Source organism: Mesoplodon densirostris, chromosome 17 (genome assembly GCF_025265405.1).
Source record: "Mesoplodon densirostris isolate mMesDen1 chromosome 17, mMesDen1 primary haplotype, whole genome shotgun sequence".
NCBI classification, from domain to species: domain Eukaryota; kingdom Metazoa; phylum Chordata; class Mammalia; order Artiodactyla; family Ziphiidae; genus Mesoplodon; species Mesoplodon densirostris.
Window position 1 is genome coordinate 30,700,490 of NC_082677.1, and position 144,179 is coordinate 30,844,668.

The window sequence follows — 144,179 nt, forward strand, 5'->3', positions numbered from 1 at the left end:
ATAAGGTTAACAGCTGATTTCTCAGGAGAAACTCTACAAGCCAGAAGAGAGTGGCATGACATATTTAAAGTGATGAAAGGGAAGAACCTAAAACCAAGATTACTCTACCAAGCAAGGATCACATTCAGATTTGATGGAGAAATAAAAAGCTTTACAGACAAGCAAAAGCTAAAAGAAATCAGCACCATCAAACCAGCTCTACAACAAATGCTAAAGGAATTTCTCTAAGTGGGAAACACAAGAGAAGAAAAGGAACTACAAAAACAAAACCCCAAAATTAAGAACATGGTTATAGGAACACATATATTGATAATTACCTTGAATGTAAATGGATTAAACGCTCCAACCAAAAGACACAGGCTCACTAAAAGGAAACAAAAAGAAGACCCATCTATATGCTGTCGACAAGAGACGACCTTCAGACCAAGGGACAAATACAGAATGAAAGTGAAGGGATGGAAAAAGATTTTACATACAAATGGAAATCAAAAGAAAGATGGAGTAGCAATACTCATATCAGATAAAATAGACTTTAAAATAAAGAATGTTACAAGAGACAAGGAAGGACACTACACAATGATCAATGGATAAAATCAAGAAGACAAAATAACAATTATAAATATATATGCAACCAACATAGGAGCACCATAAAACATAAGGCAACTGCTAGCAGGTATAAAAGAGGAAATCAACAGTAACGTAATAATAGTGGGGGACTTTAACACCTTATTTACACAAATGGACAGATCATCCAAACAGAAAATTAATAAGGAAACACAAACTTTAAATGACACTGTAGACCAGATAGATTTAACTAATATTTATAGGACATTCCATCCAAAAAGGGTAGATTACACTTTCTTCTCAAGTGTGCATGGATCACTCTCCAGGATAGATCACATCTTGGGTCACAAATCAACCCTCAGTAAATTTAAGATAATTGCAATTATATCAAGCATCTTTTCTGACCACAGCACTATGACATTAGAAATCAAGTACAGGGAAAAGAATGTAAAAAACACAGACACATGGAGGCTAAACAGTATGTTACTAAATAACCAAGAGATCACTGAAGAAATAAAAGAGGAAATCAAAAAATACCTGGAGACAAATGACAATGAAAACATGACAATCCAAAACCTATGGGATGTAGCAAAAGCATTTCTAAGAGGGAAATTTATAACAATAAAATTCTACCTCAAAAACCAACAAACATCTCAAATAAACAACCTAAACTCACACCTAAAGGAACCAGAGGAAGAAGAACAAACAAAACACAAAGTTAGTAGAAGGGAAGAAATCATAAAAATTCCAGCAGAAATAAATGAAATAGAAACAAAGAAGACAATAATTAAGATAACTACAACTAAAAGCTGGTTCTTTAAGAAGATAAATAAAATTCATAAACCACTAACCAGGCACATCAAGAAAAAGAAGGAAAGGACTCAAATCAATAAAATTAGAAATGAAAAAGGAGAAATTACAACAGACACCACAGAAATACAAAGCATCCTAAGAGACTACTACAAGCAACTCTATGTCAATAAAATGGAAGAACTGGAAGAAATAGACAAATTCATAGAAAGGTATAACCTTCCAAGACTGAATGAGGAAGAAATAGAAAATATGAACAGAGAAATCACAAGTAATGAAATTGAAACTGTGATTAAAAATCTTCCAACAAACAAAAGTCCAGGATCAGATGGCTTCACAGGTGAATTCTATCAAACATTTAGAGAAGATCTAACAACCATCCTTAAACTCTTCCAAAAAACTGCAGAGGAAGGAACACTCCCAAATTCATTCTATGAGGCCACCATCTCCCTGATACCAAAAGCAGACAAGGATACTACAAAAAAAAAAGAAAAAGAAAAGAAAATTACAGACCAATAACGCTGATGACTATAGATGCAAATATCCTCCACAAAATACTAGCAAACAGAATCACACAACACATTAAAAGGATCATACACCATGATCAAGTGGGATTTAACCGAGGGATACAAGAATTCTACAATATATGCAAATCAATCCATGTGATACACCGTATTAACAAATTGAAGAATAAAATCTATATGATCATCTCAATAGATGCAGAAAAAGATTTTGGCAAAATTCAACACTGATTTATGTAAAAACTCTCCAGAAAGTAGGCATAGAGGGAACCTACCTCAGCATAATAAAGGCCATATATGACAAACCCACAGCAAACATCATTCTCAATGGTGAAAAACAAAGCATTTCCTCTAAGATCTGGAACAAGACAAGGATGTCCACTCTCGCCACTATTATTCAATGTAGTTTTGGAAGTCACAGCCACAGCAATCAGAGAAGAAAAAGAAATAAAAGGAATACAATTGTAAAAGAAGAAGTAAAACGGTCAATGTTTACAGATGACATGATACTATACATAGAGAATCCTAAAGCTGACACCAGAAAACTATGAGAGGTAAACAATGAATTTGGTAAAGTTGCAGGATACAAAATTAATGCACAGAAATCTCTTGCATTCCTATATATTAATGATGAAAAAATTGAAAGAGAAATTAGGGAAACACTTCCATTTACCATTGCAACAAAAAGAATAAAATACCTAGGAATAAACCTACCTAGGGAGACAAAAGACCTGTATGCAGAAAACTATAAGACACTGATGAAATTAAAGATGATACAAACAGGTGGAGAGATATACCATGTTCTTGGATTAGAGGAATCAATATTATGAAAATGACTATACTACCCAAAGCAATCTACAGATTCAGTGCAATCCCTATCAAATTACCAATGGCATGTTTTACAGAACTAGAACAAAAAATCTTAAAATTTGTATGGAGACACAAAAGACCCCAAACAGACAAAGAGATCTTGAGGGAAAAAAACAGAGCAGGAGGAATCAGACTCCCTGACTTCAGACTATACTGCAAAGCTGCAGTAATCAAGATAGTATGGTACTGGAACAAAAATAGAAATATAGATCAATGGAACAGGAGAGAAAGCCCAGAAATAAACCCATGCACCTATGGTCAAATAATCTATGACAAAGGAGGCAGGGGTATACAATGGTGAAAAGACTGTCTCTTCAATAAGTGTTGCTGGGAAAACTGGAGAGTTACATATAAAAGAATGAAATTAAAATACTCCCTAACACCATTCACAAATGTAAACTCAAAATGGATTAGAAACCTAAATGTAAGACTGGACACTATAAAACTCTTAGAAGAAAACATAGGAAGAACACTCTTTGACATAAATCACAGCAAAAACTTTTTTGATCCACCTTCTAGAGTAATGGAAATACAAACAAAAATAAACGAAGGGGACCTAATGAAACTTAAAAGCTTTCACAAAGCAAAGGAAACTACAAACAAAATGAAAAGACAACCTTCAGAATGGGAAAAAAATATATTTGCAAACAAATCAATGGACAAAGGATTAATCTCTAAAATATATAAACAACTCATGAAACTCAATATTAAAAAAACGAACAACCCAATCCAAAAATGAACAGAAGACCTAAATAGACATTTCTCCAAAGAAGACATAGAGATGGCCAAGAAGCACATGAAAAGGTGCTCAGCATCACTAAATATTAGAGAAATGCAAATCAAAAGTACGAGATATCACCTCACACCAGTTAGAATGGGAATCATCAAAATATCTACAAACAACAAATGCTGGAGAGAGTGTTGAGAAAAGGGAACCCTCTTGCACTATTTGTGGGAATGTAAATTGATACAGCCACTATGGAGAACAGTATGGAGGTTCCTTAAAAAAACTAAAAATAGAAGTATCATATGACCCAACAATCCCACTACTGGGTATATACCCAGAGAAAACCATAATTCAGAAAGACACATGCACTTCAATGTTCATTGCAGCAATATTTACAATAGCCAGGTCATGGAAACAACATAAATGCCCATCAGCAGACGAATAGATAAAGAAGATGTAGTACATATACACAATGGAATATTACTCAGCCATAATAAGGAACGAATTTGAGTCATTTGTAGAGATGTGGATGGATATAGAGACTGTCATACAGAGTGAATTAAGTCAGAAAGAGAAAAGCAAATATCATATATTAACACATATATGTGGAACCTAGAAAAATGGTGCAGATGAACTGGTTTTCAGGGCAGAAACTGAGACAAAGATATACAGAACAAACATATGGACACCAAGGGGGAAAGTGGCTGGTGGGTGGTGGTGGTGGTGTGATGAATTGGGAGATTGGGATTGACATATATACATTAATATGTATAAAATAGATAAGTAATAAGAAAGTGCTGTATAAAAAATAAATAAAATTCAAAAAAGTAAATAAATAAATAAAGTTCTAGGGAACCTATTAAAAAAAAAGAAAACAATTATCATTATTGGATACCACTAGGACATAGATATAGGGGGGCAACCATGTCTGAAAACACAAATTCATAATAAAAATTTTATTGATATTTTATTACAAAACATGATAAGATAATTATATTTGTGTTTTCAGACTTCATGGTCATGCTGTAAAATAGTGAAAATATATCACTCAAAGAAGGAACATAGTAGCCTGGTTCTCCTTTCTCTTCAAGGTATTAAAGATAGGCAGGATATAAATTTAACAAATTCAATTAAGATTGTCAAAACCATTGTTTGATCAAGATGTGTATAATACTTCAGCAGTAATTGTTTAAGGCCCTGATTCCTCCAATACATATTGAAAAGCCACTAGGCAGAGAAAGGAGGCAAGAAAGAATAATCACAAATGTGCCTTTAAGAATACTGTATAACAAAAATACTGAATAACATGTAAATTCTTTAGTGGCAGAGCACAATTAAAAATCTGAAGGCATGCAGCAGCATATAAAATAGCTCACATTTGTATAAGCTTTGAAAATTAATTTTACACCTGTTTTTACATTTGTTTCTCTCAACAGGCTTGTGTTGTAGAAAGGGCAGGAAACTTTATGTTTATTTTGTAAATGAGAAGGTGAGTTATTAAGAGGCTAGGTGTATGTCTCATTAATGAGAAGTCCCAGATATGCAGAGTCTTTACACAGCGTCAGGTACATCAGCATAAGTAAACTAAGTAAAGATGTCTGTATCATCAAGTTTTCAAATTTAAAAAGTAGTCAATTGAGTATCTGTTTCCATTATAACCAGACTTCAGAGTTAATTACCTTGAATTAAAAGGAGGAATCCAATTCATGCCATCATGTTTTCAATTTTTTCCTATCTTGTAGAAATTAGAAATATCTGAGCTCTTTAAAAAAAAATAACTATTCAATGCGATGTGCAAAACCCTGTGTTTTACTACGATAATAAATTCCAGAAATTAACCTTATACTCTTGGAGTAAGAATATACACAAATAAGGGTTTCAGCCAGTCAATGATAAAGTCCAATAAATGGGGCTTCCCTGGTGGCACAGTGGTTGAGAGTCCACCTGCAGATTCAGGGGACACAGGTTCGTGCCCCAGTCCGGGAAGATCCCACATGCTGCGGAGCGGCTGGACCCGTGAACCATGGCCGCTTAGCCTGCGCGTCTGGAGCCTGTGCTCCACAACAGGAGAGGCCACCACAGTGAGAGTCCCACATACCACACACACACACACACAAAAAATGTCCAATAAATGATTCAGATCATCATTATAAGAGTGTATTTCAGTAGCTGTAGTCAACCAAGGGTTCATAAATGATAGAGAATTAATTTAAGGTGTGCCTGTACTATGGATAAGTGAGATGAATATGGAATAGAGAGTAGGCATAAACAAATTGATGATCAGATCAAGGAGTAAATTATTTTTGATTAGTGTGGAATATTTATGAGGCTAGAAAGATAGGTTGTGCTGAGATTACAGGCAGATTTGAGTCAGCAACTTTACATGATGAATTTTGTAGATGAAGGATCTTAATCCATTTTCTATGGGCAGAATACGTTAGAAACAAGATAGTTCTTGCAAGAATCCACAAAAAATATGCTCACATAATGCACTGACAAATGACTTGGAATGAAGGCCAGATTTTGGAGACTTTGGTAAGCAAGGAATAAGATACAAAGACTGGGATCTCAAGACTATGTTAGCAAGTGAAGTGGTTTAAAGAACTCTTCCTAAGAGCACATACCCTGTGACGATATTTTCTAAAGGTCCTTTTTTGGAATTAATATAGAAAGAATTCTGGGAAGCAAAGAGAGATGATTGCAAATCAGGTGTTTCACCACAGGTTTCTTCATATTCAGTTGCTCATTGATTATGCCAACCCCATGTGCAAACCATTACAATTAGAAAAAAGGCAGCTAAGACTCCAGCATATCATGCAGTAGGTTTGTAAAAACTGATGAGTGCTTTCACTCCAGCATTTCAAAAGCATTATCTTTTCCATTCAGTTATTCTTCTCAAGGTCTTCCAGAATTTTTTTTCTCATAGCTCTTCTTTTGAATTTTTTTTTCCTGGCAGGATAAACAGTCTTTTAATTAGGAAGCATTATATCCTTCCTCTGCCTAAAGCATATGTCTTACTTCTCTTTTCCACTGGGATTTCAGGAATTGGCTTCCTTACTAAGTACAATACAATGTCGTATCCCTTCTTCCTTCAATTGAAAGTCATGCAGTGATTATTCATTTTAAAATTTCTTTCAACACATATACCTTCCCAACCCCCACACCCACACAAATCACATTTTCATCTTAGCTGTTAAGTTCCTTGCCAGTTACTTGATGAGTTCTGATGATATGCAGAAACTCTTTTGTTTGGCATATTGTTTCTTTCTGGTGCACATAAGCAAAGTTTATCTGGAAGCTCAGAGTACATAGAATTTGTTGTTAAGACTGGTATATTTCAGAAGTTAGTGTAGTGAGATGGTTGTACTTGATTTATTTCTAAAAGATACATGAAGAGAAGCTTTCTAAGTTTTATTGTGCTAAACCACCTCTTTCCATGCCACCAGTTTTACAGTGTATGTCGCTCTTGCTAAATTTCCCAGACACCACAAAAAACTGTGGAGAATTTCTGTAAATATAACACTCCCATAATTACTTCAAGAACAGTACACACGTCATCATATTCACTTGCCATTTTCACAGTGGCTTGTCCTTTCTACATTTTATTATTCATTTATGATAGCTATTATAGGCCTTTCAGAGTCTCTCTTAATCTCCTGAGGAATATTTATGGCTATTATAGGGCTCTTATGAGAAGACCCAAAGATAGTTATTGCAGAAACCCTGTGAAATGCTATATTAGTACAGGGATTGGCTGGCAGTAAAAGATCTCAAGTTGTTTCAGAGTCCCCCTTGATGAAGATAAAGAGACAGGTTATTCCTGGTGAGATTTCCTTTTCACCCAAGAGAACCAAGTTATTTTTGACGAGAAGGTTAAAACGCATAAATTAACACAACTCTGCAAATAAAAGCTGTTTTGGAAAGGTCACCAGGAGCAAAGCAAGAAAGGATTTAGGATATATTTGCAAACAGATTTGTGCATGCAGTTTATAACTCTATTTGTCAGTAACGTGTAGGTCTGAAGTGCATGAAAAAGAAATGGCAATGTCTTAGCTAGCACAAAGTACAGGTTTCAGCTCTCATCTGAATAGTACTGTCTGTCATAGGATGTAGAATGTAAGCTCCTCCAGAGAAGGGCACTAGAATGTTCTATTCACTATGTCTCCTAAGCAGCTAGAATGGTGCCTGGCACATAATAGGCTCTCAATCAATATTTGATGAATGAATACATAAACCTCTACCATATCTGCTAAAGGTGCTCATTAATTTATAATTAATTATTATTTCTTTATGCAGAGTATTTTTTATTTTCATTTGTTTTGCTTTTGTTTAAGTTGAATTGTCATAATAGAACGGCATAAATTTTAGTCCACAGTAAAAAGCTGATCAGTCAAAATACCTTCTGATCTCTTAATTTGTCCCATTTATTTTTATTTCAAAAAGATTTTCAGTTGTTTGTTTGTAATGATATATTATTTTCATTGCTTTAAACCCCTGTAACTGATCATAAGACCTAAACATTAAGAAATGCATTTAATTTTAGATTTGTTGTAAACTTATTAATGTTAAACATAATGTTCCACATTCTACCAAACAACTCTAATCTTGATCTAAAAAATAAATAAATAAATAAAAATAAAAAAGCAACCCAGAAGGGACAAGAGGAAATCATTGAGATATATCCCAATATATCTCAATTTTAATTTAAGTGAAGAAAAGTTTTGCCTGAGGTTTTCTCATTTACCGTTTTCTTCTGAGCAATTATAAAGGTGAGATAGGATTGGATCTGGAGATTTGTTTAATTCTTCAAATATTTATATTTTTATGTCAAGTTGTAGTAAATGTCACATTATTGCCCAGAATACATCAACCGTAGTCACTAGTCCAACTTTATTAGAATCAACTCTTAAATTATTTACAGGGTACTATTAAAAAAAAAAAAGACTATTGCAGATTTTGACAATAAAAAGAAAAAAAATGGACTTTTGCTTGAATTCCAGTCCAGCTATTACTAGCCATATAACCTCATACTCTTAATTTTTTAGTCTAATATTCCTCATGTGATAAAAGTAAAAATTTAACAAGTCCTGTAATTCACAGGATAATTGGAGAGTTAAGTGAAATCAATATTATGGACACAGAAGAGGATGAAAGCATTCAGATTTAGTTCTAAAGCAGTTAGAAATATTCTAGATTCATAAATACCACTTTTGGCAGAAACCATTGGCAGATACCTAGGGCAAAAACTGTGAGGTCTGTGTGCAAGAGGAAAGGCATAGGTTAAGACACGAAGCTTGGTGACTTGTCCCAGTCCTCTGTTTTCGGTCATGTCCTCCTGGACATGCCACTTCTTTTGTTTAAACACCAATCTTTTAATTTACAAAATATTGATACTTATCTGTCTCATTGAATTCTTGTGAGGATACCATTAAATAGTATATTTTAAAAATATTTTAACATTGGGTAATTTCTATACACATATAAAGCCTTGTTGCAGCCAGTCAACCATTATGTCTGTGATCCTTCTTTATACTGAACAATTCTTTGCAACATTAAAAGCATGAAGTTTTTTCTTATATTATTCCTTGTATCCTCATATATTCCTGGTCATTTCTTGCTTTCCAAGTATCCTTAGCTATCTGGTTGCAGGTACATAACAAATGTCCTCAAGGCCTATGAGGAAACAGAATTGGTCCCTCAAGGATCACATCACTGTGAATTTTAAAAGAGAAAAAGCAAAATCCAAAACAGACACAGATATGAATTATCTGTGTGATGATACTGGTACCTACCCAATGCATTCCTTTCTTCTCTCTCAAGTTTCTATGAGCGCCTACTCTTATATTTAACTATTGTTAGAATACTGACCAAGAAGAAGGTAATCTAGGCCCAAGGGTATAGAGACCTCTTAATGTGCTTGGAGTAATTGAGTTTTGTTTTCTTCTATCTGTACTTTGTGAATAATACAAGACACAGTCAATGCTTTGGATTTCATTTTAGCTCAGCACAAATCTCTTTAATGTACCATGCTTGTTCTGGTGATGTGTTCATTGCCCAGGTATCCAACAGCTTGTGTCAGTCATCTTAGTTGTATTAGCTACCTATACATGCAACTCACTGCAAGATGAAATGACCTGGGACCAATTAATTGAAAATGGGGGGGAAATGTAGTAAATGCTGTTGGGAGTGATTTAACAAAATTAGCTATGCATCAATTGCAGGTGGCCAGAGACACTGCTTGCCAAATGGAGTTGGCTACATACAAAGGAGAACATACTGTTCAAGCAGCAGGACTTGTGAAGGCTGAGGAAATTCCAGCAAAATGGGCATGAACAGATGCAACAATACCTAGGTGCAACAAATGTGAGTGTTCTCTCATTGCTTAGTTGTTGTTGTTGTTGGTTCAAATAAGATATATTTTATGGGGGCAGATATGTTAAACTTCAAGTGATTCCCTGATGTCATTAAGCCTAGAGCCCCATAGATCTCTTGGCTACAAACAACTCTAGAAAGTTACTTATTTGTGACTTACAGTTAAATTTTCTGTGCATGTTTTAATTGAATAAGACTTTTCCTAATTATTGCCACGTGGCTAAAAATTTCATCCTCCAGGTCGTTCTCATCATAAATGATCATTCTCCATCAATGATAAGTCTTTTTGTTTAATCAAAGACAAACCATCATGTCCATGCATGAGAAAGCTGTTCTCCAATGTTTAAACACATATTCTCTAATTTGAAGTGTCTGAACCAATTTCTAGACTTCATATAAAAGTTATCGATTTAAGAAGTACAGAAATTCCCTTGATGGAAATACTTTTTTATGCTTCTACTAGACATGCAGTAGGCCAAGATAATGACCTTTCACCTGGATCTATAAATATATCTTTGTTGAAACCTTTTGACAATTCCTTTTTGCTTTTGGATATCCTGATATAAGAAATTTCTGAACAATGTTCTAGTGACACATTGAATCTGTGCATGAACATTCAACTTAGTGATAGTGATAACCTCTAGGAAGTGAAGCAAACTAGACCCCAGGTAAATTTTGAATAGAAAATAAAAACATTATAACTGAGTTATTTGTAGTGAGGTGGATGGACCTAGAGAGTGTCATACAGAGTGAAGTAAGTCAGAAAGAGAAAAACAAATACTGTATACTAACACATATATCAGAAGAACCTAGAGGCAAGACGGGAATAAAGATGCAGACCTACTAGAGAATGGAATTGATGATACGGGGAGGGGGAAGGGTAAGCTGTGACAAAGTGAGAGAGTGGCATGGACATATATACACTACCAGATGTAAAATAGATAGCTAGTGGGAAGCAACTGCATAACACAGGGAGATTAGCTCAGTGCTTTGTGACCACGTAGAGGGGTGGGATAGGGAGGGTGGGAGGGAGGGAGATGCAAGAGGGGAGAGATATGGGGACATATGTATATGTATAACTGATTCACTTTGTTATAAAGCAGAAACTAACACACAATTGTGAAGCAATTATACTCTAATAAAGATGTTAAAAAAAAGAAAAGAAAAGCTTTATACACTACACTTCATTCGTTTTTGCCATTTAGAGCCTGATTAAAATCCCCTAAGGTAATTTACTAATTAGATCTCAGCCACAAGTTCTACTATTCATCCCAGTTGCCAAATAGCTTCCATTACTCAGCAATCATATAATTTTGTGCCCATGTCTCAATATCACCAACTGTAATATTTTCCAAATAATTGTTACTAAGCTAGCCAGTATTCCTACAGTGACTTTAAGATTGGAAAATGGCATGAGAATATTATTTATCAGTATGGCTCGGTTATACGTTCTGACACTTACATGAATGATACCAAAAATAAGTTTATACCATCACAAAATGATTTCTAGGATAATTTAAAGTGCTGGTGCTTAAACTTTTCAAGCAGATGTGTGAGACCTTCGCTACCTACCAGTTGTTTGAGGTTGGGATTCAGAAAGACCTCACTTGGCACATTGAAAACTGCTATTCATGACTCACTTGTCACTAGGTTGCCACAAATGTCTCTTTAAAATATAATTTAATGGACATATGCCACATACATAGTAGACTATCAACACAGAGGAATTTGATTTATTCTTTTTTTTTGATGGTAAGAATCTTTTTATTTATTTATTTATTTATTTATTTATTTATTTATCATATTAAATAACAGTCATTTATTTCTCACAGTTCTAGAGGCTGGGAAGTCCAAGATCAAAGTGTCAACAATTCGATTCTTGGTGACAGCCTTCTTCCTGGTTTTGTAAACATCCTCCTTCTGCTTATATATATATATATAATTTTAAATTAAATTAAATTTTGTTTTTACACAGCAGGTTCTTATTACTTATCAATTTTATACATATTAGTGTATGTATGTCAGTCCCAAGCTCCCAATTCATCACAACACCACCCCCACCCCTGCCACTTTCCCCCCCTTGGTATCCATACATTTGTTCTGTACATCTGTGTCTCAATTTCTGTCCTGCAAACCAGCTCATCTGTACCATTTTTCTAGGTTCCACATACATGCAATAATATACGATATTTGTTATCCTCTTCCTGACTTACTTCACTCTGTGTGGCAGTCTCTAGATCCATCCATGTCTCTACAAATTACCAATTTTGTTCCTTTTTATGGCTGAGTAATATTCCATTGTATATATGTACCACATCTTCTTTATCCAGTCATCTGTCAATGGGCATTTAATTTGATTCCAAGACCTGGCTATTGTAAATAGTGCTGCAATGAATATTGAGGTGCATGTGTCTTTTTGAATTATGGTTTTCTCTAGATATATGGCCAATAGTGGGATTGCTGGGTCATATGGTAATTATATTTTTAGTTTTTTAAGGAATCTTTATACTGTTCTTCATAGTGGCAGTATCAATTTACATTTCCAAGAGTGCAAGAGGGTTCCCTTTTCTAGAAACCCTCTCCAGCATTTGTTATTTGTAGATTTTTCTGATGATGCCCATTATAGCTGCTGTGAGGTGATATCTCATTGTTGTTTTGATTTGCATTTCTCTAATAATTAGTGATGTTCAGCAGCTTTTCATGTGTTTGTTGGCCATCTGTATGTCTTCTTTAGAGAAATGTTTATTTAGGTCTTCTGCCTATTTTTGAATTGGGTTCTTTGTTTTTTTAATATTGAGCTGCATGAGCTGTTTATATATTTTGGAGATTGATCCTTTGTCTGTTGATTTGTTTGTAAATATTTTCTCCCATTCTGAGGGCTGTCTTTTTGTCTTGTTTGTAGTTTCCTTTGCTTTGCAAAAGCTTTTAAGTTTCATTAGGTCCCCTTTGTTCATTTTTGTTTGTATTTCCATTACTCTAGGATGTGGATCAAAAAAGTTCCTGCTGTGATTTATGTCAAAGAGTGTTCTTCCTATATTTTCCTCTAAGAGTTTTATAGTGTCCAGGCTTTCATTTAGGTCTCTAATCCATTTTGAGTTTATATTTGTGTATGGTGTTCAGAAGAGTTCTAATTTCATTTTTTTTTTCATGTAGCTGTCCAGTTTTCCCAGGACCACTTATTGAAGAGACTGTCTTTTCCCTATTGTATACCCTTGCCTTCTTTGTCATAGATTAGTTGACCATAGGTGTGTGGGTTTATATCTTGGCTTTCTATCCTTTTCCATTGATCTATATTTCTGTTTTTGTGCCTTTACCATACTGTGGTTACTGTAGCTTTGTAGTATAGTCTGAAGTCAGAGAGTCTGATTCCTCACTCTCTGCTTTTTTCCCTCAAAACTGCTTTGGCTATTCATGATCTTTGTGTCTCCATACAAATTTTAAGATTTTTTTGTTCTAGTTCTGTAAAAAATGACATTGGTCATTTGATAGGGATTACTTTGAACCTGTAGACTGCTTTGTGTAGTATAGTCATTTTCATAATATTGATTCCTCCAATCCAAGAACATGGTATATCTCTCCATCTGTTTGTATCATCTTTAATTTCATCAGTGTCTTATAGTATTCTGCATACAGATTTTTGTCTCCCTAGGTATGTTTATTCCTAGGTATTTTATTCTTTTTGTTGCAGTTGTAAATGGAAGTATTTCCTTAATCTCTCTTTCACATTATTCATCATTAGTGTATAGGAATGCAAGAGATTTCTGTGCATTAATTTTGTATCCTGCAACTTTACCAAATTCATTGATTAGCTCTAGTAGTTTTCTGGTGTCAACTTTAGGATTCTCTATGTATAGTATCATGTCATCTGTAAACATTGACCGTTTTACTTTTTCTTTTCCAATTTTTAATCCTTTTATTTCTTTTTCTTCTCTGATTGCCATGGCTAGGACTTCCAAAATTATGTAAGAGTGGACATACTTGTCTTGATCCTGATCTTAGATGAAATGCTTTCACCATTGAGAATTTTTGCTGTGGGTTTGTGATATATGTCCTTTATTATGTTGAGGTAGTTTCCCTCTTTGCCTTCTTTCTGGAGATTTTTTTATCATCAATGGGTGTTGAATTTTGTCAAAAGCTTTTTCTGAATCTAATGAGGTGATCATATGTTTTTTATTCTTCAATTTGTTAATATGGTGTATCCCATGGATTGATTTGCATATATTGAGGAATCCTTGCATCCCTGGGTTAAATCTGTCTTACTCATGATGTATGATCCTTTTAATGTGTTGTTGGATTCTGTTTGCTAGTATTTTGTTGAGGATATTTGCATTTATATTCATCAGCGATATTGGTATGTAATTTTCTTTTTTTTGTAGTATGTTGTCTGGTTTTGGTATCAGGGTGATGGTGGCCTCATAGAATGAGTTTGGGAGTGGTCCTTCCTGTACAAATTTTTGGAAGAGTTTGAGAAGGATGAGTGTTAGTTCGTCTCTTAATGTTTGATAGAATTCACCTGTGAAGCCATCTGGTGCTGGACTTCTGTTTGTTGGAAGGTTTTTAATCACAGTTTCAATTCCATTACTTGTGATTTGTCTGTTCATATTTTCTATTTCTTCCTGGTTCAGTCTTGGAAGGTTATACCTTTCTAAGAATTTGTCTATTTCTTCCAGGTTGTCCATTTTATTGGCATAGAGGTGCTTGTAGTAGTCTCTTAGGATGCTTTGTATTTCTGTGGTTTCTGTTGTAACTTCTCCTTTTTCATTCTAATTTTATTGATTTGAGTCCTCTCCCTCGTTTTCTTGATGAGTCTGGCTATTGGTTTATCAATTTTGTTTATCTTATTAAAGAACCAACTTTTAGTTTTATTGATCTTAGCCATTGTTTTCTTTGTCTCTATTTCATTTATTTCTCCTCGGATCTTTATGATTTCTTCCCTTCTACTAACTTTGGGTTTTGTTTGTTTTTCTTTCTCTGGTTACTTTAGGTGTAAGGTTAGATTCTGTATTTGAGCCGTTTGTTGTTTCTTGATGTAGGCCTGTATTGCTATAAACCTCCCTCTTAGAACTGCTTTTGCTGCATCCCATAGGTTTTGGATTGTCGTGTTTTCATTGTCTTTTTTCTCCAGGTATTTTTTTTTATTTCATCTTTTATGTCTTCAGTTATCTCTTGGTTATTTAGTAACATATTGTTTAAGCTCCATGTGTCTGTGTTTTTTACATTCTTTTCCCTGTACTTGATTTCTAATGTCACAGTGCTGTGGTCAGAAAAGATGCTTGATATAATTGCAATTATCTTAAATTTACTGAGAGTTGATTTGTGACCCAAGATGTGATCTATCCTGGAGAGTGATCCATGCACACTTGAGAAGAAAGTGTAATCTACCCTTTTTGGATGGAATGTCCTATAAATATTAGTTAAATCTATCTGGTCTACAGTGTCATTTAAAGTTTGTGTTTCCTTATTAATTTTCTGTTTGGATGATCTGTCCATTTGTGTAAGTAAGATGTTAAAGTCCCCCACTATTATTGCGTTACTGTTGATTTCCTCTTTTATACCTGCTAGCAGTTGCCTTATGTATTGTGGTGCTCCTATGTTGGTTGCATATAGATTTATAATTGTTATATTGTCTTCTTGGTTTGATCCATTGATCATTGTGTAGTGTCCTTCCTTGTCTCTTGTAACATTCTTTATTTTAAAGTCTATTTTATCTGATATGAATATTGCTACTCCAGCTTTCTTTTGATTTCCATTTGCATGGAATATCTTTCTCCATCCCCTCACTTTCAGTCTGTATGTGTCCCTAGGTCTGAAGTGGGTCTCTTGTTGACAGCATATATATGGGTCTTGTTTTTGTATCCATTCAGTGGGCCTTTGTCTTTTGGTTGGAGCATTTAATCTATTCACTTTTAGGCTAATTATCAATATGCATGTTCCTATTATCATTTTCTTACTTGTTATGAGTTTGTTTTTGTAGGTCTTTTTCTTCTCTTGTGTTTCCCACTTTGAGAAGTTCCTTTAGCATTTGTTGTAGAGCTGGTTTTGTGGTGCTGAATTCTCTTAGCTTTTGCTTGTCTGTAAAGCTTTTGATTTCTCTGTGGAATCTGAGTGAGATCTTTGCTGGGTAGAATAACCTTGGTTTTAGGTTCTTCCCTTTCATCACTTTAAATATGCCGTGCCACTCTCTTCTAGCTTGTACAGTTTCTGCTGAGAAATCAGTTGTTAACTTTATGGGAGTTCCCTTGTATGTTATTTGTCATTTTTCCCTTGTTGCTTTCAATAATTTTTCTTTGTCTATAATTTTTGTCAATTTGATTACTATGTGTCTTGGCATGTTTCTCCTTGGGTTTATCCTGTATGGGACTCTCTGCACTTTCTGGACTTGGGTGGCTATTTCCTTTCCCATGTTAGGGAAGTTTTTGACTATAATCTCTTCAAATATTTTCTCAGGTTCTTTCTCTCTTCTCCCTCTGGGACCCCTATAATGCAAATGTTGTTGTCTTTAATGTTGTCTTAGAGGTTTCTTAGGCTTTCTTCATTTCTTTTCCTTCTTTTTTCCTTATTATTTTCTGCAGCAGTGAATTCAACCATTCTGTATTCTGGGTCACTTATCTGTTCTTCTGCTTCAGTTATTCTGCTTTTGATTCCTTCTAGTGTATTTTTCATTTCAGTTATTGTACTGTTCATCTCTGTTTGTTTGCTCTTTAGTTATTCTAGGTGTTTGATCTTTAGTACTTCTAGGTCTTTCTTAAACATTTCTTTCATCTTCTCGATGTTTGCCTCCATTCTTTTTTCTGAGAGCCTGGATCATCTTCACTATCATTATTCTGAATTCTTTTTCTGGAAGTTTGCCAATCTGCACTTCATTTAGTTGTTTTTCTGGGGTTTTATCTTGTTCCTTCATTTGATACATAGCCCTCTTCCTTTTCTTCTTGTCTCTCTTTCCATGAATGTGATTTTTGTTCCACTGGCTGCAGGACTGTTGTTCTTCTTGCTTCTACTGTCTGCCCTTGGTGGATGAGGCTATCTAAAATGGTTTTGCAATTTTCCTGATGGGAGGGACTGGTGATGGGTACAATTGTGTGTTTCTCTGGTGGGTAGAATTCAGTACAATTTTAATCTGCTTGTCTGCTGATTGGTGGGGCTGGGTTCCCTGCATGTTGTTTTTTTGACTGTAGGCCACCCAACACTGGAGGCTACCTGGGGTCTTTGTTGGGGCTAATGACAGACTCTGGGAGGGCTCACACTAAGGAGTACTTCCTGGAACTTCTGCTGCCAGTGTCCTTGTCCTCTCTTTGAGCCACACCCACCCCATGTCTCTGCAGGAGACCCTGCAACACCAGCATGTAGGTCTGATTCAGTCTCCTATGGGGTCAGTGCTCCTTACACTGGTTCCTGATGGGCACACTACTCAGTGTGTGCCCTCCAAGAGTGGATCCTCTGTTTCCCCAAGTCTTGTCAAAGTCCTGTAATCAAATTCCACTACCTTTCAAAGTCTGATTCTCTAGGAATACCTCTTCCCGTTGCTGGACCTCTAGGTTGGGAATCCTCATATGGGGCTCAGAACATTTACTCCATTGTGTGGACTTCTGTGGTATAAGTGTTCTCCAGTTTGTGAGTCACCCACCCAGCAGTTATGAAATTTGATTTTATTGTGATTGTTCCCCTCCTACAATCTCATTGCAGCTTCTCCTTTGTTTTGGATGTGGGGTATCTTTTTTGGTGAGTTCCAGTGTCTTCCTGTCAATGATTGTTCAGCAGTTAGTTGTGATTCTGGTGCTCTCGCAAGAGGTAGTGAGAGCACATCCTTCTACTCTGCCACCTTGAACCAATCTCTTGATTTACTCTCTTAATTACCAAAACAAAAGGCAAGTGAATATGATTCTCTCAAAACCCAGAAAAAATCCTTCCATACTCTTTGAAAGAAATCTGCATTTAGTGGGTTCACATGAAAGAGGAGATGCATCCTAATTTTGTGCTAATTCAAAGAACATTATAACACATGCATGTAAAAAATTAAACTTTGTCACCTGTAACTAGGTTTAATTACTCTTCTAAGTTCCCATCCCACTGAGTTGGTGTGAAAATTCATATCACAATGTTTCAGGGTTCTCCACCCTTATGAGCCATGTTTAAAGAGCACCAAGTTATTTCAAAGGACTTGGGGGAAAAAACTTCCAGCCTTCAGTCACCTGTCCATATATCTTTGACCCTCTTAATTCTACTATTTGCTGTCCAGCAGCCCTTTGTGTTCCACTGTTACCCTTGGGATGCCAGAATCTTTGTGAGAGTGAGAAGATGTACTTTATAGCCATGCTGTCAAGGGTTCCTTTGCTTTGATTATCTGACAAATGTATGTGTGATTTATTGCATCTTTGCACATTAAGGAAATAGGGATGGACCTCTTTCTTTTGGTCTTTCTTTTCTTTCTTTCCAAGACTGGGAATTTGCCTTTTAATCTCCTTTGGGAGATTAAGAATTAGTTAGATGCACAATTTTTCCTAATGCTTCTGGGTAAGATTTTTTTTCCAATATATGCAAACTCAGCTCCAGCTCTGGAATTGAATATTTTTAGGTTGTCTTTTATTTCTACCTTAATGGACATGGAGTAAGAATAAGATCCTGGATCTCACAGAAGAAACAGCAGAGTACCAGTGTATTAAAAAACAACAGGCTAATCATAACATTGATGCTAATGCTCAGGTCATACTTGGATATATTTCTCACCTTAAAAACAATTTCTTTTCAGGTCCAAGTCAGAGAACATAACATGAAAAATCGCTTAAACACCTATGCATCAATTTCAATTTGAAACATTTGCAAATTATCAGAGGCCACCTTGAAGACAAATGAGATCTGGAATCACCACAAATTTTTAGGTGTGTGCATAAAGGTTTCTATATTTTGGACTCTAAGTGTTGAAGCTATAAAGATATCTCAGGAAATCAGAATTCTTCCAGCAAGTGTATTTTTAGAAACATATGCAGAGCTACCTGGTAGCTCGTATGAGATTTCAAACAGCCTTTGAAAGACAAAAAGAGATGACACTTTACAAAAGCATTTCTGAAACAGAAGGAAACATGAGTTTGGGCCACAAAGAACTAAAAATAATATTTTTGTCTCACTATTATAAAATTAATCTGTGCTTGACTGTGAAAAAAGTCCACATCAATTAATGGAAGGAATGGATGAAGTAGAAATGAGATTATTTTCATGGGGAACTGAAGAGAATAAAAAATATGCACATGTATCTACCAAAGAAAGAAAAAAAAATTTCTACCACAGTTGCCAATGTTAGAAATACCTGTACAGGGGCCCGGAGGAAGATGGCGGAAGAGTAAGACATGGAGATCACCTTCCTCCCCACAAATACATCAGAAATTCATCTACACGTGGAACAACTCCTACAGAACACCTACTGAACACTGACAGAAGACCTCAGACCCCCCAAAAGGCAAGAAACTCCCCACATACCTGGGTAGGGCAAAAGAAAAAAAGAATAAACAGAGACAATAGGATAGGGACGGGACCTGCACCAGTGGGAGGGAGCCGTGAAGGAGGGAAGGTTTCTACACACTACAAGCCCCTTCGTGGGCGGAGACTGCAGGTGGCGGAGGGGGAAAGCTTCAGAGTAGCGGAGGAGAGTACAGCAACAGGGGTGCAGAGGGCAAAGCGGAGATTCTGGCACAGAGGACCGGTGCCCTCAGGCACACACCAGCCCGAGAGGCTTGTCTGCTCGGCCGCCGGGGCGGGTGGGGGCTGGGAGCTGAGGCTTGGGTATCGGCTTTCAGTCAGAGAGCAGGGAGAGAACTGGGGCTGGTGGCAGGAAGAGAGCCTGAATGGGTTAGTGCACCACGGCTAGCCCGGAGGGAGTCCGGGGAAAGGGTCAGGAGCTGCCGAAGAGGCAAGAGACTTTTTTCCCTTTTGTTTCCTGGTGCGTGAGGAGAGGGCATTAAGAGGGCTGCTTGGGGAAGCGCCGGAGACAGGGGCGAGCCGCGGGTAAGGCGGGGACCTCGGAGACGGGCGTGGGATGCTGGGGCCGCCGCCGCTGCCGCCGTCGCTGCCGCCGCCGCTGCCGCCGCCCTCGCTGGCGCCGCTGCCACGGGACCTGTGTGCGAGCGTGGATCACTGTCCACCCCACCTTCCAGGGGGCCTGTGCACCCCACCACTGCCGGGGTCCCGGGACCCGGGGACGGCTTTCCCGGGAAAGCGCACGGAGCGCCACGGGCTGCTGCAACGTCACGCCGGCCTCTGCCGCCGCAGGCCCACAACACACTGCACGCCCCTACCTCCCCTCTGCCTGAGTGAGCCAGAGCCCCCGAATCAGTGACTCCTTTAAACCCGTCCTGTCTGAGCGAAGAACGGACGCCCTCCGGCGACCTACGCACAGAGGCGAGGCCAGGTCCAAGGCTGAGACCCGGGAGCTACGAGAGCAGAGACAGGGAAATCTCTGTGTGCAGCCTCGGAGGCAGCAGATTAAAGCTCCACGGTCCACTTGGTGTGCCTGCGTCTGTGGAGTGCATGAATGGACAGCGAATCATCCCAAATTGAGGAAGTGGACTTTGAGGACAAGATTTAAGACTTTCCCCCCTATTCCTCTTTTTACAACGAATTATCCCAACTTAAGGAGGTGGACTTAGAGAGCAAGATTTCAGACTTCTCGCCCTTTTCCTCTTTATACAACGAATTATCCCAAATTGAGGAGGTGGACTTGGAGAGCAAGATTTTTGATTGTTCCCCCTGCTCTCTTTTTGTGAATGTGTATGTGTAATCTGCTGTGTAAGATTCTCTCTGTATAGCTTTGCTTCCACCATATGTCCCAGGGTTCTATCGGTCTTTTTTTTTTCAATAATTACTTTTTAATTTTAATAACGCTACTATATTTCATACTTTATTCTATTTTACTTTACCTACTCTTTCTTTTTTTCCTACCTTCCCTTCCTCCCTCCCTCCCTCTGCTCCTCCTTTCCTTCTTTTTCTTTCCTCCCTCCCTCCCTCCCACCCTTCTTCTTTCCACTTTCTTTTTCTTTCCTCCCTCCCTCCCTCCCTCCTGTCTTTCTTTCCTTCCTCCCTCCCTCCCTTCTTCCATTCACTCTTCCTTTTGCTTTCATTCCTCCCTCCCTCCCTCCTTTCTTTCCTTCTTTCTTTCCATCCTTCCTCCCTCCCTCCCTCCTTTCTTTCTTTCTTCATCCTTCCTTCCTTTCTTCCCTTCTTCCTTTCTTTCCCTCTCTCTTTCTTTCTTCTACTAATTCTTTCTTTCTTCTTTTTCTCCCTGTTATTCTGAGCCGGGTGGATGAAAGGCTCTTGGTGCTGCAGCCAGGAGTCAGTGCTGTGCCTCTGAAGTGGGAGAGCCAACTTCAGGACACGGGTCCACAAGAGACCTCCCAGCTCCACACAATATCAAGCAGCGAAAATATCCCAGAGATCTCCACCTCAACACCAGCACCCAACTTCAGACAACAAACAGCAAGCTACAGTGCTGGTCACCCTATGCCAAGCAACTAGCAAGGCAGGAACACAACACCACCCATTAGCAGAGAGGCTACCTAAAAACAAAATAAGGCCATAGGCACCCTAAAACACAACACCAGACGTGGACCTGTCCACCAGAAAGACAAGATCGAGCCTCAACCACCAGAACACAGGCATTAGTCCCCCCCACCTGGAAGCCTGCACAACCTACTGAAACAACCTTAGCCACTGGGGACAGACACCAAAAACAATGGGAACTACGAATCTGCAGCCTGCAAAAAGGAGACCCCAAACACAGTAACATAAGCAAAATGAGAAGACAGAAAAACACACAGCAGGTGAAGGAGCAAGATAAAAACCTACCAGACCTAACAAATGAAGAGGTAATAGGCAGTCTACCTGAAAAAGAATTCAGAATAATGATAGTAAAGCTGATCCAAGATTCTATTTCCAAGATCCATAATCTTGGAAATAGAATAGACAAAATGCAAGAAACAGTTAACAAGGACCTAGAAGAACTAAAGATGAATCAAGCATCAATTAAAAACACAATAAATGAAATGAAAAATACTCTAGATAGGATCAATAGCAGAATAACTGAGGCAGAAGAATGGATAAGTGATGTGGAAGATAAAATAGTGGAAATAACTGATGCAGAGCAATATAAAGAAAAAAGAATGAAAAGAACAGAGGACAGTCTCAGAGACCTCTGGGACAACATTAAAAGCACCAACATTCGAATTATAGTGTTCCCAGAAGAAGAAGACAAAAAGAAAGTGACTGAGAAAATATTTGAAGAGATTATAGTTGAAAACTTCCCTAATATGGGAAAGGAAATAATTAATCAAGTGCAGGAGGCACAGAGAGTCACATACAGAATAAATCCAAGGAGAAATACGAAAAGACACATATTAATCAAACTGTCAAAAATTAAACACAAAGAAATCATATTAAAAGCAGCAAGGGAAAAAAAAAACAAATAACACCCAAGGGAATCCCCATCAGGTTAACAGCTGATCTCTCAGCAGAAACTCTACAAGCCAGAAGGGAGTGGCAGGACATACTTAAAGTGATGAAGGAGAGAAACCTGCAACCAAGATTACTCTACCCAGCAAGGATCTCATTCAGATTTGATGGAGAAATTAAAATGTTTACAGAAAAGCAAAAGCTGAGAGAGTTCAGCACCACCAAACCAGCTTTACAACAAATGCTAAAGGAACTTCTCTAGGCAAGAAACACAACAGAAGGAATATACCTACAATAACGAACCCAAAACAAGTAAGGAAATGGGAATAGGAACATACATATCAATAATTACCTTAAATGAAAATGGACTAAATGCTCCCACCAAAAGACACAGAGTGGCTGAATGGATACAAAAACAAGACCCATATATATGCTGTCTACAAGAGACCCACTTCAGACCTAGAGACACATACAGATTGAAAGTAAGGGGATGGAAAAAGATATTCCATGCAAATGGAAATCAAAAGAAAGCTGGAGTAGCAATTCTTATATCAGACAAAATAGACTTTAAAATAAAGACTATTAGAAGAGACAAAGAAGGACACTACATAACGATAAAGGGATCGATCCAAGAAGAAGACATAACAATTGTAAATATTTATGCACCAAACATAGGAGCACCTCAATACATAAGGCAAATACTAACAGCCATAAAAGGGGAAATCGACAGTAACACAATCATAGTAGGGGACTTTAACACCCCACTTTCACCAATGGACAGATCATCCAAAATGAAAATAAATAAGGAAACACAAGCTTTAAATGTTACATTAAACAAGATGGACTTAGTTGATATTTATAGGACGTTCCATCCAAAAACAACAGAATACAAATTTTTCTCAAGTGCTCATGGAACGTTCTCCAGGATGGATCATATCTTGGGTCACAAATCAAGCCTTGGTAAATTTAAGAAAATTGAAATTGTATCAAGTATCTTTTCCGACCATAATGCTATGAGACTAGACATCAATTACAGGAAAAGATCTGTAAAAAATACAAACACATGGAGGCAAAACAATACACTACTCAATAACAAAGTGATCACTGAAGAAATCAAAGAGGAAATTAAAAAATACCTAGAAACAAATGACAATGGAGACACAATGACCCAAAACCTATGGGACGCAGCAAAAGCAGTTCTAAGGGGGAAGTTTATAGCAATACAATTCCACCTTAAGAAACAGGAAACATCTCGAGTAAAAAATCTGACCCTGCACCTAAAGCAATTAGGAAAGAAGAACAAAAAGCCCCCAAAGTTAGCATAAGGAAAGAAATCATAAAGATCAGATCAGAAATAAATGAAAAAGAAATGAAGGAAACGATAGCAAAGATCAACCAAACTTAAAGTTGGTTCTTTGAAAAGATAAACAAAATTGACAAACCATTAGCCAGACTCATCAAGAAAAAAGGGAAAAGACTCAAATCAATAGAATTAGAAATGAAAAAGGAGAAGTAACAAATGACACTGCAGAAATACAAAAGATCATGAGAGATTACTATAAGCAACTCTATGCCAATAAAATGGACAACCTGGAAGAAATGGACAAATTCTTAGAAATGCACAACCTGCCAAGACTGACTCAGGAAGAAATAGAAAATATGAATAGACAAATCACAAGCACTAAAATTGAAACTGTGATTAAAAATCTTCCATCAAACAAAAGCCCAGGACCAGATGGCTTCACAGGCGAATTCTATCAAACATTTAGAGGGGCCTCCCTGGTGGCGCAGTGGTTGAGAGTCCGCCTGCCGATGCAGGGGATACGGGTTCGTGCCCCGATCTGGGAGGATCCCACATGCCGCGGAGCGGCTGGGCCCGTGAGCCATGGCCGCTGGGCCTGCGCATCCGGAGCCTGTGCTCCGCAACGGGAGAGGCCACAACAGTGAGAGGCCCGCATACCGCAAAAAGAAAAAAAAAAAAAAAAAAAAACATTTAGAGAAGAGCTAACACCCATCCTTCTCAAACTCTTCCAAACAATTTCAGAGGAAGGAACGCTCCCAAACTCATTCTATGAGGCCACCATCACCTTGATACCAAAACCAGGCAAGGATGTCACAAAGAAAGAAAACTACAGGCCAATATCACTGATGAACATAGATGCAAAAATCCTCAACAAAATACTAGCAAACAGAATCCAACAGCACATTAAAAGGATCATACACCATGCTCAAGTGGGGTTTATTCCAGGAATGCAAGGATTCTTCAATATACGCAAATCAATCAATGTGATACACCATATTAACAATTTGAAGGAGAAAAACCATATGATCATATCAATAGATGCAGAGAAAGCTTTTGACAAAATTCAACACCCATTTATGATAAAAACCCTGCAGAAAGTAGGCATAGAGGGAACTTTCCTCAACGTAATAAAGGCCATATATGACAAACCCACAGCCAACATTGTCCTCAATGGTGAAAAACTGAACCCATTTCCACTAAGATCAGGAACAAGACAAGGCTGCCCACTCTCACCACTCTTATTCAACCTAGTTTTGGAAGTTTTAGCCACAGCAATCAGAGAGGAAAAGGAAATAAAAGGAATCCAAGTTGGAAAAGAAGCAGTAAAGCTGTCACTGTTTACAGATGACATGATACTATATTAGAGAATCCTAAAGATGCTACCGAAAAACTACTAGAGCTAATCAATGAATTTGGTAAAGTAGCAGGATACAAAATTAATGTACAGAAATCTCTGGCACTCCTGTGCACTAATGATGAAAAATCTGAAAATGAAATCAAGAAAACGCTCCCATTTACCATTGCAACAAAAAGAATAAAATATCTAGGAATAAACCTACCTAAGGAGACAAAAGACCTGTATGCAGAAAATTATAAGACACTGATGAAAGAAATTAAAGATGATACAAATAGATGGAGAGATATACCATGCTCCTGCATTGGAAGAATCAATATTGTGAAAATGACTCTACTACCCAAAGCAATCTACAGATTCAATGCAATCCCTATCAAACTACCACTGGCATTTTTCACAGAACTAGAACAAAAAATTTCAAAATTTGTTTGGAAAAACAAAAGACCCCGAATAGCCAAAGCAATCTTGAGAATGAAAAACGGAGCTGGAGGAATCAGGCTCCCTGACTTCAGACTATACTACAAAGCTACAGTAATTAAGACAGTGTGGTACTGGCATAAAAACAGAAAGATAGATCAGTGGATCAGGATAGAAAGTCCAGAGATAAACCCACGCACATATGGCCAACTTATCTTTGATAAAGGAGGCAGGAATGTACAGTGGAGAAAGGACAGCCTCTTCAATAAGTGGTGCTGGGAAAACTGGACAGGGACATGTAAAAGTTTGAGATTAGATCATTCCCTAACACCATACACAAAAATAAGCTCAAAATGGATTAAAGACTTAAATGTAAGGCCAGAAACTATCAAACTCTTAGAGGAAAACATAGGTAGAACACTCTATGACATAAATCACAGCAAGATCCTTTTGGACCCACCTCCTAGAGAAATGGAAATAAAAACAAAGATAAACAAATGGGACCTAATGAAACTTCAAAGCTTTTGCACAGCAAAGGAAACCATAAACAAGACCAGAAGACAACCCTCAGAATGGGAGAAAATATTTGCAAATGAAGCAACTGACAAAGGATTTATCTCCAAAATTTATAAACAGCTCATGCAGCTCAATAGCAAAAAAACAAGCAACCCAATCCAAAAATGGGCAGAAGACTTAAATAGGCATTTCTCCAAAGAAGATATACAGACTGGCAACAAACACATGAAAGAATGCTCAACATCATTAATCATTAGAGAAATGCAAATCAAAACTACAATGAGATATCATCTCACACCAGTCAGAATGGCCATCATCAAGAAATCTAGAAACAATAAATGCTGGAGAGGGTGTGGAGAAAAGGGAACACTCTTGCACTGCTGGTGGGAATGTGAATTGGTACAGCCACTATGGAGAACAGTATGGAGGTTCCTTAAAAAACTAAAAATAGAACTACCATATGACCCAGCAATCCCACTACTGGGCATATAACCTGAGAAAACCATAATTCAAAAAGAGACATGTACCAAAATGTTCATTGCAGCTCTATTCACAATAGCCCGGAGCTGCAAACAACCTAAGTGTCCATCATCGGATGAATGGATAAAGAAGATGTGGCACATATATACAATGAAATATTACTCAGCCATAAAAAGAAACGAAAGTTAGCTCTTTGTAATGAGGTGGATAGACCTAGAGTCTGTCATACAGAGTGAAGTAAGTCAGAAAGAGAAAGACAAATACCGTATGCTAACACATATATACGGAATTTTAAAAAAAATGTCATGAAGAACCTAGGGGTAAAACGGGAATAAAGACACAGACCTACTTGAGAATGGACTTGAGGATATGGGGAGGGGGAAGGGTAAGCTGTGACAAACTGAAAGAGAGGCATGGACATATATACACTACCAAACATAAGGTAGATAGATAGTGGGAAGCAGCCGCAGAGCACAGGGAGATCAGCTCGGTGCTTTGTGACTGCCTGGAGGAGTGGGATGGGGAGGGTGGGAGGGAGGGAGATGCATGAGGGAAGGGATGTGGGAACAGATGTATATGTATGACTGATTCACTTTGTTATAAAGCAGAAACTAAAAAAAAAAGAAAAGAAAAGAATTACCTGTACAGATATTCTAGCCTTGCACCAATGAATTAAGGCACATGAGTAGTTTTCAATTGAATTTTATAAATAAACTGATATAATCTAAGAACAGATGATACTGTTTTTTATTTAGTGATGAATATTTCCAGTAACTCTATTATGTATGTCCCTTTTAAATAAAATATGCTGAAACCATGAATTTTGAAATAAACAGGAATTTTTTTGTGAATGTTTTTGATGTGTATTTTATGATAGACAAAATAGCACATGTCATGTAACAAGCATATCATGTTCTCAGTATGTTGCCAGACAGTAGAAATACAGACATGAATAAATCATGGACTTTCCAGAAGTTTGCAATAGAGTGAGGAAATAATGAAATATATAGAAAAGTATAATACAATATTCATGCTACAGTGTGGATGAGAACTTAGAGAGGAGAGGAACTAGCTCTTCACTGCAAAACAGAATTAAAATATCACCATGTAAATGGCATTTGAGATGTATTGTGAAGCATGAGTACCAACTCTTTAGGTGAACCAGTAATGGAATGGAATTCTATGTTAAGGGAAAAGAATATGGAAAGGCAATGGGTCAAAACAAAAGGCATGATGAAGTCTGTGGATACTTCTTTGGATCTTATTATTGTCCGTGCAGATTATGAAGTATCCAGGTATTAGTTGAAACATGAAAATAGAAATCATTTTTTTTCCACTAAACCAAATGATTTTAACTCTAAGATAGAGCTGCAGTGCACTTATCAGTTTGGTGATAGTATATTAATAATAACCATAATGATCATCTCTGTCATGCCTTCATTAAGCGGTTACTAAGTGCTAGCTATTTGAATTCTCATAACCATACTTCATTTATAGCTGAGAAAACTTTGGCTCAAAGATGTTAAATAATGTGTTCAATAGCTAGTAGTAAGTTGTAGAGAAAACATTTAAACCTTGTTCCTGTTTGCAGCTCCATCACTGAACTGAGTGTAAGGAATAAATTATTTGTACTCACTGATTTTCTCCACCTATAAATTCCGTGCTATAATAGAAACTAAATCCCAAGGTTATTGTGATTAAATAAGAATGTAAAAGAAAAAAGTTTTGTAAATAGCAATGTATGGAATCACTACTACTGATACAAATAAAGGATATTCTAGTGATTCAGGCTATTTTAAATATTAAAGATGAAGAGATTAGGTATATTCAACAGACTAGCTTTGTATTCCTAGAATAGTTCATTCATAGCAGACAATGATTTTCAGAATACATTTAAAAAAATACAATTTATGCACATTATAAATAGTTTTAATTGTGGGAAAAGTGTTACACATTTAGAAAATACTGAGGTAAACATATTTAAACTATTTTTTTTAATTTTTGGACTTCTCAGTGGCTTAACTATATGTTCAATGAGTTTCCAAGGACTAGTAGAATCTGAAGGATTCAAATAAATTCTCAAATTTATTTGAGCTCAGAAAATTATTTTCTTGGAAATTATGAGACTAGGATTTTGTTGAATACATTTTGGAAATCCTGATAATAAGACATGATTTTAACCTTGGTGTTTATGTATTAATATTCATGTAGATATAAATTTTTAAAACATATTATTATAATGCTTGGGTAATACATGAATTACCTTACAGTCACCTAGAGCTATTAGTGAAAGAATCTAATGAATTAGTGAATGAACCCTAAGTCTCAGTAAAATGGAACTTTTAATATGCCACATTTAACACTGTGTCAGACTTGATTATCAGGTGTTACAAGTGTAGATAATTGAACTTTTTGAATATGCTCTTCCATGCCTACTTCCCAATAGTTTTCCTTTCAGATATATTTTTTCCTGAACTTCCTCTACAGCAGGAATTTAGTTCAATTCTGGCTAAGTAGATATTATATGATGTTAGCTTAAAAATGTTTTGTTGACAATTTTTGTCCCCATCAGAAAGAGAGAGGCACGTGAGATGAGTGATCTCATCTCATAACTTTGCTCTTATTTCCGGACTTTGAACATAATATTCCTGGACGTGATGATCTAGCCAATGTAGTCAGTTTGCCATCATGAAGATGAAACAGGACACACTGGAAATTCAGACTAGAAAATCAGGAAATTCTGAGTCCTTGATGACATTGTTAAGCTATCAAAAAAACTGAAAACAGCTTATCTTTGACTTCTTGTTACTCACATTACTTACTGTGTGATTTAAATTACAATTAGTTTCAGTTTTCCTCTTATTTATAGTGCAATGCCTCCTACTTGGTAGAAGGACATTTTACTAATGGACTCCTTCCTATATGTGTGCTCCGGAGAGTTTGGGATAATCAAGTATTGCTTAATTGCTTATCCCAACAAAAGGCATTTCTGTCTTATATGGTATTCTTTTCTTTCTTATCTGTATTCTAACTTTATATCACAAATGATATGTGTGATGTATGTAAAATATTATTTTAGAACAATAAGATTTAAAAACGGTTCTTTTATTCACCCACCATCATCACAATAAAAGTATATATATATATTTAAAATCAATATATTTGTTCTGCTACTGGCAAGATGGAGTAGACATATCTTTCCCTATTCCACCTGCTAAGTAGAATTAAAAATACTGAACATTATTTATAGGACAAACAAAAGAAATTTCTGAAAGTTAGAGAGAAGAAAGCACACTGCTGAGGTTCTTGGGACACAAGTTAGAGCACGTTGAGTGAGTTTCCTTGGTTTTCTTTTTGCTTGATCCCAAGCTTGGAGGTGAAGAAGTTGTCAACGTGTATTAAAAAACGAGACCAGACTTTGTTTTGCCAACAAGAAACTCACTTCAAATACAACGATATAGGCAGATTGAAAGTAGAAGTACGTAAAAAGCTGTATCATGAGAACATGAGTTAAATCAGTGTAAGACTGGTTATACTAACATCATATAAGATAGATTTTGGAGCAGGTAAAATTATCAGAGATAAAGAGATAATGTATTATATGGGTAACATAAAGGGAGAATTTATGAAGAAAGCATAGTAATTTTGTATGCACAAAAGTTACATAGTTGAGAATTAAATGAAGCAAAAAGTGATAAAATTAAAGGAACAAATTTCAAAATCCACAAGCTTGAAATTTCAACACACTTCCCTCAACAACTGATAGCCAACTATATAGAAAATTAGCAAGGATACTGCAAGATCATCATGAAACAGAATGTAGTCAAAATTTATAAAACACTACACTCAATAACAGCAGAATACATACTCTATACAAGTGCCAAGGAACATAGAGCAATATAAATGATATTCTGGTCCATGAAAGAAACTTTGGCAAACTAAAAATCATATACAGTGTGTTCTCTGACCATAATGGAATTTAACTAGAAATAAATTTTTAAAAAAACAGCAAAATACTTAAACACTTAAACATTTGGACAATAAATAAAACACTTGTAAATAATCAATAGGTCAGAGAAGAAGTCTTAAATAAAAGGAAAAGATGTTCAACATCACTAGCCACAGGGAAATGCAAAATAAAACCACCATGAAATATTACTCCACACCTCTCAGAATGGTTAAAAAAAAATATTGTGAAGATGCCAAGAAACTGGATCACTGATACATTGCTGTTAGGAACATAAAATGGTCCAGCCATTTCAAAAAAGAATTTAGGAGTTTCTTATGAAACTAAAAATGCAACTAATATATGACTCAATAATTGTACTATTGAACTATTATCTCAGAGAAGTAAAGAAAGCTTATGTCCACACAAAAGCCTGTACACAAATTTTGATAACATTTTTATTTCTAATAGCCCCAAACTGGAAATAATCCATGCATTCTTTAATGGCTGAATAAGTAAACCACCTGTACTACATCCATACCTTAGAATACTACTCAGCAATACAAAGGAATAAACTCTTGATGGATTTAGATGAATCTCCAGGAAGTTATGCTGAGTGAAATAGATAATTCCAAAAGTTTACCTGACCTGAAAAAATTATAGAAATGAAGAAGAGATTTTGGTTGCCAGGATATAAGGAGTGAATGGGGGCAGGAGGAAGGTGTATGTCTCTACAAAATGTCAACTTGAGGAATGCTGTGATAATGAAAATGTTCTGTATGTTGACTGCAACAATATCAAAATCATGGTTGTGGTCTTATTCTATAGCTTTGCAATATAGTATTCTTGTGGGAGATGGGGTAAAAGTTATATGGGATTTCTCTGTACTATTTCTTATGCCAACCTACAATTACCTCAAAGTTAAAAGTTTATTTAGAAACTATCACTATGACTTCCCTCTTAGAACTGCTTTTACTGCATCCCACAAATTTTCACATTTTACATTTCTCATTATAGTTTTTATTTCTATTTTGATTTCTTCTTTGACCCATTGGTTGTTCAGTAGCATGTTGTTTAATCTCCACATATTTGTGAATTTCCTAGTTTTCTTCACATAATTAAATTCTGGTTTCATACCATTGTGGTCAGAAAAGATGCTTCATATGATTTCAGTCCCCCTACATTTGTTAAGACATGTTTTGTGGCCTAATTTATGATCTATCTTGGAAAATGTCTCATGTACCCTTGAGAAATATAAACATGCATTGTGAATAGATACCTTAACCTGATTAGTTAAGAAAAAAATAAAGATGAAACTGTTTGTTTCAACTGTAAACTTTTGTCCCAAGTGGCTACAGGTTTTTTATTTGCCTTCCAGTGTTTTCAAATAATTCCCACTGCTTTCCCACCATGAGTAAGTTTCAAGTTTGTTGAATCAAAGGTAAGAATCTTGCCATGTAGGATCTAGTGATGGGATAAAGAATAAAACAAAGAGATCTTAGTAACCAAATATATATTTCACCACTTAGAGAAGGCAGTAATTGAGTCTCTCACATATTTACAGACTGACAATGGAGAATCATAATATTAGTTGTGGTGCTGGTGGAAGAGGAGTTCATGGTTCAATGTTTCTTTGCTCTTTAGTCCTTAACTAAGCATTTACATTAAATAAAATATAAAACATCAGTGTTTCAGAAATATTTAGACTACACCCTACAGAAATTAAAGTATATGCATCTAGTAGTCATAAAATAACTCCTGCTCCAATATATGTTATATGGTAAATATTGACTTCCCTTTCCAAAAATACTATAATTTAAATATTAATTTCACTTAAGAATAGTTGAAAACATTCTTCTTGCCATAAGGCATGGGGGGAATAACTATTGTTAGATATAAAATATCTGGCTGTATTATTGTGCACTGATATTTAAGATAGTATTTCCAGATAATTTCAATACTGTTCCTTATTAACTTTCAGAAATATTAATTTTCTGACTCTGGCATACATTATCAAACGTTTAATTGGTCACAATTAAATAACCTCTCTTAGCAAGCATATTGATCAGTTGTCTGAGGTTAAATATTGTGGTTAACTCATCGTGACACAAGCACCAGGGAGCCTTTCAAAATCAGACATTTTGTGGGAGCTTGAAGCCTCTTTTATGATACTATAATAAAATTTCAGTATTTTTATTTTTTTCTTTTCCTATTTGACATTTAGATTCAAAACATTCTTCTCCAGAGCTTATTGATAGAAAATTGATGATAAGATCCATACTGGTGTTATAGATAAAGTGTCACAAAAATTTTTTAAAAAATATGATTTACAACAATGTTCTAAAAGACTACATAAAAGAGGAAAAGTAGGAATAGCTAGAATTTTATCAATATCTAAATCAGTGCCTGATATTTCATAATTTATGGCAGTCAGATAAATGTAAATTGAAGAGAGTGCTCAGACTCTATGTAGCAGGTCATTTAATTATTACTTAAGTCATACACTAGAAAAGCACACTCAGAAAGAAGAGGAAAATGGTTAGACACACACATAGGACCTTTAATTCTGTCACAATTATGGCCATATCACTTGGAAAACAGGAATAAGATGACCCTCTGACCCAATGGTCTGTGACTTGCTTATCAAGGGAGAGAAAAGATTCCTGAATTTCTCCCTTTCAGATGCAGTAGTACTTCCCATTAATATACTTTAGCACTATAAATATATTTTCCTTAACATTTTAAAGTAGAAATTCCACCTTATTTTGAGAAGACTTTGGAAAAGTTGTAGAAATGACCTATAGAAAAGAGAAGTTAAAAAAAAAAAAACTCAGTATTTTTTTTTCTTTTTGGTTGGCTGAAGTTTATTTTTTGTTGTTGCTTTTTATTTGTTTAGTTTCATTTTATTAAGATTTTGTTTTTTAGAGAAGTTTTAGGTTCACAACAAAATTGAAGGGAAGGTGCAGAGATTTCCCATATAGTCCCTGCATCCACACATAAAGCCTCCCTCACTGTCAACACACCCACCAGAGTGGTACATCTGTTTCAACTGAGGAACCTACATTGACACATCATAATCAGCTAATGTCCATAGTTCACATTGCAGTTCACTCTTGGTGTTTATATTCTAAATGTTTGTTATAGAGATATATGATAAAATATTATATAACAATATATATATGTTACATATGATATTATATATTATTTATTTATACTATAATATTTTATGTAATTTAATATTTATATAATATATGTATATAATGATGTGTACCCATCATTATGATGTGTACAAAGTATTTTTACTGCCCTAAAAATCCGTTGTGCTCCACCAATTCATGTCTCCCTCTCCCAATCTTTGGCAATTACTGATCTTTTCACTGTCTGCATACTTTTGCCTTTTCAGAATATTATATTGCTAGAATCTTACACTGTGTAAAGTCTTTTTCTTAAATTAATTTTTATTGGAATATAGTTGATTTACAATGTTGTGTTAATTCTGCTGTACAGCAAACTGAATCAAAGATATACATATATCCAGTCTCTTTTAGATTTTTTTCCCATACAGGTTATTACAGAGTATTGAGTAGAGTCTTATTAATCCCTTTTTTTTTTTTTTTTTTTTTTTTGCAGTATGTGGGCCTCTCACTCTTGTGGCCTCTCCTGTTGCAGAGCACAGGCTCTGGATGCGCAGACTCAGTGACCATGTCTCACAGGTCTAGCTGCTCCACGGTATGTGGAATCTTCCCAGACTGGGGCACGAACCTGTGTCCCCTGCATTGGCAGGCAGACTCTCAACCAGTGCACCACCAGGGAAGCCCAATCACTTATTTTATATTTAGTAGTTTGTATATGTCAATCCCAATCTCAGTTTATCCTTCACCCCCTTCCCCTTTTGTAACCATAAGTTTATTTCCACCTCTGTGACTATATTTCTGTTTTGAAAATAAGTTTATTTGCACCATTTTTTAAGATTCCACATATAAGTAATATCATATGATATTTGTCTTACTCTGTCTGAATTACTTCACTCAGTATGACAATCTCTAGGTCCATCTATGTTGCTGCAAATGACATTATTTCATTATTTTTTATGGATGAGAAATATTCCATTGTATATATGTACCACATCTTCTTTATCAATTCATCCATTGATGGACATTTAAGTTGCTTCCATATCCTGACTATTGTAAATAGTGTTGTGATGAATATTGGTGTACATGTATCTTTTTGAATTATTGTTTCCTCCAGATATATGCCCAGCAGTGGAACTGCTGGATCTTATGGTACTCTATTTTTAGTTTCTTAAGGAAACTCCATACTATTCTCCATAGTGGCTGTACCAATTTACATTCCACCAACAGTGTAGGAGGGTTCCCTTTTCTCCACACCCTCTCCAACATTTACTGTTCGCAGATTTTTTCATGATGGCCATTCTGACTGGTGTGAGGTGATACCACGTGGTAGTTTTGTTTTACGTTTCTCTAATAATTACTGATGTTGAGCATCTTTGCATGTACTTTTTGGCCATCTGTATGCTGTCTTTGGAGAAACGTCTATTTAGATATTTTTCCAATTTTTTTCATTATGTTTTTTGTTTTATTTGAAATTGAGCTACATGAGCTGTTTGTATATTTTGGAGATTAATCTCTTGTTGGTCACTTTGCTTGCAAATATTTTCTCCCATTCTGTGGATTGTCTTTTCGTTTTGTTTGTTGTTTCCTTTGCTGTGCAAAAGGTTTTTAAGTTAAATTAGATCCCATTTGTTTATTTTTGTTTTTATTTTCATTACTCTAGGAGTTGGTTCAAGAAAGATCTTACTGTGATTTATGTTAGAGAGTGTTTGGCCTGCTCTCCTCTAAGAGTTTTATAGTATTCAGTCTTACATTTATGTCCTTAATTGCTTTTGAGTTATTTTTGTGTATGGTGTTAGAGAATGTTCTAACTTCATTCTTTTACACGTAGCTGTATAGTTTTCCCAGCACCACTTATTGAAGAAACTCTCTTTTCCCCATTGTATATTCTTGCCACCTTCGTCATAGATTAGGTGACCATAGGTGTGTGGGTTTATCTCTAGAATTTCTATCCTGTTACATTGACCTATATTTTTGTTTTTGTGACAGTACCATAATGTTTTGATTACTGTAACTCTGTAGTATTGCCTGATCTCAGGGAGGCTGATTCCTCCAGCTCCATTTTTCTTTCTCAAGATTTCTTTGGCTATTTGGAGTCTTTTATGTTTCCATACAAATTGTAAAATGTTTTGTTCTAATTCTGTGAAAAATTGTATTAGTAATTTGATAAGGATTGCATTGAATATGTAGATTATTTTGTGTAGTATAGTGATTTTGACAATATTGATTCTTCCAGTCCAAGAACATAGTATATCTCCCCATCTGTTTGTGTCATCTTTGATTCCTATCATTAGTGTCTTATAGTTTTCTGAATATAGGTCCTTTGCCTCCTTAGGTAGGTTTATTCCTAGGTAATTTATTATTTATGATGCAATGGTAAATGGGATTGATTCTTTGATTTCTTGTTCTGATTTTTTGCTGCTAGTGTAGAGGAATACAACATATTTCTGTGTATTAATTTTATATCCTGAAACTTTACCAAATTCATTGATTAGCTCTAGTAGTTTTCTGGTGTCATCTTTAGGATTCTCTATATATAATATCATGTCAGCTGTAAAAACTGACAGTTTTACTTCTTCTATTCCAATTTGTATTCCTTTTATTTCTTTTTTTTTTCTCTGATTGCCATGGCTGAGACTTCCAAAACTATGTTGAATATAATTGGCAAGAGTGAACATCCTTGTCTTGTTCCTGATCTTAGAAGAAATGTTTTACATTTTTAACCATTGAGAATGATGTTTGCTGTATGTTTGTAGAATATGACCTTTATTATGTTGAGGTAAGTTCCCACTATGACCACTTTCTGGAGAGTTTATATCATAAATGGGTGTTGAATTTTGTCAAAAGCTTTTTCTGCATCTATTGAGATGATCACATAATTTTTAGTCTTCAATTTGTTAGTGTGGTGTATCACACTGATTGATTTACATACATTGAAGAATCTTTGCATGCCTGGATAAATCCCACTTACTCATGGTGCATGATCCTTTTAATATGTTGTTGGATTAAGTTTGCTAAGATTTGGTTGAGGATATTTGTGTCTATGTTCATCAGTGATATTGTTGTGTAATTTCCTTTTTTTGTGGTATCTTTGTCTGGTTTTGGTATCAGGGTGATCGTGTCCTTGTAGAATGGTCTTGGGAGTGTTCCTTCTTCTGCAATTTTTTTGGAAGAGTTTGAGAAGGATAGGGGTTAACTCTTCTCTAAATGTTTGATAGAATTCACAGGTGAAGCCATCTGGTCTTAGACTTTTGTTTGTTGGAAGTTTTTTCAACATACTTTCAATTTCATTTCTTGTGATTTGTTCATATTTTTTTATTTATTCCTGGTTCAAATGGAAAGTTGTAGCTTTCTAAGAATTTGTCAGTTTCTTCTAGTTTGTCCATTTTATTGGCATAAAGTTGCTTGTAGTAGTCTCTCATGATCCTTTGTGTTTCTGTGGTGTCAATCATAACTTCTCCTTTTTCATTTCTAATTTTATTGATTTGAGTCCTCTCCTTTTCTTTCTTGATGGGTCTGGATAAAGTTTTATTAATTTTGTTTATCTTTCCAAAGAACCAGCTCTTGGTTTCATTGATCTTTACTATCGTTTTCTTCATCTCTATTTCTTTTATTTCTGCTCTGATCTTTATGATTTCTTGCTTTCTACTAACTTTACTTTTTTTTTCTTTTTTTTCTTTTGTTCTTCTTTCTCTAGTTGCTTTAGGTGTAGGGTTAGGTTGTTTATTTGAGGTTGTTCTTGTTTCTTGAGGTAAGATTACATTGCTATAAACTTCCCTCTTAGAACTGCTTTTGCAGCATCTCATAGGTTTTGGATCATCATGTTTTTGTTGTCATTTGTCTGTAGGTATTTTTTGATTTCCTCTTTGATTTCTTCAGTGATCCATTGATTGTTTAGCAACATACTGTTTAGTCTCCTTTTGTTTGTGTCTTTACAGTTGTTTTCCTATAATTTACTTATAATCTCATAGTGTTGTGGTCAGAAAAGATGTTGGATATTATTTCAATTTTCTAAAATTTACCAAGGCTTGATTTGTGACCCAAGATGTGATCTATCCTGGCAAATGTTCCATGTGTACTTAAGAAGAAAGTGTATTCTTATGCTTTTGGATGGAATGTCCTATCAATATCAATTAAGTCTATCTGGTCTAGTGTATCTTTTAAGGCTTGCGTTTTGTTATTAATCATCTGTCTGGATGACCTCTCCATTGGTGTAATTGGGGTTTAAAGTCCCACACTATTATTTTGTTCCTGCTGATTCCTCCTTTTATGGCTTTTAGCATTTTCCTTATTTATTGAGGTGCTCCTAAGTTGGATGCATATAAATTTACAGTTGTTATATTTTCTTCTTTTATTGATCCCTTGATCTTTATGTGGTGTTCTTCCTTGTCTCCTGTAACAGTCTTTATTTTAAAGTCTATTCTGTCTGATATGAGTATTGTTATTCCAGCTTTCTTTTGATTTCCACTTGCATGGAATAACTTTTTCCATCCCCTCACTTTCAGTCTGTATGTGTCCCTAGGTCTGAAGTGGGTCTCTTGTAGAGAGCATATATATGGGTCTTGTTTTTGTATCCGTTCAGCCAGTCTATGTCTTTTGGCTGGAGCCTTTAATCCATTTACATTTAAGGTAATTATTGATATGTGTGTTCCATTGCCATTTTCTTAATTGTTTTGGGTTTGTTTTTGTAGGTTTCTTTCTTTCCTTCCTGTTTTGTTCTCTTCTCTTGTGGCTTGATGACCATCTTTAGTGTCGTGTTTCAGTTGCTTTTTCTTTTCTTGTGTGTATATCTAGCATAGCTTGGGGGTTTGTTGTTCCCATGGGGTTTTGATATAGCAGTCCATATATGTACAATGTTGTTTAAGTTGCTGCTCTCCTTCTTGCCTAGAGAAGTTCCTTTAGCCTTTGTTGTAAAGCTGGTTTGTTGGTGCTGAATTCTCTTAACTTTTGCTTGTCTCTAAAGTTTTTGATTTCTCCATCGGATCTGAATGATAGCCTTGCTGGATGCAATATTCTTAGTTGTAGGTTTTTCCATGTCATCACTTGAAATATATCATCCCACTCCCTTCTGGACTGGAGAATTTCTGCTGAAAACCAGCTTATATTCTTATAGGGATTCCCTTGTATGTCATTTGTTGATTTTACCTTGTTGCTTTTAATATTTTTCCTTTGTCTTTAATTTTTTCAGTTTGAATAATATGTGTCTCAGTGTAGTCCTCCTTGGTTCATCCTGTATGTGTATCTCTGAGCTTCTTGGACTTGAGTGAGTGTTTCTTTTCTCATGTTAGGGAAATTTCAGCTATGATACTTTCAAATATTTTCTCAGGTGCTTTCTCTTTCTCTTCTCCTTCTGGGACCCCTATAATTAAATGTGCATTTAATGTTACCCCAGAGGTCTCTGAGACTGTCCTCATTTCTTTTCATTCTTTTTTATTTATTTTGCTCTGTGGCAGTGATTTAATCCACTCTGTCCTCCAGCTCACTTATTCATCCTTTTTCCTCAGTTATTCTGCTATTGATACATTCTATTGTATTTTTCATTTCAATTATTGTATTACTCATCTGTTTGTTCTTTAAATCTTCTAGCTCCTTATTAAATATTTCTTGTATTTTCTCAATATGTGCCCCCATTCCTTTTCTGAAATTTTGGATCATCTTTACTGTTATTGCTGTTAATTATTTTTCAGGTAGATTACCCATCTCTTCTTCGTTTAGGTCTTCTTGTCGGTTTTTATCTTGTTCCTTCATTTGCAACATATTTCTCTGTCATCTGATTTTGTCTAAATTTCTGTGTTTGTGGTCTCTTTTCTGCAGGCTGCAGGATCATAGTTCCTCTTGCTTCTAGTGTCTGTTCTCTGGTGCATGAGCTTGGTCCAGGGGCTTGTGCAGGCTTCCTGATCAGAGGGACTTGTTCCTGCCCTCTGGTGGGTGGAGCTGGGTTTTGTCCCTCTGATGGATAAGGCTGTGTTAAGGTGTGTGCTTTTGAAATGGCTGTGAGCTCAGTACGACTTTAGGCAGCCTGTCTTCTGATGGGTGGCTCTGTGTTCCTATCCTGTTTGTTGTGTGGCCTTAGGCTTTCCAGCACTGGAGCCTGCATGTTGATTGTTGGGCTTAGCTCTTGGTGCTGCAATGTGGACTTCCAGGAGACCTCACTACAATCAGTCTTCCCTGGGGCTTCCACTACCAGTGTGCTTGCCCTCACAGTGAGCTATAGTCGATCTTAGCCTCCCAGGAGACACTCCAAGACCTCTAGGTAGGTGTAGCCCAGGTTCCTATGGAAATACTGCTCTGTGCTGGGTTCCAGTGCATGTGAGACCTTGTGTGTGTGCTCCAATAGTGGAGTCTCTGTTTCTCCCAGCCCTGTGGAGCTCCTGCACTCAAGCCCCACTGGCCTTCAAGGCTAAATGCTCTGGGAGTTCTTCCTCCCAATGTCAGATACTCAGACTATCTTGGGGGTCTTTTTTTATGTGGGAAAATCCCAGTGTAGCCTGTGTGGATTTAATATGTTTTAGTGTGAGGGCTGTTTTTAGTATAGATTTCTGCCACCTCTTTTCTCAGTGTATGCTAGCCGTTATCCTCTTGTTAGGAGGTGTGACTAATGTGGTGACCAGAGCCTGCAATGGATATTGAGCAGGGTCTCCCTTTTGCTCTGTGGTTGTCACTGTCTTATCAGAGGTGGCGTCTGTTCCCTAGTTGTTGGAGTAGAGGCCCCCAGTTCTGTTTCTTAGCTGTGTTTCTGATCAGTGGTGCAAGATAGGTGGGATTGGAGCACACTCACTTGGAGGGAAGCCACTGAGTATTCCTCCTCTGGAGCTGTTCACCTATGGGTATGCTCTCTTTTGTAACCTACCACCCCTTGTACAAGCTCTCAGATTACACTGCTGTTGCCACTGCTTTCAGCCCCACCTTAACTGTGGGTATGTCAACAATTGGCCCTGTTGTCTCTCAGACGTTTTTACCAGGCCACCAGTGTAGATCCACTGAAGTCAGGTCCCAGAATTGCAGTAATCATGGATCTGGACTCCCTGTGGGCACTGTTGGAGCAGCTCACCTGGCCTAACCCCTGCATGTATGTGTCCACAAAGGTTACAGCTGCTAAAACCATACCTATCTTTGCTGCAGGATCACCCATTGCCCATTCATTCAGATGTTCTGTAGGCTCTGGTTTATAAAGCCAGGTGTGGAGGTGTTGATTCAGTTTGTGTAGCTGTGAGGAGAGATTTCACCTTTTCTTCCTCAGTTGCATACCCCCTGGGGTCAGTTGTGGTTTCAGCCCCATCTCTGCCTGTGGGCCACTCACAGGGGTCTGCTCCCAAGGCTGCCCTGGTACACATGAGTTTGCCCAGTGAGGAGGGGCCACAGAGGCAGTGGCAGTCAGAGTTGCGAGAAAGCTGGCCCGTGTGGTGATGAGTCACATGGGTTAGCCATTGGCTATGGGCACAAGACAGCTAGTCCCAGTGAGAGCCCTTCTTAGTGCCCTGGCAGGCAGCGGCCAGCATTTGGGGAGAGAGGTTTCAATAGCAGCCTCTCCCCTTACACATCACTTAACAATGGTGCTTTGTTTCTATGGCGGTCTAGGTTTCCTCCACGAGCATTCCCAGTTGCAGATTTCTTCATTCCCATCCCCACATGCTGTCTCCTCACAGCCAACAGCAGTCCTCTCCCTGGGTTTGCTCTCCAAACCCCACATTCCTGCTCCCAGCCACATCTGCAGCAATGGTCACTTGTCTCAGGCTGGGGCACACAGGGTTGTGGCATGAACCATCTGTGTAGGTCTCACTCTCTCCTGCCTGCCAGAGACTGGTTGCTGTGCTCTTCTCTGAGAGCTCCTGAAACTCCCCTTCTACCCCAACTGATCTCCCTGCTGGAGAAGGGTCTTCCCCAGATATGGCAACCTCCCCTGTCCTTCATCTGCTCCCTCCCTCACAGGGGTGCAGGTTTCATCCTGCTTTCTCTCCTCTTCATTTTCCTTTCTTCTCTCTCTCATCCTACCCTGTTACATGGGGATCTTTCTTGTCCTTTTAGGTGTCCGAGGTCCTCTGCTAGTGTTCACCTGGTGCTCTGTGAGAATTGTTCCATTTGTAGATGTATTCCTGATGCATTTGTGGGGAAAGATGAACTCTATGTTCTCCTACTCCTCCGCCAACATAACTCCTTGTGTATAGTCTTTTTAGGTTGCCTTGTTTCACTTAGTATTATGAAGTTAAATTTTCCCCACATATTTCCATAGCTTGATGGTTTATTTCATTTTAGTGGAAAGAATATTCCATTGTCTGAATGTGCTGTATTTGTTTGTCCATTCAACTATTGAAGGACTTCATGGTTACTCAAGTTTTGACAATAGTGAATAAACCTGATATAAACACCTGTGTGCAAGATTTTGTGTAGAAGTAAGTTTTCAACTTCTTTGGATATGTACCAAGAAGTGCTACTGCTGGATTGTGTGGTAAGAGTATGCTTGGTTTTGTATGAAACCCTCAAACAATCCTCTAGAGGACTAGTCCTCTAGAGTGGCTGTATTATTTGACATTTCCACTAGCAGTGACTGAAATTCCTGTTGCTCCACGTCCTCACCAGCATTTGATGTAGTCAGTGTTGCAGATTTTAGTCATCTTAATACTGTGGGTAGTTGTTTCTTATTGTTGTTTTCATTTTTATTTCCCTTATGACATATGATGTGGAGCATCTTTTCATGTGTGTCTTCTTTGGTGAGATGTTTATTATTATCTGTCCCATATTTTAATTGAGTTCTTTCTTTTCTTCTTGTTGACTTTTAAGTGTTCTTGTATATTTTGGCTCACAATTCTTTATCAGGTGTGTCGTTTGTAAATATATTCTCCAATTCTGTGGTTTGTCTTCTCATACTCTGAAATCTTTCACAGAGAAGATGTTTTTAATTTTAATGAAATCCACCTTATTAATTATTCCTTTCATGGATTGTGCCCTTGATATCTCTAAAACATTACTGCTATACCAAAGGTCATCCAGGTTTTCTTATTTTTCTGAGTTTTATAGATTTTGTTTGTTTGTTTGTTTTTGTTTTTGTTTGTTTTACAGTATGCGGGCCTCTCACTTTTGTGGTCTCTCCTGTTGCAGAGCACAGGCTCCGGATGCACAGGGCCTGTGGCCATGGCTCATGTGCTCAGCCGCTCCGTGGCATGTGGGATCCTCCCAGACCAGGACATGAACCCAAGTCCCCTGCATCGGCAGGCGGACTCTCAAGCACTGCGCCACCAGGGAAGCCCTATAGTTTTTCATTTTATATTTAGATCTGTGACCCTCTTCAATGAATTTTTGTGAAGCATATAATATCTGTCTAGATTCATTTTTTTTTTTTGCAAGTGAATTTCCAGTTTTTCAGCACCATTTGTTGAAAAGACTCTTTGCTCAATTCTCTTACCTTTGGTCCTTTGTCAAAGACCAGTTGACTATATTTATATGGACCTATTGCTGGGATTTCTATTCTATTCCATTGATCTATCTGCCTATTCTTTTTGCTAATACTACACTATCTTGATTATTGTAGCTTTTTTTTATATTAAGTTTTGAAATCAGATGGCATCAGTCCTTCACCTTTGTTCTCTTTCAATATTGACTAATCTGTGTCTTTTGTCTCTCCATATAAACTGTAGAGTCAGTTTGTCACTATCCACAAAATAACCTGCTGAGATTTTGATTCTGATTACATTGAGTTTATGGATTAAGTTGGAAGGAACTGACGCTTTAACAATATTGAGACTTTCTATCTATGAACATGGAATACCTCTTCATTTATTTATATCTTATTTGATTTCATTCATCAGTTTTGTGTTTTTTCTCATATATGTCTTGTACATATTTTGTTAGATTTATATCTAAGTAATTTTAGAAGGAACTAATGTAAATGGTATTGTATTTTTAATTTCAAATTCCTGTATCCTGCAACTTTTTAAAATAGCTTATTAGTTCCAGGATTTTTTTGTCTATTCCTTTGGATTTTCTATATAAATAATCATATCTTGTATGAGCAAAGATGGTTTTATATTTGCCTGTCCAATCTGTGTAGCTTTTATTTTCTGTTTTTTTGGTTTACTGCATTAGCAAGAACTTCTAGTAGGACTTTGAAAAGCAGTGGTGAGTGGGGACATTCTTGCCTTGTACCTGATATTAGTGGGAAAGAGTGCAGCATCTCAGCTTTAAGTATGATGTTAGTTATATGGTTTTTGTAGATAGTCTTTATCAGGTTGTGGAAGTTCCCCTTTATTCCTACTTTATTCCTATTTCAGGGACCCATTGAACTTGCTGACTGCACTTTGTATGTGTGTTGAAGCTGTTTGTTTTCAGTGTTGTAAATAAAGTCTTATTGGGGAAAAACATAGAGCAATTTGTTGTCATCTTATTTGGCTTATGAATAAATGCATTCTTAAAAGATTTTTTGCATTTGAATTATTATTTGGCTTCTTTAGTTCTAAGTGAACTAATTTAATGGAATGTGCCTTTTCTCTTGAGTTTAGTCTTACTTCTACATAACATCTGTTCCCTTTCTTCCCATTTTTTCACCTAAATGAACAGTACTGTTTAGCACAAACATGTTTTTCTACTTTGTTATCACTAGTGCACAGTATTGATAGAAGGGTATTAAATATAAGGTTGTGTGGGAATGAGATCTGGTGGTGGATTATCAGTAGACTTGTACCTGGGAACCTGACTAGATATGAATCACAGGAGTCATTTAGGATTAGTTACCATGAAAATAATTATTTTGAAAGAGTAGTGAAACAAAGAGAAATTTTTGCCCATGTTCCCACTAATACCCACAACCCCACTCCCATGTAAGATTTATTACTGGTCAAAATTGTTGTTAGTGGAGGGGTGAAAGCAACCTCTCTTCATATAATAGTTCTTATGGTGTTAAGGAAACCAGTATCAATGAAACATGAAGTATTTTTATTTATTTATTTATTTATTTATTTATTTATTTATTTTTGTGATACATAGGCCTCTCACTGTTGTGGCCTCTCCCATTGTGGAGCACAGGCTCTGGATGTGCAGGTTCAGTGACCATGGCTCACGGGCCTAGCCACTCCATGGCATGTGGGATCTTCCCAGACCGGAGCACGAACACGTGTCCCCTGCATCAGCAGGAGGACTCTCAGCCACTGTGCCACTGGAAAAGCCCCATGCACTATTTTTAAATGGGATTTCAACAACAGTTTTTTTGGAATCAGGCTCCCAGACTTCAGACTACACTACAGTGCTACAGTAATCAAGACATTATGGTACTGGCACAAAAACAATAATATAGATCAATGGAACAAGATAGAAAGCCCAAAGATAAACCCACACACATATGGTCACCTTATTTTTGATAAAGGAGGCAAGAATATACAATGGAAAAAAGATAGCCTCTTCAATAGGTGGTACTGGGAAAACTGGACAGCTATATGTAAAAGAATGAAATTAGAACACTCCCTAGCACCATACACAAAAATAAACTCAAAATGGATTAAAGACCAAAATGTAAGGTCAGACACTATAAAACTCTTAGAGGAAAACATAGAACACTCTATGACGTAAATTACAGCAAGATCCTTTTGACCCACCTGCTAAAGAAATGGATATAAAAACAAAAATAAATAAATGGGACCCAATGAAACTTAAAAGCTTTTGCACAGCAAAGGAAACCATAAACAAGATGAAAAGACAACCCTAAGAAAGGGAGAAAATATTTGCCAATGAAGAAAATGACAAAGGATTAATCTCCAAAATTTACAAGCCACTCATGCAGCTCAATATCAAAAAAGCTAAAAACCCAATCCAAAAATGGGCAGAAGACCTAAATAGACATTTTTTTCCAAAGAAGATATACAGATTGCCAACAAACACATGAACAGATGCTCAATAACACTAATCATTAGAGAAATGCAAATCAAAATTACAATGAGGTATTTTTGATTTGCACACACCATCTTCCTCACACCAGTCAGAATGGCCTTCATAAAAAATCTACAAACATTAAATACTGGAGAGGGTGTGGAGAAAAGGAAACCCTCTTGCACTGTTGGTGGGAATGTAAATTGATACAGCCACTATGGAGAACAATATGGAGGTTCCTTAAAATACTAAATATAGAACTACCATATGACCCAGAAATCCCACTACTGGGTATATACCCTTAGAAAACCACCATAATTCAAAAAGGTCATGTACCACAATGTTCATTACAGCCTTATGTACAATAGCCAGGACATGGAAGCAAGCTAAGTGTCCATCGACAGATGAATGGATAAAGAAGATGTGGCACATATATACAATGGAATATTACTTGCCATAAAATGAAACGAAATTGATTTATTTGTAGTGAGGCGGATGGACCTAGAGTCTGCCATACAGAGTGAAACAAGTCAGAAAGAGAAAAACAAATACCATATGCTAACATATATATGGAATCTATTTTAAAACAATGGTTCTGAAGAACCTAGGGGCAGGACAGGAATAAAGATGCAGACATAGAGAATGGACTTGTGGACATGGAGAGGGAGAAGTGTAAGCTGGGACAAAGTGAGAGAACGGGATAGACATATATACACTACCAAATGTAAAATAGATAGCTAGTGGTAAGCAGCCACATAGCACAGGGAGCTCAGTTCAGTGCTTTGTGACTACCTAGAGGAGTGAGATAGGGAGGGTGGGAGGGAGACACAAGAAGGAAAAGATATGGTGATATATGTGTATGTATAGCAGATTCACATTGTTAAAAAGCAGAAACTAACAAACACACCATTATAAAGCAATTATACCCCAATAAAAATGTTTAAAAAAATAAATAAATACCAGAGAAACACAAGTGAACAAGACAAAATTGGCCAATAAATACCTATTTTGAAGTCAGACAGAAAAAGAGAAATATCGTATGATATCACTTATATGCAGAATCTAAAAAGAAATGATAACAATGAACTTATTTCCAAAGTAGAAACAGACCCATAGACCTAGAGAATGAACTTATGGTTACCAGGGGGGAAAGGTAGGGGGAGGGGATATAGTTAGGGAGTTTGGGATTGACATATACACAGTGCTATATTTAAAATGGTTAACTAACAAGGACCTACTGTATAGCACAGGGAACTCTGCTCAATGTTGTGTGGCAGCCTGGATGGGAGGGGAGTTTGGGGGAGAATTGATACATGTATATATATGGCTGAGTCCCTTTGCTGTGTACCTGAAACTATCACAACATTGTTAATCATCTCTACTTCAATATAAAATAAAAAGTTAAAAAAAAACCCATAACAACCATTTGAAAACATTTCAGCAAATATGAATAACTTGATATTTAAATGGTCTTTGCCCTGGTAGATACATTTTCACAAGTCATACACACACTGTGGAGCATAAGAAAGTTCAATGGCTTGTCTCAATGTGAACGTGAATTTGCACCTTCACATGGACAAACTGAATAACCGCATAAAAATTCAATTATTTCTCCTAAAGACTCAATCACAGTTTTGTTTTTTTTTTTTTTTTTTTTTTGCGGTATGCGGGCCCCTCACTGTTGTGGCCTCCCCCATTGCGGAGCACAGGCTCCAGACGCGCAGGCTCCGGACGCGCAGGCTCAGCGGCCATGGCTCACGGGCCCAGCCGCTCCGCGGCATATGGGATCCTCCCAGACCGGGGCACGAACCCGTATCCCCTGCATCGGCAGGCGGACTCTCAACCACTTGCGCCACCAGGGAGGCCCTCAATCACAGTTTTATATCTATGTTTTATTTTCTGTTTTAGAAGAGGGATACATAAACCCTGTTTTTTTTCCATGTCATTGAAGTGTAATTGATTATTGGATTTAGTAAGAATAATTTATCTAACTAATGGAACTCCTAATAAATATTGTTGTATTAAGTCATTTCACTGAATCCTAGTGGATTCGTTAACCACTAATTTTCTGTTTTTTTTTTTTTTTTCTGGTTTGCTTACTTTGGAAAAGATTTGGCCATCTTTCTAAAGTTGTGTTATGAAGGTAATGGATGATAGCAGCACCTGAACTGTTACTGCTCTGAGAAGGTGAAGTCAGCAAGAGGGATGGACACAGAATCAGGATTTCAGCTGCAACTGTGCTCTCTGGAGAGGATTTAACTTCACATTCCAGATGTGCGTTTCAGAGACCTAGGGAATGTCATGAAGTTGGAATAAATGCTGCCAAATAGCAATCAATATATTTTTGGTTATGTAACTGCCTCTATTTTGACATTTAGGGACCATTTTGGAATATATTTAGCAATATTAAAGTTGTGTTGCTTTTTCTTACTTTTTTTTCTTGTAATTGATGGAGGGCTTTTTGAGGATGCTAAATAAATTTACTAGAGAATGGGCTTGAGGACACGGGGAGAGGGAAGGGCAAGCTGGGACAAAGTGAGAGAGTGGCATGTACATATATACACTACCAAATGTAAAACCGATAGCTAGTGGGAAGCAGCTGCATAGCACAGGGAGATCAGCTCTGTGTATTATGTATATGTATAGCTGATTCATTTTGTTATAAAGCAGAAAGTAACACACCATTGTAAAGCCATTATACTCCAATAAAGATGTTAAAAAATACTAAAATCCACTGATAACATGAGTATGACTAAATTAATACACAAGTATGTAAGACTGAAAGGGTTTTTTATTCTTAACCTATTTGTTTATTGTGATCTTAAAAATAAATATTTGGAGAAGGTGTTGTGTTTCTCAGTATCATTCATTGATTGTTGACAGTCCTTTTGTATCAGAAACACTCTGAATAACAGGTCATTTACTTTTGTTATAAAAGTGAGACATTCTATTTGCCTCAAAATGGAATCCATAGCTTCTTAAAGCAGTAGAAATCTGATTCCCAGAACATAACTGAGACTTGTAATATATATTATTGTTAAATGTATTTGTAAATGGATGATATTGAAGAGGGTTTAAACATAGCAGCAGTTAAGTGACAAAAATGAGCAATGGAACTAGGCAAGACAAATATGTAAAGATCTAAATACTATGGGTCAGGAAATTTAGCAAAACTCTATTAGAGAAACCAAAAGATCAGAATTTTAAATACGTTCTTAAAGTATTTAGGTGCAAGGATTCTGAAGCAAATTGCTTTGGTTCAAATCCTGGGACCTCCAATTTCTTAACCGTGTGACCTTAACTGGGCAAATTACTTAACCTGTCTGTAATTCATTTCCCTACTGCAACATGTTTCAGTAGAGAGTTTTTGAACATTGTATGAGTTAATATGTGTAAAGCACTTTAAAAAGGGCCTGCTTCATGTAAGTATTATGTCAGTATTGGATATTTGTATTGTCATTCTTTTTCTGCATATAGAGAATGAGAATTCTTTTGGACTATGAGATCCTTTGGGCATTGGGTCCCATGGGTGAACAATACTGCTGTTTTTTCTTGTTTTTTCTCACTACACCGTCTTCCCAGCATGATCAATGAAGATCACATCTGCAGCCATCTTGAGACAATTCTAGAATAAGATTTCCAGTTCCAGAAGTTATATAATGTTTTCCATGTTTTGATATATAATATGTTTAACTATTGTAGTGTTGTTTATCTGTTTATCTTCAGGTTATCTGAAAGCCTCAGGGTTGCTGGTATAAGGAGTGGTACAGGATCAATTAATGGATCTACATGAAAAACATATCTATTAGTACTGATGAGAAAATTAGTACAGACATTTCTATTAGAAAACATTTTTATTTATATTGGGAATTGAGATACGAGAGTGAAGGCATTGTAACATAAGTTTAAATAAAAGATCAGAATCAAAGGCACAGGGACTTGGAATTCCATTTCTAACCAGTGGAGGCTCAAGGTCTGGGTTTCTAAGATATGGATGATAGTGTTGGAGCAGATCAAGACTACAGTTTAAAAATGAGTTAACCTTTGCCAAACTAATGCTGTGTGAGATCCTGTGAATAAAAAGAGCACTTGGAAGAGACCTGTGCTGGCTTTGGAAATTTTCCTTTAGTAAAGCTTAGGTAAGGATAATAAAAGACTACTTAGCCTAGTTAAGCAATACCCATAACTTCTATGGAAAATTCCAAATCCTCCCTATCTTTGTAAATTTGCAACCATCTGGAGAAGCAATTCAAGTACCAGCTACAGGGAAATCAGAGAGAATTCCTTTTACTCTCTCTCTCTCTCTCTCTCACATGCACACACACACACACACACACACACACACACACACAATCACTCTCTCTCTCTTAAAGGTAAAAGATAAATCAGTAAGAAATCTGATGCCCAGAGTTTTGCATAACCAGAATCTCATAGATCACTATTTAGAATGCAACTCTGCAAATTCCCAGGCGTCTGTTCCAGGACATGAAACTACATGCTTTTTCACAATTCTTTTGTGTGACATTAAAGTAATATTTGCGAAGTATAAGAGTAGCAAGTATAAATGGCATTTACAAAGATTTAAATAATTTTAAATATAATTTCTCTGTTGATAATAGTTTGGGATACAATCATAGTGTGTCTATAAAAAAACTCATTTCCATTGAACTATTTATTTTAATTTACTTTAATTTGATTTGAAGGATTTGCCCCCACAGCACATAATTAAATCTTAATCAAAATGGGAATAAACATTATTAATTAAGTTCCTGCATTAATATGCCAAAACAGTTTAAAATGTTTTTTTCACTTTAACATGCAGTGTTTCTCTATAATGATTTGATTCCAATGGGCACAAAATTTTGAATATTACCTCTTATGTGAAACTGTCATTCAATTCTGAACTAAGATATCATTGATTCCATTAGATTTTCTGTAAAATAATGATGGACTGATATGGCTATAGAATTGCTTTTGATGTGATTAGTTGTCTATGCATCTTACTATTTTATTTCAAGCCAAAAGTCACACTTTAAAAGAACATCTAAAGCAAACAAATTAAAATATTTACAATTTTAGAGTCTAGATGGTGATTATGTGGTTATTCACTGTACATTTCTGTCAAATTTGCAGTATGTTCATAATGTTTATAATAAAATATTGGAAAAAAGCCTCATATGGATAGATAGTTATCAAGGTATGGCACCCTCTACATCAGTACACAGACTGATGTTCATTGGCTTCTGGGATGCTTTTAACTGATACATTTTTACCTCTGTTAAAATCACAGATAACATTAAAATCACTGATCAATGAGTAATATTTTCTTTTCTCTTAATACAATGCTAATTATCATTTAGTTTATAATAAATAATGCGTAGAGTAAATTTAGATTCATGACTGTTTTAGTCTTTGGCACTGACTATTTTTTTAATACATTTATTTATTATATTTATTTATTTTTGGCTGTGTTGGGTCTTCGTTGCTGCACGTGGGCTTTCTCTAGTTGCTGTGAGCAGGGGCTACTCTTTGTTGCAATGTGTGGGCTTCTCATTGTTTAACTTGTTTTGGAACACTGGCTCTAGGTGCATGGGTTTCAGTAGTCCTGGCATGCAGGTTCAGTAGTTGTGGCTTGTGGTCTCTAGAGCACTGGCTCAGTAGTTGTGGCACACTGGCTTAGTTGCTCCGTGGCATGTGGGATTTTCCTGGACCAGGAATTGAACCCGTATCCCCTGCATTGGCAGGAGGATTCTCAATCACTGTGCAATCAGGGAAGCCCTGGCACTGACTCTTTGAGTTACTTTATTTGTCAGAATTTTAAACTCAAGACAGGATATTTAAGTATTCAAGTAAATATTTAAATATCAGTATATTTAAAACCTTTTATATTATGTGGTACATAGTAGACTCATCATCAGTAAATGTCTGATGAAAGGAGAAGAAAAAAGAAGCAAGAAAGAAGAAAAAGAAAGAAAGAAAGAAAAAACTGTTCTTTGCTTTGGCCAGTGTCCAGCTATGGAACTAAAGTCCCTTTGTTAATTACCTCTCAATATAAGGTACTATGGAAAATCAAATCTAAAGAGAAAGTGTTTTCTTAGTTTCTTAATTCCATTCAACTCTCCTGCCTTCCCTCGTGCTTTTCTCATATGTTTCCCTAATTCAGAGATAAAATGGAATATCATTAGTGAGCTAACATTTATGAAACAAGGGGGCAGTGGGTGGTAGGGAGAGGAAGGTATCAGTAGGAATCCCTAGTGCCTTGTAGTGTGAATTGAGTCCTTGAATAGTTATGCAAACAATAAGTTTCAGTGAAGTGAAGCATTTCAGAATTAAATCTATTAATTATTTTTCATGTTGTTTAAAAGTGTTTTCAAATGACATTCTACCTGCCTTGCCCAATATGTAGTCCCTTAAATAAGACAGCTTGCCTTAAATTGAACACATTTAAATTTAAACCAATGCAGCCAATTGTATACATCAAGTCCTATGGGTAAGATGTAGCACTGTATGTTGTGAAAAAATGTAATGGGAAGAAAAATCAAGTTTCTGATTATATTATTATCATTTTAGAGATCATGGTAAATGGTTAAAGAACAAAAAAAAATAATTCAGCTTCAGCTGGCAGGCATCTTTTATAATAATTAGAAGGAAGGAATAGAAAGAGGTGGGCATTGTTTGCCTACCTTACTAATAGCCATCTGTGTCCTCAGGATTGACCCTCACCTCTCCACTCCACTGCCCACATCGTTTCTTGTTCTGTTTTTGTCTAGTTGTAAAACAAATTAAAATTCTCAGCTATGAATGCTGTGGTTGGCAGAGTTAGAGCAGTGATATAGTTCAAAGAACCCCATCTGGCAAGCAAGCTCCAAAAACAAAAATAAAACCTTTTTTCCAGTTCACAGAAGTCCAGAGAGAGAGATTAATTAAAGTCAAAGGAGACAACACACACACACACACACAAACACACACACACACACACCACTTCCTAGTATTGTCAGGATGATGATTTATTTTCTACCCTCTGCATACAAAGTCTTTCTCCTTCACAGTATGCTCTTTGATAAACCAATAGTCTCTTCAAGTAAAATCCAAAATATTATAATATTTATGAATAAATCTCCTTGCTGAACCCATATTTCAGGAATTCTAAAAGAGCTGACTGTATAAATTCTGTCACATTTACATATTATGTTTCTTCTCATCCAGTTTTAACTTTGGCACAGTCATTAATCTTTGGGGTTGGGTTTATTTTCACTTAAGGCTTAACATTTTTCCTGGTCTATTGACACAGTGTACCATTTGCTAACCACATCGTCCCCTTTGAGCTCCTCACATACTTATTTAAATGGCATGGATAATGCTAGATTTCTCCCATGTGATGAGGTAATTTACATAAGCATCCTCAGGGGTCTCTGAAGTTCTTGGTGAACATAACATTGTCCAAGATAATAGGATGCCTAGACAATGCTTTGTCCTTTGAATCCTGACTTTTCCTTGTGGTTTCAGGATCCCTTTAGAAGAGGCTGAACTTTCTTTTAGGTTTTTGTTTCTGTGAGGAAGAAAAAAAATGCAAAATCAAAGCTCTATAGTGTGCTTTCAATTCTAACATTTTAACAGATACTAAAAGCGAAAGAACTAAGCTATCTCTGAAGTATTGTTGGTTCGATGGCTAGGGAGGAGGGAAAACCTGCTGCTCTGTGGTGGAAAAAAAGAAATTCACGGATCTTTTGTGTTGAGTGAAATAACATAGCCTTTACTTGTTCTCCTACACAGCTGGCAAAAATGACTTTCTTCCCTTATTTCTTTCCTCTTCTCTTTACTTACTGCACATTATTGGCTCATTTGCTCAATGGGAGAAAGAGTAGGTGTAATGCAAATTGTCTGATATATTGAGGAGGAAATCCTGAGGGTAAACACCTGTATTTTGTAAGGTGATTTCCTATCACCAAATGATACAAAACTGGGCAGGATAATTCCAGTTGGAGAAATATGTTTCCATTGTTAAGTTATATGATTTCAGAATTGAAATGGTAATTTAGTAGCATATGACTTAACATATTAATTTGAGTTTTTTGTGTTTTTTTGCACTTGCTTTGATTTAGGCTTTATTTTAATTTTAAAATATTAAGATATTGTCAAAGTATACATTATGTTTTTACTCCTGATATTTCTAGTTTAAGTCTGCAGTGACAACTGCAAAACTATGAGGACGTTTCAACTCACAAAAACATCTGGTACACCTCAAATTATTTACCAGCACCTCAGATTTTCCTGCCAGCATCACAACATGGGTTAACATCATGGATCAATTAAAGTTCAATTTACTTCCACAGTATATCATATGAATACTATCAAGATGTCTGTGGTTTTAGAAGCAAATTAGTAGCTCAGAATGTTAGGAAATTAAAAAAAAATCCCTTTTCTTTTTTCCTTCTAGTTTTTCAGTTTGAAATGAAAGCAGACTATTTTTCAGAAGTGAACAAAGTTTTAATATGTTTTGATAACTAATGGAGTGTAACATGATCTTTAATACTTAGTCTCTAAGGAGGTGCCAAATTGATGTGGCAGGAAGAAGCCTGGATTGAAATCTAGAATAAGGTGGGGAAAACCTTATTCTAAAGTCCTGTCACTTAATAACTGTGTGACTTTGGTCAAGTCACTTTATCTATTTAGTCATTAGTTTCAATGTATATTATACATTGTTATAATACATTTATTTGGAGAAAAGTTAGGGAAATTAGAGTTCCATAGCAGGGATTCTGGAAGGAATTTCCCTCCTCACCTTTAATAGAAACAAGCAAACACAGAAATATACACATCATACAAGTGTTCTATCAGCTTAGATATAAACTGCAATGGTCTACAAAGCTGATTAAACAGTCAATTTCTCCTGTGAATTCATTAAGCTTTATGAGAGTGAGAAAATGTAAAGATACAGATACTGTCGCCAATAAAAAATAGGTATACATGAAAAGAAATTTAACAATACAAGACCTTTTATGAATGTATCCCAATTAATAGTTTATTTAAGGGCTAAGGGACACCATGTGTTTTGAATAATCTAATTTTAAAATGAAACATTTAAGGATGGAGAGATTCTCACAGTAGTTCAGGAAAAGCTGACTTAACTAGTCTTGAAGAAGGTCACAAAATAGGCCAGCTCTGGGTGAAGTCTCATTGCTTCACTGTTTTGATTTCACACTCCTAATTTGGTCGTCTCCATTACCTATATCTTCCTAATGTTGACATGCAGATGGACCAATCATTCCCTCCTTCCTTAATTCATTTTGTCATTTATTAACCAATTCATTTTTTATTGAGTTTTCATCACCTATACGATATTATCTTGTTTACCTCTGCAAATATAAAATGGAATAAGACATACTTTTAGTTTATAAGGAAATAGAGGACTACAGGTGAGGTAAAACAGATGCAATAAACATATTGGAGGAAAATGTGGGTATTTAAATAAAAGTAGTGCTACTGTATTATATGAAATGAATACAGTGACTAGTGGGATAAAGAAATCAGTCAAGGAGCAAGTGCTATTTGAGCTGGATTTAGAAGTATAAATAGTATTTCATTTCACCAAGAAAGAAAGTCATGCATTTCATGGAGAAGGATTGGCAAAATTAGCACTTAAAAAGCAAGAGGATAAAGTATTTAATGGGGAAGAATATGTATTCTTATTTAAGGAGAACCTAACGAAGAATAGTAGTTGTAGATAATGTCTGCAAGGTAGGTCAAATTCAAATAGAGAATGTGGAATTTAAACATTAGTCCATTTACAATGACATCCAGTGTTTTTATCAGCTATATACTTGATTAAAATATGTTTGTAGAAAAATAAATCCATATGGATAAGGAAAGACATAATAGAGAGTATGGAAATTACAATCTGGAAAACCAGCTAGGACTATCATGAAGATCTTAACCAGGAAGCTGGCATCAAAGCAAAAGGTGGCTATGAGAGAAATTTATGAGGTATAATTAAAACATCTGGCTGCTATTTGAATTTGAGGCATGAGGAAGATATAGAGAAGAAAAAAATGAATCTGAAGTACTCAGCTTGAATAGCTAAGCAAATTGTTTCACTAGTAACAGATACAAAATATAGAATAAAAATTACCATGGAAGTATGAAGGAGATTTTGGAATGTTGTATAAGTTCATTATTTCACCCATTGAATATCAGCATATGTATACTTTTGGGTGAAATCATGTGCTTTAAGAAATACTTCAAGTTGCAGTCAAAACGTATAAATTTTTAAAAAAATATGTCTTTTGACTGACACTTAAAGAATATAGAGGAAACAAGGAGATAAATTCTGCTTTTAAAAGTCTTGTGATATAACTGGAGGAAGAAAATAATATAGTAATAATTACTATAAAAATTCACTGGAAAACAGATGCAAACTAAGTTGTGTCATGTTTACTTAAAGATTAAAAGAATCTCAACACAGAGTAAGAAGAGCATCCGTTATCTGCTACCATTATAACAGGTCAGCTTCATCGAGTTAGGCAGAGGAACAGTATTTTCAGGAGACAGTAAGGTAAAAATGTACATGCACATGATGGATAGGATTCCGTGGTTGGAAAGAACCTGCTTATCAAGTCATCATTAACTCAAAAACCTGAGTGTTCAGGGGAAGCTACAAAGCCCAACTGTTTGCATATTCAGTTTAATAACTTGAATGACTTGAACAAGATCATGCAGAGAGCAAAGCAAATTCTTCTTCTGCTTTACATTATCATATGTTAAGCTAACTGGACTACAATATAAGCACTCAGATAAAAGCCAATGAATAAATATTGATGGCTGAAAGAGGAACTCTTTCCTCACTTGGAGCAGTCCTAAAATGAGGAATGTTTCAGTTAATATTCTGGAAGAAGAGATAAATTTATAATTTTCCCAGAAATTTAAGGTAGAATTACTCCATTAATTTACCTATACCAACAATGTTAGCAATTGCTTCTGTTTTTCTGAAGTAGGGCATTGCTGATTCTTTTGTAATTACTCCTCAGGGACTACCTCAGTGACCCCTACTCATATTAAGCTAGAGTTTAGCTAACTCCGTTTCTCACTTTCACATAATCACAAACTTTCCTATAGGACCTGTTTTGCTGTGGTTTTCTAAGGCTGATGTTTTATTAGTGCTTCTTGTCTTGCCACTTGAATTATATAAGGTATTTATCAACTAATAGCAGACCACTAAAATTTTAAATATATATATATATATATATATATATATATATATATATATATAACAATACCCAAGAACAGGTTTCTATTAAAGAACACTATTCTAAAAGTCTCAGATTATACACAGAAGTTACACAGCATAAAAAACAATTTTTGGACATGAATCTTAAAGAATAATTAAATATAAATAGTTCCTTATAATTTTTAAAATTCCTTCATTCAACAATTATAACAATTATTTACTGAATATCTGTTATAAATTGCATGTTTGTGTCCCCCCAAAATTCATATGTTGAAAATCAAATACCTTGTGGTATGGTATTTGGAGATTGGACCTTTTTTTTTTTTTTTTTTTTTTGAGGTACGCAGGCCTCTCACTGTTGTGGCCTCTCCCGTTGCGGAGCACAGGCTCTGGACTCGCAGGATCAGTGGCCATGGCTCACGGGCCCAGCTGCTCCATGACACGTGGGATCTTCCCGGACTAGGGCACGAACCCGTGTCCCCTGCATCGGCAGGTGGACTCTCAACCACTGCACCACCAGGGAAGCCCACAACCACAGATTTTTAAACTAACATTTTCTTATTAATCAAAATAATGTGATGTACAAAATTAAAGTGAATTCAGATGATAATCTTGATAATTCAAGCATATATGTTTAAATATTATCTTTCCCTCTTGCATTGCTTAAGATAAAACAGATCCAATCTCAAGTTTCTAGCAAATAATCTGCTTTCCCCTTTACAGGACAGTGTAGGATAGCAAGATTGATTAGCTTCATTGGTTTTAAAAAACAATTTGGTCTATAAATAAGCCAACTGCTTATTGTTGTTTTTAATGGAAAAACAATTTTATGCAATAACTAGAGGGTATGTCACTAACCTGGGCCAGATTTATTAATTTGTGAGCAGTTTTGTTGTTGTTGTTGTTGTTGTTGTTATTCAGAAGTGAAAGAGTGAGTGAATCAACAAAACCCATCGCCACACCTGGGAACAAGAACCTCCCGCATATTCTACAGGAATATTGGAATGTTATATCATTACAGGAGGCAGGATCCCAATTATTTGAGTGTAATTACTAAATTTTTGGCCAAAGTGCTTATTTCATTTTCTCAACATGTTAATGTTGCTATGGCTGGCCTAACTCAAGGTAGCTGATTTTGTAGTAAATATATTTCATAAAGTTGTCTTCCAGAAGTAACAATGTGTTATTGAATTTTCTCTAAATAAAAAAAAATATTAGAATTTTGTTCATGACATTGACTAATTAAGATTCCATGAAGGTGCACACTTTGGTCAGTTGAAGACACAAACTAGTTCAAAAGTTATTCCTACACCATTCCATCAATATTATTATAAGGGTAGCATAAGTGTAAATAATAAGTATTATTATTATTATTTAATTCATGTTTTAGTTTATCCTGAAGTGCATGTAAAAAAATATTCTTGAGACAGAATAACTTTGTTTTTACTGCCAGGGAAACACACTTTTCTCAACATATTTTTGAAACATCTGTTTAATGTCTCCGATTGTTTTTCACTTACAGTAAGCTTGTCAATACAAATAATCGTTCAGAGAAAATTTCATGCTTGAATGTATTTGGGAATAAAACTCAGTATATTTGGTATAAAAAGCTTTCAAATAATAAAACATTTGCATTTATACTAGAAGTACATAAAAGTTGATATGAATAAACAACTGATATGGATGGAAGGTTTCACATGAAGGGCCTTATTTTTATAGTTGAAATGTTTTCTCAATGAATACTTGTTACCAACTGTCCTTCTAGCAGTCCCCTCTCAAGACACCTACATTTTGACAAAGCCTAGCCACAGAATCTTACCCTTCCTCTAGTTAAAGTCTCCATCAATAAAGTTGTCTTGATCATTTTCCTTTATTTCAGTTTTTGCGCAGTCTTTCCCATTCTAGTTTTTAATTCACTCATTTTTTGTATTGCTAGTCTCTTTAAAAGAGTTATAATGATTGTAATACTATAAATAATATTTAAACATCAACTATGAGCCATACATCATTAAACTGGATTCTTGAATTTGTAATTAATCTTCCTAGCAATGCCATTAATATTTTGTTATATTCATTTTACAAATAAGAAAATAGAGGGCCAGAGAATGAGTAACTTTTCAAAGTTAGAAGGGGCAGGGCCAGATTTTAACCTTGGTCCCTCCAAGTCCAGGGATATGCTTTGCATCAAGCCACATGATTTCACTGACTTTATTGGGGAATCAATCTTGTTCTCATGGATCAAGTACAAGATATGACAGGATCAATTGTACTACTGGGTTGCCTTCTCTCTAGATCTCTCTTTCTCTCTCTTGGTGAGCTTTTTCAGTCATCCGTGATAGTAAGGTTAGAAAACTACTCCAAATCTGAGAGAAATATGAAGAATGGATGAATCTATTTCTAAAAAAATTGTGTGAAATTTCCCAGTTTAATGAAACCAAATTGAATCTATAAACTCGAATTTCACTTCCAAACATTTTGACTTTACTGATAAAATGATTACCCAAAACAGTTACGGAATTTAGAAACCAATTTATTCAAAATCTTCATCTTATAGTAATGAATCTAAGGCTCTAACTGGTAAATGAGTTCCTTGAAGTCTAAGTCAACTGTATTTTATCATTAATGGGGTTTTAGAATTTTATTAAGTTCATATCCTTTGCTGTGAAAGTTTTTTTAAAAAAATTATTTAGCTAAGAAAATACACAGAATGAACTAGTTTTATTCTTAAAGAGAATTTCTGGAAAACTTTTCAACATAATTATATGTACATTGAATTGTGGTTCCTACTAACTTACATTGAAACATAATGCTTAATAAAACATATTTTAGGAGACCTTAATTTTAATATTGCTTTACTCAATTTCCTTTTCTCAAGCATAACCTTAAATCAGATTTTAAACTTGTGGTAGTGTGAAACAGTGAAAGAATTTGTGTTTCAGATTCACATAGTTCTTTCTGTTCTGATGCTATCTATTGTTCAATATATTAAATTTCTCACAAATTATTTAACCTTTCTGAGCTTCATTTTTAGTTTAAACTAAAAGTTATTCTCTTCATAAGAACTATTATAAGAATTATATATGATAGCTGACATAAAACTCTAGCCCTGTGATTAGTTTGTAATTGAAGGAGATGGTGTTGTAGTTGCCCAATATTTTGTGGCCTATCCTCCTGGGAGGCTTTTATAATCCTGATCCCTGAAATCAGTCTTAAACCATGATTTATGAGTGGAAGTGTTATGTTACCCTGCCATGCAGATGTTTCAAGTGTCTATCATGACAACTGAAATGTCTCATACTGGCTTTCCAGCCAGCAAGAGTCTTGCAATGAGGAAGGTATGGCCACCTTTGATGAAAACGTAGAGTGAAGAAAAGGCAAGTCTTTGTTTTTTGTTGATGGTAGCATGTCATAACTGTTATAAAGGCAACACAGTCTAGCTTATTTTGGCTGATTCAGGAATAATTAACATGTAGCAGTACTCCTAGTAGACATTTGTGATTTACTCTCTAATATTTATTCCTCATTTCCCAATAGAACCTGATTTCTTTTATGTCACCTAGGAAAAGTTCATTCTGCCCACTATAGAGGAGGGGTATTTAAGTCTGAGCCCTTTAATGTATTCCCTCATTTTCTTTTCTAAGACATGCCCTTTCAGCTGTTCACTGCAACACAAAATTGGCTAGCATTCTCTTTTCGAGGATTAGAGAACCAATTTAAGTGGATATAGTAAATTCTAAGAAGGTAGGAAAGTGGTAAAGTGATTAAAAAACTTTAAGGCCAGGAACACCTCCCTCCATCACACTCCCACCCTCATCCCCAACTCTCACACACACAGCACACAGCTGTTGACTTTATCTACCCCTAAAAAAGAGAAAAATAAATATAATTATGCAGAGAAATTTGGAAAGCAACTTGTACTTTAGAAGTATATTATTGTGCCTTGCTATCCAACTTATTGTTTCAGATTTCTCCTAAACAGAGGATTATGCTGAGTCAACAGAGTGCTATGATAATGCAGAATACTAAGGTGAGTTAGAGATTTCAAGACACTCTCTTGGACTCAAACTTAAGTATTTAAAGACTCTGGCTTTGAGGACCAGCCCATGGAATTTCTGCGTAGCACACAGATCAAAACTCTTCTAAGGTTTTAGGGAGTTATTTTTCTAGAGAATGGCAAAAATAACAAAAACATGACTGTTGGTCCTTTGATGATCTCTAGGTCTTTAGAGCTCCATGAATAGGAAGGAGGATGCTAAAGCCAGAGTAGCTCATGAAATCTTTCTAATGTTCATCTCAAGTGTGTCAGTGGAAGACAGTGTACAGTGGAGACTCTCTTAGTAAACTCAACCAAGGTAATCCTTGGAGACCTGGATTCTGATAACAAAGAAATGTTTTGTTTTTTTCTTCCTTTGGTGAGGATATAAATGCATTTCATATAAGCATGACAATTTTTAATAGTTCATGTTGTGTGTATAGACATTGATTAATTAAGATAATTGACTCATTGAGACCTTTGTCATGTCCTACCATGAATTTAATTTCTCTTTTCTACCTTCATTGTTATTCTTTTGGGGATTCACATGTTCCAAGAAAAGCTAAATTATAGAACCAAGAACATGGCCTAGTTTGCTTCATCTGGATACAATAATTGATTAAAAATTGGACAAAGGATATAAGCTGTATTATATATATATATGTCATTTCCTGGTAAATCTGGGGAAACAAAAAGTCTTTCTCTTGTTCCAGATGGTATTTTGTGCATATGTGATGTTTTGAAATACTGCTGCCATTTTGCTATCAGAAGAGAATATCATAGATGTGAGAACCAAAAACAAGCAAACAAAATCTGATCCAATATGTCTGAATTCTCTTCTAGTTCTGAAATTTTTACAAGAAACCATGACCTGCCTTATCCAAAAACTTCCAATTTTGTTGATGTTACTTAAAAAAATATTTTGTCAAGTAACTTTTTAAAGGACTTTATTTTAGAGCATTTTCATATTTACAGAAAATTGAGAGGAAGGTGCAGAGATATTCCATATGCTGCACACACAAACACACACACACACACACACCCATATGTGCATAACCTCCTTCATTATCCTTATCTACCACCAGGGCAGCACATTAGTTACAGTTGATGAACCTACATTGACACATCATTATCACCCAAGGTCCATAGTTTACATTAGGCTTCACTTTTGGTGGATTTAGGCAAAGATATAATGGCATGTATTCATCATTATAGCATCATAGAGAGTATTTTCACAGCCCTAAAATTATTCTGTGCTTCACCTTCAAAAAGAAACTTTTTGAATTCAAAAATTCAAAAAGTTTTTGAATTTGAATTCAAAACTGTGAATTCAAATTTGAATTTTAATTCAAATTCAAAAAAAAATACTCTCCCCACCCCCTTGTAATCTTTTTACTCTTTCCATAGCTTTGCCTTTTCCAGAATGTCTTATAGCTGGAATCATGCAGTGTGTAGCCTTTTCAGATTGGCTTCTTTTCCTTAGCAAATGGCATTTGAGGTTCCTCCACATCTTTACATGGCTTGATAGTTTATTTCTTTTTAATGCTGAATAATATACCATTTTCCGGATGTACCACAGTTTGTCTATTCATCTACTAAAGGACAGCTTAGTTGTTTCCACGTTTGGGTAATTTTGAAAAAAGCTGCTATAAACCTCTGTGTGCAGAATTTTGGTGTGTGCAAGTTTTTTTTTTTTCTTCCAATATTCTGGTTGCTTTGCCTCATCCTTTCCAAGGCCCTGAGGTAATCTATAGTAGTATTTTGCTAGCACCTTCTATGTTTTCCTCCATGCCAATATGAAGATACACTCATATAAAACATATAGAACACACACACAAAGATATACATTTGTAGTCTCTTTGCTGTCCTTGTGAAAAACAGTGGGATCAACTTTTAAACACATTTATGCATACTAAATTATCTCCTGGAAATCCATGTCAGTTAACTGGTTGAATTTTAAGTCACTCCTTTAAAAGCTAGGTAATATCTTTTGGTGTGGATATACTAATTCTCTATTGATGGGTATTTATTTAAGGTTTTTGGTTTTGTGCGTGCTTACATTTTTACTACTATGAGAATTATTCTGATATTAATATTCTTGTACTTATTTTTATTTGCATCATTTTTGTATTTATATAGAATAACTTTTCTAGGAGAGTAAATTACAAGGTCAAAAGATAAATTTTAAAAATTATATCAAATTTTATTATACTTTTCCATAATGCTTAAATAATTCACATTTCCTTGAACAAGAACTGAGCATACTGTCTTCCTTACTATCCTACAAGGAATAGATATTTCACTAATTTTTCCAGGCCAAAATATACAAATTACTGTCTCTTTGTCACTTAAAATTACTGACTACTGAGTTTAGGCATCTTTTTTTCAGTGTTTGGACAACTGAATTTACTCTTCTGTGAGTGTCCTAAGCACATCTATTTTTGCTACTTAAGCATGGTGTTTATTTTTCACCAGGTTACATGTGATTTTGAGTTTATCTCTAAGAGGTTTGAAAATTTGAATTCTTACTATAAATATCTTTTTCCCAGCTCCCAAAATTTTGTAGACTTCATTTATGGTATATTCTGAAATACAATTTTTAAGACATTTTATATAGCAAATGTTTCTTTATTTTTACAGTTACCTGACCTAAAGATTGCCTCTAGATTTTAATACAGCTGTTTTGATTTTCTTGCTATATTTTTATCAGTATAAAAATTGATAAAAGTGTTTTTAACCTTAAGTCTGATACCATTTGGATATTTTTTCAGTATGTGTTATGTAACATAGAAATCCAGCTTACATTTATTTCCAGATGAAGATACAATTATGTCAACAACATTTATTAACTACTGTTTTTTATTTCCCCCTCTGGAGTTGAAGCACTACATTTGCAAGATAGACATTAAATATTTATATGTACTGGGAACAATTTCAAGATTCCCAATTCAGTTCTATTAATCAGTTTGATTATTCTCAAGTCAATATTGATATATGTGTTTATCCCCAAGCCAATATTAATTTTATTATAAAAACTCTAAATATATTATGATGTTAGATATATTAGAACTATTATTAGGATTTTATCAGCCCTGCTCACTTCCATCTGCCAACAAACAAACCAACATTCTGTTGAAATATAATTGGATATGTATTAGATTTATATATTAATTATGGGACAGTGGCTATTTTTATTATTTGAAATCTTTCCCTCAGAATCATTTTTATCCCTTTTTAAGTTTAGATCTTGCTTTATGTTCTACAAAATGTTTAAATAATTTTGTATTCTGTCTTTTTTATTAAAATTTCCCAGGATTATTATAGTTTTGCAACATTACAAATATAATTCTTTCTTCATTTATTTTTAGATACTTACTCCTAAAATGAAAAAAAAATAAACTATTGATTTTCATGTATTTGTCTTAAAACTAAAACATTTCTATAATTTATTATTTCCAGAAAATCTATTGTACTTGGAGATCATAATCCTAGAATTGCATAATCAACAATTGCTATAGTATTATGCATTATTTTTCAATGTTTTTATCAGTTCTTTTTATTATATTATTTCACTTTTTACTTTACTATGTTTTAGCTTATATTTCAACTCTGACAATATGGAATAATAATGATGAAAGCAGTCATCCATTCTAGTTCCTGAGCTAAACTGAAATTATCTTTCTGTTGTAGGATAATATTTACTCATATTTTTGATAAATTGTCATGATTACATTTTAAAAGTTTATAGCTAGTCCTATTTATCAGCAAGCAACTAAATTTTATGTACAATTATAACTTCATTATTTATCAAGTTTTACTTTCTTTTTTGTAATACAAAGCATTTTAACTGACACCATTTGTTACCTTCAATCCACACAATGACAAAGTTTATAAACATATTTAAATATAGTAGTATAAATTCCCAATCTTACACATTCTATATGAATTTAATATTTCAATGGTCTAGTTTTTACCTAATAACTTCAAATAGAATTATTAACTGAAAATCTATTCTTCTTCATTCAGCTTTATCAGTGAGTGTACATAGTATAGCTTATTAAGACACTCTCTTTTTCAAAACTTTAAGTAATGTTGTAGTGATTTATTTTATGTATTAAATTTAATATTTGAAAGTAATTACATATTGTCACACATTACAAGCTGCAAGTGTTCTATTAATATTCCTGATTATAATTAATTTAAATATTTTTGACCTGAAGGTTTTTGGTGATAGGGAATACAAGATTATGCATAAAAAGACTAAACTTTACAATTAATAAATTTTAATCTGTGTTTTGAAATGCCAATATTTCATAAATGCAAGAAACAAAACCTAACTTATTGAATATGCAATATGGATATTACTTTATTTCACACTCAGAACATTAGGATTTTACCCTTGTTTTGTTCCTGATCAAACATATTTCTCTGATTTTTTGTGTTTTTTTGGCAAGTTTTAATTATTTAAAAGTTGTTTTCACTTTTTAAAACATCTTTATTGATATATAATTTATATACCACACAATTTACCCATTCAAAATGTACAATTGAATGTTTTTTTTAATTGAAGCATAGTTGATTTAGAATGTTGTATTTATTTCTGCTGTACAGCAAAGTGATTCAGTTATACATGTGCATACATTCTTTTTTATATTATTTTCCATTATGGTTCATCACAAGATATTGAATATAGTTCCCTGTACTATACAGTAGGACCTTTTTGTTTACCCAATTTTAAATTAGTAATGCTTAATATAAATAACATTACTGATTTTAATAGAGAAGATTCATTCAGGCTTTTTTCTTCAACGTATACATACTTTCATCAACAATGTACAACATAGTTTAAATAAATAATAATATAAAATAAGTTATACAAATCACAATACTTCTTTCAGGGTCTAAAATAATATCATATTTGCAAGCCAAGGTTTTACTGCTATCATTAGGCTGCATAAATAACAAGCAGTGTGTGTGTGTGTGTGTGTGTGTGTGTATTTTCCCTGTATGTGTATTGGATTACAAGTTTAGGTTCTTTGATTTATTTAAAACATCAGTGAACTTTCTAAAGTAACTGACATCCTCTAGGAAATCATTTTTGTTAGGGTAATAGGACTAATAATTTACCATGGATTTAAAGATTCTGTACATATAGTTCTACACTGGGTAATTCAGAGCTGATGAAGTAGGACCAGTCCCTTGATCAGAAATATGGGAGAAGCACTTAAATAATCATAACATGATCTGATAATCTTACTCATAAATTAAGACCAATAAACTTTGGAAGAGTACTGTGTTTAATTGATGTAATAAACTTAATGGACATGTGTCCCAGCTTTAATAGGAAAATGTGTTAATATTTTCTTCAAATTTCCTTTTGGTTTTACCATACTTAATTATCTAAAAAAATTCTTCTTCATCTGAGAATTATGGGTAAAATATTGATTATCAAATTAGAGAAAAAAATTAGACTATTTCCTCTGCTCATGTTAAAGTTGCCAAAGCCTATGGTCAACTATTTGAAAGAACTTAGCTCTAACCTACCTATTAGAGAATTATAGAGAATATTGTATAAAAGTTTGTGCTTATAGAGAATTGTAGGTAATATCCTATAAAAGTTTGTGCTTTTTATTCATAGCGTATTTTATTGTAAATTTGTCAAGTTTTCATAAAAATGCTGTGCATCAAGGAACAAATTGTGTCCATCATCAGTGTGGTAATTGCTACAGACTAAGATAGCCAAATGCAGAAATATTAAGAGCTATATAATTAACCAACCATGAAATAATTTGGCTGGCATCATACAAGTCTACTTTGCTGACAAATGATAAGGCCAACATTCTGCTTTGAAATGGAGAATGTTGATTACATTTCCAACTCAAAGAAATTACATTCTTTAAGTCTCCAGTGGAAAGCAGGAGTCCAGAGTTAATGAAAGAAAACGCAAGACTATCTGGAATTCCTGGGGCTTCCATATTATTATAATATATAATTAATATTTATGGAAAATTTTTGAAGTGCCAATAAAAATAATTATGTGTGTGTGCGTGTGTGGTTATGTTCAAAAACTTCCTAGAGACAAAAGTACAAAAACTCAAGAAAAATACAAGTTTAGATAAATAAAAAGTTATTACAGTAAACTTGCCAAGTTTGACCCTAATTCCTTGAAGGAATTAAGATGATATACTATCATTTCATATTAAACAGATTTTGAACATTACACTATTGTATGATGACCACACACCATCATTTATCCTAGACTGACACAGCTTTAGATATTTTTATTATTTTCTACAAAGCTGATAATTTTGATCTCTGAGGGTTTTCTTTTAAGTATATAAAAAAAATTAATAACTTTTTTGGATTTCTGTTTCTAAGTGAGTCATTAATTACGGGGAATGCTCAATATGAATAAGAGATGACCTTGAAAACCTCCCATTCAAATACACACAAGAAAATATTCAATGAAATTTTTATTAACTCAATTACTTTCTATAAAAAAATAATTCATTTGTTATTTCTACTTCAAATATCACTAAAAATATCAATTTCAATAAGGTAAATTTTTCTGACCAGTTTTGTCTCAGTGTTTTCCTTGCCAGCTGGAATTTGCCACCAACATATTTACCCTGCCATTTTACACTTATAATTACAATTTTGCAGAATGTTAATGTGCTTTTTGTAATGGAACTTAAAGATTAGACAGTTTAGCATTCTTATTTTAATTTACTATGTTCACAACTGAGGGGGGAGCGGAAGCACTCTATAGTTGTATGATTATTTCAGTCTTTGGTGAACCTGTGTCCCTGAACTCTGAACTTCAACAGTGCTTCTCAGTTTTTTCCCCACTTAGGTGGACAAGATGGCTGGTAGAAACTGGAGTTAGGTATTTCCCTTCTCCCACATGATAGGATAGAGTTGTGTATTTCCCTGCTCCCTAAGTACGTTAGCCTCTGACTAAACACCAGCTGGTTAGGTAGACTCTGGTAAAATAGTTTCTTCTAAAGGCAGGCTTTGTTAAGAACAGAGTGCTGCTGTGTATTTCTTTTTCTTTTTCTTTCTTTTTTTTTTTTTTTGCAAATCATAAAATTTATTGAATATGTTGAATTCATTACCAAAAGCGTTTACACAAAGGAAATTTAAGCCATATGGTTTCTAAGGGTTTATTCTAATAAATATTTATGGAAGAAATAACATCAGGATTACATAAACTCTTTCAAGTATAAAAAAAAATGGGAGACCATTTCCAAATCACTTTATGTATTTAAAAATGGCTCTTTTTATCCTTTCCCCTGCTGGAAGTTGGAGGCTATTTTTCTCTGATATTTACTATGAGGTCCTGGAGGTAGAGATCCTGGAAGTAAATATCACAAACATGCAGTGTTTCCCCTATAGCTGGGTCCCCTGGATTTTTTTTTTAACAACTTTATTGGAGTATAATTGCTTTACAATGTTGTGTTAGTTTCTGCTGTACAACAAAGTGAATCAGCTATATGTATACATATATCCCTATATTCCCTCCCTCTTGAGCCTCCCTCTCACTCCCACCCTCCTTATCCCACCTCTCTATATGGTCACAAAACACCGAGCTGATCTCCCTGTGCTATGCAGCAGCTTCCCACTAGCCATCCATTTTACATTTGGTCGTGTATATATGTCACTGCTTACTCTAACTTTGTCCCAGTCTCCCCTTCCCACTCTGTGTCCTCAAGTCCATTCTCTACTTCTGTGTCTTTATTCCTGCCCTTCCAGGAGGTTCATCAGTACTTTTTTTTTAGATTCCATACATATGTGTTAGCATATGGTATTTGTTTTCCTCTTTCTGACTTACTGCACTCTGTATGACAGACTCTAGGTCCTGGATTTTTAAACTCTCAGCATTCTTTACGCTGAGGCTCCAGCACTTCGTCAGTTAGAATTTAGGTTTTCCTACCTCAACACTGGTTCTCATGGAGGTTTCTACTCATGGGTTTTTGCATTGGTAAGTTTTTTTCTTTTCTTTTTTAAGTTCTCATTTATTATTTTATTTTTTCAGCTTTATTGGACATAATCGGCCAAGTTTTGTATCTGTCTTTCTCTCCAATTGTGGAGGCAGTGGTTTGCCCTGTGTCTTAACTTCTCTGACAGATCTAAAAAGAATTGTTTATTTTTCCATTTGTTTTAACTTTTTATTTGTTAGGACAGAGTGACAACATCTAAGATCATTTCATGCTAGACTGGAAAAATCCAGAGTTGTAAGTTTTTAATGAAAGACTACATTAACACTGTAGAAGTTCTGTGGGATGGAGGAGTAAGCACATCACAAGTGCTGAGGACAACCTAGAGCTGCTCCACAGATTTGAAACAGTCTAGTTTTGCTGTGTATAACTGTGTCACAGCTGAAGAGGTAGAAACTCAACTAGTATTTAGCAAAACTGAGGAGAAAAGACTAAGAAACATCCTATATATGAATTAATCATATGAAAGGGCCATCATGAGAGGCTGCCAGACAGCAATATTTCTATTCAATTCTGAAACACCTGCAGGGATTTTTACCAAATTGATTGTCTTTTTTGCAGCTTTTATATAAAGCTTTTTGGTAGGACAGTATCAGCCATGGAGCCTGCCTCATAATGGCATTTCTCGTGTGCCAGAGGGTTTATATTTCCAGAGTCCATATTGATCCACTTTATCTGGTTTACCTTTATAGAGCATTTCACATCTTTGTTGATAACGCTAACTGAATTGCTGCAGGACTGAAAGATTGTTCACAGCATATTGCAATGAAAGTTGTCAAGCGTCTTTAGAATGCAGTGAAATTGACAAGATGGAGAGCTTATGATTCTGAATGCATTGACAATAGCCCTTTAAGATGATTATCTCAACAGAGAAATTTTAGGCTGAATTCAATCTGTAAATTTCCCAACTAGTGTCTCAATCACACTGTATAGTGTGACATTTCGGAATGTATTCCCTTTAATAAAAGCATACTATTGTGCCTTTTTTAGTTGCTATGGTTAATAAAATTTAAGATTTACCTTTGGGCAGTATTCTCCTGTTTTACTGGGTAAATCGTTTTTCCCTCACTGGGCTTCAAAATATACATATTTCAACATTGTTCATTAGTTATTATCAAATAGGTACTTCTGCTATGATTCTAACAACTCAAATTATTTTATTTATTTATCAATCTGCTATTTATTTATTTATTTATTTGGATTGCAGTCTATACTACTGACCCTAGAAATATGTCAAACTTCAGTCACACTATTTTATCACTCACATTTGGCTATGGATATATCTAAAATTAACATGTAATTACATTATTATCCAAATTATGCATATGATTTAAAGAGTCAAATAAATTTACACAACTTGTATATGTCTAGAGAACAGGGACTATTAACTCTTTTAGCTACTTATTGTAGGACATCCACATTGCTAAATAACATGCTTGTAATTATTTTAATAAATTTTTTAAAATTTTAGACATAATTTCTGAACTTTTATTTTGGGAAAATAAATATTTTTTTTTCTTTTTCTATTCTTGCTTAGGCCACTCTACCACTGGCACAGGTTTTTCAGCTCTTCATATCATTAAAATGTAGTTATTTATTAATTTTGATTAATTAAAATTTAGAAACTATGACCATCTAAACATCATTTACATGTTGTATGTCGAAAGTATGCTTTTTTTTCTTTAACTTTCTTGTTTTCTCTGAAAGTAATAGTCTGCTTGCTTGCTCACTTAGTTTTCTGTATACTACTTAACATTAATTCAACCCCAGATTCTCTACTCCATAATTTCATGTCTTCTGTTTTTCACATATGACTGGCAATCCTTGGTTGTCCACTCATATTTAAGAGTGGTCAGTAGAAAGCTGCTTGGAAGTTACTTGTAGGTGTACAGGTGTGTCAATTGTGGCCTTATCTTTTTTAATTAATTAATTTATTTTTGCTCTGTTGGGTCTTCATTTCTGTGGGAGGGCTTTCTCTAATTGTGGCAAGCGGGGCCACTCTTCATCACGATGCACGGGCCTCTCACTATCGCGGCCTCTCTCGTTGCGGAGCACAGGCTCCAGACGCGCAGGCTCAGTAGTTGTGGCTCATGGGCCTAGTTGCTCCGCGGCATGTGGGATCTTCCCAGACCAAGGTTCGAACCCATGTCCCCTGAATTATCAGGCAGATTCTCAACCACTGCGCCACCAGGGAAGCCCAGGCCTTATTTTTAAGTTGGCTTAGTCAGGTTCTTTTCTTGGGAAACTCCTGCATCTACAGCCTTATATCTTTTCTGGTACACCAAGGAAACGTCTTCTAGACTCTTAACTTCTGGGTATGACGGTGGATGCCAGCACTCTAGAAAAGAGTGGGGAAAGAATGCTGGAGGCATGTCATCCAGTGTGAGAGCATTGTCTTAGCCTCTGACATCACAATGTACTCAGTCCTCTCCTCTGCCTTGTGTTTCCCCTCATTCACCCTGCATTTTTTTCTCTTACCTTCTCTGGAGTTTAAATGTCTTTTACCTGGGAGGAGAGAAGGCAGTTAACAATGCTGCATGGAAAAACGATTCAGGGATTCTTAAAAAGTGTTTAATTCAGTGGACACTCTTATTACCCATTACTAAGCTTTTTTATTGCAGGGGGCCTTCTATGATACAATTTATGTTGTTTCATATTTTTTCTTACAGCAGACTAAGGATTAAGCATTGCTGGGTCTCCAAAATAAGTTACACTGCTTTATACTCTTTTGCTGTTACTGTTCCCTATTCCATTCACAATCTCTCTTATTTATTTTTTAATCTCTTTTAAATCTGTATCTACTTTTTAAAAATGCTACTTTTAAAAAATATTTATTATAATTTTAGGGCAGTTTCAGTAGGGAAGAGAGCTAAATATGTTTGTTTAATCTAACATCTCTAACATCAAAATTTTTCTTTAATGTTTCTTTGAATTTTATTTTTTTTCAGTTATTATGTTGAAAATTCAATAGGTAAAAATTGATGAGTGTTTCAGAAATATCATAACAGAAGAAGTATAGTTTAGACATTGACTCTGATAATTTGATTCTTTTAAGAATATTTAAGTACTTGATGTTAATTATTTTTAAAAAGTTAAGAATACAGAAAAGTAAGAAATGATGTTTATCCTTATCACCCAGAGGAAACAGAGTTAATATAGGCCCACAAACAGTGAGACAGTGTTTTGTTTTTTCCAACATAACTTTACAGGCTGAAACAGTACATCACTAATGCACTTCATGTAACTAACATTTTCAATTGACAATATAGTAAAACATTTTGTGAGCAAAATAATTAAATAACATTATTTTAATAACTACAGGTTATTCTACCATATTTATATACCAATAAGCATAAATATTTATTATATATTTATTTTGGACATTTCAGAATATTTCTAAAGTTATACCATGAAGATCATTATTTTTGCAATTTTATTTTTATTGTTTAATTAATTTTTAAATTTTTACTTATTTTTGTATACAGCAGGTTCTTATTAGTTATCTATTTTATACGTATTAGTGTATACATGTCAATCCCAATCTCCCAGTTCATCCCACCACCATCAACACCACCACCAGTTCCCCACTTGGTGTCCATATGTTTGTTCTTTACACCTGTGTCTCTATTCTGCCCTGGAAACCAGTTCATCTGTACCATATTTCTAGGTTTCACATATATTCGTTAATATATGATATTTGTTTTTCTCTTTCTGACTTACTTCACTCTGTATGACAGTCTCTAGATCCATCCACGTCTCTACAAATGTCCCAATTTATGAAGATCATTCTTGAATTCAAGAAACCTTGTTGATCTCAGTTGACAATTAATACTAGAAACAAACTATTGTCAGAAAGACTAATTTGAAAAACTAGTCAAATTATATTTAGCAATCAGTTTCCAAGTTGTATTTCTTTAGTTCAAATAACTATGTATAACTGACAAATCAATGCAGTTATCCATGGGTATGTTTTGCCAAGTTCATTTCATGGGCTTGGATACCATTGTAAATGTATTCATATGTTTCAGTAGATTCAAAACTGCTCCTTAAAGAAAAATTGGGTTTGCTTGACCATACCTCTGAGTCTTTTAAGAAATTGAATATCCAAGTTAGACCCTCCAATTTCCACTGGGAATTACTACAGATTCCTTAAAACCTGATCATCTTTTGTCTTAAGAATGTGGGTCTGTCTTTGAACAACAATATATTTTATCACCTCATTGACAGTATAGTTTTACCTAGTCAAGAAATCTACTCTATCAAGAAATTTGATTACTAGAAATAATATTTATAAAATATTGTCTGACATATAAGCAGTCTGATTTTTGTAATATAGATTATATTTTCTAAATATAGTTAATTGAGCACATTAATTCACCAATAGATTTGCCTTTTGGGGATATGCAATTATGCTCCCCATTGGCTACAAGAAAAGGCCACATGAGACCACATTTGGATTATAATATAAATGTTTAATATGCTGGTCAATGTATCATTTAGTAGTCTATATATATAAACCATATATGAGAACTTTCTTAAGGAATCAAGTTTTATGAATATGTACCATGAATGTCATGAAAAGGAATCATGAATCTTATTCAGTGCCCATCTCCTGTGCTTATCATTATATATGCTTTATATATATATATATACATATATATATATATATATATGTATATATATATATATAAAACAATGAAAATTATTTTATTTAGTCATATAATTTTTTGTTTTGACAATTGTTTCAGTCTTACTGTTAAATATGAAGACATAATTAAGTAGAATTTAAATGTTATTAAAAAAAGAGATTGGGGAAAGGTAAGGAGAGGTAGTTAAAAAGAGACATTGCTCCACTCTTGTAATTATGACTACCTTTATGTGTTAACTCTCTTCAGTGTTTCTATAATTTAACAACATCTGATACATTTAAGAATTAGCCTCATTAAATGACCATCTACATTACTGATAGTTTATAATGTTTTTGCTTATTATTTTGCTTTACTTTGTGTGCTCACTTGAAATTCTCTAACATTTTTAGGCATGTTAAACTATATTTTTTTAAATCATGTCCAAGCTCTGAATTCCCTTACAAAAATTAATGCAAAGAAGGAAGAACAGTGTGAAAAATTTTCACTAATGAACATTTTACTATCAGTCCCCATTTGAAAAAGGCAGAAAAACTAACTAAAGCTATACTGAATAGCTGTGTTTATGCTGCTTTAGTCAGCCAGCTATCTATTTCTGTTTAGTATTACAAAAAAAGGTAGATAGTCCTCCCAAGTATGTAAGTTAAACAAAATGGGAGATATTTTAGTTTATAAAGCCCATATAAAAGTAATTTTTCCTTCTCACCATATATTTTTATTCAGAATGTATCATTGATTTGAATGGGCAATTCTGTATCTGGATCGATGGGATACTGTGACTATGTCTGAAAAGAACCTAACTACAAAATAGCTTGTGGCTAAACACCTTATCTAAAACATTAATCCATCTGTTCAAAGTAAGCCAATATATGTCCCAAGAAAATAACTACAAATAAATAAAACTGAATGATGAAATAATGCCTATATTCTCTATGGGACAAATGTACTCTGGATATAAAAACATCCTTACTTTTTTTTTTCCTCTATTCTGAAAGGCTTTTAAAAAAATGTTTTCACAGTTAAAATGGTTATCTTGAAATAAACAAGTCAGTTATGTGAAAAAATTGTTCTGAATTATTTTAATTTTACATTATTCTATAAAGCAGGCCATAAATATATACAAACATATTCTGCAACACATTCTATATGAATCTTAGAAGTTATCATCAGTGCACATTATTTGCTACCTGTCTTCCACATAAAGAGTGAGCAGTTGGCACATAGAGCAGGAGGAAGTGAAAAGGAGTGCCCAACCCAAAGGGGGAACATTCAGAGAGCTTGCTTTTTTTTTCCAGCTACCCCGGGTCACTGATACAAACTGAATGAAATCCTTCTCTGACTTTTGAAGACCCATTAATTGACATTCAAATGCTGAAGATTATGTATAGGGTACAAATTACAAACCTGTAAGGATTTTAAGTATTTATGTTGCAGAAGTAATCTGTGATACAAGATAAACACATTTTCCCAAATATGTAAATTTACGAGGTGGAAAATTTGAAGGAGACATAATTAGAGAGAGTCAAGTTTGGAGGGTTTGACTGACACCTTGAAGGTGTTCTCACAATGGGATTATGGAACAGAGACAAGGTATAACTTAGCTTCTTACAAAACTTATTTTCTTTACATCTGGAACAGGGTCTTCTGGATCTCTTCCTTCTCAAATCACTAATGAAGACACTCTTTATACATATAAACTTATTTTCTTCTTCCAAATCCTAAAAGTTTCAGATTCCCCATACGTCTGTTCTTTTTCCTTTTATGTTCTTGTTTTCCTTTTGAAATGGGATTTCATTTTCTCTTGCAAAATTCAATCCTATCTATACTTATATCATCTAAAGCTTCATTCCTGGTCTTGAGATTTCTCCTATCTCCAGTAAATGAGTTTAGGCAGAATATAAATAAAGCAGAACAAATTGCTACAAGAATGTCCTGCAGGTAATCACCACTTCAAATTGACCAATCCTACTCAATTTCTTTCCCCAAATCCATTCCTGGTTTTGTCTTTCCTATCTTAAGAGCATTATTTGTTTATTTATTTATTTTATTTTATTTTATTTTTATTTTATACTCTTTATTGGAATATAATTGCTTTACAATGGTGTGTTAGTTTCTACTTTATAACAAAGTTAATCAGCTATATATATACATATATCCCCATATCTCCTCCCTCTTGTGTCTCCCTCCCAACCTCCCTATCTCACTCCTCTAGGTGGTCACAAAGCACCAAGCTGATCTCCCTGTGATATGTGGCATTATTTATTAATCTGTTTATTTGCTTAAGGAAAAAAAAATCCAAGTACATGAGTTCTAAAATTATAACAGTTAAATATTTTCTGTGTCTAAAGCTTCCCTCACATAAGTCTTCTATCAGCCATTCTCAACCTCTTTAACAAATTCTTATTTCTTACTAGTTGTCTCAACATGATTGTCTTAGGCTCTCTCTGATTTTATTAACACTTCTTTTCAATCCATCCATCATATTGCTACTAAAATTTTCACTCAAAAATACAAGATTTAACTGTCACTTTCCTGCTTCAAATCTTTTATTTTTTCTTAAAAAAATTTTGAAGAAATTCAAAGTATTCTCTATAACATAGCCTAAATTATTTTCTGTTTTATTTTCTATATTTCCTCATCCAAATATATAGCCACACTGAATTAATGGCAGTTTTCTCATGTGTGTCATGAAATATATATATTTATACATTATGAAATATATATATATATACATTATGAGTCCTTTGTCTTTTTTTTTTTTGCTATGTCTCTTCAATTTTGGTAAATCTAGTGGACAAATCTGATAAACACTTCAAAGTCAAATTCCAGTTCCATGTCTCCTCTGCTGCTTTGTAAATAGCACACCATCAGTATAGGCTTCCACATTTATTCTCCACTAAGTTATGACAATCTCTAATTTTCACAGCTGATTATAACTATATGCTTATATCGCAGCCAAACTGACCAGATGACAAGCACCTGGAGGGCGTAACCATTTTTCATTTATATTTGTAGGTCCTGTATTTAATGGGCCCATTGTAGGCACTTAAAACATTTTCATCATTTAAAAATCTGAGCTTGTGACTGAGTTTATGACCTTTCCAGTTGAAATGGAAAAAAATGAGAAACAAGCATCTTTCTAGAAAAGTATAAAAAATGTCCTTGTGGTCCTAGCCAACGTTCTACCTATCAACAATATGGGCTGTAATATCCCAAGGTCAGCTCTTGTAGAGCACTCACCTAACAGCTTCAGAATTACCCAGACTGATATTTAGCTCCATTACAAAGCATTTTAGGAGGTGCCTATAGCATGAAACATACACTATAATACCATATTCACATCCTTTCCTTGTGCAACTCAGTGATAACTGGACTGTTAGGAAGAAAACATTTTGTATGGTTTCTGACTAACCCTTCTGAATAGTTTTTGTGCTGTTTCAAAGTAATTTAACTCTGGGGAGGGAGCAGAAGCAACAATCATCAGTCTAGGATCAGAATTAATAGGGTCTGTATTGATCGGACAAAGCTCTTTACTGGCGTTCTGGCCAGAGTCAAAAGTAACATTTCTTCACTTCTAACTTTGATTGTCTTTATGGACCAGCATCAAAAGATGTGTGAGTTGCAAAATATCAGTCATCTTTTTCAGACCATTAAAAAAGGCAGAACAGTGTGTCAGGTGATTGAAAACAATGTGAACTATCATTAGATCCTGAATTTTAAAAATCTTGTAGAATAATAAAAAAAAGTTAAGTAGGAAAAAAAGAGATAACCTACCATTTACTACCCATGTTAACAAATGTTTTCACTATTTTACTTTTTATTTATTTCTAAATACAGAAATATAGGTAATAAATGTTAAGCCTCCTAGTTATAAATCTGTAATACTAATAATTGTAGCTTTTTTTTTTTAAGTTGCTTATTTTTTCCATGTTCTCCTCACAAAACAGCTAGATTTAAATATACCATTTTATAATGCTGTTTAGGTATATTTGTGGAATCAATTATACTGTATATCTTACTTCATGGCTTATTTTTTAATTGAATGTTTATTTTTATGTCTGATAATAAAAATTTAGGAGAAAACAAAGTATTACTCAGTTGATTTATATTTTCTCTCCTGTGATTTTTTTTCCAAGATCTTTGAATGGGAATTCACTATTGGTTCTTATATTTAGATCAATAATGTAAAGGTAGGGCTTCCCTGGTGGCGCAGTGGTTAAGAGTCCGCCTGCCGATGCAGGGGACACAGGTTTGTGCCCCGGTCCAGGAAGATCCCACATGGCACGGAGCGGCTAGGCCCGTGAGCCATGGCCGCTGAGCCTGCGCGTCCAGAGCCTGTGCTCCACAACGGGAGAGGCCACAACAGTGAGAGGCCTGCATACCACACACACACACACACACACACACACACACACACAAAATAATAATAATAATGTAAACGTAGATGCAAGACATTTTATAGAATGAAGAGGAAATAATGAGCAAAAATAGAAGACACAAAAGAATACAAACATATGCAGAATAAATGGTTCAGTGTGAGATGGAAAACTAAAATTTCATTCATGCCTTACTCTATTTGATAATTGTAGTGATTTTCTTTGGTGTGAATGTTAGAATCCCATCTCTCTCCTCAACCTCATCTATATTATTCCTTTGAGTTTAATAATAAACACTTACATTTTCATTTCATTTTTTTTTTTTTTTTTTTTTTGCGGTATGCGGGCCTCTCACTGTTGTGGCCTCCCCCGTTGCGGAGCACAGGCTCCGGACGCGCAGGCTCTGGACGCGCAGGCTCCGGACGCGCAGGCTCAGCGGCCATGGCTCACGGGCCCAGCCGCTCCGCGGCACATGGGATCCTCCCAGACCGGGGCACGAACCCGTATCCCCTGCATCGGCAGGCGGACTCTCAACCACTTGCGCCACCAGGGAGGCCCTCATTTCATTTTTTAATATGTTAATTTATAACTTTAACTAGTTTAGTTCACACCTTGTTTGTTGGTTTAAAATATCTTTGTCATTAAAGTAAATATATATGACACAAAATGATGAAAGTATAAAAGAAAAATAAAAACATGAAATCTACTGTTTTATCCATATAATTCCAAGGAAATGCCTTCATTCATTTCCCTTACTTCTATTTCAATAGCTCTCAGTGAATTCATATTTCTAAACCTAATGATTTACTTACGAGACTGACATTTTTGTATGCAATCCTTACCCCAGATTCTTACTCTATCTTGCATATAAAATTAAATAATAACAATTTCCATGGTGTTTTATAATTGTCTCTTTACATATCTGATATTTACTTGACAGCTAAGCATTTTTTTCTTTCACTTTTATATGTTTATTGTCTAGCCTAAGACTAATATTAGTAAATGAGTACAATAATTGACAAATACATGCTAACATTAACATTATTATCTCTGAGGAGATAATCTGCAAAATGCTTAGTCATGACATGCCATTTTTTCGTCCACAGTCTTTCCCTCCACAATCATTTCCTCATGGTCCTCATTTTAATCTTCCTGGGAAACTATTACTATTTTCTGGAGACAGCATTAAACAAGAGATAAATCTTTTAATTGTATGTTTTGTTAATAAAAACTGTTGAGAAAATGCACGATATCTATGAAGGGACATGCCCCTTCCTATGAAGAAAAAGACAAATTTCACAGCACTGGGTACATACTATCTCCATTTGCACCTTTCCTCTCTTATTGAACTACATTTTATTTCCCCCTCAAACACAAAAGCTATAAATTCATACAAGGACATGTCTTGATTTGTAACTTACAAGGTTAATGTAATTATTGACATTATGATGAAAAAGTCTACATAATTAATAAAACAAAAATTGATAGAGCAGACTGCATTTGTTAATAATATTATAAGGATCCCTATATGGTCACTTCTCAGGGAATTTAGTTTGTATTGTGAGCATACCACAATCATCTCTATTTTTATTTCATATAAGGACAACACAATTTTTACCTGCTTTCATTTTTCAGTGTCAATTGTTTTTTCTATTCACAACACACAGTCAGTGTTTGCTGAAGATAATTCTTCAGAAAATCTCTATGGTAAACCAGTGACTGTACATTATAAAGACCTATCATCACACACATATCCACATTTACAAATATATATTCTTTCTTCCTATGTCTCTAGAAGATTTTCTTTTCCTCAACACAGTTATTGTCTATTATTATCAATCCCTTATAGGTCTATTCCCACTGGGCTATATACTTACAATTATCCTTTCTTCCACCAGTTTAAACTTCCCATTTCAAAGATTACTTAGCTTCTGTTAATTCAGTGACATTGAAACACATAATCCAAAGAATGAGTGGAATGAAATGAGGCTGGAATGATACATTAGAGCCAGGATATGAAGGTAGTAGGAGTTTTACTTTTCCTAAGAACAATGGAAAAACTGATATTTTGGTAACGTATTTAACTTATCATTTAAGTGGGGTTATTTAATCTGCTATGTGGAGAACAACTATTAAGAGGACAAAACCAATAAAAGGGACACAGGTTGATTTAACAATTTGAGTCAAAGTTGGTTTGACATGATCTAATGATATGGCAGTAGTCACTGAGTGTAGGCATAGATTTATGAGAAGTATGTGGGAGAAAGGGAGACAGATAGAGAAATAATTGATGATGGCTACATTTCTATCTTCATAGCTACTTGGATGATGATAGTGTACACAGGGTTAGGGAATGAAGGAAAAAAAACTGGTTTGGAGAACAATAGCTTGGAGGGTTGCACCTTAGTTTGGATTTCTTGACAAACAGACGCTGAGGAGATGACTCTAATTCAAGGAGCTTATTTGGAAGTGGACTTTAAAAAATACTGATGGGGAGGAGAAAATGAAACAGGGAAACAGATACAACAATGCAGGTTATGTTACCTGGTAAATTGCCACTTAAGTTAAATTGCTAGATCCAGTTTCCAGTGAAAAACTGAAGTTTGATCAGGTTGGCATATTTTGGTGTCTGTCATGTGTAAAACATGTTCCCTAGTGTTATCTCCACTCTGAGAAAAGCATATTTACAGACTGCAGAGTTACAGTATTGATAGAAGAGGACTTCTCCCAATGTATAATTTCCTTCCACTTCTGGCTTATATGCAGGTGGTAAAGGGAGCTCCACCCACCAGAGAAGGCTCTGTTTTGGTGGTTGGACCTGAATGTGTACTACAGTGAACAGGATGAGAAATTATGTGAGGGAAGAGGGCATCTGTCACACAATGGATTGAAGAAGAAAGAAGTAATAAGTTGAAACTTATGATAATGTATTTTTTCCAGAAACCAATAAAAGAGGGAAACTTCAAGAAAGATAAAGCTGAAATATTTAATCTTTAGAATTCAGGGGGAATACGGGCTAAAAAAGAATACAGTAGATTTACAAATGTTATTTCTGATGTCATATGAAAATGTGCAGAGTAATAGTAGAGGTAGAATTCATAAGTTACATAGTGTTTTTTTCTAATTTTGCCCTTTCAGTTATGGTATACTTATTGTAATTTTTATCAGGATCACATTTACTTTTAGACATATGAGAGGATTGTATTTCCTTATAAGCTTGCATTTATGTGACTTGCTTTAGTCAGCTAAATGTCAATAAAGATGATACACGTAGAAGACTGGAATGACCAGGGATCTTCTGCCTGGCACTACTGCCAAGTTCTTTGTAGTTAAGTGTGTGTTCTGTAATACAAACTCTATTGGCTACTGCTGTAACACAAACCCTAGCATTGCAGATTTCACATTCCTCTTTGGCTCAGTGATAAATACATATCTGAATTCTATGCTGGCTTTCTACTTCACAGCTCATTTTAAACTATAGACCTTCCTCTTCAAATCAAGGTGTGTAACTGGGTTCATTCAATGTGTCCCCACCAACATTCCACATTCTGAAGTTTGTGAATGGTGCATCTTTGTTACTATTCTTTTTTCTTAGTGCATTTTCACTTTTTCATAAATTCTAAAATTGTCTAACATTTGTGTTACATTATTCCCCATTTTCTAGTGTGATTACTTCTTATTATTGTCATTGTAATGTAGATTTTAATGCGTGGTAAATCTTCACTGTTTTTTCCATTCCCTTAATCTGAATCTGGTATTTACTTTGTTTCACTGAAACTTCTTTGTTCATTTATTTATTTATTTAGTATAACCAGTAACTTTATTATGTTCAATCTAATGGCCTTTTAAATATTTTTTTATTCTCTTTGACTTTTCAAATTCAAATTATAATTTCTTCAAATTCTTTACTCTTTTGTTTAAGTGATGATACTTCCATTTTTAAAAAACCCTTTGTTTTGCTTCAATACCTTGCTTCTTTGTACTTATTAAACTTGTGTATGTGGATAAACTTTAAACTTAAGGCTTTATTCTCAAATTTACCTTTGTCTTCTTCAACATCCAGTGTTTGGAGAAATCTAATTGATACTCATGTATTACATTGTAATTTCTAGACTTTCTTTCAGGTAATCATCTTTGCCAATGATCTTTCCTCTGATTCATACTTTTATTTTACAGGTCTACAAGCAGAATATTTCTATTTTGCATTTTAATGACCAAAATTCAGCAAATATAAAGCATAATTAATTTATAGTCCCTGTCTTTTCTCCTCATGGTGGTGAATGACATTACAGTACCCTCACTCCTTCATTCAGTTAACTAAAATGATTAGTTCACTTTAACTGTATATAAGCATATTTAGTGGTTGGGGCAAAATTTAAAGATAAATAAGCATGTTTCTGTTGTCAAAGAGTTCATGATACATCAGGGGATATAAGTCAGCATAAAAATACCATGATGGTAGCAGAATGTAACAGCACAATGAAGAGAATTTTGTATGAAATATAACAAGCATTCAGATCTCTAAAGACTTCTCCTTGGATTTCTTGCAAGTAAATTATTAAATACAACTGGCTCCTCTTTTGAGAATTCTCTTAGATTCTTGTTTCATTTTCATTCTCACAACCACCACTCTACTCTAGAATATTCAGTTTGCCACATAGAGTTAGGTTATTTTCTTCAATGAAAAATGATAGTATAATTGGTTTTGTAATCTGATTATAAAATATTATATTGATTAGGGCCTATCTATATGCACAGAAACTATCATGTGTTCCAAAAGGGGAGACAACACATTTTGTTAATGAAAATGAGAATAAAAGATAATATCTTGTTCTACTGTTCTCTGAAGACACAGAAAAAAAATCATTTAACAATTAAATATTTTTTTCCCTCACAACGAAGGGAAAATATTCAGAGTTTTTACATATTTCTCATCTGGGAACACATCAGGGAAGCCAATCAGCATTAGTCTACAATTTCAAAGATGACTCTACCTGCTTATAAATTTCAATACATCATTATGATGTATCTTTAAGAGCTACAGAAAAAAATGTAATACAGACATTTTTCTCACTTATAAATAAATTTGAAGATAATCATTCTGGAATTCAAGATCTATCCTAGGGCATCACCTCTTCTCTGAGTTCCCTTTTCACCTGAATATATTATCTACATCACTCAAGCCAGATTAATTGTACCTCAACGATGTTTCCTGTTGTATTCTCCTTAGTTCTCTATGGACTTGATATTAAAATAAGAAAAAAAGTGATAGTTTACAATGACTATGATGTCTATCTAAAGTGTGCCAACATATAAGTGCCTGTTATAATTAATATAACTTGCTTAGAGATATAGATTATTAGAATCTAGAATTCTATCTAGAATCTTAGAATTCTCCTCTAGAAATATCATGATTTCTTAATTTTTTTTACTTATGCAGCTATATTGTAAACACCAAACCAACTGTCATATCTAATGATTTTGTGTCCTTCAAAGATTTTCACAAAGAACTGGGCTTTCAAAAGGTTTTCAATCAAACTTTGTTAATGTAAGTTCATATAAACAGTTATCAGATTCAGACAGTCATTCACAAGTAATGTTTTCTCTCATATATTTTACTTTCAATAAAAATACAAAGATGTAAAATGCACAACAATGCTGTATTTTAAAATATTCAGAGAACTGATGAAAAGGAAATTTGGAGGTTAATGTTTCCAGATAATTGCACTCAGTCTCTATTTAACATTATAAAGACAATAATACATATTCAAGTATATTCTCTTAATGTTTAAAATGTTTGTTATTATATTTTATTTTTTAACATCTTTATTAGAGTATAATTACTTTACAATCGTGTGTCAGTTCCTGCTTTATAACAAAGTGAATCAGTTATACATATAAATATGTCTCCATATCTCTTCCCTCTTGCATCTCCCTCCCTCGCACCCTCCATATGCCACCCCTCTAGGTGGTCACAGAACACTGACCTGATCTCCCAGTGCTATGCGGCTGCTTCTCACTAGCTAACTATTATCCGTTTGGTAGTGTATATATGTCCATGCCACTCTCTCACTTTGTCCCAGCTTACCATTCCCCCTCCCCGTATCCTCAAGTCCACTCTCTAGTAGGTCTGCATCTTTATTCCCGTCTTGCCCTTAGGTACTTCTGACCATTTTCTTTTATGTGTTTGTTTTTGTTGTTGTTGTTGTTTGGTTGTTTTTTTTAGATTCCATATATATTTGTTAGCATATGATACCTGTTTTTCTCTTTCTGACTTACTTCACTCTGTATGACAGTCTCTAGGTCCACCCACCTCACTACAAATAACACAGTTCCATTCATTTTTATGGTTGAGTAATATTCCATTGCATACATGTGCCACATCTTTTTTATTCATCTCTTGATGGACACCTAGGTTGATTCCATGTCTTGGCTATTTTAAATAGAGCTACAATGAACATTGTGGTACATGATAATTTTTGAATTATTGTTTTCTCAGGGTATATGCCCAGGAGTGGGATTGCTGGGTCATATGCTAGTTCTATTTTTAGTTTTTTTAAGGAACCTCCATACTGTTCTCCATAGTGGCTGTATCAATTTACATTCCCACCAACAGTGCAAGAGGGTTCCCTTTTCTCCACACCCTAGCTAGCATTTATTGCTTGTAGAATTTTTGATGATGGCCATTCTGACTTGTGTGAGATAAAATTACATTGTAGTTTTGATTTGCATTTCTCTAATAATTAATGATGTTGAGCATTCTTTCATGTGTTTGCTGGCAATCTGTATATCTTCTTTGGAGAAATGTCTATTTAGATTTTCTGACCATTTTTGCATTTTATTTTTGTTTGTTTTGTTTTGTTTTTTGGATATTGAGCTGCATGTGTTACTTGTATGTTTTGGAGATTAATCCTTTGTCAGTTGCTTCATTTGTAAATATTTTCTTCCATTCTGAGGGTTGTTTTTTGTCTTGCTTATTGTTTCCTTTGCTGTGAAAAAGATTTAAGTTTCATTAGGTTCCATTTGTTTATTTTTGTCTTTATTTCCATTACTCTAGGAGGTGGGTCAAAAAGGATCTTGCTGTGATCTATGTCATAGAGTGTTCTGCCTATGTTTTCCTCTAAGGGTTTGATGGTGTCCTTACATTTAGGTCTTTAATCCATTTTGAGTTTATTTTTGTGTATGCTGTTAGGGAGTGTTTTAACATCATTCTTTTACAAGTATCTGTCCAATATTCCCAGCACCACTTATTGAAGAGGGTGTCTTTGCTCCATTGTATATTCTTGCCTCCTTTATCAAAGATAAGGTGACCGTATGTGCATGGGTTTATCTCTGTGCTTTCTATCCTGTTCCATTGATCTATATTTCTATTTTTGTGCCACTACCATACTGTCTTAATTACTGTAGCTTTGTAGTATAGTCTGAAGTCAGGGAGCTTGATTCCTCCAGCTCCGATTTTCTTTCTTAATATTGCTTTGGTTATTTGGGGTTTTTTGTGTTTCCATACAATGTGTGAAACTTTTTGTCCTACTTCTGTGAAAAATGCAATTGGTAGTTTGATAGGGATTGCACTGAATCTGTAGATTTCTTTCGGTACTAAAGTCATTTTCACAATGTTGATTGTTCTAATCCAAGAACCTGGTATGTCTCTCCATCTATTTGTATCATCTCTAATATTTTTCTTCAGTGTCTTATAGTTTTCTATGTACAGGTATTTTGTCTCCTTAGGTATGTTTATTCCTAGATATTTTATTATTTTTGTTGCAATGGGAAATTGGAATGTTTTCTTAATTTCTTTTTCAGATTTTCCATCATTAGTATATAGAAATGCCAGACATTTCTGTGCATTAATTTTGAATTCTGCTTCTTTAGCAAATTCATTGATTAGTTCTAGTAATTTTCTGGTAGCATCTTTAGAATTCTCTGTGTATAGTATCATGTCATCCACAAACAGTGACAGCTTTATGTCTTCTTTTCCAATTTGTATTCCTTTTATTTCTTTTTCTTCTCTGATTGCTGTGGCTAAAACTTCCAAAACTATGTTGAATAATAGTGGTGAGAGTGGACAAAATGCCTCTTACTGACCTTAGAGGAAATTTTCACCATTGAGGACGATGTTGGCTGTGGGTTTGCCATATGTGGCCTTTTTTAAGTTGAGGAAAATTCCCTCAAGCCTACTTTCTGGAGTGTTTTTATCATAAATGGGTGTAAAGTTTTGTCAAAAGCTTTCTCTGCATCTATTGAGATGATCATATGGTTTTTCTCCTTCAATTTGTTAATATGGTGTATCACTTTGATTTATGTGTGTATATTGAAGAATCCTTGCATTCCTGGGATAAACCGCACTTGATCATGGTGTATGATCCATTTAATGTGCTGTAGGGTTCTGTTTGCTAGTATTTTGTTGAGGATTTTTGCATCTATGTTCATCAGTGATATTGGTTTGTAGTTTTCCTTCTTTGTGACATCTTTTTCTGGTTTTGGTGTCAGAGTGATGGTGGTCTCTTAGAATGAGTTTGGGATTGCTATACTTTGGAAGAGTTTGAGAAGGATAGGTGTTAGCTCTTCTCTAAATGTTTGATACAATTCAACTCTGAAGCCATCTTGTCCCAGGCTTTTGTTTGTTGGAAGATTTTTAATCACAGTCTCAATTTCAGTGCTTGTGATTGGTCTGTTCATATTTTCTATTTCTTCCTGGTTCAGTCTCAGAAGGTAGTGTGTTTCTAACAATTTGTCCATCTCTTCCAGGTTGTCCATTATATTGGGTTATAGTTGCTTGTAGTAATCTTTCATGATGCTTTGTATTTCTGCAGTGTCATTTGTTACTTCTCCTTTTTCATTTATAATTCTATTGAGTCTTCTCCCGTTTTTTCTTGATAAGTCTGGCTAATGGTTTATCAATTTTGTTTATCTTCTTAAAGAACCAGCTTTTAGTTTTATTGATCATTGTTACTGTTTCCTTCATTTCTTTTCCATTTATTTGTGATCTGATCTTTATGATTTCTTCCTTCTATTAACTTTGGGGTTTTTTTCTTCTTTCTCTAATTGCTTTCGGTGTAAGGTTAGGTTGCTTCTTTGAGATGTTTCTTGTTTCTTAAGGCAGGCTTGTATTGCTATAACCTTCCCTCTTAGAACTGCCTTTGCTGGATCCCATAGGTATTGGGTCTTTGGGTTTTCATTGTCATTTGTTTCTAGGTATTTTTTTATTTCTGCTTTTATTTCTTCACTGATCTCTTTGTTATTAATTAGTGTATGGTTTAGCCTCCATGTGTTTGTATTTCTTACAGATTTTTTCCTATAATTGATATCTAGTCTCATAGCGTTGTGTTTGGAAAAAATACTTGATATGATTTCAATTTTCTTACATTTACCAAGGCTTGATTTGTGACTCAAGAAATCATCTGTCCTGGGGAATGTTCCATGAGCACTTGGGAAGAATGTGCATTCTGTTGTTTTTGGATAGAATGTCACATAAATATCAATTAAGTCCATCTTGTTTAATGTATCATTTAATGTCTGTGTTTTCTTATTTATTTTCATTTTGTATGATCTGTCCATTGGTGAACATGGGGTTATAAAGTCCCCTACTATGATGGTGTTACTGTGGATTTCCCCTTTTATGGTTGTTAGTATTTGCTTTATGTATTGAGGTGCTCCTATGTTGGGTACATAAATATTTACAATTGTTATATCTTCTTCTTGGATTGATCGCTTGATCATTATGTAGTGTCCTTCTTTGTCTCTTATAATAGTCTTTGTCTTAAAGTCTATTTTGTCTGATATGAGAATTGCTACTCCAGCTTTCTTTTGATTTCCATTTTCATGGAATATCTTTCTCCATCCCCTCACTTTTTGTCTGTATGTGTCCCTAGGTCTGCAGTGGGTCTCTTGTAGACAGCATATATACCAGTCTTGTTTTTGTATCCATTCAGCCAGTCTATGTCTTGTCATTGGAGTATTTAATCCATTTACATTTAAGAGTATTATCGATATTTATATTCCTATTACCATTTTCTTCATTGTTTTGCTTTTATTTTTGTAGGCCTTTTCCTTCTCTTGCATTTCCTTTCTAGAGAAGTTCCTTTAGCATTTGTTGTAAAGCTGATTTTGTGGTGCTGAATTCTCTTAGCTTTTGCTTGTCTGTAAAGGTTTTAATTTCTCCATCAAGTCTGAATGAGATCCTTGCTGGGTTGAGTAATCTTGATTGTAGATTTTTCTTTTTCTTCACTTTAAATATGTCCTGCCACTCCCTTCTGGCTTGCAGAGTTTCTGCTGAAAGATCAGATGTTAACCTTATGGGGATTCCCTTGTATGTTATTTGTTGTTTCTCCTTTGTTGCTTTTAATATTTGTTCTTTGTATTTAATTTTTGATAGCTTGATTAATATGTGTCTTGACGTGTTTCTCCATTGATTTATCCTGTATGGGACTCTCTGTGCTTCCTGGACTTGATTAACTATTTCCTGTCCCATATTAGGGAAGTTTTCAACTATAATCTCTTCAAATATTTTCTCAGTCCCTTTCTTTTTATCTTCCTCTTTTGGAATCCCTATTAGAACATTGATGCATTTAATGTTGCCCCACAGGTCTCTGAGACTGTCCTCTATTCTTTTCTTTCTTTTTTCTTTATTCTGCTCTACAGTAGATATTTCCACTATTTTATCTTCCAGGTCACTTATCCATTTTTCTGCCTCAGTTATTCTTCTATTGATCCCTTCTAGAGATTTTTAATTTCATGTATTGTTTTGTTTGTCACTGTTTGTTCACCCTTTATTTCATCTAGGTCCTTTTTAATCTTTTCTTGTATTTCTCCATTCTACTTCCAAGGGTTTGGATCATATTTACTCCCATTTTTCTGAATTCTTTTTCAGAGAGACTGACTATATCCTCTTTATTTGTTAGGTCTGGTGGGTTTTTGCCTTGTTCCTTCATCTGCTGTGTGTTTCTCTATCTTCTCATAAAATATTCTTTATTTTAAATTAGACATAATTGGAAGATGAACTCACTCTTAGTACTATTTAAAAACAAATCATAATATAAGAACATCATCTCTTATCTATTGCTGTACAATCCCATGATGATTTCACCTTGGAGAAATTATAGAAAGAATGTTAGAAATAAAACAACTTAAAGTTTGGTTTGGCAAAATGTAAGATATAAGGATTTTTAAAAGCTTTTCTTAATATGCTTACATTCTTTCTTTTGCAAATTGCAGTGCTTTTCATATATCATTGATCGAATTTTTCCCAATTAAATTATCAAGAAATGAGGTAATTACCTAAAAATAAATGTACCTAAGGGACAAAAGACCTGTATGCAGAAAATTGTAAGACACTGATGAAAGAAATTAAAGATGACATAAATAGAGGGAGAGATATACCATGTTCTTGGATTGGAAGAATCAACAATGTGAAAATGACTATACTACACAGAGCAATCTACAGATTCAATGCAATCCTTATGAAACTACCCCTGGCATTTTTCACAGAACTAGAACAAAAAATTTCACCGTATGTATGGAAACACAAAAAGATCTTGAATAGCCAAGCAATCTTAAGAAAGAAAAAAGGAGCTGGAGGAATCAGGCTCCCAGACTTCAGACTATACTACAAAGCTACAGTAATCAAGACAGTATGGTACTGTCACAAAAACAGAAATATAGATCAATGGAACAGGATAGAAAGTGCAGAGATAAACCCACTCACATATGGTCACCTTATCTTTGATAAAGGAGACAAGAATATACAATTGAGAATAGACAGCCTCTTCAATAAGTGTTTCTGGGAAAACTAGACAGCTACATGTAAAAGAATGAAATTAGAACACTCCCTAACACCATACACAAAAATAACTCAAAATGGATTAAAGACATAAATGTAAGGCCAGACACCTTCAACCTCTTAGAGCAAAACATAAGCAGAACACTCTATGACATAAATTACAGAAAGATCCTTTTTGACCCACCCCCTAGAGAAATGGAAATAAAAACAAAATAAACAAATGGAACCTAATGAAACTTAAAATCTTTTGCACAGCAAAGGAAACCATAAACAAGACAAAAAGACAACTCTTAGAATGGGAGAAGATATTTGCAAGTGAACAAACTGACAAAGGATTAATCTCCAAAATTTTCAAGCAGCTTATGTAGCTCAATATCAAAAAAAACACAAACAAACAAAAAAAACAACTCAATCAAAAAATAGGCAAAAGACCTAAATAGATATTTCTGCAAAGAAGATATACAGATTGCCAACAAACATATGAAAGAATGCTCAACATCATTAATCATTAGAGAAATGCAAATCAAAACTACAGTGTGATATCATCTCACACCAGTCAAAATGGCCATCATCCAAAAATCTACAAACAATAAATGCTGGAGAGGGTGTGGAGAAAAGAGAACCTCATACACTGTTGGTGGGAATGTAAACTGATACAACCACTATGGAGAACAGTATGGAGGTTCCTTAAAAAAACTAAAAATAAAACTACCATATTACCCAGCAATCCCACCACTGGGCATATACCCTGAGAAAACCATAACTCAAATAGAGTCATGTACCATAATGTTCATTGCAGCTCTGTTTACAATAGCCATGGAAGCAGCCTAAGTGTGCTTTGACAGATGAATGGATAAAGAATATGTGGTCCCTATATACAATGGAATATTACCCAGCCTTAAAAAGGAAATGAAATTGAGTTATTTATAGTGAGGTGGATGGACGTAGAGTCTGTCATACAGAGTGAAGTAAGTCGGAAATAGAAATACAAATATAGTATGGTAACACATATATATGGAATCTAAAAAAAAAATTCATGAAGAACCTAGGGGCATGTTGGGAATAAAAACGCAGACCTACTAGAAAATGGACTTGAGGACATGGGGAGGGGTAAGTTTAATTTGGGAAAAAGTGAGAGAGTGGTAGTGTATATATGGACTTATATACACTACCAAATATGAAATAGATAGCTAGTGGAAAGCAGTCTCATAGCACAGGGAAATCTGTTCAGTGCTTTGTGACCAGCTTAGAATGGTGGGATAGGGAGGGTGGGAGGGATGGAGACTCAAGAGGGAAGAGATATGGGGATATTTATATATGTATAACTGATTCACTTTTTTATAAAGCAGAACCTAACACACCATTGTAAAGCAATTATACTCCAATAAAAATGTTAAAAAAAAAGAGAGTGAGTGGGGAAATCAGGTAAAGATACCTCAGATGAAGTTATTGTAATAAAAGTATGTAATGTAAATAAAATAAGCTATTAAAACAAAAGAAATGAGGTATTTCATAAACCTCTGGGTTTAACAATTATCCTATGGGGACATTTTCTAATGAGGTTGACTCAATGTAATTATAGTGAATACCTTTAGGAAATATTTGTTCAATGCTCACTATGCATTAGGTGCCTTTTTTAATGCCTATAATATTGCATGGTACACAACAGGTACTTAATAAGAATGTGTGGAATATACAATGAAGGAATATGTTAAAATTGATGATACAGGGAAAACTTAAGTCAAATAGCTAAGGAAAGTATCTCTGCAGCAATTCACTGATTGATAAAAGTCATTCAAGAAGTGTTTATTGAGCTCTACCATTTGTCTTATAAGTGCAAGCAGTGTGTGGTGAACAATATGGATTCCTTGCTCTCATAAAGTTTAAGTGTTTAGTAGGAGGAAACAGACAAAGAACTAATATATTTTTTAAATGATAAGTGCTATTACTATAAACAACTTTAAGTTAATATTAGGAGATTGCATTAGATAGTGACTGGTGCTATGACCTGCGTATTTGTATCTCCCCAAACTTCATATCTTGAAATCCTAACACCCTGAAAAGTTGGTATTAAGAGTTGGAGCTGGGCTTCCCTGGTGGCGCAGTGGTTGAGAGTCTGCCTGCCGATGCAGGGGACACGGGTTTGTGCCCCAGTCTGGGAAGTTCGCACATGCCACTGAGTGGCTGGGCCCATGATCCATGGCCGCTGAGCCTGCGTGTCTGGGGCCTGTGCTCCACAACGGGAGTGGCCACAACAGTGAGAGGCCTGCGTACCAAAAAAAAAAAAAAAAAAAAAAAAAAAAAATGAGTTGGGGCTTTGGGGAGGTGTTTAAATCCTGAGGGTAGAGCCCTTATGAATGAGATAACTGGCTTTTAAAAGAAACTCCAGAGAGATCCTGAACCCCTTCTGCCCTGTGAGGACAAAATAAGAGGTCTTGACCTGGTAGAGGGCCTTCATCCCATTATATTGGCAACCTGACTTCCAGCCTCCAAAACTGTGAGCACTAAATTTCTGTTGTTTTATAAAATATCCAATCTGTGGTATTTTGTTAGAATAGCCTGAATGGACTAAGACAATTGGGTAGGGATATTAAATAGACAGTGTCAGCAAAGGCCTAACTGAAAAGGTGTCATTTGGTGAATAGAAAATTAAATTTAAAAAATAATAAATAATTTTAAAGAAAGGAATAAAATAGAAGTTGCCTTTTGGTAGCTGAGAGGGTAGTTTTGGTTAAAGTATCTCAGATGATTCTAGATATTCAAAGAAATAATAAACCTATGGGAGATTAAAGGGAACGTTTGGGAGTGATAGATATCCATAAAAGTATAGTAGGAGCAAATATGAGAAATTATCACTTTTTTCGAAATGCAACTTTTTGCCTCTTACCTTATGTGGTCTGGAGAAATAAGATTTAAATGTGAACTTTCAGATTTTTATAAGTCAATTTATATTATATTTAACAAATAGCTTGGTAATTGTTAAATTAGTATTAAATATGAATTATTTTTATTAAATATTGTCCTTACCTGCAATCTGTAATGATGACCACTTCCTGCTAAAATAAGGAGGAGGGAAAATAGATATTATATTATTCTTATTTTATTTCCCAAGGGACTCTTTAGGACAAAGAGACGAACTGAGAAGGAAAAGGCAAAGTGAAGAACAGATAAAATGCTGAATCATTTGATAGGAACAGAAACTGGAGAGGAAATCTGGGTATCAACTAAGAGCTAAAGTGGAGTAAGGAGTGTAGAGAAGGGGCTGTTCAGGAGTTGTGGAGAGAAGTGCATTGTGAACCCTGCAATGAGGAGACAATCAAAAGAGTCACTGCAGCCAGAAGCCACTGATTAATCTGTCACTCTCAGTACTGGTGATCATTTTTGATTTGAGAGGTAAATTCACACAGGTAGCTTTGTAGGATCTTTTTGAAACACAATCATCAAGTCACCTTAGTAAGAGCTCTGAAATTCTTGTTGAGAATCAGTTCAGGGGCCAGTATCAGCACACTTAAAAAAATAATTTTACTGATTATATGGAATGTTAAAAGTATCACTCCTCCCTCAGTGAACTATGGTCACAAGTTCCTGCCCAAGGGGAATCAGAGTTCTTACAGCCCAGGCAGAGCTGTTTGCCGAGCTGTTTGGAGGTAGCTTGTACAACAAAATGTCTATCTGCTCTTTAACTGATTTAAGGCTGTGTGAGCATTCTATTTACCTAATATATGAGAAAAATGTGTAAAGGAAACCTGTGTAAATTGAATTGGCATTCAAACTAAGATGTAGTTGTCAGTTATAATAAGACTGTGAGTGCTATGTGACCTTAGCTTGCAGCAACGAGCAGATTTAACAGTAATTCTGGAAGAAGGAGGCAAAAAACAAATTATTATCTTTCACAAGTAACAGCTCATAATATTAATGCAGATCAAGAATAACATAGGGAAAAGGTGCATTTTAACAAATATTGTACTACAATGATCTTTGTAGGCAGATATGTTGATTGACAATTAAATAACAAGCATGTTATATAGTTCATTGCCTTATTTCACCATATATGGAAACAGAAAATGTGGCATTAAATTTGTTCAAAAAAAGGAAAATAGAGGAGAAAATGCACCATTTAGAAAGAAATTGCTGGCAATCTGAAGTTTATCTTTTTTTTTTCTCATATTTTTTGTCTAAATCCCCCAAAAGAGATCTTGCTAATCTTTCCAGCTCCTGGATAAATTGTCATTAGTTCCAATCCAAACATCAAATGAAGGACACCAAATTCTAGTCAGCAAGGCTACTGAGAAATTTAATGTAGTGTTGACAGAGCTGAGAGTAAGTTGTCAAACTGAGCAAGAGAGAGAACTTCATTAGCATCTATGGAAACGTGATTTCAGTACAAAAAAGTCCTTTATTTAAATCATGGTGACCAGACACATCAAAAAGATCTCCTTCATGGAAAAGAAGAAGGTTGATTAAACAATCTTAAATAATAGTTTATTTTTTACTTGAAAGTTGGACATTTGGCCAGTAGATTTTAAAAAAAGAAGTACATTCCTTACTGAGTTTTAAAACTAAAATTACTAAAGGCTAAAATGTATATATTCAACATGAATAAGCTTATTCTGTTTAAAAACTATGATCAATTGACTTGGTGGATGACATGAAAATTTAGGGATTGTATTGTTCAGAATGATTCAATATTTCACAGGTGATAAAATAAAAAAAATGAGGTAGCGTCAAATTTTATAAGTAATTTTGCTATTTTGAAAGTTATTTTTTACAAAATATTTTTCCAATAATTATGGTATGCTTAGATGAAATTAGTTATATCATGTGGCCACACGTGTAGAAAGTTCAAGGAAAAATTAGGATATGTTACAATACTTTAAAAATTATTACCTTTCATTAAATTTATCACATTGCAATACACTACCTGAATTGTTTGCAAGTAGATAAATCTATTTCACATAACTCTTTCAAAGAACGTATTTTTCCTTTGGGGAATTAAGGAGTCTACATAAGAGGTAAAATTGAAAGAATTAGTAAGCAACACCAGAAAGATAAAACCATACTATGTCCTACTTAGTATCTGATTAAGTGAACAATTCTTATTCCCTAAAAATACAGTGCTATATTTTAGAGTTTAGATATTAGAACTAATTTCAAATTGTAGAAATTCCAATGTTTGTTATTAAACAAAAAATATTAAAAGTTAATTGTATGAACGAAAGCAAATATTTTAAAAACCAAATATATGCTTTTGGAAGAATGTTCAGCATTACAGAATGATATTGTTTTTAATATCAGTTCAATAAAATCTATACTTCAAAAAGTTATTGTTTCAAGAGTGTTAAATTTATATTTAAAATTGGAGTGCTTGTCTGGGAAATTTTTCATAGAATATGTGTGTGAATGTCTTAAAAAACTTTGATTGATGAATACTGGGAGGGAGGGAGTATCCCTGATAGGTGTTACACATCTGTCTCATACATTAGGTTTTCTCTTTATTAGTTCAGAGTATGTTTCTGGAAAAGTCTTTGACATTGTGTTGGTAATTTCAGCTTTCTTCAGAGATTTGATGATATGCATACCAGTTGTCTTTCCATTCACAGTTCTGCCATAATTTTTGTCACCATTAATTGAATGTGGTCTAGTAACAATGTATGGATATTATTACATAGGCAATAATGTCACCATTGACTACAACAGTAAAAAAATTGTAAATATAAGATAGGGTCACTACTTTGGGCTTCATTATTACAGAAGACTTCAAACCACTGGAAATAGCCCTTCAGTACATTAATAAGAGACTTCTACTATGGAGTGATTTGAATTAAAAAAAAATTTCCTAAAAAATAATGACATTTCTCGGAACATTTTTTTTTCAAATCGAATTTGTTTACTTCTATTTTTTATTTCCATTTTACATTGTCTTATGGGAAAACACATCATTTATTTATCTCAAATAAATTGTATATTTAAGAGCTAGCACCATCCCATCCCTGACACCAGGCTTGATTATTAGGATATCCTGCTATCAAGAACAAGAGAGTTAAAACCAAAGAGAATGTACTGATTTTCCCTGACTCTATACTTTCTTGATACAGGTTTTTTCCACTCTCCCAAAGTAGAGTGTTTCTATGAAAGCTTTTGTAAGACAAATGGCATAAAGAAGTAATTGCCATAGGACACATCTTGCTAACAGATGCACAAAGTAAATCCAGATCAAGCACAGAAGCTCACAGAAGCACAGAAGTTCAAAGAGATCTTGATGCTGATATACTGAGTGTAGTTCGCAGGGAAGGAGCTTGGTGGTACCTCTCTCTCTGCTCATGGTGCACTGCCTCTATAACTGCTCCCTGAAAAACAAATGCTGAATGCCATCTTCACTGTTCAACTTTTTTCATAAAGGCAAAAATCCTCTTTTGCTTCATTTCAGTTATCTAAAACAGGTACTAATATAGAACTTTGGTAAAACAGCAAAGTGGTATAAAACGAACTTTCTAAAAGCCAGGTATAACTGTACTCTAGAGCTGCTTGGGTTTGCTGAGTGGTTATATCAAGAAACTTTATAATTTAATGGTAGATAGATAAGTATACTTCCAAATTGAATGACAGTGCAGTTTTTATTCCCTATTCATAATAGAATTGTTTCAAATTATTCTAAATTTTCAATTTAGAAAATACTTTTTCTCACTTGATTCATACCAGTGTTACCAATATTCTACCTCACTCTAACTTCAGTTAATATGCCAAAGAAAACATCAAATATACAGTGATGAATCCGTATTAGGGATAATGTTGTTTGTGAGAAAAACTTGAGACAAAATTATCACTTTCTTCCTGGGTTCCTTTCTTTTATTCTCTTTTAATACATCTTGTCTTGCATTTTGATTTCTGCCTTATGGTAATTCTCTGTATTGGACAGTTACTTGGAACAGAGTAAGCATTAAAAAACAAGATTCATGGTATTGTTTGTGAGGATGTACATTCTGATCTGAACTAAACTGAGAAGAGTAGGGAATAAAGGAGTCTGAATTTATGTATTAGCTAACAGGAGAGATATTGGGTGTTCCCTGTAGAACTCAAGCCAGGATTCAGCACACACTTGACTGAAGTACTCTTGTGATAATCTCTCAGGAAGGAGAGCAAATTAGTTGGCAGCTGGATGGGCAGTTGAAGGCTAGGAAACTATAAGTGCTGGCAAAGCCCAGAGGATATGAATTCAGCATATGAGAAATCTAATATCTTCATATGTGGCAGTACAGACCCCCAAATCTGGATATTATTATCACTTTCAATTTAGAGGGGGAAAGTAATATAGATATAATAACAGGAATTAGGGAATGAATGAATATGGGACTTAAACTCAAACTTCTTTCCTATACAATGAGTTCAAGAAGGAAGAATGAAACACAGTTTTACACATACACACACACACACACAAAATGAGAAGAGAGGTATTCTATAATGTTGAAAAAATATTGATATGTTTTAAAAATAACTAGATCAAATATTGGTATGTTTTACTGTCTTATGAATATTTCAATGTAAAAATAAATTAGCTAAGGGAAAAGAATGTAGTGATGGTTTTGATTTCAGTAGACATGGGTTTTGTTTTCAGTGCCTCCACAGAGATGGGCTAAGTATTATAACTAATATGTATAATTTGTAAAACAATACAGCCTTATTATCTCATTACAGAATATTTATCAAGCCTTAGTCAGCTAATCACCATATAATGTGAATCCAAATGTTAATTTTATAATAATCTTATAATAGAAGGTAATAATATTTATTATTGAAGGTAAAGTGGTTCCCCACTCTTCATTCTTTTACATCTTTCTCATATATATTAAAAATGACAAATGTTTCAACCATATGCCTTCTTATCTTCTTAACTGAATCCAAGCCATACTAGTATTTAGTTTGAAATTTTTTATATTTTACTGTAGGTTCAGGGCAATTTCAAGTGAACCAACTATGAGTATATTCAATAGAATATTCCATGGGACTTCCCAGGTGGCTCAGTGGTTAAGAATCTGCCTGCCAATGTAAGGGACAGGCGTTCCAGCCCTGTTCTGGAAGATCCCACATGCTGCGGAGCAACAAAACCCGTGCCCCACAGCTACTGAAGCCCACGCGCCTAGAGCCCCTGCTCAACAGTAAGAGAAGCCACCACAATGAAAAGCCCGTTCACTGCAACGAAGAGTAGCCCCCACTCGCCACAACTAGAGAAAGCCCTCGCACAGCAGCGAAGACCCAACACAGCCAAAAATAAATAAATAATTTTTTAAAATATTCCCATTATCTATTGAGATTATTTTTATAGGGATTCTAAGCATTACACTCTGAAATAGAATTTCACATTTCTACATAACAGCACTCCACTCACACAGAACCCAAATAAATACAAATCATTTTTTTAGTAAACAAAATTACTTGATGTCCAGGAGTAAACCTAATCTTTAAGAGTAGAAGCTAGTGAAAATGCCACTCTCAACTCTAACAAAAGGTCTGTACAAATTTCATAAAATGCCTGGTTTATCTATATGGTTTTATACATATATAACCATTGGGATATGTAGCCCAGGTATCTTCTCTACAGAAAATGGAAGGTCCTTGGGAAATTACTGTAAAGGAATTTGTCATACCATTGTTGCTTTATTCTAATTCATTTTGTTCTTTAAGATATTATTGTCACTCCCTGTGATGAGATTTTCTAGAGGTAATAAGTTTAAAAGTATTGATGTCATATGCATACACTTTCAAAATTAGAATATTAACCTAGTTTCTAAAATGGACTAAGATTTTGAGTATAGCCATCCAGATATTAGGATTTACAGTTTATCTTTAAGTGCTCTCTCCCAAATATTTTATATAGTTAAATAAATCCTGGATTTAGTGGCAGGTGGTTTGTGTTTAAGACTTTGTTTTCCCATATACTCTCTTTGTGAACTTAAAAATATGAGGGCATCCTGTAGAATAACCAGCTCCACACCCACACCCACATCCACTAAATGGTGTTAAAATATTGCTGCCTTTGATAGCTTATAGACTTTTTTTTTTTTTTTTTTTTTTTTTTTGCTGTACTCGGGCCTCTCACTGTTCTCACTGTTGTGGCCTCTCCTGTTGCGGAGCACAGGCTCTGCAGCCATGGCCCACGGGCCCAGCCGCTCGGCAGCATGTGGATCCTCCTGGACAGGGGCACGAACCCGTGTCCCTTGCATCGGCAGGCGGACTCTCAACCACGGCGCCACCAGGGAAGCCCCCAGGCTTATTTTTTAAATCAAGTAAAATGACATATATGAAAGCACTTGGTAAATGATAAAGTACTAAGCAGTGCAGTATATACTTTTTGTTATAACATTCTTTAATTTAAAGTGTGTAGATTTTTTCTTTGTAAAAAAGATGATTTTAACATGAATATATAAAAATTACAGGTTTATAAAATCAAATCCAAGCAATTAAAATTTCAAAAATGATCCCTAGGAAACATAGATGATGTGCTTCTTGCATGATAATCTCCATGACAAACAGCAAGCATTGTGTAAAATTACAGACTATCTGCTTTTGCAGTAATCCTCATTAAGGCTTCAAAGAAAAATGATAATGTCAAGGTCTTGGGTGGCTCTAGGACATTGACTGCCATCCAAACCATTCTTGCAAATATTAGTAAACTAAGGAGGGCAGACTGCTGCAAGCTATTTTTCAGCCAGAAGGATTAGATTTGTCTCCTAGATGGGTCTGACGTGTTATAGATTTCCAGTGGGTTGAGGTTTTCCCAGTTACAGCGTGACTTTCTATGAGTTGCTGCTTTCTGAGGGTCAAGAATGGACCCGAGTGGGGGACTGAAATCCAATATTTTGCATATGAGTGCAATAAGAATTCCTCCATAAGAAATTCTTAGTTGAATTCCCTCGGTTTAACTGCTTAATACATGGGACCACTGCTGCTTCAAGATTCTTGTAAAAGCAGTTGATGACATTTTGGTAGTGGTTGCTGTGTGTCAAGCCCTGGTCTATACACGTTACTCATGTTAACGTTTCTAATTCTTATAACAATTGTATGAAGTAACTATCATTATCATCTCAATAACAAGTGAGGAGACTGAGACACAGAAACATTAATTAATTTGTCCAAGTTCTCACAGGTAGCAAGTGATGGAGCAGGGAATCAAACCCAAGCCAGTTGTCTAATTCTGGAAACTGATCCCAAGACTTCTATCCCATACTGCTGTACCGAACCTATAAGTTTTAAACAGAAACAAAAAAGGGGAATAGTACAACTTAAAAATTCCACTTTAATATGTTTTTTCCACCTTTTTTTCTGAAATGACAGGAAGAAGAATCATATTAAATACTCTCCACCCATACATAGTTGTCCATTTTCAAATACATATAATCTAGAAAAACTGGACCATCTCCTATTCTTCCACATAGAACAAAAGATGGGTATGTACAAGGTGAGGCTCCAGAGAATCTCTTTCTTTTATAATCATGGGGAAAGGATCTGAGGTTATTTCCTTTTCCCATCCTCTATCTTTCATACTCTATAGAAAGAAAATGAGAGGAAATATTTATAATTAAGTAAAACTGGTAAGATACACTGACCAGTTCAATCCGGCTTTAATAGTGAATTTTACTTGTTTCTCTAAAGATATCAACATTATCTATTTAAATAACAACAAAGTACATCTGCTATTTAGCTTTGTGTGAGCTTTTTCCCTATCACTGAGATTTAGGGAATACCACTTAAGGGAAGAAAAGCAATTTTAAGGTTATCATATAAGTGTCAAAGACTTTGATCTGACAAGATATGCTCAAGAGACAAAAGACAGCTGTAGAATTCCTTCTGGATCTCTCACCCATAATTTCACGAAGCTTGGTATAATTAACACACTTCATGGGATTTAAGTAACATTTGTTGCTTCTCTATCAGAATGCAAATTTGAGAGTTATATGGATCTGCACAGGAGACAGGAACAACTGTTCACGAGGTAATAACTTGTGCACTACTTCCCAACATAGAAAGAGGTGACAGATACGGCATCACTCAGGTTTTATTAGGGAGTTAACATATGTTTTATTGCAGCTACAAGTGCTAAAACCATATATGTCATAAAATCAACTAAAATTAAATGGTTTATTGTCATTTTGAAATTCTTAGTTTCCATGTTCTTAAAAGCTATATTAAATAATAGGACCTGTTGTTGTCAGATGAGTGACCATGTATGGGTAAATGGGAATACAATCTAACAAACAATGAAAAAAATATTCACTGGGTCAGCATCCACTGTTTCGACAGGAAGAAAATTTCTCAACAATAGGAAGTAATTACTGGTTGGAGTGTGTGTACACATTAAACAGTGTTACTACAGTCAAGCTTTCTAATCCTGGGACTCATTCTCTTCTATAATAGGTGGAGCATTTGATAAAATAATCATTTACAGAAATGGTTTATTCCCCTGTCCTATATTTATGTAAAATGAAAGAAACAGGACCCAAACCCTTTACTATATAGAGATGAGGTAGTCTGATTTATTTTTTTTCTAATTTTGAAATTTGCCTGTAAAAAATCAGTCTAATAGAATACAGACATAGAAAATGATACAAACAATCCATCATATGGTAGATATTTTGAAGTGACACTTTAATATGGAAACATATTTCAAGGTTATGTATGTACTACTTCACTTAGCAAAAAATTGAATAAAAATGAATAAATGTATAAATGCACTTTCTTTTATATGTATAATGCATTTGTACATGGATATACTTATAATACATATAATGAAGAAGGGAATACTGGACATACTATCTAATGTTTCAAGTTTATGTTTGTGTGTGTGTGTGTGTATATATATATATATATATATATATATATATATATATATATATACACACACACACACATATACATAATATATATTTCTTAGTTGCATTATCTATAGTAGTTCCAATGATCAGGTTGCTCTCTCATCTAAGACAAGAATAAAGAAATATATAATTTCAGAAACATGCTATTGTCCAATTCAAGCTTTCCTTAATGTGTTCAGCTTTGGCAGGACCCTCATCCAAAAGAATGCTCCTATGATTTTATACACATAAAACTGTATTGAAGGCTCATTTATCCCAAATGTCTCTTATTTGTATTTAACCACAGACAAATTATTTTAAGCTTTCAAGATCATTTTGGGGTACTACAGCAGTACATCTTTATATCAATAGTGGAGTTAAAAAATACTCTATGAGAAATATAGTGGTTAAGCTAGCATGAACGGCTTACTGAATAAAATCAAAGTCTCATTATCATACCACATGAAAAGGAGCTATGAGCTCCTAAGTAGAAATGGTGCTTTTAAATTCTAAACTTTACTCTATAGACCATATATCAAAGCTTATTGAAAAGGAGAAATCTACTAGAAAGAATAAGGAATGAAGTCTATGTAGAAGTTAAGTTTCTTGTAAGTTGTCAAAGGGAAGTATGCCTCTACTGAAGTAAGTAGAGTGGAAAAAGGCAAAGGTAACGCATATAGTTCTACACAGACTGCAGATGCATGGAGAGAAGTTTCAACTAGAACGTCTATCCATGCACTGCTTCCTTCTTCAAGAATATCTTGCTGAACAACATGATAGGAAAGTCCTGTGAACTCGGTGAACTAAGTGACTTACTTGATTTCTATTTTGCTACAAGCTCCTTAACAGCTCGTAGATTGGAAACAAAATCTGAGATGAGTAGACGAGACACAAACATACTTGGACTAGCCCTCCAAAGAATTTCAAGATTCAAATTATTAAATTATAACACAGAAATATTTCATGTGCTTATACAATGTAATTATGTAACTAAACAGAATATTAGAATTTTAGGGTACAAATATTTTTGTGTTTATTTGATAAATCGTATTCTTTAAGTAAAACTTTTAAGTAATAATTGTTTATTTATTTGCAATGTATATTTCTTTTATTGGGAGGTAAATGGTCACCTCATCTAATCTGAATTAGAATTTTTTCAAATGAACTCATTACATTGTCAAATGACAAAAATATTATAATTTAGCAATGAGTTTGATGTCCTTTAATTTAAGGGGAAATAATCCATGGATTGGGGAATATGGTGCCTCACAAACAGAGGAGCAGATTTCCTTAAGGATTTTGGGCAAGAGCAAGTTTTATAGAGTATTTGAAGCAGCAGTGCAGAAACAAGGCATGATTGGCTAGAAGTTTGAGGATTTCCTGGTAAAGTTAGCAAGTCCCATTTTCTAGGGAAAGGTGAGCTAGTTAGAGCTGAGTTGGAGGATTGTGATTGGTGTATGTTAGTTCTCCTAGACAGTGAGACATTTCTCCTGAATTCAGGTTGATTTAGGTTTAGATTTATGGTGTGGGTGGGACCATTGGGGCAGGCTTCATTTTGTGGGTCCCACTATAGGAAGTTCTTTATCAACATATACAAAATATATATAGCAAAAGCTGAACTCAGGAATAGTTTTTCTAAGGTTATATGAAATGTATTCCTCCTATCATCTTTTCAGCCAGAATTTGCTTTCTATATGTATTCTAGCTATTAATATTAGGTCATTCCATATGAAATCACACAATGCCAAGCACTTCAGTGATGATAATTCTGATGAATGTATTTTAATTTTTACACATTAACTAAATCATAACTAAATTTTAAGTGTTTATATTTATAACCCTCTGAAAATCATTCCTGAAACACTTACTAGGTGTGTTATGATTTGCACAGTTTTAAGGTTCCCAGACACTTACCTCCAGGTCACCAATATTTTTCAGAAGACTGTGGCTGGTCTGTGGTACAAAGCCAAGTCTTTCTTCTACAAACTTAATTTTAAAAATCAGAGAAAGAAAATTAAGTCTTTGTTTTTATTTGTAACAATCCACATATTACCTTCAGATTTATCTAATAATACATAAGCCAGATCATTTTTTCAGACAATATAGCTTTAAGTTGAGTAGAATTTACTCCTAATTTATCCATTATTTAAATATCAAATGAAATATTTACTATTTTATCTAACATAATATCTGTTCTGCAATATTTCACAAAGAAATTATGTTGTTTATCTCCAGATTAATATGAGTTAGATCTTGGCTCAAGTCTTGAAGTTTCCAATTTACATCAAATCATAACACAAATTTCAGTTACATGTGCATATTTAAGAATTTAGCTCAGATGATCTGAAAAGTTACTAATAGTGCATGCATTGGCCCTTCCAATTCCAATTTTGAGATGTCTTGTGGTCATACTATCTTTATGTCATCTGGCTGAGAAACTCTTTTAAAAAGAGTTACAGGCTGCAGATTAAATTTATGGGATTATGTTGCTATTTTTTGATAGATTAAATGTTTGATGTTTATGAGACCTTGTAAATAATTTTGTAAAGTAAATAAACTCATTGTAACAGGGTCTCATGTTCATCCTAATGTATATATTTCCCAGAGTTTAGGCATGTCTAGGCAAGTATGGGGATTAGTGGCATGTCTTCCTGCCCTAACCCCAGCCTCATTATCTTAACATATGGGAATAAAGGGGGCCTTGAGAGCTAAATCATTTAGAGAAGACTGCAGGAGCAAAAGTGTAGTTAAAAAAAGTGTCTAACTTGGAAAGAAGTGTTAATTCTCAGGGCATCACAATGCCTAACACTCAGTGCCTGACAATGTTTCAATCTCCTAAAGTCATGAATTAATCTTAAATTGAGAAACCTGGGGAATTCCCTGGCAGTCCGGTAGTTAGGACTCCGAGCTTTCACTGCCGAGGACCCAGATTCAATCCCTGGTTGGGGATCTAAGATCCCAAAAGCTGTGCAGCGCAGCCAAACAAAAACTGAGAAGCCTGTAATAAAAGAGCAAGAAAACAATTCTTTGTTTTTACATGCCATTGCACAATCTATGCAACTTTGAGAGAGCAAAATGGTGTCAGTATTTCTGACAATTTCTGCAGCATTGAAGGTTAGTGTTTTCAACATCAGTATCATCAGAAAACAGCACCCAGTATAAATATTAGGTTCTTCGGCATGTCCAACATTGTTGACAAAGATATTAGTAGTCTTCATCAGGACTGATAACTTCAGTAGGCATCACCTGTTGACTTGCTGCTGTTGACATTGTCATCAATGGATGACAGGAAGAGTGAAGAATGAGAATACTGAGAGTTTTCAAAATTACATAGGATAGACTGTGAGAAAGACATACTTCTGATTTCTACTGTGACTTGGCCTTACCATTCTACAGCTCCCAATCCTTCCCCTTCCAGCATGGTAAATAAGTGATACATTATTAAACAGTGGTAGAAACAACATACGGAATTGAAAATGTTATTCTTTGCTGCTTTATTTTGATTCAATCTATCTTTTGTTGACTCAAATCTAATTATATATTATAACTCTAAAACATAAATAATATGTATATTATAATTTTTTTTGCTATTATCACAATAAAAATAATTATAAATATTATGAATGTTTATACAATACAATTATGTAAATTTTAAGGACATCTTTCCATAACGGGACATTTCTTCAAATGTTCCTAAAATATATCTGATGCATCACAGCCAAAATGGGAAGTCTCAAGATAGGAATAAAGTTAAACAAAAAAAATGCTCCCTGTATGTCTTGAGAAGTGTACAAATACTCAATAAACATTAACAAGTGAGTATAACCTACAGTCTTATCTAAAAAATAAAAATTTTTGAGTTAAAAATATTTATTTATTTTTTCTTGGCCTCACCATGCTATGCAGCTTGTGGGATCTTAGTTCCTTAACAGAGATCAAATCTGGGCCCTCAGCAATAAAAGCATGGAGTCCTAACCACTGGTCTGGCAGGGAGTTCCCCAAAAAATACTAATTTAATAGCAAATTCATTTAGTATTTGGTACATATATACATTGTACACATTTAATAATCTTTGTTAAACATATCCTACTAATGCATATGATATATATGTTCCTGTCAGAAAAGAGCATAACCCACAATTTTGGTTTTCATTTATTTGTATCAAAAAAATTTTTTGCCTTCTCTGTAAATTTGAATGGCAAATCTTCTGAGATAACAACATGTAGGAACAGAAGCGTTGTTCCATGTGGGGAAATGTGACAATTTCTGTAGTTTCTTTACTTTGTACTCATCCCTCCTCATACGTTTACTTTTTTAAACATCTTTATTGGAGTATAATTGGTTTACAATGGTGTGTTAGTTTCTGCTTTATAACAAAGTGAATCAGCTATACATATGCATATATCCCCATATCTCCTCCATCTTGTGTCTCCCTCCCATCCTCCCTTTCCCACCCCTCTAGGTGGCCACAAAGTACCGAACTGATCTCCCTGTGCTATGTGGCTGCTTCCCACTACCTATCTGTTTCACATTTGGTAGTGTATATATGTCCATACTACTCTCTAACTTCGTCCCAGCTTACCCTTCCCACTCCTCATGTCCTCAAGTCCATTCTCTACATCTGCATCTTTATTCCTGTCCTGCCCCTAGGTTCTTCAGAACCTCTTTTTTTTTTCTTTAGATTCCATATATATGTGTTAGCATACAGTATTTGTTTTTCTCTTTCTGACTTACTTCACTCTGTATGACAGACTCTATGTCCATCCACCTCACTACAAATAACTCAATTTTGTTTCCTTTTATGGCTGAGTAATATTCCATTGTATGTATGTGCCACATCTTCTTCATCCATTCATCTGTCAATGGACACTTAGGCTGCTTCCATGTCCTGGCTATTGTAAATAGAGCTGCAATGAACATTGTGGTACATGGCTCTTTTTGAATTATGGTTTTCTCAGGGTATATGTCCAGTAGTGGGATTGCTGGGTCACCCATACACTTATGATTTCTAACATTCAGAAGTATCCTCCCATTAGAACTACCTCTCTCAAAACTCAATAACTACTGACCAACTGCATTTTAATTACAAGAAAAAAATATCTTTGAATTCTACTAAGCACACAATTTATTCAGAAATCCTCAATCAGAATTTCAGCACTCAGGACATTTAAATTAATTTATTCTTTAACGATGAAAACAGATTGCCCATCAGGAAAGGAAAACTTTAAAGGCACTTTCTACAAGAAGCTTAAAGAACTCACCAGGCATTGCTGAAGCCTTGGGGTAAGGAGAAAGAAATCTTTTTGATAAATTAAGTATATGTGATTCAAATAGAGCATAATTTTATTCACTTTATATTTTATTACATAAATTTAAAAATTTGGAGATTTGCTGTACCCAGAATGATTGATGAATTATATCTGCTGATTATTCAATCTTGTAGTGATAAAAAACATATTCTCCTCTTTGCTTTGGTTTCTCAATCTTTCATCTAAGTATCTATATGATACCCATGTAGTTGTATTTAATTTAATTGAACTGCATAGTTAAAAATCAAATTATATTTTACTTTAATCTTTCTCTTTGATTCTTGATTCCTTCTGAGAAATGGGCTCACCAAAAAGATAATCATAAGATATACTTGTCTAAGTACTTGCTAATTTGATAGTGATTTACATTCAGTTCCAAAGCACATTAATGAGTAATGTCTCTCATTCTTTCTACTCATACAGAATATATTATTATTATTATCCACTAGTCATTTTGAGCTCTACTCTTAGTTATATCACCTTTCTCACTGAAAATATTTTGTTCATAATATATTTTCAGCTGTTTTAGTTTCCCAAATTCAAGTTCCTTTCAAAAATCCCCTAACTATATCTAGTTCAACTGTTTCTTAATACAGTGTCTTGATTATGTTAAGTGCCTAAGAGTGCATACTTTAGAGATATATTAATATAATCCCAAACAGATGGTCCAATGATAAAAAATATATATATTCTCAAGGTGATGTAATAAAAATGATCTCTGTTGCAAATGAGTAAAATGAAGGATCACTTATAATAATAACTCTTTAAAGGATATTATCAAGGAACAATTTTTTTTAATTACAAATGGAGGCTTTGAAGAACATTAAGGTTTGAATACATTTGCTTCAAGCAAGTGTGCTGTAGATATTACTTATATGTCTTTACTTCCCAGCAAAAGAGAGGAGACTACACTGTTTACCCTGAAGAACATTTTACAACCACAACAATCTTGAAGGCAACCTTTTTTTAACTATTCAATAATTATTTGTTTGAACCGCTTTAAAAATATTGTTACTTATTAGAATATTTGCATGATTTTCCACTCAAATTTGCATACATCATACATGTCTAAGCATGAAAATCTTTATCTTAAATCAAGCAAAGCTACAAAATAGATAAAAATCAACAGCATAATATATTTTTAAATGGTCAATTTAACATTATTAAAATTAACAATTTCTGTTCTACATAAGACACTGTAGAAAGAATGAAAGACAAGCCATAGACTTGAGAAAATATTTCCAACATATATATATATGTTAAATAAGTTGTATGTAGAATAAAAAATAGCTTTTGAAATTCAATAATAATAAAACATCAACCCAACTTTTAAAACTGTTAAAGATTTGAATAAACCCTTCATCAAAGAAAATACACAGATGGCTAAGAAACACATGAAAAGATGGCATCTTTAGTAAGTAGGGAAAATGAAAAATAAAACTATGATGAGAAGCTATTATATACCTATGGATTGGCTAAAATTTAAAAAAGATTTTTTATGCCAAGTTATTTCAAGATCAGAGGAACCATAACTCTCATCCATTGCTCATGGGATTACAATATGTTAAGGTCACTTTGAAAAAGATTTTTGCAGTTGCTTGCAAAGTTAAACATATGTTTATTAAATGACCCAGCAATCTCAACCTAACAGCAATGAAGATTTGTGGTTTTGCAAAAAAAAAACAAAACAAAAAAAACTGTACACAACTGTTTGCAGCAGCTGTTTAATAATCTTCCCACTGAAGACAACCTAACTGACATTCAGTGGTGAATAGATGAACAAGCTCTGGCCCATACAATGAAATACTACTCAGCACTAAAAAAGGAGTAAACTAGTGACATGTAACAGGCAAATCTCAAATGTGTTATGCTTAGTAAAAAGCCAGATTCAAAGAGCAGAATCATGTGCTATATGATTCCTTTTATATACACTTCTGGACAAGGTATGGTACAGGGACAGGAAAAAATCTGCAAACAGATGTTTATAGCAGCTTTATTTATAATTGCCAAAACTTGGAAGCCACTAAAATGTCCTTCAGTAAGTGAATGGAGAAATAATCTGTGGTACCCCCAGACAATGGAATATTACTCAGCACTAAAAATAAATGAGCTATCAAGCCATGGAAAGACATGGAGGAATCTTAAATGTATATTATGAGTGAAATAAGCCAATCTGAAAAGACTACATGGCGTAAGATTCCAACTATATAATATTCTGGAAAAAGCAAAACTATGGAGACAGTAAAAGAAGATCAATAGTGCTAGGGTGGCATAAGAGGGGAAGATGAATAGGCAGAGTACAGATTTTTAGGACAGTGAATATGCTCTGTAGTGGTGGATACATGTACGTTTGTCCAAACCCATAGAATGTACAACACCAAGAGCAATGATTTGCCAATGTAGGTTCATCCTTGATAACAAATATACCATTCTAGTGAGTGATGTTGATAATGGAGGAGGCTATGCATGTTTTGGGGCAGGTAGTATATGGGAAACCTCTGTACCTAAAACTGCTCTAATTTTTTTTTAAATAAAAAAAAGAGACAAATAGGAGTAGGTGGCCCTTTCTCCTCCACTAGACATGGAGAGTGTGGCCGGGACAGACGATGGATCCTCTGTCCTTTCCACCTCTGGAATAGACTTCTGAGTGTGCTGCACCTCGAAGTGAGCCATGACGGAAATGCTAGAACTGTGCGGCCCCTTAGTGCAAAAGCTGGGGGACGGGCTGCCAGAGGAGATTCGGGAGCCCATGTTGCGAGATGCGCAGTGGACTTTTGAATCAGCTGTGTAAGAGAATGTCAGCATTAATGGGCAAGCATGGCAAGAAGCTTCAGACAATTACCTTATGGATTCTGATATCAAAGTCCTTGAAGACCAGTTTGATGAAATCATAGTCGATATAGCCACAAAATGTAAGCAGTATCCCAGAAAGATCTTTGAATATGTCATCAAAATCATAAAAGCAAAACAAGAAATTCTGAAGCAGTACCACCCTGTTATACATTCATTGGACCTACAATATGACCCTGATCCAACTAAAAACTGCACCCAGAGAAAATGGTATCCATTGCAGCCAAAGAGAATCAGTCTTCACACATAAACTTTTTTGTTCATCTTGGAAGTTGAGATTAGGCACTATCAACATTTAGATTACAGCTTAATGCCTGGACGGGACTTCATTTAAAACAACAGATAAGTAGTGATTCTTCTGTACAAATATAGTAGCTCTATGCTGGGGTATGATATATTGTATTTCTTTCCTAGCCTTTGCATTGATAATCAATGAAAAGCGTATTGTTTGAATATTGGCACAAAGCCTGTCAATGGTCATTAAGAGTGCAAACTTTTACTGTCATTGAATACCATCAACACTTGGCTGCCTTACAGCTTTTATGGAATTTCAGAAGTAACATATTCCACTGGGTTTCCTGGATATATATCTTTCTCTAAAAAAAAAAAAAAAAAAAAAAAAGAGCTGTGTAACTGTTGTCGTTATTTAAGGTCTGAAAGTCATGCCCTCCCCAAAGAAGTTTGATGTATTAAATTAATGTAAAGATGACAAGACTGACTCTGACTTTGTTACTCTAAATTCCTCTAATTTGGATTTGTGGGATTAATTTTAGGATTTTTTGGTTTTGTTTTGTAAGACAAAGATGATGATTATTTGTGTAAGAATTTCTCTTAGAAATAAAAATTGGCATGTAGGCAATGTTTCTAACCCACACTTTTGTTTTCCATAGATCTCTTAACATTTAAACGTAATTTGACTTGGGACTAACAGTTTCTTTTCAGGATTTCTCAGTATTTCTTTGTAAATGGCTCCAGTTCAAAAATATATATCAGATTATTACATTAAACAAATTGTCATTGTGGAACAAATATAGATACAATCATACTGAACTATTTTACATTTAAGAATGTTTATATATCAAGTATATAATCATTGGTAGAAGTCTGAGAAAGCTATATTGCCTATACTTCTAACATTTAACTACAGTTTCTTAATACAATGTAGGCAGGGTCATCTAATTTGCCAGCTGTTTCCCTATTAATGACTCAATATCTTAGTTCCTTTGCGGAGGAATTTGCTAATCATAAGGCTGGAAAATCTGTACTTCTCTTATTCATTATGTCTTAATAATCATAAATATTTAAATGTGACAGAAAATCTGTCATAGTAAAGGAAACTTACAAAGCTACTTTGTCACATTCTGTATTTGAATGTTACAACTTGATTTCTGTATATTTGTACACAGTAGTGTGTTTTTTATTAAAATAATGTATAAAGAAAAAAAGAAGAGACAAACACAAGAAGTAGATAAATATAATGTAAAAATTCCTGCAGCTTAGGTGTATGTACAATGCAGTGAGAGCAGAAAGTAATTCTAAATATATCTGATATCAAAGAAGTACTCTCAAGCCTATAGTAAAATTCCAAAGTATCCTCTGATGCAGTCAACTCCACAGAATGCTACAGATATTAATAGTTCCAGTTGTTATTTCTTTTTGTTAGGAGGTGGGGTGGAGGGTGAAGTAGAAAAGTATACCCTTATTGCTTTCCCAGGCAAAGGGGACCACAGCAGGGTAATGCCCTCAAAACTGTGTGTGCGGAGCACAGGCTCCAGACACACAGTCTCAGCAGCCATGGCTCACGGGCCCAGCTGCTCCGTGGCATGTGGGATCTTCCCAGACCGGGGCATGAACCCGTGTCCCCTGCATCAGCAGGCAGACTCTCAACCACTGTGCCACCAGGAAAGCCCTAATTTTTATTTCATGATCAAATCTTGGTAAACCACTTATGCTTTATCCCAGATTATTGGACCAATTACAGATGAGATCCTACAAGAAAGCAACTATTTTAACATTCTTTAATCCACTATTACCTATAAGTAATTGTCCATGGAGTCCATACAAATTTTATTTCTGGTAGTAAAATAACACCAAGAACTGAATGTTAATCACATCCATTTTAGGGACATACATATTATCTTTGCTGTTTATTTACAAAAAATTTTTGAATTATGGTTAGTAGAATATTCTCATTTTTGGCATCTCTGCTTTGAATTGCTTTTAATTACTACTTCAAAAAATTTTAATATAATATGAAAACATTATGTTTAGTCAATTCAGTTAATTGAAAATCTTACTGGGTAACTGCTATATGATAGGTCTATGTTAAATGCTGAGAAGACACTAATATACAATAGAGGCTCATTTGAGGAGACAGCAAAGCTAGCATGAAATACAAACCCTGGTGTTACTGCTGCATCAAAGGCAGGTGTCAGATGCTATGGTATTTGTAGGAAAGAAACTGAATGAAGTCATAAATAAAGGGGCATGTCAGAGAAGAAAGTCATAAAGGAATTTTTTTAAGTATTCCAAACTACTTTATTTCTGAACTATACCTTGCTGGAAGAACTTTAACTTTTTTCTGATGAATCCCACTGTTGATTATTGCTTTGCTATTAGATAAATCATTACATTGTCCTTCAGGTAGATCAAATGCATTATCCTTTATACTCTTTTCTGACCCACGTTCCTGATTTCTTCCTGTACTCTGAATAGGTAGATCTTGCATTCCTCATAAGGTTTCTTTTCCACTTATCTGCTATAATTATATCCTCAAGTATAATTGGTCTTTTCAAAAAGTTTGGATAATTCAATCATCACAGATCCAATGGACAGAGTATACAATGATCGATACTGCAAATTTCAATGTTCTATCAAAAGTATTAAAATTAAGTTCTAAATATTTTTCTGTATAAATTTAGTTTCCCCTGGGACAAGCTTGTCTCCAAACTGTAGATATGCGCAGGGCTATGCTTTGTGGCTAGAATATTGGTGTACTTTCAAGCATCTCTTTTGGTTCAGGTCTGATAAAATATATATATGACACATTCTTTTTATTTAGGGCTAAGGGTGAGGACAATGATTTCAAATTAAAGTGATTTTATTTTGTTATTTTCTTTTCTTCCTTTTGGTTTTCTCACCTATGACACTTATTCTAATGAGGTTTAACTTTGAAACTGGAAACCTAACTCTCTGTTTGTAGACTTAGCTTAATTTATTTTACCTAATTGGCTGCCTTGTTTTCAGTTTTAGTTTCCTAGTTAGACATGTGAAAGACACCGAGGGTTGCTGTTCAACCTTAAACCCACCACCTGATTTCCTGAAATAATCATACCTACTGTTTTAGTGTCTTGGTGACAATGGGGCAGAGTTTCCCATTTCTAGACTGCTATTTATAGAATTATAGGATCATAAAAGCCTTCATAAGTTATCTGTTTTCTTAGCTTGCTAGAGAGTTTTCTTCTTCCTCAAACATTTCAGGACAAGAGAGCAACAAAACTCATCCTTGAATCAATTCTGGACCACATAATCATAAAAGTCAATTGTCCTTTCTTCACCGTGATATATGGAGGGTATAGCACAGCATCCAGGTGCTAAAAAAAAAGTGTCAATATCTCTACAAAAGCTGAAAAACTTTGCAAGAGTTTAATGGTATAGAATCTATAAGTATCACCATGTGAAAAATAGTTGGATAGTCAGTTGGCTAAATACATTTTATGGAAAAGTGATATCACTAGTTCAAATAAGTTGGATTATCTAAAATAACTAAAAATGAGACATCTATTTGTCTAATATTTAATGAGCATATAGCCTAGAGCTTTTTTTAGTCTTTCTTTTCTGTTATTGAGTAGCTCTTGTGACTAAATCATGTTTAAAGAGCAGAAAATAAATCATAGAAATCTAAAGCTGAGAGGGACATTGGGGTAGAATTATTCATGCCTGTTCTACTAACATGATAAAACTAAGACCTAAAATTCTTAGACATTTGAACCACATTCACTTGTAGCTGATGATCAACACCACAACTCAAACATCACAAGGTATCATGATATAGTTCAAAGAATGAACTGATGTCAGGGCAAGTAAATAAGATGGTTCCAAGCTCATGACAAATCTGCTCCTTAATTTGTTATCAAAAAAAGTAGTAAAATGAAATAATTCATCAGTGAGTCCTGGCTTGTTATTGACTCTGTTTGGTCAATCAGAATAACTTCTAACTGATTCACATTCTTTATGGTTAGTCAGAAGGGGTCGTGGCTGCTAACCAAATCAGCAGGTCTGGAGACCATAGATGGATGAAAAATGAAGACAGTCAGGTGAGTATTGGGATTAGTTTCTCAACAGGGACCTTAAAGTGGATCTTCATGGATATGAGTACAGAATAACTAAATCTTGAAACTAACAAATCACACTCAGTTATTAAATATGGAGAAATCTGTTCATTTTTATTTTTCACAATTTGGTAAATGGATTACAACATATTGATCTTGTTATGTTTCTACAGATATCATGGATTCTTATTTAGATCATCTATTCTTTAGAGATTAGATTCAGAGATTTTCTTGCCATCTTTTGTGTGTGGCTTATGATGATGCATTCAGGAATTCAGAAATTTTGAGTCGAGAGTTTAGGGATACTTTCTATGTGTACTTTATCTTAAAATAGGGTTTTTAGCATTAAGAATGATAGAAATAATTTTGTTTGGCCAACCCAGTATTTAAAAGATATTTATCTTATCTTTCATTGATTAATTGGCTATCTAAATAACAAGGATATAGAACAAAGATAGGAACAAATGTTTTATATGTACTATCTCTTACATTTATTTTAATCCATATACTATTTCATTTGTTTTCCTTTGGTCATTTACTCTAAAAATTGATAAGATCTAAAAGCATTGCTTGTCTGAAAGGTTTTTATTTATTCATTTATTTTTCTTTGTGTAGAATTGGCCATGGCTTATAGGATGCAATAAATCACAATCAAACAGTATTGAAAACATTTTTGAACTGGTAGAGACTTATGGATAATATAAGACATGAACATATAGAATATGAAGAGTAATATGTAGTGGCATTTAATTACCATTTTCATTGGAAAGAAAACTGGAAATGTCACCAGCCCTTCAGACTTGGAAAATGGAATCTATCAAGATAAGGAAATAGAAAATGTTTAATGTTTCATAAGCAGATTACTCAAATTTTTAGATTTGTCAACATCAAATTTTTAAAGAAAATATTAAATATTCAACAAATATTTCTTGAGAACTTAGTACGCATGAGAATCATTTCTTTATGCTGCAAAGCATAGAGAAAAAAATACACGACCCCATTCTGAATATTGTATTACAATCTAGAAGACAGTGAGAGACCTGTATAAATAAATGTTTCTAAAAAGGCAAAACAGGGCCTCCCTGGTGGCGCAAGTGGTTGAGAGTCCGCCTGCCGATGCAGGGGATACGGGTTCGTGCCCCGGTCTGGGAGGATCCCATATGCCGCGGAGCGGCTGGACCCGTGAGCCATGGCCGCTGAGCCTGCGCGTCCAGAGCCTGCGCGTCCGGAGCCTGTGCTCCGCAACGGGGGAGGCCACAACAGTGAGAGGCCCGCATACCGCAAAAAAAAAAAATAAATAAAATAAAATAAAATAAAAATAAAAAGGCAAAACATAACTATCAGTTGAAAGAGATAAGTAAAGTGTTACCACTTTTTTTTTTCTTAACTCTTTGGAGAAGCATTTAATAAAATCAAAATCTTTCTGCTGTGTAGCACCTTTTGGCATTTGAGTACCTATTGTCTAGTGTAGAGAGAATAACAGGATAAGGTCAGGTGACAGAAGGGTGGCAGTATAGGAAGAGGACAAGTAAAGCAGTTGAGAGATCTAAATATTAGGAAAAAGTTTGGGTAGTGATGAATGCAGTCAGAAAGACAAAAATAGGGATCTGAAGAATCCAAGAAACAAGGAAGGACTGAGATAGCAAATAAATAACTTGCCCATTGATTGGGAGTGATTCTTCCTAGCAACTTAACAAAGCTGGTAATATATAAGTTCTCAGAGAATAACAAAATTAATTTCAAAAGGACATTTAATGAACCTTTAATAAGGTGAACACATGACTTTTCCATTATCCCTTTTTCCAGAGAATCAGTAGACATGGAGTCACATTTATTATTCCATGGGCCAATACATTTTTCAGAGACTGAGGATTCTTTTATTGGTATCTTTTCATTTTCAGGGAAATTGTCAAAAAAATCCAAAGTTTAGAGAACTCAGATGAAGCTCATAAAATGTGCATGTTGCCCTGTCAAGTTTAAAGGTAAAACACTGAACATGAAATAGTAAGCCTTCCTCGGGAGTGGGAATAGTGAGTGTACTTCTCATTAAGCAGATGAATAAGGATAAATTAAAAATAATATCAATCATTAGTAATGGATTATCCCTATTTTTAAATATACTGTGTAGTGAAAGTGTTTATTACTCACATTTTATAAGTGAAGAGATTGAGGTCTAGAAATTTTAAAGGACTGGGAAAATTCATAGAGCTTGTAATCATATTAAAACAAGTTCTCACACTTCCACTGCTCTGTGGCCCTGAAGACAACCATCCCCTTTACCTTGGAGTATGCAGTGCTCCTTCCACCATGCTATGTTATCTCCCCCAAACAAGATATTCTTGTCTATACTGAGACACCCAGTTATTTTCAAAGTTAAAAAATTTATCAAAAATATTCTTCGTTGGTAGAAAGAATTTTTCTTTGTTCGTTATATGGAGAAAAGTAGCTAGCATATGTATTATCTTTTCTCATATAATAAATTATAAGTATATATTCTCAGCTTATCACAGCCATCTAATTACTAGTCACTGATATATACACTGAAGCTTACCAATCACCACTCCTAAATAAATAGCTATGAAAGGAAATAAAACAAAAAGAATGAAGAAAAATAAACTCAGATTCTTTTGTTTGTACTTAGCTAATTTATTTTGACAAGCACAGTTTAAATTTAACAACTGGCTTAATCAGCCTTAATGCTCACTCACTCCAGGGAACACTGAAGAGAAAGCCAGAATCATCAACTTGAGGGCAGCAAAGGTCTTCATTGCCTTGTGATTGAAGACAGAATGTTTATTGCTTCTGAGTCTTTGATGATAGATCTTTTCAGACTAACAACCAAAACATTTACTAAGCAAGTTCTCTGTCTGTAGAGCTATGAGAATTGGCACTAGAAATATTTTTTGTGATTTTTCTTTTCCATTACACAAATAAAATGTTAGGTACTTATGAAAATGTATTATTTTTTTTCCCTTTCATTCCATGTTTGGACAATTCTCTTATCTATTTCTGAAATTTACCTTACTCTTCTGATTATGGTAAAGGCTCCAATTTCTTACTGATTTGAAGATATTTACTTATTGTCTTTTTTTTGGGGGGGGATGATAAAGTGTAATGCAAAATTAAGGGGACTGCCACGCAACATAAGAGAAAAACAAGTTGACCTGCATCATTTCAAACTGCATATTGTCAACGGATACTGAAAATTAAATTTATAGGAAGTGCTATTATAAAATGCCTCTAAACGTCAAAAACTTTCTACTGAGTGTTAAGTCACGTTGCTAGGAATATACAGACAAGAAACAGGAGGAGGCTAATGTGCAAATAAAGAAGTAAATACCCAGAGGATTTACCATACAACATGAAGTACCATAGAGCATTGAGCAATTCTTCAAGTTAAAGGAACAAATGTGCCCTTGCCCAAGGCCCCCAGGCAAGGTGGTAAGAATGAATCTAGCAGTATATTCACATGATGACACATTTATGTGACACTTGTAAATTTAATCAGTCAAGTTCACTGAATTGCTCCACATCAACTTCATCATACTTTCCCTTGTGATCATGGAAAGTGACTGTGGGCATTATTGGAATCTTTCTGAGAGAAGTTGAGTTGGAAATACATTTAATTTGGCTTTAAAGAGACAGCTGTGTTCTTACAGCTAAGGTATTACCAACTGCCCTAATGTAGGACAGTTTTCTGGGAAAACTTCTACCATCCACTGCACCAACCTATATGGTATGTGTACCACCTCAGGACTTCTAGTACAAGCCAGAATCATAGAACCAAAAGGCCATATTTTATGTACACAGCACCACATAAAGAGCTATGTGGGCAGTGAAGCTAAAATAAGATTTGACATGTGTGGAGCAAGAAGCTTGTATGTGGAAAATTCTTCTAATAACAAAATTATAAGCAGACAGTTTTAATACCCAGTGAAAGCAGAACTTCTTTCCTGTCATGAATAAACTCAATAATGTGGCATATACAATTAAAAAAGTACCACACAATAAAATTTTAATTTATTTCTGCGTGAATTTAATAGGAATTATTCTGACACCAGGGAGCAAATCATAATAAAAACTTTCAAATCATAATAGAATTATTCATTCTAAGATTTGGAATAGAAATTGTGAATAGGCTCTTGAATTATTTGATAATACAATTAATAAAGACCATAGCATATAAACATATTGAAAAATAATTTTTTAATTTAAATATTTCAATTCCTCCCTAAATAATAAAATAAGTGAACAAAATAAAGAACTCATAGTATAACTCTAAATAAAAATAATTACAAACTAATTGAATAAAAATATATTTGTTACTGCACAAAAATGTTTAAAGCCTGAAAATTTTACATAGAAACTTGATATGAATATGATACATACCATTAAATACCAGTGGTTCTGAGGTAATAAAAGAAAAACTAGATATTTAGAATAAATAAAGTTGGCTTCTAGCTCTTATGATTAAGAATAAAATTTGGGTTAGAATTTCGTGAGTAGAATTTGTGTTAAAAAATGTTAAGGAAAATGTTGGCAAAATAAAATGTTAATAAGGGTCGAAGTTGTTTCTGAAGGGAAGTAATATGGCTGAAGAGATGATTTGTGGATGAGGTATGTGATATTAATTACCTTGATCTTAACTAGTTTATATTATATTGTTTAGACAGTGTAGAACTTTGGACTATTGTTGAGAAAGATAGTCACATAACTGTTGTTAACAATTTTATGATATCTTTAATACTAAAGACAATATATGTGTTTAAATGAAAATCTGTTATGAATATGAGGAAATAGATTCATATTTTTGGATGACTGAGGACAATGCATTAACTTCAACATCATTTTCCTCCATTATAGTCTATGGTTGAAACTTACTTATATAAATGACATATAAAATTGTATAAGATGTTCTAACTTTTATTATTATCATTGTTTAAGAGGAAACATGTTTATGATAATTTATTTATAAAAACAGACATTTTCTTTTGGTATTTAAATTCCATATACCCTACAAATAGTATTTATGATGTGTCCGGAACAAAAGTTATATAAATTTTCCAACATTTCTTTGGTAAAATGGCAGTCTGTATTTATATGTTCACTGGTGCATTTTTAGATTAATTTTTAATTTTTATTATTTTTTTTGTGTGTGATATGTGGGCCTCTCACTGTTGTGGCCTCTCCTGTTGTGGAGCACAGGCTCCAGACATACAGGCTCAGCAGCCATGGCTCATGGGCCTAGCTGCTCCATGGCATGTGGGATCTTCCTGGACCGGGGCACAAACCCATGTCCCCTGCATCAGCAGGAGGACTCTCAACCACTGCGCCACCAGGGAAGCCCCATTTACAGATTTTAAAATAAATTATGAGCTATTTTTTAAACATATTTGCTATCAGTAGTTAGTAAGAATTTGATGATTTTTTTTTTTTTTTGCCAATCCTCTGCTCCTTTGGTGACACTTTTCATCAGAATTTAAGGATTGAAGATTTAGAAATTTGCCTTCTAAGACAATATAATTATGCTAAAAAATAAATTCAGGGATAGTAATCAAGTTTTAAATAAAGTTCAACTTCTGAGATCAACATCACAGATACATGAACAGAATAATGACGTGCTCATCCATGTTTACATTTATGTGTTCATGTGTGTTATGGATGACAGATGTTATATTATTAAAAATAAAATACAATTTTTCTAACACTGCATAATATGCAACCTATTTTTTTAACATCTTTATTGGAGTATAATTGCTTTACAATGGTGTTAGTTTCTGCTTTGTAACAAAGTGAATCAGCTATACATATACATATATCCCCATATCTCCTCTCTCTTGTGTCTCCCTCCCACCCTCCTTATTCCACCCCTCTAAGTGCTCAAAAAGCATTGAGCTGATCTCCCTGTGCTATGCGGCTGCTTCCCACTAGCTATCTATTTTACATGTGTTAGTATATAAAAGTCCATGCCACTCTCTCACTTTGCCCCAGTTTACCCTTCCCCTTCCCCGTGTCCTTAAGTCCATTCTCTATGTCTGCATCTTTATTCCTGTCCTTCCCCCTAGGTTCTTCAGAAATTTTTTTTTGTAGATTCCATATATATGTGTTAGAATACAGTGATTGTTTTTCTCTTTCTGACTTACTTCACTCTGTGTGACAGACTCTAGGTCCATCCACCTCACTACAAATAACTCAATTTCGTTTCTTTTTATGGTTGAGTAATATTCCATTGTATATATGTGTCACATCTTCTTTATCCATTCATCTGTCGATATACACTTAGGTTGCTTCCATGTCTTGGCTATTGTAAATAGAACTGCAATGAACATTGTGGTACATGACCCTTTTTGAATTATGGTTTTCTCAGGGTATATGCCCAGTAGTGGGATTGTTGGGTCATACCATAGTTCTATTTTTAGTTTTTTAAGGAACCTCCATACTGTTCTTCATAGTGGCTGTATCAATTTGCATTCCCACCAACAGTGCAAGAGGGGTCCGTTTTCTTCACACCCTCTCTAGCATTTATTGTTTGTAGATTTTTTAATGATGGCCATTCTGACTGGTATGAGGTGATACCTCATTGTAGTTTTGATTTGCATTTCTCTAATGATTAGTGATGTTGAGCATCCTTTCATGTGTTTGTTGGTAATCTGTATAACTTCTTTGGAGAAATGTCTATTTAGGTTTTCTGCACATTTTTGGATTGGATTGTTTGGTTTTTTGATATTGAGCTGCATGAGCTGCTTGTAAATTTTGGAGATTAATCCTATATCACTTGCTTCATTTGCAAATACAATTGTAAATATTTATTCACCCAACATAGGTGTACCTCCATACATAAGGCAAATGCTAACAGCCATAAAAGGGGAAATTGACAGTAACATTTTCAATGTCATTCCCAAAACTATAAAGTTAACAGGAATTTCATGCAGTAGTTTTTTGAAAAGTAGTATTAACCCAAATTAGTATTCTATTCTTATTGCATGTTTTTCTGCTATGCTGTTCATTGATGATCTTACACCCCTCCTGAAATGACAAACATTTAGCTGGTGGGAAAATTCTTCTCTATCTAATTTTCAATAAAGAACATTGAATATAAATTCCATTTATAGTTGGACTAGTGGGTCCCTCAAGAAATCCTTTTAAGGCCCTCTGAACTTCAAAAGCAATAATTCAATAAATACCAAATTCCCTACTGTGTGTGAAGCATTGTGATAGCAGTAGGGAAGAAGCATAGAAATAAATAAGAAATAATATTTTATTTCTATCATAAAATTGAAAATGATACTAAGAACCAGTAGGCATGTAAGTCAAATGTTAAATAGGACTTAGAATAAGGAGTAGAAGAAAACTTCCTAAATCTAGTTAGTTATTTTACCATTAGGAATCAAGATCCAGTTCTTTGAGAAAAGCATGCAGAAAAAATGATTCTGAACTTTGTAGTCTGCATTTATATCTGTAAGTAGAGTAGGAATATAAGGCTATGATTTAGACCTCAGCCTTAAGTCCATAGGAATGACATGTCACATTGCACATGCTGTGTGGGTGACCTTTTAAATCTAATTTGCATGAGTCTGCCATCTCTGTTCCACAAGTTCACATTTGCTAGGGCAAGAGCACTTCACTGAAGGTTGATGGGCTTTCTTGGGCATACATTCTTTTCCAAATCCTTACCTGTGTGGTTGTGTTGTTATGAGAGTTAGTTCATCTGGTCAGGCTAGTCATTCCTGTTCATGTGACTAGATGACTTCCTAAGTTTATGTTTGCCCTGCTAGTCCAGTCAATCTATTTCAAGGAATTGGGTAAGCAAAGAGCCTTTGTATACCATTAGACCTACGCTTTAAGTGACTGAACAAAACAGCATTGGAACATATCAAGTGTATCCCAGCCATTATTGAAATTAATGATGCTCCCTCTGCAAAAAATGATGGAAGGAAGGAAAGGATGGGAGATTCCAAAATAAGACTCCACACTGAACCATTTAAAGATGTACTTTCCAATTAACTGTTAAATAAAAATTGAGCAAAAATGATCCAATAGTTGATTAGTTAAATTTCTATCCCTATAATGTTCATGTGTCCAATAAAACAAAGCATCACCTTATGAGTTGTATTTAGCCTTAACCTGTACAAAATTTGAACAATTGCCATCTGTCCTTTTTCTTCTAATTTCTGTAACTTTTATCACTAAAATTATCTAAAAATTCTTATATTAGATATCAATTTTGCTTTCTTAATATATAGTTGTGATTGCTTGTGTGTATGACTAACTCATATTCAAAATATACATTCAAAGACATCCACTATATCTGGTGAAGCAGGCTGATTTTCTCATAGCCTCCTATTATTTATAACTACGTATATTTATTTTCTTTCCTTTTTTTTCATATTTATTTAAAGCCACAGATCACATTTCTACTTACCCAGAAGGGTTTTACTTATCCCTTAGTTCTTTGCCATAGCTATTTGTATTCTGTAACTTTACATAATATAGAATTAATATTGTATTTTCCTAATAAGTGTCATTATTCTATAGCTCCTTTTGTATAACACTAGCTTAACAAGTTTAAAAATATCAGCAATTTTGGTATGATCACAATTTTGACCCTTTCTGTGTATTTATTACAATATTATCTGGATGAATAAACACAAAACATCAAAATCATTGGCTGTGTGCTTACTTAACCTATGGATCACAAAAATGACAGCCATAAATAAACCCAACAAAAAACCATCTACCCAATAAAAGGGAAAATCCTGATTTCTTTTAGTGACCATGTAACTAGTTTTAGACAACACACTAAAGGGAAGTGACCATCTCTATATAAAAATAATTCAAAAATAAAAAATAAAAAACTCAATTACTCAAATAATAATTCAAAAAATACTCAAATACTCAATTGTGAACCTATTACACAATGGAATTTCTGTAATTTATTTTTTTCTTATTTCTAAGTGATAAAATATTTTATTTTATTGGTCAATATTTTCAGGCAAATATTGGTCAGTATTTTGTAGCAAATTATTCCCCATTTTTTCTCTTCTTAAGAGATATTAGTAAATCCAATATTAAATAATCTTTTAAATTTCTGGCTTTACTACATATAAAATTCAATATTAATTAAACATTTTAATCTATGTACAATAAATAGCATTGATTTTCTTTTTTTGAATCTATCTCACTTAGACATCTTTCATCTCTGTTTAAATCTTCTATATTTCTTTGACCCCTCCAATTACCTGAACTCAAGAGCTAGGTATAAAACAATTCAGTGATGTGAGAACTACCTTCTATGACACAGCTTTACAAACTCTGCCCACTGTGTACTCAACCAGTTTATATTATGGAAAATGCATGTCATTAAATAGAAGTCCCAAATTCAAGGAACATGCAATCCTGACTTAACATGGAAATAGGAGACCTATTGCTTCTGAAGGCTGCAGTGCTGATGTGCAGATAAGGAAGGACACTCTGAACCTGATTGGCCAGGTTTTCTAATCCGTATCTCATTTACTATCAACACATTTCAAGTGTTAGTGTCTTGTATTTAATATAAAACTCACATGACTCATCCATAAACTTTAGTTTTCTATCTGTGATGAAATTTACATGTTGACTTGCCCTAAAAGGAAGACAGAGACATTCATATAAGGCAAAATACTGCAAGTGAGACATATGAAGTTTATACAAAAATGTTATTTGAGTAAATTTGTTACACCTGATTCTATATATGGGATTGTTTGGGTTAAATTCACAGTAGTTTAAATTATTTGGAAAATTAGGACAGGTAAATTAGGACATACATATGGAAAATATGATCTTGTAAACAATCTGTATTTACTACAGTGTGCAATTGTTTTTTTTCTGTATCCTCTTTGCACTTATCAATTGTTTGTGAGTATATGGATTTTGAAACTAATCTTAAACAATTATATTTACCTCTATCAGATAACATGTTAATAAGCAAACATAAAACAATTAATTTTTATATTAAATGTGACATATATAGTAAGTATTCAGTGATATCCTAAAAAATATTAGTGAAATAACCAGGACTTGGTGTGAAGACAATATTCCTAAGAGCTGCTTGGAAAAATAGCACAGTGAATCTATATTCCATTGGGTATCATTTTAAGAGACAATTGCAAAACACTAGAAAATAAGGAAATCTTTTTTGTTTAATCACTCTTGAAGTCAAAGATAGTATACTTTCCCAGTAGGCAAAACAAAATACTCATTTTTATTTTTGAATGATCAAATTTTCCATTCCCTAGTGGCTTTTTCACTCTAATAGTGATCTTTTAGATCTTCGTAGTGAGAAAAAGACAAATTGCTTAGATGGGAAGCGTTCCAGAAAATGAGCTACAATACTTGACCCAGTGTCAAGCTGGAGTCTGGCTGCTTTTTTCTCACTTTAATGAGGCTAACCTTCAGCTATGATGGGAAAATGGAATATATTTCTTAATGGCAGACTGTTCTTCAGTATCACAAAACCTAGATGTTGTGCAAGAGAATCAATGACAGCAGGGAAATGATTTTAACCCTGCTGGCTTCTGGCCAAGGAGTGAGCTATTACGTTAGCACCAACACTTTGTAAGGTTTTAGTTTCTAAAATGAGAATACAAAAGACTTGGCAGAAATATTTTAAGGGTAAACTCTCTAAAATCACAAGAAATTACTAGAAAGCAAAGTAAGTTGCCTTTTTAATACATGAAATAAAATGTTTCCATTTGAAGCTAAATTATCCAAATATCAATAGTATGTTGAAGTATTAATGATTTTCTGTTAGTTGAAATTAGTATTTAAAAAATCTTGCCAAACACAGCAGGAACAAGAGCAGATGGAGCTAAGATGATGTGGAAACTAAGATGATGCCTAAGCTCTTGGATACATTAGCAAATAATCAAACATTTTAGAAAAATTGAAATATGTTCTGGTAAGAGATGTGAATGATTGCTAGTTTCTAGAGAACAACTAGGTTCTTTTAGGAGAAAAAAAAAACACTATGAAAGAATTATTATGGTATTTTCCCTTGTATATTTTATTTTAAAAATGGGTTTCCATTTACTATGATAAAACAGACTATATTAAAATATAAAATAGAAACATAGTGGACTAATAAAAATAGAAAATACAATATAACATTTTAATCAATAGCCCTTTCATTAAGAAGTATTCCCAATATCCTGAAATTCAAAAATATAATTTTCACATACAAAATTTCAAAGTGCACTAAAAATAATTTAGGATCTTTTTCCCACAAGATAATTTATGCTTTTGTTATTTCCAAATCTCCTTTTCTTATTAATATAAGAGTTTTCTGCTCACTAATAAAGGTAGCATATTTTTAAGTTATGATGTCTGTGTATATTTTTATTCTGTTTTCTGGTTATTTTTTATTTGATGTTTTTTTTTTTTTTTTTTTTTTTTTTTTTTTTTTTTTTTTGCGGTATGCGGGCCTCTCACTGTTGTGGCCTCCCCCGTTGCGGAGCACAGGCTCCGGACGCGCAGGCTCCGGACGCGCAGGCTCCGGACGCGCAGGCCCAGCGGCCATGGCTCACGGGCCCAGCCGCTCCGCGGCACATGGAATCCTCCCAGACCGGGGCACGAACCCGCATCCCCTGCATCAGCAGGCGGACTCCCAACCACTTGCGCCACCAGGGAGGCCCTATTTGATGTTTTGATTCACTGTTAGTTGTTTTTTTTTTAACCTGGTGACATCATCAATTATTTCTTGTTTTGCTTTCCAAACAATGCTATTATTTCCCAGTCCACAAAAATTATTCTTGTAACACAGGACAAAATATCTTTCTTTCATGTTTTTTTATGGCAAATTAACATGAAAAACTGAGCATTCCTGTAAACACTAATAACAGATAATTTTTCTCTTAATACTATATGTAATATATGAGGATAATACTGTATATAACATTGAAGTATTTAAAAGCATACCGAATTTTCTATAGACCAGACTAAAAGTGGTATGAATGAAATCCTTCCCTGATTAACATGTTAACATTTTATATTATAAATTATCTTCAACAACCTAAGAATCTGTTGGCATCTTTGCAAAAAATAGCAACCTTACTTGATAAACACATTACTTGAAGAGCTAAACATTATTTTGGTTTTTAAAAGATTCGAAAAGCAGCCCTAAGAACAGATTTGAAAACAGGAAACCAAAGTAAGGGGTACTTGTTTTTTCCAAATTCTCAAAATGTTTGCAAAATGGCACTAACAACTTCCAAGTGAGATTTTTGGATCTTGTTTTTTATTGGAAAAAGGCTTGACATTTGAAGAAAACCAAAGTTATCTCATGAAATCAGTAATTTTTATTATTGCTAAATTTGAAAACGTGTAGTATTTGTGCCCTGAAATGCTTCTAAGTCATTCTGTCTTTCATCTATTGAATATGAATTTACATAGAAAATTTTAATTCTAGAAAACCTCATTTATTCTGTTATCTGATGTTTCTGAGTCATGTCCCCTGGACACACTATCAATGTTACTGTTTTACCTAATCAACATTTTTTGACAATACCTACAGTTTCAGACAATTTCTGTAATAATCAGAGTTAGTATAATGAAAAATAATTGGTCTTGTCATTTGTTATCTTGCTACTTAATAACTGCACATTGAAAATAGCAAAATTTCTTCAATCATAATTGACCCTATCTCTATCTTTATTTTCCTCCAAGAAATAAAGAAAAATGGTCAACATTTATATTTAGAAATCTAGTTAAATCATTCAAAGAAATAGTCAAAGTGAAAAAAAAACGCACTGAAAATTTCAGGAAGTTAATATTTTTTTCATGACAAAAAAATAAGCATAAATAGTACATATGATTTGGACACTAATGGAGAATATTGGTGTGATTAGCTTTCCAATGAGTAGAACCTGGGGACTGATATACTGTTCTTTAGAAAATAAAATAGATTTCCAAAATTCCTTCAACATTTTCCACAAACTGCTTTTAGCTGATAAGCGTTGGGGAAGCTATTCATCTTTCAGATGAGAACATGTTTAGTTTATTCTCAATAATAAATGATTGTAGATTAGAGGGGGAAAAACATACACAAAGAGTAAATGAATTTTAAATTAGAATACTGACATAGAATTCTTATTAATGAAGTTCAAGTTTACAACTTACCTTAAATAGAAATTTTATTCCCACGTGCAGGCCAGAAAAAATAGTGACTTTCTAAAGCAGACCCTCATTAGCCTGAGACTTCCTGGCACTAATATTTTCTAATAGTACCTGATTTCCTTAAAGGGAATTGCCTCTCTTCCACTGAGTGTAGTCTTGATAGGAGGGTATTTTCTAATTCCCTAGGATCTCTGCCTACATTTTACCTTAGAAGCCTAGTGGGCACAGTCCTTCCATGCACAACTTGAGACAGCCCATGGCTGCCATGGGACCAGCTATAACAGCGTTATTATCAGTAGGACTCACTGCAGGGGAAGGAAGGGGTGATGACAGAGGCAGAGACTAACTAGTCAAGGTAAACTCTTAGTTCTCAGGCACTTTTTTAAATGTCAAGAGTCCCCAAGTTTGGATTGTTTGATTCTGCCAACTTCCCAAATCTTTCTCCCATTTCTTATCAAAAATTCCCTTTTCTAGAGTTGATTCCTGTCACTAAGAACACTAACTATGGACACCATCTATCTACCAATGATACATATACTGAGAAGTTAATTTATCTTTAGGCATTTCTTATTCTAATAAGAATTTTTTTTCAAAATGATTCATATCAATCTATTTTATGAGATCTGTACTGTTTAGCTGATAAATTCTACCTTTTTGCTATTTTCAAGTTGCTATTCCAAGATACTAGTGATTAAGCATAATATTAATAAAATTTCATTACATTTTGGACATTTTTTCAATTTTAAATATACTTACACATAAATTGCTTCATCTCAACTGATTATCATAAATGTCAAGTTTTCAACAGACAAATACTACACTTTTATTTTACAGAGGGACTACCATTCACTGAGGATAACAAGATTTCTAAGTATAGACAATAATAAGTTTTAAACTCTGTATTTTGTGTTATTTACCACACAACACACTACCTTCCATCATTGCAGTTGGGACAATTAAAGAGCAAGAGCATGGAATATGTTATTATGTATTAGTGGTTCTGATAACCAATTCCAATGTGTATGTGTAGGGGCGGATTGCCCACACACCACCAAGCAATGCTCAGGACCCCATTGTGGTGTCTTACAATTCAACTCAGTTCTGACTCTGATTACCTGGAGATAGTATCAGATTCCACAGGTAGAGGGCTCAGTCCCACAAGATCGCTCTCCAGTTGGAAGCCCAGGTCGTTACCTGCACATCTGAGGGATGGCTATAAATCAGAAGTTTCCTTGCTGCCCTCTTTGGGTTTGGTTAATTTGCTAGAGCAGTTTACAGAACTCAAGAAACCTATATACCCACTAGAATACTGGTTTATTACAAAGGATATTAAAGGATACAAATCAACAGTCAGATGAAGAGATAAATAGCTGAGGAACCAAAGAAATGAGTGTCTGTCCTCATGGAGTTTGGAGCCCAGCATGGTGGCAAGTATAAGAGTTATGTTTTCCCAACCTAGAAGCTGTCTGAACCTTCTCCTTTGGCGTTTTTGTGAAGGCTTCATTACGTAGGCAAGTGTGACTAAATCATTGACCTTTGGTGATTGACTCAATGTCCAGTTCCTCTCCCCTCCCCAGAAATTAAGGGGTGAGGCTGAAAGTTCCAAGTCTCTGTTCTTGGTTGGTTCCTTTGGAAACCAGCCCCCATCCCAAAAGTCACCTTATTAACATAAACTCAGTTGTGCTGGAAAGGGTATTGTTTTGAATAGCAAACCACTCATTTCACCTTTATAACTCTGAAGTAATGTCAGGAACTGGGGATTAGAGACCAAATATGATAAGAGATGTTCCCTTTGCTCTTATCATTTAGGGAATTCCAAGCGTTTTGGGAGCTGTGAGCCAGGAACCTTGGGTGAAGACTATATATATATATGAAATATATTTTGGTTATCTGAATGACCAAGTATATGTTTCTTATAAATCACAACACTGCACTAGAAACAAAGAAATAGGAAAATAAATGGGGAAAAGTCCGTAGGCACTGTTCTTAAGTCACTGGTTTAAGATTGTGTGGAACGGTGTCAAAAATTAGTGGTAATGTCATAGATCTTACTGACACAGTAAGAAGAACCTACAACAGTATCTCTCTCACACTTTAAGGGATCTTACAGAAATGTGGGATTTGGGAATATCCTGCTGTCGGACTTTTGCCAGGACCCCTCCTCTAGATAAAGGTAGAAAGTGTTCTAAAAATTCTGGCCATCTGAGTCTTAAGCTTTTTCCTCTCCTCACTTGATCTCCAGGCTAAGGACCCTATTTGCTGTGTCAAGGGAGGAATAGCTAGGTATTGATGGAGAGTGGCAAGCACAAAGAAGCATTTAACTGAATTTGTTAACTTTAATATTTGACTCATATTTGTAAGCTCTCAAATAATATTCACATAATTAGAAGTGCACATAACCTATTTCTTCAAGGAACCTCCTTTCTAAACAACTGCCAAAGTACACAAAGAGAAATGAAGGGTGTGCAATATATATATATGTGTGAATCAGAATTATATTTGGATTTAAGAGGTCAATTATTCAGCTGCTATTTCTATTTGAATGAGCTTACACGGTAAAATGTGGGGTTAAGTTGAACTTATGGTGATGAGCAGAGGGGCAGAGATGGTCAGGAGGAGCACAGTGATCTATGGTGGAGAAGAGCTGACAGGTCCCAAAGGCTAATGGATCTGAAAGAGTTGATAACATTATGTATCTTGCACGATATACACTGACTGTCCTAAGGGAACATTTGAACTTTTGGTCAAAGGACAGGCCAATGAATTCTGGAGGAAAGGAACATTACAAGTGTCATAATATTTTTGCTCTGAAGAGTATACAGTCTAGTCATATTGTATTGTGCCTAGTCATATTGTACTTCTCATAATATTTATTCTGGTGTGATTTGCTATTTGAGAGCTGTTTTGCTCTTTGAAATAAGGAAAACTTGGATCCTTCTTGACCAAATTCCTGTAAACAATGACAGACTTATTGGAACTTACATAAAGGCATTAAAATATAACAAAAGTCAGCTCTTAGGAAGATGAACACTTAGAACAGACAAAATTTATATTAATTATTTTTTCCTGCCTAAGTCGTGCATGCCTAAGAACCTCACACCACCTGTATTCTCTCTCCAGGGTTGAACTTAACCTTCTCGCCATCTGCTTGCTTGCTGCTGTTAAAAAACAAACAAAATTCAACTAAGTAAATGTAAAGGTCTAATTGGATTTATTCAACAATTCACAAATCGGGTAGCATCCCATCTAGCAAATAGTAAAGAGCTCCAAAAAGTTGTAGAAAATGAAAGATTTTTAAAGGTGGAAACCGGGCAAAAAAATAAGTTATTAGGAAAGAGTGGATTTTTTCAGGCTAGGTTACCTTCCTCAGAGGGACAAAGGGTGTTCTAAGGGGCAGATTACCTTACTAGTGCTGATTAGGTAATTCCAGATTGACTGGTTAAAGGTTACATGCATGGGAGAAGCTGAAACCTCAGTTAGGTTAGACATTAAGTCTTGATTAGTTGACATGGGCTTTGCATAAGCGACTCCATCTGAGGGCTGTTGTCTCTTTTTTAACACTGTTATTATGATGTTCACACAGCAGGCTACTGGAGGGAGGCAGAAAAATGTCAAACAGTAGCCACATCACATCAACAAACAGTAGTGCAGCAGTAATATAAAGCAGTTTCACAGAGCTGTGTAATTTTTTGACCTGGATGTCTTCTTAAACATGATATGGTCTTGATCCTTTGCTTTTACCCTATGATGGACTCTACTGCCAGGAAAGGACTTACTCTGTTTCTTTCCTGTTCTTAACTTCTGTTTATCTAAGCAGCACAGGTAAGCAACTGAAGAGCACTGTATTATTATAGATAACGTTTTGAGCATTTGTTATTTATGCTTTCATAGCTACATAGTATCTATAGGGAATTAAGGAGCAGTATGTTTTGAGTGTTTAATTTTGTTTACTACTATAAGATCAGCTTGTATGTCCAACACTGATTAATTATTAGAATAGTAGAATATTTTCTGGTATGAGAAAACTTACTAAGAAGGCAAATAAAGTTGGTTTAGCACAATTTTGCTATTACCTTGTAGGTGTTAATATAGGCCTTATCTGTTCTACTTTAATCCAAGGATGCAAGTATCAGATTTCACCATTATAGCATGGATATGTTAAGGGATGTCCTTTTTTTTTTTTTAACATCTTTGTTGGAGTATAATTGCTTTACAGTGGTGTGTTAGTTTCATTTGTGACACTGTTGGAAGGTCTTTTCAACAATGGACTGAGAGATCACTGAATAATTCTGTGGTCTAGCCACTCCTTGACCTAGTGAAATTATGAAGGAAATGTGTGCTTGATGGACGATGGCTAAAAAAAGATGTAAATCTTTGTTTATTAGCAAAGCTTATGTTCCACATCCTAGAGAGAGGTCTCTCTTAACAAAGGCAGTTTGTATCCTAACCCCCAAATCCTGAATGACAGGCTTTTTCTTCATCCTTAACTGAAACCAAATATCAAGATCTTGCCACCTTTCCACCAGATCCAGGATAAAGGAGACCATAGGAGACCATAGAGAAAATAAGTTCACATGAAAGATAATGAAAAAACACGTGAAATTATGTTTGACTATTATTTCCTTTAAAGAGTACACCATGAGTAACAGGGAACTTTACATGTCAATGGTGAAATAATGAAGGGCAGAGGGAAAATAGCTTGAACACACAATGGCCATCCCTATAAAAGCATAGTCACATCAAGGTCAAACAATGAGATCAATCTTATTAATGATTTCTCCTCCAAGGATTCAGTCAATTAAGCAGACCTGCATTAGAGTTTTATTTATTGAGCTAGCATTGATTTTTAAATCTAACAATTCTAGCACTAAATTCTTTTTATGTGAGCTTTTTTTAAAGTTGTTTTTTCTTGAAGGGCAACGTTAATGAAGAAAAGTGTACAAATTATAAGCATTCTGTCTAGTATTTTTTTACAAAGTTACTACATTCATATAACCCCTAACAAGACTAAGAACACAGGATATTAAATAGACTTCAGAAGCATCCCTCCCTTTTGTCTCTGTACTGTTAAAACCCTTCCTGCATTAGCTAACTACTATTCTGACTTCTAATGTCATAAATTGTTTGACTGTTATTGATCTTTATGTGTTGAATTGCATATACACTTTTTCTTGCCTGTCTTTCACTAACCAACAGTATAGGATATTCTTGCCTGTTGTTGCATTAAATAGTTTATCAATTTTCTTTGCAGCATAGTGTTCTGTTTTGTAAACATACTACAATTGCTGTATTTTACAGCTGATGGACAGTTGGGTAAAACATAATTTGGAATGATTATAAATGCCACTGTTATAACACACACTTATATATGTCTTTGGAGACTCAGGTGTATTCATTCCTATCATGAGAATACAGAGAAGTGGAATTCGTGGATTGTGGTGACACACCCATTTAGTTTTAATATCAGTTTTTCAAAGCAGCTGTTCCAATTTGTATACCTACCAGCAGGGTATGAGAGTTCCAGTTGCTCTAGTTTATCACTAATTCTTCTTCTTGTTCTTCTTCTTCTTCTTGTTCTTCTTCTTCTTCTTGTTCTTCTTCTTCTTCTTGTTCTTCTTCTTCTTGTTCTTCTTCTTTCTTCTTCTTCTTCCTTTCTTCTTCTTCTTTTTTATTTTATGGTAGTCTTTCTGGTGAGTGTGTATTGGTAACTTGCAATTTTCATATTAAGTAATCTTTGCCTAAGCCAAAATCATAAAATGTCCTAAATCTTGAAGATTTCTTTTTTTACATTTGCTGTTTAGTTTCTTAATCCATGTATAATTGATATTTGTATAGCTGGAGATGTAAGAGTCAAGAATATTTTTTTTCCCACATTGATACCAACTTAACCAGCACCATTTATTTCAACAACCATCCTTTTGTCACTGCATTGCAGTGTTGTATATCAAAAATTTGGTAACAAATACATATAGGATTTCTCTTTCTGGGCTCTATTTTGTTGTAGTTTTATATTTTTCTTCCTTGTTACCCTGTTACTTGTACAATTGGCATTGTAATAAGTCCTGATATGTGATAGAACACATTCTCCAGATTCATTACTCTCTTTCAATATACTCTTGTCTATTCTTGGGCATTACAATTCCATATAAATTAAGTTATTTTGCCAATTTTGGAAAACATTATTCAGATACTGATCGGTTGTTCATTGAAAATATATATGAATTTGAGGGGATTTAACATTTTATTATATTGTGAGTACTAATAAGTAGAGGTCTTAAAATCTTTTGTTACATTAACTCCTACGTATTTTATGCATATTATTTATTAAATATTATGTTTGTTGCTGTATGTAGATATAAAATTGGCATTCATTAGGTTGGTTTTTTGTGCAATAAAATTCTCAAATTCAGCTACTTATTCTAACAGTTTATCTCTAGATTACTTTGATTTTCTGCTTAAATAATCATATTGTATCAAAATAATTATTTTTTTTAAAAAAAATCTTCCTGTCTAATCCTTAATGCTGTTTATTTTGCTTTCCTTAATGCATTAGCAAGGTCCTGCTAGTATTGTGATGAATAAAACTATTGATAGTGGTCATTCTGTCTCATTCCTAAATTAAGGTGGAAAGCTATCATCACCTCACCATTAAAGAGTTATGCTTTACATAATTTTGTAGATGACTTATCAAATTAAAGAAAGTCTCAACATTTTTTGCAGCATTAATTTTCATAGGATAAGCCAACATATTCTTCAAATAATTCTAAGATATTACGATATTTTATCTTTTTAATGTATTGCTATATTTTATTTGCTAATATTTTCTTTAGATTTTTTTGAATCTTTGTTCATAGTTTTTGCATCTTTGTTGCATCTTTATTTATCTTATGTTTGCTGAGGCCTGAATCTTCCCTTTGTTTTAATGTCTTTATCAGTCTTGGAACCAAGTCGATGACTAACTTTATGGATAACTTACTTTATGGATTATTTTCTCTTTTCATATATTCTAGAAGAATTGTATAAGATTGATATTATTTCTTATATTTTGGTGAAACTATCTGGAGTTTGCCTTGTGGGAACTTTTAAGTTATTGATTATACCTCTTTAAGTTGATGCAAGGAAAGAAGGAAATATTTCTTCCCAGGATGTCAAATGAGGGTCCTTGGCTTTGTACAGAAAGAATTCAAGAACTAGCCAAAATAAAGTAAAAGCTAGTTTATTTAGAGAGATACACATTCCATAGGTGGAATGTGGAGTGTCTCAAATGGTGAGAGCTGCCCCAGGTATTGGAATAGTAGTTTTTATGGGCTGGGTAATTTCATATGCTAATGAGTAGGAGGAATATTCTTGTTAAGGGGTAGGGATTTCTAGAAGTTGGGACATTTCACACGTTTTGGCCTTCTATGGTCAGCCCCTGAACTGTCATAGCATGAGGGGAGTGCATTTTTTAGTATTCTAGTGAAGGCATAATAAGCTAAAAGGTGAATGACCAGACCATGTAGGGTGCCTCCTTGGTGTTAACTGGTTCCAGCTGGTTTTTGTCCTATCTGCTTTTTCTCCTCAGCTGTGCCCCCTTCTACATTCTTTTAACAGTTGTGCCCTGTCTCCTTCTTCCCTATCTCAAAGGGACATAGGATTATTCAGATTTTATATTTCTTCTTGAGTCTGTTTTCATAAGTGATATTGTCTATGGAATTTACCCATTTCCTTTAACTTTTCAATATTATTAGGCAAAGAATTGTTAAATCATATTCTATTGTGAGTTTAATATCTGTAGAATTCATAGTGGTATTCTGTTTTTATATTCCTACTATAGATATTTATTTTTTCCCTTTTTTAAAAATAATTTTTGTAAGGATTTATCAAACCAACTTCTGTCTCTGTGATTTAGTGTGATATGTTCATTTTTTATTTCATTAACTTTCTTTCTTTAACCTTAATAGGAAAGACCATCAATGTTGAATAAACCAAAAACAATATTATATTCTGCAAGAAATGGTGGAGATAAATGTCATCCTTAAGGATGTATGTAGGGATAATGGACTCATTATATCTTGGTTTGATTTATTTCCTGTCCCTGCAGAACCATATGGACCCTAGAGGATGACTGTAGACTACCTCAAGCTCATTCCATAGTAGCTCCAGTCACAACCACTGTAACAGATACAGTATGTTTCCTAGAGCAGTTTAGTAGGATCCCAGATACATAATGTGCAGCCATTCATTCAATGGATGCATTATTTTCTATCCTAATCAGAAAAGTGTTAAAAGCAGGTTTCATTCACATAAAAAGGACAATAATATATACTTACAGTTTTACTCCAGGGCTATGGAAATTCTCGCACCATTGTTCATAATATAGACTAAAGATATATGGACTATCTTGACAATCTCAGAATATCACATTGACTCACTGTATCAATTAGATTCATTGGGCTGAATGAGAAAAAATTGACTAGTAGCCCAGAGAACTTGGTAAGACACATGCATTCCTAAAGATAAGAAATAAACCTGGTGAAGATTCAGGGATATGTCACATCCATAAATATTTAAGTGTCTGTTGATCATGGGAGTGCCACAATATCACTTTCAAATTAAAAAATAATTATTAAATCTTACAGCTCTTAAAAAAAAAGCATAACATTAGGTATGCCTCTTCAGGTTTTAGAACGAGTTTGTTCCTTCTGTAGGGATACTTATCTGCCCAATATGCTAGGTGACATAAAAATCTGCCAGCTTTGAATGGAGCCCAGAGCAGAAGAATACTTTTCATCAGGCCCAAAGTATGGTATAAGCAATACTTTACCACCTGTAAAAAAATTAATAAACCAAAACCTTAATTAAATAGAGTTGGGAGACCATAAGGGGAGCTCTCACACCCTGCTGCAATAACAGAGCCCAACAGGAAGAAGAAAGACTCCTCTTTTTTTCTAGCAAGGTCTCAGCCAATAAAAAACCATGACTCCTTGTTTATCATAGCCCTCTCAACTTCCCTTTTCTCTCTCTAAATGCATTATATTTCCCTTGCTGTGGGGTAACTTGGATACAGCTGGCCATGTTTTCAGACCCCGAATTGCAAATATCTGCTTATTCCCCCAAAAACCCCTCTTGGCTGGAGAAATATCTGGCAGTTTATTTACTTCAGGCCAACACACTTGAGCCATATAATCCTCCAGACCCTATGATTTTTGAAGTATCAGTGGTGAGAAATGATGCTGTGTAGAACTTTTGACAAACTAGTGGGAGAACCACAATCCATGGTTTCTGGAACAATGCTACTAGTGGAAGAATTACCCTGGAGCAAGGCCATGCCATCTATAGTGGAAAATCATACATCTTAAAAAAAAGAAAACAATGTATTTGTGCTTCTGGGCCTTGATTATCATGAGTGAGGTCCTGTCAGACCCATAAAGACATAAGGTTAAGGAGGTCCACATACAATCCATTGTATGATGGAAGTTGTCTATCTAAGATTAAGTACTAGCTGGATCAGGGGCCATAAGCAAGTTGCATATGGAGCTTGGACCCACTGTTGTATCAGCACCTTTCCATCTTTTCAGGCCTATGACCAGATGCAAATGACTTATGATCAGAAGAAAGAGGAGAATTATGCCCCATCTTGGTTTATAGATATATCAACTCAATATGTAGGTTTAGACTAATTATGTATGACCATTTCACTACAGTCTCACTAAGGAGTACGTTTTTAGACAATTATGAGGGAAAAATCCTCTAACTAATCAGAACATCAAGTAGTGCACTAGCATTTACTTTTTTGTAAAAATAAGTGGCCCCAAATTAGAATATACACAGAATCATGAGCAGTGGCAAAATGGCTTGGAAAGCTGATCGTAGACCCAAAAGGGAAAAGACAGGAAGGTAAGGATAAGGAGACCTGAAGTGGAGGTTTATGGGTATAGCCATGAAATCGGAAAAGAACTGTGAAGATCTTTACCCACCACAAAAGAGCAACCATTGTAGAAAGGGCACTAAACAACAATGTACAGCAAAAGACCCAGCCAGTTGGTATCAGCCAGTTTTTATCTTTGTACCCATGACTGGCATGATGGGTGCAGAAATTAAGTGGCCATAAAGGCACAAATGGAGGCTAAGCACAGACCCCAAAGCATGATTTGATCTAGCTGCTATCATCACAGAATGTTAAACTTGCCGTCAATGGGGAATTATGTTAAATTCTCAATATGGCACTCTTTCTTGAAAAAAAACAACAATTTACTTGTTGGTAAGCTGGCTGCTTTGGTCTCTTGCATCTTGGAAAGACCAGAGGTTTCTTCTCACAGGATAGGTACATATTCCATATATGAGTTTGCTTTTCCTGACTTCAGGCCCTGTCCTCAATCAGCAACATTATACAGGGTCTTATTGAGTGTTTGATCCACAAGCATGAGATCCTACATAATATCATATTGGGCTAGGAGATCCACTTCTTAGTTAAAAGGGAAGCAAGAGTAGGCCCACAACCTCAAGATCCACTGGTTAGATTATGTATCTCCTTGTTTATCACGCCGACTTAATAAAATGTTGGGATAACTTTTTGAAGGCACAACTGAAGTGCCATATGGAGGCAATACTCTCTGAGAATGTGGTACCATCTTACTGGATATCATATATGTATTGTATCAAAGGACTTTTTGTGGCTCCATGTCCCCAATATGAAGAATACATATGTCTTGGACCAAGCAGTGGAAAGAGGAATGGTCACTCCCGATGACCCACTTTGGCCTCTGTAGTGTTGGTGGTCCTGGTCCAGGAGATCCAACAAGAATATCATTGAATCATATACTACAGCTGCCAACTGAATACTTTGGTTTCCTTATTGTTCATGGACCAGCAGTCAATAAGTAAAGTTACTTTATTAACAGCGATATTAATCCTGATCACCAGGAGGATGAAGGGACCAAGGAAGAATATGTGTGTAACACAGATGATCCACTTGGTTACTCCTTGGTAACTCCTTTCTCAGTTGTGCTGTAGATGGATAGATACAGTCAACCTATCCTGAAAAAGACATGCTGACAGCAGGAGGTCAGGCCTCTCTAAGATGCAGGTTTGGGTCACACCACATGCTAAGCCATCAAGCAGAAACCTAGAATGGGTAGTGGAGTAAGGATAGAATGAGTTTCAACTGAGGACCCCAGACCAACTGAATTAGTAGGGGCTGTGGATCTTCTGACTAAACTCCCATTTCCAAATCTCCCTCCAAGATGACAGGTCCACTGGACGAGCCCCTTCCTTGGTGTTCATGAAGAAACAGATATAAACTGTGCAAAAGTTTAACTATGGAAGAAGAGATGCATTTCCCATATACTGTTCAAGGAAGAACTTGCTTCCCAAACATGGGGAGCATTGGCAACAAATACCTCCTAGAGATCAGCTCTGTCAGTTTCTGCTTTACCTTCAGAGAATCAGCAAACCAAAGATTACACCCATCCTGCAGCAGCCCACAATTGGTGAAAAAGAAATGAAGAGGTAGAGACCCCAACTATTTTGGTTTGAGGCAGAACATGATTACCAATCATTTATTACTCAAGAACTTCTTGCTTTGTTGTGCAACAGAAATTATCACAGTATTGTGAAGCAATTATACTCCAATAAAGATCTATTAAACAAACAAACAAAAAAGGAAAAGACAACCTATGGAAGGGGAGAAAATACTTGCATATCATACATCGGCTAAGAGGTCAATACAAAATACCTTGGAGTTATTTCAGGTTCAGCTCCAGACCACTGTAATAAAACAAATATTTCAATAAAATGAGTCACAAGAAAAAAAAAAAAAAACTCTTACTGGGCTGAATAATGTTTTGCCCAGACTGCATTGCATTTTGATGATCTTGTCTGATATTTACTGTACCACAACTTTCCTTTCACAAGTATTGATCCTTATCAGTATCTTGCACCCCAAATTTTAGTGTCTATCTCTGAAGAACCTAATATACAATGCTTTGGACCCATGAAATTACCAACATTTCTAAGCCTCTTCTCTCAAAATACTCAAAATCTGCTTCTTCTTGACTTTTTTTTTAATTAATTAATTTATTCATTGGTTGTGTTGGGTCTCCATTGCAGCACGCTGGCTTCTCATTGTGGTGGCCTCTCTTGTTGTGGAGCACGGGATCTAGGCATGCAGGCCACAGTAGTTGTGGTGTATGGGTTCAGCTGCTCCACAGCATGTGGGATTTTCCCAGACTAGAGATTGAACCCGTGTCCCCTGCATTGGCAAGTGGGCTCCCAACCACTGCACCACCGGGGAAGTCCCTTGACTTTTCTTAATGCCACTTACAGGTTAGCAAATATTTTGTTTCTTTTTCCTTTTTTTTTTATTGAGTTATAGTTGACTTACAAGATTATGTTGGATTCAGGTATAAAATACAGTGATTCAATATTTTTATACATTATCTCCATATAAATTTACTGTAAAATATTGGCTATATTCCCTGTGCTATATGTTACATCCTTTTATCTTACTTATTTTATACCTAGTAGATTGTTTTTCTTAATCTCTTTTGTCTATCTTGCCCATCTCCCAATCACTCTCCCCACCAGTAACCACTAGTTTGTTGTCTGTATCTATGAGTCTCTTTCTGTTTTGTAATATTCATTTGTTTTGTTTTTTAGATTCCACATAACAGTGAAAACACACAGTATTTGTCTTATTCTGTCTGACATTTTTATTAAACATGCCCTCCAGGTTCATCCATGTTGTTGCAAATGGCAAAATTTCATTCTTTTTAAGCCTGAGTAATATTCCATTTTGTATATATACCACATCTTTATCCATTCATCTGTTGATGGACACTTAAGTTTCTTCTATATATTGGTTATTGTAAATAATGTCACTATGAACATGGGGGTGCATATATCTTTTAAAATTCCTGTTTTCATTTCTTGGATATATAGCCAGGAATGGAATTGCTGGATCATATGGTAGTTCTATTTTTAATTTTTCAAGGAACATGCATATTGTTTTCCGTTGTGACTATTCTATCTTCCAGGTCACTTATGTATTCTTCTTTTTCACATAATCTGCTGTTGGGGCCTGAGGGATTGGAGCCACACTTCTGAGCTGGCTCTGTATCTCTGCCCTGGCTAGATTCAGGGCTGTGGCCTGAGCTGGCTCTGTTTCTTGCCCTGTGTATGCAGGCCTCTTGGCAAAGGTGGTCTCCACCTTAGCAGGAACAGTGCAGAATCAAGAGAAGCTGGAGCAGGAGCTTGGAACAGGGTGGGGTTTGCACTGGGGCAGTCCTAATAGGTCAGCCAGAGCATCAGGCAGTGTTTGTTCTGCTGCCCCTGTGCTGGGACTGGGAGCAAGAAAGTCTGTGAATGCTCTTCTCAAGAGCAGAGTCCCTTTTTCTTACAGCCTTCCAGTAAACCCCACTGGTTTTCAAGCCAGCTAAGAGGCTTTCTTCCCAGTATTAAGCCCCGTGGTCATTGTGCCTAATACAGGGCATATACTGCTCCTTAGGGAAAATTCCCAAGCCTGTAATATCCCCCCTACTCTTCTGGGTCACCTACTGGGCGTGACTAGATTGTTTCTCTTTACCTCCTACCAGACTCCATGTGGTTCTTTCTTTACAGCCTTGGTTATAGAAGAGCCATTCTGCTAGTTTCCAGGTCATTTTCAGTAAGAGTTGCTTCGTATGTAGTTGTAGTTTTGATGTGTTTGTGGGAGGAAGTGAGCTCAGGGTCTTCCTGCTCCACCATCTTGATTCTGCCCAGATTAGCAAATATTTTGAAAGTGAAAAATGGCAGACAATGTCATCTTCCCCATAATATCTTACTTCTCCTTAAGACCTATTTCCCTCAACTTCAGATTGCCTTGACTTTTTTTCCAATGCCTTTAGATACAAACTTTTGTAGAACATTTAGGTTTTTTAGTTGTTCTTGGTGGGAAGATCATTCTAATTCAAGCTACTCTTGTTTTAATCAGATCACAATGCCATAAAAAACCTACAGACTGGATGGTTTAAACAATAGAAATTAATTTTCTCACCTCTCTCTGAAGGCTGAAAGTTTGAGATCAGGGTGCAAGCATGGTGTCTTTTGTTGAGAACACCTTTCCTGGTGTAGGGGCAGAAAGATTTTCCCTTTCCTCCCTTCTAGTTTCTTTGGCTGCTCTGATAATTACATTGACATAAGACAGATTAACAGCAGAAAAATTAATTTTGTATGTATGGAGTGCCATAAAAATACAAGACTCTTTGACAGTCAGGTAATTGAAGTTTATGTGCCATGCTGATCTAAAGAGAGGGGCTAGGGGTCTGCCTCTTCAGGGAGGAGGATAATACATGGGAAGATGAGAAGAGCAAATATTTGGTAAATAAATGTGTGCCATGCCATATGTTTTTCGTATATAAAAAGTTATCTCTGGTTAATAGCTCTCTTCCTGGTATAGGTCCCTTATCTAAGTTATTTTAGGCAGTTAAGGGGGAATAAAAAACTCTCCCTGAATCTGCTGGGTACTGATTGTCTTCAGCTCGAAATAATACACAGGCCAAACTTGTCCATTTTTTGTTGTATATTCTACTCCCCTTCCCTGGCTTGAAGGCAGTTATTTTCTTTCTATGTCCTCACATGGCAGAGAGAGAAAAGACTCTGGTGTCTCTTCTTATGAGAGCTAATCTCATCATGAGAGCCCCACCCTAATGGTCTCAGATAAACCTAATTTCCTTCCAAGGCCCTATATCCAACCGTTGTCACATTGGGGGTTAGGACTTCAATACATACATTTTAAGGGGACACAATTCAGTTTGTAGCATGTCATAACCAAAAGTTGATTGTGATTATTTTATTCATTTAACAAATATATGTAAAAAATAAAAGTCTTTAATGTTCCCAAAATTCTTTCATCCTAACTCATTCGTAAGAGGAAAATGGTGTTTTAGTTGTTTCATCTGTTATTTATTTCTATAATCCTATATTAATGTCAAATTATTACAACTTGTTATGAGATTTTATATGTACATTCATCAATTTTGACATTGTACATTGACTCTCTATGATTGTAATTAAGAGTACTAGCTTATTTACATTTAGAATCTTTTATCCTGCCAAAGTAATTCTCTCTAAAATTTTATTAAATTTATATTTAATATTTTAATTACTATGTTTATATAAATATTGTTTCCTGTTGAGCCAAGCACTATACTGTCAGTTTATTTCATTTATTATATAACTTTTTAATTTTAATTTAATTTAGTATTTCCTTTCTTACATTTTTTCATTATTATTTCACATCTGATATTCTTTCTACACTACTCCAAAGCTCCAAAAATGTATCTTCACTTAAATTGACATATGATGAAAGCTATTTTGGTAATTCATCAGTTCTATTGATACTTTCCCAGATACAGGCTTCTGAGAGCTCTCTGGCTTCCTATTCTATTTTTATCTGTTAGTTCAGCAGACCTTTGGCATAACACTCATCCTATGCTTGCTTTTCTATCATCCTGAGAATTTCCTTCTCCTTCTTTGGTTCTAGATCTCTTGGTCATGTCTTCTCTTATATTTTCTTCATCATTTTTCTAGCCTTTGCCTGCCACCCTGTCACAAAGTCAATGCGACATATTTTAAATTTCTGTTATGGTATTACCCCACTTCTGGGTACCAATTCTTGCATCAGTTAGCTTTTACACAACAAATCACCACAAAAAGTAATGGCTTTACTCATTTTCTAAGAGGATTGTAAGGGTAGGGAGGTTTTATCATCCGGGTCGCCTCAAAAATATCTTCTTGGTTACTTCATGCATTTTTCGTTAGCTGGTTGATGGGCTAATAGCTAAATGTTTAAGATGGCCTTGTCTGTTGGTTGGCAAGTTGTGAACCAGGTAACTTTAGTTCTATTCTGATTGATTTCTCATACTCTAGCACAATATCTCAGGTTTCTTCACCTGGTAGTCTCAGAATTATAAGTGCACAAGAGCAAGTGCCAGTGAACTTATGTTTCTGAGACCTCTGCTTGTCTTATATTTGCTAAAATTAACTTGGTCAAGATAAACTGAATGGTCACTGCAAAATCAAGTGGTCATAGAAAGGGAAGAATTTGGAGCCCTGTTTGCCATCTACCACTCTATCTGCCATAACAATAAATTTTACTACCTAATCAAAATTCTAGGCTCAAAACTTGTGAATCATCTGTGATTCTGTCTATCTATCTATCTATCTATATATATATCTACAAATAATTCTAAATAGTTTATGATTTGTTGGGCACTGTTCTAAGTCTTCTATAATTATTTACCTTTTAATCTTAACATATCTAGGAGATGGCCCTATTAATATTCCCAAATAACAGAAAAAAAAATATCTGTGGCCAAAGAGTTTAAAGAGCATACCCAATAATGAAAGTGAAATTTGAAGCTAGGCTGGCTGGATCTGGAGTCCATGTTCTTCATTTTGGCCCCAGAAGTTATGTTTTTGGCCACCTCATCATGCTGCCTGCCATAACTATATTTACTCTCTGATTTGTTTTTGAGAGTTCTTTTATCTTTGACATATATTTATCACCTCTTTCTTTTCTGTACCGCCTCCCTAATTTTCCTTTAAAAATATTTATGAACTCATGATTAAGTACAGTATTTGTCCCCTAATAACCTAGTATACTTCTTTCCTCCAAAGCTACGTGACTCTTTTCAATTTCCTCACATTGTGTGCTTAGTCAACCTTTCCTCCAGTGTCTAGCAGCCTGAGACACATTACATTGTGTTTCTTATTTTTCTCCTTCCTTTCCATATTTCAAGCCTCAAAACTTTCTTTTGCATGACCTTCTCTTTTTCAGTTCCCATGTAAATCCATCTCTCTCAAAGTATTCTGAATTTATATTAATCAGTACTCATTTTGACAAATCATTTTTAGTCTTAATAGTTACTTCCTTGTTTTAGGAGTGTATGTGTGTTTTTCCAGAATAAAATTTAAATTTAAGTCATCATCAAAATGATTTCTTTGTTTGTTGATAATTGCTTCTTTGTTGAGCATTACAGAAAATATATTATATTGTGAATACCAATGTAAGTGGAAAGTACAAGCCTTATCAACAAATTTTACCTTTAGTAGTTGACATGGAAAGAGTTGATTTTCAAGACTGAGTCTTGTGGAGAGTTACTAAAAATAATTCCAGGAAATTGTTAAGATTTCTAAATATATTGGAAGAAAAAGAAAAATGTATGATTTATTGAAAGAATAATATCATTCTAGGAGTAGGGGAACATGGTAAGAAAAGTTTCAATGCTCTGCTTAGGTAAATTATAAGCAAAGTGGTAAATAGAATAATAATAGTGTTAGGGGCAGGAGAAGGTCATTTTGGAGATTCATAATTAGTAG

General features: G+C 34.7%; 1 pseudogene; it reads left to right on the forward strand.

Moving 5' to 3' along the window:
• The first annotated feature begins 27,602 nt into the window (after nt 1-27,602).
• Nucleotides 27,603-109,609, forward strand: LOC132477416 (kinetochore-associated protein NSL1 homolog; annotated as a pseudogene).
• The last annotated feature ends 34,570 nt before the right edge of the window (nt 109,610-144,179 follow it).